The sequence below is a fragment of the Pristis pectinata genome, chromosome 4, assembly GCF_009764475.1.
Source record: "Pristis pectinata isolate sPriPec2 chromosome 4, sPriPec2.1.pri, whole genome shotgun sequence".
In the NCBI taxonomy this organism is placed as follows: Eukaryota; Metazoa; Chordata; class Chondrichthyes; order Rhinopristiformes; family Pristidae; genus Pristis; species Pristis pectinata.
This window is the reverse complement of record NC_067408.1, coordinates 117,082,945-117,204,840: the sequence shown is the minus strand read 5'-3', so window position 1 is coordinate 117,204,840 and position 121,896 is coordinate 117,082,945. Positions and strand designations below refer to the sequence as shown.

Below are 121,896 nucleotides of genomic sequence, written 5' to 3'. Positions count from 1 at the left end.
GACAGCACAGAAGACAACAAAAGTTGTGCTGTATGTGCGTGTACTATGTAATTGCAGATGCTGTGGGGGATGCAACACAGTGTAAATTTAAATTGCTATCTCCACTCTTTTTCCAGTCCTGAAGAAGGGTCTCAACTCAAAATGTTGACTGTCCATTTCCTTCCATAGATGCTGCCTGATCTGCTGAGTTCCTCCAGCATTTTGTGTGTCGCTGAAAATTTAAATTGAACAAGTTAGGTTATACCACAAGGAGGACCCAACAAAGAGTTCTGTGCAAGCATGTCATTTTTAATGTTGTGGCTCAGAATGGCCTCTTGTACAATTAAAGGGACACAGTGTATGATTACCAAGAGTTGTACCAGATCTCTGGCCACTCTGAAATGTGATGTTTGTATCAGCCTGGGGTTGTACTTCACCTGATGCAAAGACCAGACAGTGTGAGATTACTCGTCAGGGGCGTCCAGCCCAACACAGCACGGCCACACCCTGTTCCACACCACTGGTTCCTCCTCCAAGCCACTGGGGTTTGGAGACTGAGGGGCAAATGTTGTCTTTGTAGGCTGGGATTGTATAGCCCAACTCCTCTCTTTGGGCAGTCCCTGAGGATTGAGGGTGACTTGTTTCCGCTGTGGTTCTGTGGGTTCTGAGGTGGTTGATGAGGCCAATATCGGAACTGCAGGGTCTTCCCCAGACGGGACAGGTGGGCGAGAGTTTGTGAGGTGGTGTGATCCTTGATGATTCCCGGAATGAAAGGGCTGATATACGATGAGCGATTGTCGGCTTTTGGACTGTACTCATTGGAGTGCAGAAGAATGAGAGGGGACCTCATAGAAACATTTCGAATGTTGAAAAGACTGAACAGAGTAGATGTGGCTAAGTTGTTTCCCTTGGTGGGTGAATCCAGGACAAGAGGACACAAGTCTTAGAATTAGAGGGTACCCATTTAGAACAGAAATGGGGAGAAATTTCTTTAGCCAGAGGGTCATGGATTTATGGTCGTGGAATTCGTTGCCACATACAGCTGTAGAGGCCTGATCATGGGGGGTGTTTAAGGAGGAGATTGATAGGTATCTAATTAGTCAAGGTATGGGGAAAAGGCTGGGAGTTGGGGCTAGATGGGAGAATAGTTTAGCTTATGGTGAGGTAGCAGAGCAGACCCGATGGGCCGAATGGCCTACTTCTGCTCCTTTGTCTTGTGATCTTGTGCTGTTTACACCTGGCTTCTATGTGCTCCCATTGCATGGCTTCAAGATCCTCAGTGACATCTGCTTTGAGCAGTGATGAGCCAGAGATTCCCAGCAGTCAGTGGGGATGTTGCACCTCTTCAAGGACCTTTGAGCACTTGTCTGCCTCTCGTCTGGCTGGAGCTCTTCCCATGACAGACTTTGGACTGGTCTGATTTGGGAGTCTGGTGTTGGACATGTGCACAACGTATTCCACCCACTGTCACTGACAGACAAACAAACAGGGTCTCAGGGTTGGAGATGCTGGCCTGGGAGAGGACACTGATGGCGGTTCCTTTTTCCTTCTAGTGCATTTGGAAGATTTTGCAGAGATATCATTGCCGGCCACACTATTTGCCTCACTTCTGACCACCCTAACCCAGATGCAAGGGAAGCTGTGTGTTTGCTACGCAGGTCTGTCCACAATCACCACTGGGGCAACGCACAAGGTGAGAAGTGGAAATCCTCTTCAAAGTGGGCATACCTTAAAGAGACCGCAGTGGAGTAGCAAGATGAGACCACAAAAGACCGCAAATGCTGGAATGATTCCACTGGACCACCACTGGACTATTTCCTCCTCCCCCAGCCCCAGTCCCACCACTTGCATCATACATTCACCCTGTGGTGTTCCTCCCGAAACCTCCTGTCTTTACCTCTCGTGGTCTTGGTGTAGCAGCAGCATAATCAAAGACCCCACCCACCCGGGACATTCTCTCTTCTCTCTTCTTCCATCGGGTAGAAGATACAGGAGCCTGAGGACACGTACAGCTTCTACCCCACTGTGATAAGACTATTGAAAGGTTCCCTTATACAATGAGATGGACTCTGACCTCACGATCTACCTTGTTGTGACCTTGCACCTTATTGCACTGCACTTTCTCTGTAGCAGTGACACTTTACTCTACTGTTATTGTTTTTACCTGGACTACATCAATGCACTCTGTACTAACTCAATGTAACTGCACTGTGTAATGAATTGACCTGTACGATCGGTATGCAAGACCTTCTTCACTGTACCTTGGTACAAGTGACAATAATAAACCAATACCAATATCAATACCCTTCTCCAAAAGTCACCGTTTTAACTAAGCTCTCATTCACCTCTCCTAAATGACTCCTCCCACCGTTTGTCTGTGTCCCTCCAGCCTTCTGTGAAACACTCTGAGACACTTGAAGTGAGCTGCAGCTGGCTGCTCGGAGGAGATGTGAAACCCAAGCTCCTCTGCTCTCTCAGGTGGGTACAGGTGAAGATAGAGTCTTAGAGGGGCAGGGGAGAGCTCCCAATCACCTGGAGCCAACATTAATCCATCACCAACGTTACTGAAACAAAGGATTATTTGGACATTAACTCATGCTGTTTGTGGGAGCTTGCTGTGTGCAAATTTACCACCACATTCCAAGAATGAGTGCTCTTCACAGAGCTCTTCATCGCCTGTTCGGTGCTTTGGTAAGTCTTGAAAGGGATGAAAAAGGAATCCTTTCTCTTCAGCGACTCCTGACGATCCCAGTGATCCTGTAACATCGTAAGTTTAAAGACATGTCCCTGCTTGGTGGCACCAAATATTCTGTACAATCACACCAGTGAGCAGTGCTCTGTTGCTTAATTCAGTTTCATTGAAAGCAGTGGTATGGAATTTTCGAGCACAGTAAACATAGTCAATAATGTTTAGTATGCATCGTGTGACTGGCCAGGAATATATTTGTCAATCAGCTGAATTCACAGTCTTTTTTTCAGTCCTATCTCTATGGTAACCCTGGTTGATATTTGACTGTCTATTGATCCTGTTTGAAGCTTGTTAGCAAAGGGACATTGCACTGTGAGTGGCTGAATGCTTTCTTACCAAGCCTCCTGATTGACTTCTCACCTGCCTTTTAATTTCACGTCGATCTAAGGGTGATGCTCCATTGGTTAACTCTGTTTCTGTGTGCCAAAGTTATCACATCAGGTAATTATTTCTACAGGGGGCTGATTGTGGTTTGCTTTATGGGCATTCGGCTTCGGACTAAACTAAAACTTGTTGCGTAGTAGGAGATTGAAAGTGGGCAGGAAAAGTCTGGTTTGGTCTCACGCCAGCTGGGTGGATAGGAACCTCCGAGCTGGGTTCCAGGCACCTAGTGCTGCACTGCTGAGGTCAGGGGTTCCATCCCCCGTCACAGAGCAGCTGCCTGCCCTCACCTTCAGTTGGATTCAGGAGTGCTGTGGCTACTCTGGGCCAGAGGTGGTGGAGGGTGAGCAGGAGATGGGAGTGGGAGGGGGAGAGAGAGAAAGAGACAGAGAGACAGACAGACAGACAGACAGACAGACAGAGACACACACACACACACACACACACAGAAAGAGAGAGAGAGAGAGTGGGGAGATTTACGGATGGTGGGGCTTTGTGCCAAGTGAGTCATGGAGAATGGGTTTCAGGGAGGGGATGGGGAAGAGAGAGAGAGAGAGAGAGAGAGAGAGAGGGGCATGAGGAAGAGAGCCTGGGAAGAGAAGGCGGAGGCGAGAAAGATTGGTTGAGATTCATAAATTCATAGAATTCATAGATTCACACAGCATGGAACCAGGCCCTTCGGCCTAACTCGTCCAAGCTTAACTGAGCTAGTTCCTATTGCCTGTGTTTGGCCCACATCCCTCTCAACCTTTTCTATCCATGTACCTGTCCAAATGTCTTTTAAACCTTGTAACTGTACCCACCTCTACCACTTCCTCTGGCAGCTTGTTCCACACCGCCCTCTATGTGAAAATGTTGCCCCTCATGTCTCATTTAAATCTTTCCCCTCTCACCTTAAACCCATGGCCTCTAGTTTTAGACTCACCCACTCTGGGACAAACACTGTGACCATTCACCTTATCTGTGCCCCTCATGGTTTTATAAACCTCTATCAGGTCACCCCTCAGCCTCCTTCACTCCAGGAAAAACAGTCCCAGCTCATCCGGTCTCTCCTTAGAGCTCAAGCCCTCCAGTCCTGGCAACATCCTTGAGATGCAGAAGGGTGAGAGAGATTTAGGGAGGCAGAGAGAGACAAGAGGTGTGGGAGGGGTAGAAGGGAGGGTGCAAGCAAAGGGGGAGATGGGAGGGTGAGAGATTTCAGCTAAAATCATCTAATGTCTGAGAAAGCAATGACGGGAGGGTGAGGGTGAGGAAGGGGAAATCTTAGAAGAGTGAAGGGCAGAGGGAGGCAGAATAATGTTGAAAGTAGGTAATGATTGTCGTATAATTTCTAGAAATCAGAACAGCCAATCGTTTGCATTTAATAAACACATTTGTGTGTTACGTGAGCGAACTTTAACTTGTGGAGGTATTTTGCACTGCTGCATCTTTGAACTGTCAATAGCACATGGAGACTGCAGAACAAAAGCATTGATGTTAACTGATTACAACACACTTTTGATATAATTTGTGGTATGTTTTACCATGCAGCCTTCAAACATTAAATCAGATCTTAACTGAAGGGCTAAGTCCAGCTTTGATATGAGTTAGAGTCCCTAGCCTACCTGGGCCACTGCTAGAGTCTCTGAAGGTGCTTACCTACTTCAGTAGAGTATCTTCCATTTCTTATCTTCAGTGAATTGGCCCAATTACTAACTCCTGATCCTAAACATTGACCACCTGCTTTTCTCCACGGATGCTGCCCGGCCTGCTGAGTTCCTCCAGCATCATCATGTTTTTCATCTAGATTCCAACTGTCCTTTGTTTCTCTACTAATCTGGAGTGTCCGGGGACTGTGGAGGGAATGGTCTTTTTGCGAGATTGCACAGCAAGGAGTGTTGTACTCTGGACGATGTCTTTGACCTTGTGTACTGTAGAACTGTGGAGCCTTGAACCAGTGAAGCCCCTCATCAGTGTGTCTTTTCAGACTTTGATGAACTTCTTGCCCAACAGATTTTCAGAGACTGATGGTCATAAACTTAAGAAGAAGTCAGAACAAGGATTAGCATTAAGACAGTCACAGGACAGCAAATTCTCGACGGCACCTTGAAGCAGGTGGGGAACATGCGGTCGTCAACCACTCATTTAAATTCCTACGCTAATCCCATTTTGTTTATTCTCCCCACATTCCCATCAACTCGCCCCAGTTGCTACTATTCACCCATACACCAGGGGCAATTTGCAGCGTCCAGTTAACCTATTGGACCTATATCTCCACAAATTAAAGTTCGCTCACGTAATGCACAAATGTTGTTATTAAATGCAAAGGACTGGCTGTTCTGATTTCCAGAAATTATACGACAATCATTACCTACTTTCAACATTATTCTGCCTCCCTCTGTCCCTCACTCTTCTAAGATTTCCCCTTCCTCACCCTGCCCCTCCCCTGTCATTGCTTTCTCAGACATTAGATGATTTTAGCTGAAATCTCTCACCCTCCCATCTCCCCCTTTGCTTGCACCCTCCCTTCTACCCCTCCCACACCTCTTCTCTCTCTCTGCCTCACTAAATCTCTCTCACCCTTCTGCATCTCAAGGATGTTGCCGGGACTGGAGGGCTTGAGTTATAAGGAGAGACCGGACGAGCTGGAACTGTTTTCCCTGGAGCGAAGGAGGCTGAGGGGTGACCTGATAGAGGTTTATAAAACCATGAGGGGCACAGATAAGGTGAATGGTCACGGTCTTTCTCCCAGAGTGGGGGACAATTGGAATGTGGGAGGAAACCGGAGCACCTGGGGGGGGGGGGGGAAACCCATGCGGTCACGGGGAGAACATGCAAACTCCACACAGATCGCCTCGAATATCATATTGAACCCGTGTCTCCGGTGCTGTGAGGCAGCAGTTTTACCAGCTGCAGCACCCCCGTCCACAAAACAAAATGTGGATCTTGTGGGGATTCCATAACACCTTATAAAAGCAGAAATAAGAGCCCAAAATGGTGCGTCCTTGTGCCAGGGTGAGAGATATTTCAAGTAGGCTTGTAGAGATTCATTGAGTCAGAGAGTGAAACAGAACAGAAACAGGCCCTTCGGCCCACCTTGTCCATACTGACCAAGATGCCTAGCTACGCTAATCCCATTTGCTTGCATTTAGCCCATATCCCTCTAACCCTTTCCTATCCATGTACGTCCGTGTCTTATAAACATTGTAATGTACCTACCTTTACCACCTCCTCTGGCAGCTCGTTCCATATACTCACCACCCTCTGTGTGAAGAAGTTGCCCCTCATGTCTCATTTAAATCTTTCCCCTCTCACATTAAACCCATGCCCTCTAGTTTTAGACTCCCCCACCCTGGGGAAAAGATAGTGACCATCCACCTTATCTGTGCCCCTCATGAATTTATAAGCCTCTGTATGGTCGCCCCTCAGCCTCCTTCGCTCCAGGGAAAACAGTCCCGGCCTATCCAGCCTCTCCTTATAACTCAAGCCCTCCAGTCCTGGTAATATTCCTGTGAATCTTTTCTGCGCCCTCTCCAGCTTAATCACATCCCTCCTGTAAGTGTGGCGACCAGAACGGCAGACAATATTCCGAGTGCGGCATAACAAATAACCACAGGCATTTGTACAACTGTAACATGGTGTCCTAACTCCCATACTCAGTGCTTAGGCTGATGAAGACAAGCAGGCCATACACCTTCTTCACCACTCTGTCTACCCGTGTCCCCAGTCGCAGGGAACGATGTACTTGTATCCCAAGGTCTCGCTGTTCAATGACGTTCCCCAGGGCCCTGCCATTCAATGTGTATGACCTGGCGTGGTTTAACTTTCCAAAATGCATCACTTTGCACTTGTCTGACTTAAATTCCATCTGCCACTCCCTTGCCCTCTTTTCCAGTTGATCTCGATCCTGCTGTAACCCTAGTATTGGTATTGGTTTATTATTGTCACTTGTGCCGAGGTGCAGTGAAGAACTTGTCTTGCATACCGATCGTACAGGTCAATTCATTACACAGTGCAGTTACATTGAGGTAGTACAGAGTGCATTGATGTAGTCCAGGTAAAAGCAGTAACAGTACAGAGTAAAGTGTCCTAGCTACAGAGAAAGTGCAGTGCAATAAGCTGCAACTTTCTTCATCATCCAGCACTCCACCAATTTTGGTGTCTTCTGAAAATTTACTAACTTTGCCACCTGCAATCTCATCCGGATCACAAATATATATGACAAGCAACAGACCTCAGACCTCCAACTTCTCCTCCTTTGTAATGGTGATATGCTCCAGCATATCACCGTTCCTTCCTCATGACCTCGCTAGCTTCCATGTCGTTCTCCTCAGTAAATACAGGAGTACGGTGGCCACAGATCTTGGGAAGTTCGGAGACTCTGTCCCAGTGTGCACCTGTTAATGGGGATTTGCATGTCAACCAGGGTCCAGTGAAGGACACAACCCTGGGACTGGTACTCCACCTCACAGCCCCTCAGGTAGGTTCCCTCACTTCCCTTCTCTCCACACCCATCACCACAGTACCAACCCCCTCTGCCCAATAAACCCCCTCTCCAGTCACCCCTTGATTACCCACTCTCAGCTCCCGATGGTTGACAACCTCATCCAACCTCCAATACAGCTCAGCAACCTTGACTTTGACAGATGCACCAATCCCCAGACCAAACCCTGGTTCTAGATTTCCCTCTTATTCTCATCTGTGAGCTTCACAATGGGGCAGAGTGCAAGGGAAGGGACTCCTGGATTCTTCTGTAAGAACTTGACCTTGCTATGCCGGGAATTGGGATTAATACATATTGGTGCCCACTCAAAGGGTCAGTATGGACATGGTGGGCCAAATAGCCTGTTTCCATGCTGTACACCTCTATGGCTCCATGACTGCCATCTCTTTCATCAGCATGGTCATACAGCATGGTGTTACATACCAGCAACGATAGAAACACAACGAGCCATGTTTAAATGTTAGAATCTATTTATTAATAACTACATGTAATTATAAGAGAATTAAAAACATTAGGTATCAAACATTGACCCCAAAATAAACCTGAAGTCTGTGTGTGTGTGTGTGTGTGTGTGTGTGTGTGTGTGTGTGTGTGTGTGTGTGTGTGTGTGTGTGTGTGTGGCAAGTTCCCAAATCCCAAGTCTAGGAACAGTTCTCAAAGTTCCGTTCAGCAAGTCATAAAGTAGAATGATGAGCAAAGGCTTCTGAAAACCACAGTAGAACGTAGAGAGAATGTAGCGAGAAGGAGTTTACGAATTCCACAAGTTCCACGATGGAACAATACGATGCCTCAACCACTGAAGATCTCCATTGCTTTGTTCTGAAGTATCTGCCACACCGAGGGCACTCGATATGTGGCCGCCCACAGATTATACCTGCTTTCCAGTACAGGTTAACGACAAAGTGGACTCCACAGATTGCTCCAAAAATCCATAGATGGATTGTATAGTGACCGTCACAGCTATTGTGCTTCACTCGTAGATACAGAGACTGGCAGTCAGTGTTACCAATTCTCTCTCTCCCTCCCCCTTCGTCTGTGCAATCACCAGCACTTCCAGTTATAGTCGTTTTTTTTTCACTCACAGTAGTCAGATAAAGCCACACACACTACCATTCAGGCATTTTAAAGGGACACTCATCAAGTAGCAACCTGGGCTCATAACAACAGAAGCAGGCCCTTCGGCCCAACTGGCCCATGTCGACCAAGGCACCAATCTAAGCTAGTCCATTTGCTTTTGTTTGGCCCATATCCTACTAAACCTTGCCTATCCATGTACCTGTCCGACTGTCTTTTAAATGTTGTTAATGTGCCTGCCTCAACCACTTCCTCTGGCAGCTCGTTCTGTATACGGACCACCTTCTGGGTGAAAAAGTTGCCCCTCGATTTTGTGTTAAAGCTCTCCCCTGTCATTCTAAATTTGTGCCCTCTAGTTCTTGATTTCCCAACCCTGGGAAAAAGTCATTCGGTCTCTCTTGGTCTCCGCTGTCGGTTCCGGTTATTTTCGAATCTGCAGGTTCTTTCAGGAATCCAAGAATGAGTTGGAAACAACTTGGTGCTTCACAAAGTTTTATTGGAAAAGTTTAAAACAAAGAAACAGTCACAGAGCACATGGCACTGGCTTTACTACTGGGAGATGAGCTGAGACAAAAGGAACTAAAATGAGCAAGAGGCAAGAGAACAAGAGAGAGATAGAGGCGAGAGGAGAACAAGATAAATAAGAGAGAGATTAACAAAAAAACGACACCTTTTATACCTGAGATAAGAGGTACTCCTTTGCAGACAATAGTCCAATCAGAAAACCTATTAGACACCTGTGGCAAAACCAACTAATGAGAAAACATGTATTCACCTGATGGACGAACCAATAAGCTAAGAGGCGGCCATTCCTTGTGCAACCACGAGGAGTATTAAACATTATACATGTTAAAAAACTACTTGAAACAGTCGAATCCAACACCACCCTACCACACACCCTCCCTTTGATCTCCCCATTCCTCCCCTTTCTCTTCAAAATATGCTTGATTTCTAACTTTCCTCAGTTCTGATGAAAGGTGATTGACCTGAAAGATTAGCTGTTTCTCTCTCAACAGATGCTGCCTGACCTGCTGAGTATTTCCAGCATTTTCTGCTTTTATTTCAGCTTGGTACATTTGTTTTATTTTTACTGTTATTTTGGGCTTACTTATGTTTCTTGCTCTGGCAATTGCAGCTCCTGCTCCAGAGATTGTGAACTGCTCTGTGTCACAGTAGTTCATTTCGAACATCTTCCACTGGCCTTGTCCGGTTTATCCATTACCAAACATAGCCACCTTACAGTGGGTGGCCCATGTCTCATCAAATAGTTACCCTTGCCCAAATCCAAAACCTTCATAGCCACTTTGTGTTAGCCACCATTATAAGACTATTGAACAGTTCCCTAGTACAATAAAATGGACTCTTGACCTCATAATCTACCTCGTTATGACCTTGCACTTTATTGTCTACCTGCTCTGCTCTTTCTCTGTAGCTGTTACACTTTATTCTGCATTCTGTTATTGTTTTACCTTGTACTACCTCGATGTACTGTGTAATGAATTGATCTGTACGAACGGTATGCAAGACAAGTTTTTCACTGTACCTCAGCACAAGTGACAATAATAAACCAATTCCAATTGTGTAGGCAGAAGGGATTAGTTTGGTTAGGCATTCGGTTTAATTAGTTTGGCACAATGTCGTGGGCTGTAGGGCCTGTTCCTGTGCTGTGATATTCCATGTTCTATGTTCTATGTTCTTTTACATGCAGTATTAGTTGCAAAAGGGTAATTGCTGCTTTAAAGTGTTACCTCTTTACGGAGTCAAAGGATCAACTGCTCTCTGAGTTTCAAGACACTGGTGCAGCTATTGGAATAAATAGCTGTAGTCGTTGGGAGCTCCTGAGATTTTGTGGGTTTGTTCAACACTTTACTCCACAGTCAAAACAGAAACCAGGTACCACTGACACCATTAATGTTTACAATTAATATTTACAGGAGCATTATCATAAGCCTTCAGGCCATCCAGATGCCATATCTCCAAATTGGTAAATTGGTTTATTATTGTCACATGTACTGAAGTACAGTGAAAAACTTGTCTTGCATTCCATTCATACAGAGCAATTTATTACACAGTGCATTGAGGTAGTACAAGGGAAAACAATAACAGAATGCAGAATAAAGTGATACAGTTACAGAGAAAGTGCAGTGAAGGCAGGCAATAAGGTGCAAGGTCATAACAAGGTAGACTGTGAGGTCAAGAGTCCATCTTATCATACTGTTCAATAGTCTTATAACAGGGGGATAGAAGCTGTCCTTAGATATTCTTCCAAATAGAGTGCTACAAGTAACTTTATCAGCATGCTGTCCTTTGAGGAATTATGTTTAACCAAAGTGAGTTCCGTTTACACAAGAGCGAGGTGATTCCAAATCTCAGCACCAATTAGATTTTTCCATAATGGGGACACCTGAAAATTTCGAATTTTGCTTACAGTCCCAAAGTCTAAATCATTAATTAAGTTATGAGGTACAGTGTGTCTTGGCACCATCCCTGTGGGACTTCACCTCTACTTGCTGCCACTCTAAATGTTTCCTTCTTGAGAAATCTTGACCTAACAATACTGCTCAGCTGGTAAATAGAGCATAGCATTGGTAGATGGAATGTAATTCTGACAAATGTAAGGTGATGTGTTTTGGGAGGACAAACACGGCTGGGGCATGCACCATGTATGGTAAGGCCCTGGGGAGTGTTGAGGAACAAAGGAACCTTGGTATACAAGTCCAAAGATCCTTGAAGGTAGCAGCACGATTAGATGGGGTGATGTAGAAGGCATATGGGATGCTGGCTTTCATTAGCTGGGGTGTAGAAATAAAGAACAGGGAGGTCTTGGTTACAACTTTATAAAAGCAACACACAAAAAGCTGGAGGAACTTAACCGGTCAGGCAGTAGTTACAGATGGGAATGGACGGTCAATGTTTCGGGTCGAGACCATTCATCCATTCAGATGAAGGGTCGTGATCAGAAATGTCGACTGTCCATTTGCCTCTGTAGATGCTGCTTAAACCCACTGAGTCCCTCCAGCAGATTGTGTGTTGCTCCAGATTCCAGTGTCTGCCGTCTCTCTTGTGTCTCCATACAACGTTATAAAACACAGGTGGAATATTGCATGCAGTCCTCATTGCCACACTGTAGGAAGGATGTGATTGCACTGGAGAGGGTGCAGAGGAGATTCACCAGGATGTTGCCTGGGATGGAATGTTTCAGTTATGAGGAAAAGCTATCTAGACTGGGTTTGTTTTACCTGGAGCAGAGGAGGCTGGGGGAACCTGATAGGGGTGTACAAAATTATATTTTGCAGAGGAGAGGAGTCTGTAACCAGAGGGTATAGGTTTAAGGTGAGGGGTAAGAGGTTTCAAGGGATCTGAGGAAGAATTTTTCACCCAGAGGATGGTTGGAATCTGGAACACTCTGGCTTGGCGGGTGGTGGAGGCAGAGACTCCCACAACTTCTAAGAAGCATCTGGATGAGCATTTGAATCACCAAAGCATTGTAGTCCAAGGATCAAGTGCTGGTAAGAGGGATTGGTAAAGATGAGTGCTTGAGGTCGGCATGGACATGATGGGCTGAAGGGCCTGTTTCCTGCTTTCTACTGCCTGCTTTCTGTTTAGAAGCCAGCCAGCCAACCAGTCGGGAGGTGTATGTGTTGATTATCGCAATGTACGTGCAACATGTCAAGGATTTCTGCTCCAAATGCTTTGGACATCAGAAGGGAAATGATGATGAGTGTGAAGTGTGAGCGAGGTGGTCTGGATGTACAATCAGTAAGGCAGCAGGAATGAACTGCAGAAGGCGCAAGCTGGCTGATCGTTCTCACCGCACATTCTTACTTCACTTTTATGTCCTCACTCACTTGTGCTTTCCATTTAGAAGCATCAGAATGCCATAATTTTACTAAACTTCCGATTACCGATACCATCATTGGGACGGACCTGGTGGTGAGACTACTCCTGTACACGGTCAGGAATTCAAAATGTGCCAGCTTGATCAATGCCACCCATATCAGCCCGCTCGACGTCAGGAAGAAGACGATCTTCTTTATCCATGGCTACCGGCCATTTGGGTCACCCCCAAACTGGTTGACGAAGGTGATAGAGACACTGTTGAGGGTGGATGACATAAACCTCATCATCGTTGACTGGAACAGGGGAGCAACAACTATCAATTATTCAGCCGCTGTCGCTAACACCAAGAGGGTTGCTGAAATTTTGAAACCTGTGATTAACTATATGCTAGTAAGGATTTTTGTTTCATTTCCTCTCTGCTCTGTTTCCCTTTGTCGTACTAGGAGAGGCTAGACAGTTTAGGTCCGTATTTCTTGAAGCTTAAAAAAATGAGGGGTGACCTTATACAAACATGAAAGATCCTCAGGGAGCTCGACAGTGTAGATGTTGAAATGTTTTCACTAGTGGGAGAGTCATGAATAAGGGAAACAGTTGTAGAATAAGGGGACGGTCATTTAAAACTGGTGTGTGCAGAAATGTCTTCTCTCAGAGGGCAGTGAACCTCTGGAATTCTCTGTCCCTCGAGGGTGCTGGAGGCTGGATCATTAGGTGTATTTAAGGTGGAGATGGATAATTATTTGAGAGGTTGAGGGTTATGGGGAAATGGCACAGAAGAGGAGTTGAGACCAGCCATGATCATATTGAATGAGGAGGCAGGCTTGAGAACCCTGGTGGCCTACTCCTGCTCCTATTTTCTTGCGTTCTTGTGTTAGATCAGCCTGGGTCATTGGGATGTTTGTATACATATTAGATTTCTCACGTTTCATCGCTATCATAAGGAGCAGGAGGTGAATCAGTCACTTACGCCTGCTCCTCCAATCAACATGACGACGATTAATCTCTTATCTCAGTGCCACTTTCCTGCAATACTCCCATCCCCTTTGGCTCCCACTTGTGTAAACACCTCCCATCTAACTTTCAAACTGAACATCAGAATTTTGGGGGTCCCATTTGGAAGCTAATACTTGCTGATGAAATCTGTGCACTGGATGGTTTTGTTCCTCAGTGTCAGAGCTGCAGGGTCCAGTTGCCAAACTGTTGAAGTAGAACCTTAACTTGTCTCCTCTCTTCTAATGGGTAGCTCGCATCTTCTGCCTCTAGGGTTCAGGTGCTTTACAAGAATTAATAATACAGAGGTATCAGTCTCAGCCAGCAATCCGCACAGAGGAGAGAAGAATTACCTAGTCTTTTTACCCTTGGGGCCAAGAAATAGGGTGTGGGAGCAAAGAGTGGCAATGGATGGGAGAATTAGAGGATGGAAAAGAGAGGGAAGGGTTGATGAGGAGGGGGGGTCAATGAGGAGGGGTGTTGTGATGGGGAGAGACGGGGCAGAAGCTGCTATCACTGCTTTGGTGAGAGAAATTGGGAGAAATTTAGGTTGAAGTGGATGCCTTAATTGAGAGGGAGTGTGAAGGAAGAGAGGCTCAATTAACTGGAAGTGTGTTAGGAATGTGGGAAAGAGAAGATAAGATATCTTTATTAGTCACATGTACATCTAAACACACAGTGAGATGCATCTTTTGCGCAGAGTGTTCTGGGGGCAGCCCACAGTGGGGGAAAGGGATGAGGTGCAAGATGAACTGGGACATGGAGTTGGAGCTCATTTCATGTCTTTGGGCTGTTGAGTTGTTTCAAGTGTGCTGTCTGGTTTCTTGAGCTACTTTCCAAGGGGTAGTGTTAAGTGAGAAATAAGTATTGACTCAGACACAAGAATAACCCCCTGCTTTCCTTCAAGTATCCCCATAATTTTTTTTGTTTTTTGTGGGGGTTTGGCACTTGGTGCTAATTAGTTTTGTAATACCTGGGGATTCATTTGGAGAGAAGTTTCTTGATACTTTTAGGGAAAAAGGAAATTTGATGTGCAGAATTTCACCTTCAAAATGTCTTACAGCCAATGATAAGAGATGAGATCTCTTTATTAGTCACACGTACATCGAAGCACACAGTGAAATGCATCTTTTGCGTAGTAGAGTGTTCTGAGGGCAGCCCACAAGTGTCGCCACGCTTCCGGCGCCAACAACTTCCTAACCCATACGTCTTTGGAATGTGGGAGGAAACCAGAGCACCCGGAGGAAACCCACGCAGACACGGGGAGAACGTACAAACTCCTCACAGACAGCAGCCGGAATTGAACCTTGGTCACTGGTGCTGTAATAGCGTTACACTAAGGACTACACTACCGTGCCTGTGTCATCAGTAGATTAGCATCAGGCCAGTTTCTCCACAGCAGGATCCAATCAAAAGGGATAATCGTCAGATCATTTGCTTCAGAGAGCATTGGTGGAGGAATACTGCTCAGGACAGGGATAACACTACTTCCTTCTTCAGATACCGAAGTCTTTCATGTGCACATTGAGAGAACAATTGTGGCCTCATTTGAAACTGTTGGAAATATGACAACCTTGACGATGCAGTGTTGAAGTTCATGTACTGGTGTTGGTTACCAAGTGTGATCACATCAAAGATATACACTAGATCACGAGTGAAACTCTCAAGTTAGAGAACAGCTTTATTTTAGTGCCATCGTTGGGACATTGGGCACCTTTCTGGCTCAGAGGCTTCCAAGAGACAGGAGCAGGATTATCCCAACAAATACCATGGGGTGGTGATTAGGGAGGAGTGCATTGTAGAAGAAGTCTTTTGACTGAAACATTAAACTGAGGTCCCATCTGCTCACAGGTGGATAGAGAAAAATTACGGGGATACTTGAAGGAAAGCAAGGGGTTATCCTTGTGTCTGAGTCAATACTTATTTCCCACTTCACTCAAGTAGATCATTGGATCACTTGCTGTGTGCAAATTGGCTGTTGCTTCTCCTGCATTACACATGGCCTGGATGTGAAAATCCTGTCATTGGAAGCAAAACACTTTTAAGGTCTTGCAAACGAGGCAATCTTTCCTTTTTCTCTGTTTTGTGATATTGGTTATTTGTTGTTCATCCTCAATTCTGTTTCTTCAGAGTAACGGAGGCTCCCTCAGATTGATTCATCTGATTGGTGTGAGTCTGGGTGCTCATATAGCCGGCTTCGTCGGAAGCAAGTTTGATGGAAAGATTGGATGGATAACTGGTGAGGAATATGAACTAATTTCTTGATGAAAATTCTGCATGTTCTGGATATTTAAAATAAAGACAATTGCTGGAAACACTCAGCAGGTCAGGCAGTATCTGTGGAGAGAGAAACAGGACAGTGAAATTTCATCAAAAGTTGGAAACTATAAAGGTCTAACAGGTTCTTAATAAATACAGGGGAAGAACGTCTCCTTCTTTACCTCCTCCTTTCCCATTCCAGTGATCCTAATCAATCAGTTACTTCCAATTTATTATAGTATTTATGTTGTCCACAACACAGTAGCATCTTCATTTTGGAGACTGGATGCAGATTGTGTGATTACTTTCCATTCGAGCCCTGTCACTTTAGGTCTCTGCTCACTCCCACCTCAACCGTTCCGTCCTCAATCTCATGGATTAAATTCCAAGGAAGCTCAATGTGACCTTGAGGAACAGCACCTCACCTCGAGAAGCAGTGTTGCTTGCTTTATAGGGGCACTTTACAACCTTCCAAAACCAAGGTTCTGCTCTGGCTCAGTGGACAATGCTTTGGCCTTTGGGTTAGAGGATTCCTTTCAGGTCCCATTCCAGAGGCTTCAGCACAAGAACCTGGACTAATGTTCCAACTCCACTCTGAGAGAGTGCTGCACTGTTGAAGGCACCAGCTTGTGGATGAGATACCTGCAGGCTGAAAAGCTATATCACAATCTGTATTTATTCTCCCCAATGAAGATGATACTGTGTGGTGGACAAAAAAATATACTATAATAAACTGAGGCCCTTTCTGTTGTAGAGTCATAGAGTCACAGAGTTGTACAGCATAGAAACAGGTCCTTCGACTGACCACATCCATGCTGACTGTTTTGCCCACCGACCCCATTTGCCCACATTAGGACAGTATCCTTCTGCACCTTGCCTATTTAAGTGTCTGTCTAAATGCCTCTTAAACAAAGTGATTGCACTCTGGCAGTGAGTTCCAGATATCAACCACTCTCTGTGTAAAAAACTTACCCCGCAGATCCCCTTTAAATCTCCTTCCTCTCATCTTAAACCTACCCCCTCTTGTTTTTGATACCCTTGCCGTGGGGAAAAAGGTTCTGACTCTCTCTCCTATCCATGTCTCCTGTAATTTTATATACCTCAACCCTCTGCTTCCTGCACTCCAGGGAAAACAGTCCCAGCCTGTCCAATCTCTCCCCATAACAACGTCCTCCAATCCAAGCAACACCCTGTGGAATCTCCTCTGCACTCTCTCCAGCGCAGCCACATCCTTCCTGTAGTGTGGTGGCCAGAACTGCACACAGTGCTCCAAGTGCAGCCTAACCAGTGTTTTATAAAATTGCAACATAACATACCAGGTCTTACATTTTATGCCCCATCTTATGAAAGTAAGCATGCCATACACCTTCTTCACCACCCTATCGACCTGTGTTGCCACTTTCACGGAACAATGGACTTGAACCCCAAGGTATGCAAGACAAGTTTTTCACTGCACCTCAATACAAGTGACGGTAATAAACCAATCCCAATTAAGATAAGATAAGATATCTTTATTAGTCACATGTACATCAAAACACACAGTGAAATGCGTCTTTTTGCGTAATGTTCTGGGGGCAGCCCGCAAGTGTAAATTCCAATTCCAATTCCAATTCCAATTCCAATTCCAATTCCAATTCCAATTCCAATACCAATACCTCCTATCACCAAGCCAATTGTGGATCCAGTTAGTCAGCTTGTCTTGCATCTCATTTGCCTTGACCTTCTGGTCCTGTTCTCTCAGGTAGATCTTACAGCACTGTGTTGAAGAGAAACAGGGAAGATTCTCCTGGTGTACTGCTGAGAAATTATCCCTCAACATCATGAACAAAATAGATTATCTGTCATTACCACATTGTTGTTTGTGGGAGCTTGCTGTGTACAATTGGCAGCTACATTTCTGGCATTATAGCAGTGATGGTACTTCATTGGTTAGGATGTCATTGAAGGCTTGGACTAGAAATGAAAGCCTTTTCACTGACTTCAACAATTTCGGATATTGACCCTGGATTCCCATTTAAGCCTCCTCAAGACTACCTCCTCCCTCTCACCTCTTCCCCTTTCATAAATAGGACTGCCTCCAATGACAGTATAACCTTATTTTAAATAAGGGGACAAAAACTGTGCACAGTACTCCAGCACCCTGTAAAATAGCTCAACACATCACGGAAACCAGCCTCCCCTCCATGGACTATGTCTACACTTTTCACTGCCTTGGTAAAGCAGCCAGCATAATCAGACTGCACCCACCCCAGACATTCTCCCTTCTCCCCCCTCCCATCAGGCAGAAGATACAAAAGCCTGAAAGCACCAGGCTCAAGGACAGCTTCTATCCCGCTGTTATAAGGCTATTGAATGGTCCTCTAGTACGATAAGATGGACTCTTGACTTTACAATCTACTTCGTTATGACCTTGCACCTTACTGTCTGCCTGCACTGCACTTTCTCTGCAACTGTAACACTTTATTCTGCATTCTGTTATTGTTTTCCCTTGTACTACTTCAATGCACTGTTGCAATAAAATGATCTGTATGGATGGCATGCAAACCAAAGTTTTTCACTGTACCTCAGTACATGTGACAATAATAAACAAATTTACCAATTTAGTTTACCAATTTAGTGGACGGATAATTGTTGGCTAGATCAACTCCTCTGCCCCTCAAAATGTTCCCATTACATCTGTTGGGAAGACAGATGAGTCCTTAGTTTAACGATTCATTTTGTCATCTCTGGCTATGCAGCCCTGCAACAGTACTGAACTGGAGTGTCAGCCTGGATTTTGTCCCTGTTTGAAGAGCAAGTCTTGAGGTGACAACACTGCAAACTGAGCTTTGGCAGAAAATTCTCCCTCTGCTTCCCCTCCCCACCTCCTTCCCGTTATTCCATGGTCCACTGTCCTCTCCGATCAGATTCCGTCTTCTTCAGCCCTTTGTCACTTCTGCTCATCGCCTGATATCATTCCCACTCTCCCTTCTCCCTCACCTGCCTATCACCACCCCCTCCGCCCCCTCATCTGGACCCACCTATCACCCACCAGCTCTTGCTCCCCCCCTCCCCCCACTGTTTATACCAGCTATCTCCCCTCTATTTTTCAGTCCTGATGAAGAGCCCAAAACATCAACCAAAGATTTCCCCCCACAGATTCTACCTGACCCGCTAAGTTCCTCCAGCATTTTATGTGTTGCTCCAGATCTCCAGCATCTCCAGTTCCTCTTGTGTCTCCCTTTGGCAGAAAATTTATGTTTCTCTGAGTTTTTCTTCCCCTAACAAAGAAGGACACCATTTGTAACAACAGTAATCCCTCCACATAACTGTTGTCACAGAAAGACAAACGATGTTATATATTCTATGGGTCTTTGATTATGTTGGCTGCTTTCCCGAGGCAATGGGAAGTGTAGACACAGTCAGTGGAGGGGACGCTGGTTTCCGTGATGGACTGGGCTGTGTCCACAACTCTCTGCAACTTCTTGCAGTCTTGGGCAGTGTATACCAAGCTGTGATGCACCTGGATAGGATGCTTTCTATGGTGCATGTATAAAAATTGACGAGGGTCACCGGGGACATGAAGAATTTCCTTAACCTTCTGCGGAAGTAGAGGCGCTGGTATGATAACACCTCTAGGGACAGGCATATTGCATCCACATGGATGTCAAAACCTCCACACTGGTGCCCAAGCACCCAGGTGACATTCTCTGATTGGCTCACACCGAAACCATGACCACTGAGGGTATCTCAATGCACTGTGTAATGAATTGATCTGTATGAACGGTATGCAAGACAAGTTTTTCAACGCACCTTGGCACATGTGACAATAACAAACCAATTTACCAATTGAAGGCTGTCAGGGCCAACTAAAGGAAGGAAAATGAAAGCTTTAAGTTCCACAGCCCCTGTTAAGTCATCCCAGTGTGCTTCAGCCAATGAGGTGTGGCCACCATTATCATGTGACAGGCAGCCCCTACAACCAGCAGGGTGGTTTTTGTAGCCAGCTTTGCAGTGTTGTTGGCTGAAGGGGGTGTGAATATTGTCCAGGAATTCTAGATATAAGACTGAAGGTGGAGGTAAAGGAAAGTGGAAAAGTCTCCTGAAGGACTCTGTTGCCGGATTTGTTTGCCAGCTTTGTCTTTCGTTGACAGGTCTGGATCCTGCCGGGCCCTTATTCACGGGGAAGGGAGTGAACGACAGGCTGGATCCCTCTGATGCGCAGCTGGTTGATGTCCTGCACACAGACATTGACGGTACTCCTGCTGACTCCACCGTCTGCACGCTGATATACAGGGGTTTATATAAAGATGGGAGGGGGCATTCTGACAATTATTTGGGGTCTTGACTTGGGGGGGTTTAGCCACACTGTGTTCCTGGTTTCAGGTTCATTTTTTTAATCAAACTCTCCCATTGAAATCCATCCCTCCAGTCTCGTAACCCTCTCCAAATAACACAGCCTTCCAGTAGAGTCATCGAGATGAACAGCACAGAAACAGGCCCTTCAGCCCATCGAGCCCGTGCCAACCATCAACCACCCATTTACACTAACACTATGATGCAGGGTTTCAGCCTGAAATGTCGACAATTCCTTTCCCCCCCACAGATGCTGCCCGACCCGCTGAGTTCCTCCAGCAGATTGTGCGCTGCTCCAGATTCCAGATTCTGCAGTCTCTGGTGTCCCCACTATACTAACCCCATTTGTTTTAATCCCTCTCACATCTCCCTCACTTACAAACTGGGAACAATTTACAGTGGCCAATTACCCCACAAACCTGCATGTCTTAGGGATGTGGGAGGAAGATATAGGTTTAAGGTGAGAGGGGGAAGGTTTAAGGGAGATATATGTGGCAAGATTTTTATTTACACAGAGAGTGGTGAGTGTCTGGAACACACTGCAAGGGGTGGTGGTGCAGGCAGATATGAGAGCCATGTTTAAGAAGCATTAGGAGAGGCCCATGACTGTGCAGGGAATGGGGGGATATAGATCATGTGCAGGCAGATGGGATTTGTTCAGAATCAGAATCAGGTTTATTATCACTGACTTATATGACGTGAAATTTGTTGTTTTGCGGCAGCAGTGCAGTGCAAAGATATAAATTGACTATAAATTACAAAAATAAATAAATAGTGAAAAAAAAGGAATATCGAGGCAGTGTTCATGGGTTCATGGATCGTTCAGAAATCTGATGGTGGAGGGGAAGCGGCTGTTTCTGAATCATTGGGCCTTCAGCCTCCTGTACCTCCTCCCTGATGGTAGAACGAGAAGAGGGCGTGTCCCGGGTGGTGAGGGTCCTCAGTGATGGATGCCGCCTTCTTGAGGCACCGACTCTTGAAGATGCCCTCGATGGTGGGGAGGGTTGTGCCCGTGATGGAGCCGGCTGAGTCTGCACCCCTCTGCAGCCTCTTGCAATCCTGTGCGTTTAAACTGGCATCATGCTTGGCACAGACATGATGGGCCGAAGGGCCTGTTCCTGTGCTGTTCTATGTTCACTCAGAGAAAACCCACGTGGTCACAGGAAGAATGTGCATACTTCCCCGCCCTCTCACTGAACTCCAATCTAGTCCCCATAATTTCCCCTCAAAATTCAACCCCTCCAGTATCCCCTCTCTCTCATTAAAATAGCTAAACCCTGGAACTCCCTCCCCAACAGCACCGTGGAGGCCCCTTCACCCGAAGGACTTCAGCAAGAAGATGGCTCACCCCAACTTCTCAAGGAGAAGTTCGGGATAGGCAATCAGTGCTGACCTTGCCAGTGTTAACCTGATCCTGGAGAAATAGCAGAACCCTGAATTCCGCAGTGAATACATTCTTCTGGGTCCTGCATTCTATATTATAAGTTTGTCTTGTTTCTGTGTTGATAGTAAATTGATTATAAAACGATATTTAAAACATATTTATACCTGCAGCTCTTGGCTATCGAGAATTTTTGGGGCACATAGATTATTACGCTAACGGAGGCACCGACCAGCCAGGCTGCCCTGCGACCATACTGAGCGGTCTGTATTGGCTCCAGCTTCATTCTTGTCGTTGCCTATTCCTTTGAACGTTTTATTGATAGTTCGTCACTCCTCGTGAAGGGTCACCCTGTTCCCTGACCTGTGCAAAACTGACCGGGGCTTCACACCTTCCTGCCTGCAGTCTCCTGTAGGGAAACATTGTGCCACTGGCGGTTCCCAGAGACTTCCTCGCCTGCTCTCAGTGGAAATGGGAAGTGAGAATGGAGAATGGAGGGGCTGCTATGGAAATATTCATTAGCCTTCATTAGTCAGGGTGTTGAGTTCAAGAGCCGCGAGGTGATGTTGAGGCTCTAGAACCCTGGTTAGACCACACTTGGAGTATTGTGTTCAGTTCTGGTCGCCTCATTATAGGAAAGATGTGGAAGCTTTAGAGAGGGTGCAGAGGAGATTTACCAGGATGCTGCCTGGTTTAGAGAGTATGGATTATGAGGTTGAGTGAGCTCGGGCTTTTCTCTTTGGAGAGAAGGAAGATGAGAGGTGAATTGATAGAGGTGTACAAGATGATAAGAGGCATAGATCAAGTGGACAGTCAGAGACTTTTTCCCAGGGAGATGATGGCTAACACGAGGGTGATTGGAGGAATGTATAAGGGGGATGTCAGGGGTACGTTTTTTTACACAGAAAGTGGTGGGTGCGTGGAACACACTGCTGGCAGAGGCTGTGGGGGCAGATACATTAGGTACATTTAAGAAACCCTTAGATAGACACATGAATGACAGAAAAATAGGGGGCTACGTGGGAGGGAAGGGTTAGGTGGATATTAGAACAGGATAAAATGTCAGTATAACATTGTGGGCCGAAGGGCCTGTACTGTTCTGTAGTGTTCTATGTTCTATGTTCTAACATTCATAGGCCGTGAGAGGTCCAGGAGAAAGATAGGGAACATTTGTTCTCACAACTGCAAAAACATTGTGCAACGTGAATTGGGTTATCCCAGAGTAGAGCAAATTTTCATGATTTCTTGGTGTCCCTATGTGGAGTCATGGATTAATACAGCACAGAAACAGGCCCTTCGGCCCAAATGGTCCATGCCGACAAAAATGCCCATCTAAGCTATTCCCATTTGCCCACATATCCCTCTCAACCTTTCCTATCCGTGTACCTGACCAACCGTCTTTTACATGTTGTTATTGTACCTGCCTCTACAACTTTCTCTGGCAGCTCGTTCCATGTACCCACCACCCTCTGTGTGAAGAAGTTGTCCTTCAGGCCCCTTTTAAGTCTTTCCCCTCTCACCCTAAATCTATGCCCCCTAGTTTTGGACTCCCCTACCCTGGAAAAAAGACTGTGCACATTCACCGTGTCTACGTCCCTCATGATTTTATACACCTCTATAAGATCACACCTCAGCCCTCTACAAGGAATAAAGACCCAGCCTGCCCGACCTCTCCCTATAACTCAGGCCCTCAAGTCCTGGCAACATCCTCGGAAATCTGCTCTGCGCTCTTTCCAGTTTGATGACTGAACACAATATTCCAGGTGCGACCTCACCAACATCTTGTACAACTGCACCATAACCTCCTATACTTGATGCCCTGACTGACGAAGGCCATCTGATGAAGAACATCTGTCCTAACATCTGTCAGGAAGTTGCTCTGCTCATTATTCACCAGGAGTTTCATTCTCCCTTGGACTTTACCCCAGTGATGCCAACAATGGTGCAAGATGGAGAACTCACCTAGAGCGTGATCTCCAATCAAATGGTCTGAAAACCATCAGTTCTTGTTTTCTCAGTGAACAGCAGGTTTTACTAACCCTTCCTCCCTGGAACTATTGAAAGGGCTGGCAGTCAAACTGCAATCTTTGTCCTCGTATCTTCTGTGGACTCCTACAGCCTGAACTACCGGCTCCCATGTGCGGCTGCTGGTCAGGGTCACTCTCAGCTTCCCAGCCTCAGGGCTATTCCTGGCCTCTGCTGCTGATCTCTGCCCCACCGGCTCACTGTTGTGATAGGGAGCTCACCCAGACTCCAACTCAGGGGGAACACCCTTCATGTACTTCTCTCTCAGCCAGCAGGGGTGGGCAGAGAAGGCACGGGCACTTACTTGCATTGCCGTTTTCCCCAGACTGTGGGCATTTAGAGACTGCCCCTCATGTCCTTGAGTAGAGTTCTCTGGTAACCTCCTGCCAAGAAATCTTGGCTGTAGCTGTGGAGGGTCATAGAGTCATACAGCACAGAAACGGGCCCTTCAGCCCAACACGTCCATGTCGACTGTGTTGCCCAGCGAGCTAGTCCCATCTGCCCACGTTTGGCCCATAGCCCTCTAAACCTCTCCCATCCATGGACTTATCTTGATGGCTCTTAAAAGTTGCTAATGTGCCTTCCTCAACCACTATCTCTGGCAGCTCATTCCAAATACGCACCACCCTTTGAAGAATCTGCCCCGATGTCCATTTTAAATCTCTTGCCTTTGATCTTAAACCTCTGCCCTCTTGTTTTTAGCAGCCCCTTCCTGGGGAAAAAGACTACGTGCCTTCACCCTCTCTGTGTCCCTCATGATCTTATATCCCTCTATCAGGTCACCCCTCAATCCCCTACATTCCAGGAAATAAAGTCCTTGTCTACACAACCTCTCCTTGTAATTCAGGCCCCCAAGTCCGGGCAACATCCTGTTAAATCTTTTCTGCACTCTTTCTAGTTTAATAACATCTTTCCTATAACAGGGCGACCAAAACTGTACACACTACTCCAAGTTAAGTGGGTCTGCAGACATTTCTTCATTAGCCTATCCAATTCCTCCTAAGCCCCTGGGAACACTCTCCCACCCCCTCCCATTTATTAACTAGCAACTCTCCTCAGTAGCTGGAAGAGTGTTTTACATAGAGTGGTATGTCCTTTAAGAGGAGGTTGCAAAGATTACTCCTTCTGTGCTATGTGGTGACATTTGCAGGCAGTTTCAACACACCAGTAGGTGACACTGTCGTGAGACCAGCGACATCAGTTTCAGCACCAGGGTTACACAGGGAAGGCTGACAACCCTGTTCTGTGAATCTCACTGTTCAAGCTCTTGCTCTTAGTGTGACTTTCATAAACAGTGTTTGTGTCAATGTTGTTTCATGCCAATACAAAAGGTGGTGTGAAGCAAGTTCTAGCTCAGGCTCTGTTATCTTAACAGAGGACACTTTCTGTTATCACAGTAATATTATTAGCCTTGACCATGTAGGTAGCTCCATAGCCTTGGAGTCGGAAGGGGTCTAAACTACAAGTCCGAGGACTGTGTGTACAGTCTGGGCTGACACATCCAGTGAGGGAAGACTGCACATTCAGCTGTGGATTAAAGGTCTTATGCTGAAGTAAGATTTAGTATTAGATTTCTCTCTACCACTCCATCAAGTAATAACTTCTCATTCTCAACGCATGCTGGGTTTTTAAATCTCCCATATATTGAGGGTCTAGTCCTTCGCACAAACCAGCCTCCCCTCCATTAACTCCATCTACATTTCCCGCTGCCTCGGGAGAGCAGCCGACATAATCGAGGACCCCTCCCACCCCGGGCATTCTATCTTCTCCCCCCTTCCTTCAGGGAGAAGATACAAAGGCCTGAAAGCACGTACCACCAGGCTCAAGGACAGCTTCTATACCACTGTTATAAGACTATTGAACTGTTCCCTAGTACAATAAGATGGACTCTTAACCTCACAATCTACCTCATTGTAACCTCGCACCTTATTGTCTGCCTGCACTGCACTTTCTCTGTGACTGTAACGCTTTATTCTGCATTCTGTTTTCCTTTTGTACAACTTCACTGCACTGATGTACGGAATGATGTGTCTGGATGGCACGCCAACAAAAGCTTTTCACTGGATCTCGGTACACGTGACAATAATAAACCAATTACCGAGTCCTGTTTTACGCACCTCATGGAATCCTTATCTGGGTTGTCATTGGTTGGCAAGCCACTTGAACTCACCTAGCATCTGCCTACTAACCAACCCCTACCTGGAGTGTGTCCCTGGATGTGTTTCCATGGCGACACCGGCTCCCAGTTGATGGGAGAAGTTCAGCACATTGCAGCGTCTTTTGTAAGTGGCACATCCTGTGCCCACAACTGTCTGCCTGTTGGTTGAACCATGTTCCTAAGTTTACCAGCTGTCAAAGCGAGTCGTAGTTGGTTTATCATGGTCACATGTACCGAGATACAGTGAAAAGCTTTTTTTGTATGTCGTCCAGGCAGTTCATTCCAAACATTACAGTAGTACAAGAACGGAAAAAAACCAGAACGCAGAATATAGTGCTACAGCCACAGAGAAAGTGCAGTGCAGGCAGACAACAAGGTGCAAGGGCCACAATGAGGCAGATTGAGAGATAAAGATCTTTAGCATATGAGATATCCGTTCAAGAGTCTGACGCAGCAGGATGGAAGCTCTCCTCGAGCCCGGCGGCACGCACTCCCAAGCATGACATTCACAATTCACAATTCGGTCTGTGGTCAGGGACAAGAGGGTGTGACTGCGAGTGAGGCAGGTAGGGGGATCCAAGAGGCGGTGCCGGAGGAGCCTCAGCCGTCAAGCTTGTCCAACAGGTCTGAGATTCTTGCTCCCTGTGCGGATGAGCGTGGGGGCTGTAGGAAGGATGGACAACTGAACTATGGCACCGTGGTTCAGGGAACCATTCAAGGGGGGGGGGGGGGGGGAGGGGGAGAGAAATGTAGTTGCAGTTGGGAATAGTATAGTCAGGAGAATAGACTCTCTGTCGCTAGGATTGAGAGACCTGAAGTCTGCGATGCCTGCCTGGTGCCTGGGTTTGGGACACCTCATCTGACCTGCAGAAGAATTTGGAATGGGAGGGGAAGGATCCAGTTGGCATGGTCCATGTGGGCAGAACAAGGAAAGAGGTTCTGCTGAGGGAATTTGAGCAGCCAGGGACTAAATTATAAAGCAGAACTAAAAAGGTAATAATCTCTGGATAAGATCAGAGAGTTAAATGCGGAGCTCAAAGATTGGTGTGGGAGAAGTGGGTTTGAATTCGTGGGACATTGGCACCAGTATTGGGGAAGGGGGGAGCTTTTCCGATGGGACAAGCTCCACCTGAACCACGCTGGGACCAGGGTCCTGGCGAATTGCATAACTAGACTGTAGACAGGGCTTTAGAGTAAATAGTAGGGGGTGGGTTCAACAGATTGGAAAAGTATGGATAAAGTAAAAGGGAAGGAGAGTGCAGGAGAGGTTACTGAAGTCTCCAGAATAAAGAATAAGACAGGAAGTTTAGAAAGGGATAAGAATTTAGCTTCAGGCAACATGGAGGCAGATTTGAGAAGAAGGCTGGTGAATACTGGACTGAAGGTGTTATATCTGAATGCACGCAGTGTACGAAATTAGGTAGATGAGCTTATAGTGCTGTTAGAAATTGGCAGGTCTGACGTTGTGGGCATCACAGAGTCGTGGTTGAAAGAAGATCACAGCTGGGAGCTAAATATCCAAGGATACACATCCTATCGAAAAGACAGGCAGGTAGGCAGGGGGTGGGGGGTGGCTCTGTTAGTAAAAAATGAAATCAAATCCTTAACAAGTGACATAGGATCAGAAGATGCAGAATCCTTGTGGGTAGAGTTAAGAAACTGCAAGGGTAAAAAGACCCTGATGGGAGTTATATACAGGCCTCCGAATAGTAGCCAGGATGTGGGGTACAAATTACAACAGGAGACAGAAAAGGCGTGTAAAAAGGGCAATGTTACGGTGGTCATGGGGATTTCAATATTCAGGTAGATTGGGAAAATCAGGTTGGTACTGGATCCCAGGAGAAGGAATTTGTAGAATACCTATGAGATGCTCTTAGAGAAGCCTGTGGTCGAGCCCTAGGGAAAAGAATTCTGGATTTGGTGTTGTGCAGTGAACCAGATTTGATTAGGGAGCTTAAGGTAAAGGAACCGTTAGCAGGCAGTGCTCATAATATGATAGAATTCACCCTGCAGTTTGAGAGGGAGAAGCTAAAATCAGATTATCAGTATCACAGTTGAGCATGAGAGGGGAGCTGGCCAAAGCTGACTGGAAGGGAACCCTAGCAGGGATGACGGTAGAACAGCAATGGCAGGAGTTTCTGGGAGTAATTCAGAAGACACAGGATCAGTTCATCCCAAAGAAGAAGAAGCATTCTAAAGGGAGGATGAGGCAACCGTGGCTGACAAGGGAAGTCAAAGACAGCATCAAAGCAAAAGAGAGGGCATACAATATTGCAAAAACTAGTGGAGGATTGGGAAACTTTTAAAAACCAACAGAGGACAACTTAAAAAGCAATAAGGGGAGAAAAGATGAAGCTAGCCAATAATATAAAAGAGGATAGCAACATTTTTTTCAGATATATAAAGAGTAAAAGAAAGGCAAGAGTGGACATCGGACCACTGGAAAATGTCGCTGGAGAGGTAGTAATGGGGAACAAAGAAATGTCAAACAAACTGAATAAGTATGTTGCGCCAGTCTTCACTGTGGAAGACACCAGCAACATGCCAGAAATTCAAGAGTGAAGTGTAGTCGCTAAAGGCAGAAGTGAGTGTAGTCGCTATTACTAAGGAGCAGGTGCTTGGGAGCTGAAAGGTCTGAAGGTGGATAAGTCACCTGGACCGATGGACCACACCCCAGGATCCTGAAAGAGGTAGCTGAAGAGATTGTGGAGGCATTAGTAGTGATCTTTCAAGAATCACTAGATTCAGGAATGGTTCCAGAGGACTGGAAAATTGCAAATGTCACTCCACTCTTTAAGAAGCGAGAGAGGCAAAAGACAGGGAATTATCGGCCAGTTAGCCTGACTTCAGTGGTTGGTAAGATGTTAGAGTCCATTATTAAGGATGAGGTTTCGGGGTACTTGGAAGCTCATGATAAAATAGGCCGAAGTCAGCATGGTTTCCTGAGGGGAGATCTTGCCTGACAAATCTGCTGGAATTCTTTGAGGAAGTAACAGGCAGGATAGACAAAGGAGAGTCTGTGGATGTTGTTTACTTGGTTTTCAGAAGGCCTTTGACAAGGTGCCGTACATGAGGCTGCTAAACAAGATAGGAGCCCATGGCATTACAGCAAAGGTACCAGCGTGTATAGAAGATTGGCTGACTGGCAGAAGGCAAAGAGTGGGAATAAAAGGGGTAAGTGAGGTGAGGTAGCGCTCTTAATTAAGAATGAGATCAGGGTGATAGTGAGAGACGATATAAGATCTAAGGAGCAGAATGTTGAATCCATCTGGGTAGAGATTAGGAATAGTAAAGGGGAAAAAAACACTGGTGGGAGTTGTCTATAGGTTACCGAATAATAACATTACAGTGGCACAGGCAATAAACCAAGACATATTTGATTCATGTAAGAATAGAACAACAGTTATCATGGGGATTTTAACTTCCACATAGATTGGGCGAATCAATTGGTCGAGGCAGTTTTGAGGAGGACTCCATCGATACATCTGTGATATCTTCCTTGAACAGCAATGTTAGTGAACTACAAGGGAAAATGCTATCTTAGATCTGGTCCTGTGCAATGAGAACAGGTAAAATTAATGACCTTGTAGTTAGGGATCCTCTTGGAAAGAGTGATCACAGTATGGTTGAATTTCTCATACAAATGGAGGGTGCAATGGTTCGATCTAAAAACAGTGTATTATGCCTAAACATGGGAGACTGCAATAGGATGAGGGAGGAGTTGGCTAGCGTGGACTGGGAACACAGACTGTATGGTGGGACAGTTGAGGAACAGTGGAAGACTTTCAAAGTGATTTTTCACGGTGCTCAACAAAAGTATATTCCAGTTAAAAGCAAGGACAGGAAGGGTGGGGAGAGCCAGCCTCGGATAACTAAGGAAATAAAAGAAGGCATCAAGCTAAAAGCCCGTGCATACAATGTCACCAAGAGTAGTGGGAAACTAGAAGATTGGGAAAACTTTAAAAAGCGACAAGGAACCACTAAGCAAGCAACAAGGAAAGGGAAGATAGATTATGAAAGTAAACTAGCACAAAATACTAAAACAGATAGTGGAAAATTTTATAATTATGTAAAGCGGAAAAGGGTGACTTAAGTGAATGTAGGTCCCTTGGAAGATGAGAAGGGGGAATTAGTATTGGGTAATGTGGAAATAGCTGAAGCCTTGAACGACTATTTTGTGTCGGTCTTCACAGTGGAGGACACGTCTAACATGCCAAAGAGAGATGTTATGGATGCGATGGGAGTTGAGGACTTCGATACAATCGCTGTCACTGAAGAGGTAGTGATGAGCAAACTAGTGGGCCTAAATGTAGACAAGTCCCTTGGTCCTGATCGGATGCATCCCAGGGTACTAAAAGAAATGATGGAAGTTTGAGTGGAGGCGTTTGTGATAATTTATCAAAATTCTCTGGACTCTGGGCAGGTCCCGGCAGAGTGGAAGACAGTGAATGTCCTGCCACTGTTTAAAAAAGGATGTAGACAAAAGGCAGGTAACTATAGGCCCGTTAACTTAACGTCTGTAGTTGGGAAAATGTTTGAAGCTGTCATTAAGGAAGAAATAGCGAGACATCTGGATAGGAGTGGTTCCGTCAGGCAGACACAACATGGATTCAGGAAGGGCAGGTCCTGTTTGACAAACTTACTGGAGTTCTTTGGGGATATAATGAGCGCAGTGGATAGAGGGGAACAGGTGGATGTTGTATACTTGGATTTCCAGAAGGCGTTCAATAAAATGCCGCATAAAAGATTTATCTATAAGATAAGGATGCATGGAGTTGGGGGTAACGTATTAGCATGGATCGAGGATTGGTTAACCAATAGAAGGCAGAGATTTGGGATAAATGGGTGTTTCCCCTGGCTGGCAATCAGTGGTGAGCGGGGTGCCGCAGGGGTCGGTGCTGGGCCCACAACTGTTCACGATGTACATTAACGATTTGGAAGAGGGGACCGAGTGTAGCGTAACTAAGTTTGCTGATGACACTAAATTGAGTGGAAAAGCAAATTGTGCTGAGGATGCGGAGAGTCCGCAGAGAGATATAGATAGGTTAAGTGAGTGGGCAAGGGTCTGGCAGATGGAGTATAATGTTGGTAAATGTGAGTCATCCACTTTGGAAGTAAAAATAGAAGATCAGATTATTATTTAAATGGTGAAAGATTGCAGAGCTATTGTGCAGAGGGACTCGGGAATTGCAAAAGGTTGGTTTGCAGGTGCAACAGGTTATCAAGAAGGCAAATGAATGTTGGCCTTCATTGCTGGAGGGATTGAATTTAAGAGCAGGGAGGTCATGCTGCAACGGTGCAGGGTACTGGTGAGGCTGCACCTGGAGTACTGCGTGCAGTTCTGGTCTCCTTGCTTGAGGAAAGATATACTGGCTTTGGAGGTGGTGCAGAGGAGGTTCTCCAGCTTGATTCCGAGAGATGAGGGAGTTAGCCTATGAGGAGAGATTGAGTCACCTGGGACTATACTCACTGGAATTCAGAAGAATGAGAAGGGATCTTATAGAAACATATAAAATTATGAAAGGGATAGATAAGATAGAGGCAGGAAGGTTGTTTCCACTGGTGGGTGAGACTAGAACTAGGGGACATGGCCTCAATGTTCAGCGGAGTAGATTTAGGACAGAGAGAAGGAGAAACTGCTCCCAGAGAGTAGTGAATCTGTGGAATTCTCTGCCCAGGGAAGCAGTAGAGGCTACCTCATTAAATATATTTAAGACACAGTTAGATAGATTTTTGCACAGTAGGGGAATTAAGGGTTATGGGGAAAAGGCAGGCAGGTGGATCTGAGTCCACGGCCGGATCAGCCATGATCTTATTGAATGGCAGAGCAGGCTCGATGGGCCAGATGGCCGACTCCTAGTCCTATTTCTTATGTTTTTAAATCCTCCTACCTCTGCATTCTTATGTAAAATGGAGATGAAAACTGTGTCCATCTCTGTTGTTGAGTCAGGTATGGCGTAACTGCTTTGCTTTTTGTGTACTTGGCTTTCCTTAACTCTTGCAGGAAAGAAGTATATGGTGTGTGACCATCAGAGGTCGGTCTATCTATATATAAACTCCATGACCTCGCCTTGCAACATCACCATATATCCTTGTGAGTCGTACGCAGAATTCCTGGATGCCCAGTGCACACAGTATGACAGCACCTATCCGATATTCGGTAAGGAGTACCTTTCCAGAGGCTCTTGCTAGTTACCTCCTCTTCACATCTGATCACACTGATTCCTTTTGAGGGATGAATTTACTGAAACAACTGAACTATCTCTCTCTGTCTCCCTCTCTCCTCTCTCTCTCTCTCTTCTCCCTCTCCTCCTCCTCTACCTCTCCTTGCCTCCCTCTCCTTCCTCTCCCTTCCCTCTCTCCTTCTCCCTCTCTCCTTCTCTATATCCCCTCTTCTCCCTCCATCCCCTCCTCCCACACCCCATCTCTTGCTCTCCTTCTTCCTCTCTCCATTTCTCCCTCTCCATCTCCCCCTCCCTTCCCCTTCACTGGTGCAGTGACTGCACCTTCCTTGAGCGTTCATTAGTTTATGATGTCGGGGTCAAGGACAGTTTGATGCAGTGCAACTCTTTGGTCAGATATACTCACATGGCAGCGTAAGTGGGCTGCTCGGGAGATCTGACCTGTATCGTGGCTTCTGGTGACTGTAATACCATAGCCCCTGTTATTCAGCAGTGACTCACTAATCCTCACCGTTAACTTGTCTGCTTTGGACTGCAGGCTATCACCTCGACAAGTGGAAAACCAGCAGCAGTGTCATGAAGTTTCCAAATAAAGTGTTCTTTCAAACCTCCCCTCAAGAACCTTTCTGTAGTAAGTAGATATTTGTAATACCACCAACCACTTAGTCCCCATGACCCACCTCTCCATCCACACCAGCTCTTCCCCTTGTTCAACCCTAAAACCCACCGCCTGCCTAAAACCCTCAACACAAATGCCACCTCCTCATCCTTCACCCTCAGCGACCCACCTCCCTCATTCCCAGTGTAATGAGGAGACCAGACCCATATTTAACCATGTCCCTTGTGTTTGTGTTGTGCAGTGTACTATTACCTTTTGGACATCATCCCTTGGAACAAAAATGCTCGAAAAGGCTACATTACGATTGGACTAGAAGGAGAAAATGGAATTGTGGTCAAATCAAAAGACAATCAGTGAGTACGCAAAGCTTCAGGTTCGGTAGTGTAGCGGTTAGCGTAAAGCTATTACAGCGCCAGTGACCCGGGTTTAATTCCCACTGCCGTCTGTAGGGAGTTTGTACATTCTCCTTGTGTCTGCGTGGGTTTTCCTCCGGGTGCTCTGGTTTCCTCCCACATTCCAAAGAGGTACGGGTTAGGAAGTTGTGGGCATGCTATTTTGGCGCTGGAAGCATGGCGACACTTGCGGGCTGCCCCCAGAACACCCTACACAAAAGATGTATTTCACTGTGTGTTTCGATGTACATGTGACTAATAAAGATATCTTCTCTTAACCAACGGGCCAACCATTTCCCACAGACGACTTCTTGGGCTGACTACGTCCGTGCCAGGGTTTTGGTTTCACATGATTTCCTTCCGGGTTTGTTTTCCTCCACACCCTTCTATTCACCAGGCTCAGGGCAGCTTCTATCCCATTGTTATAAGACCATTGAACAGTTCCTTAGTACGATAAGATGGACTCTTGACCTCACAATCTACCTCGTCTTGCACCTTATTCTCTGCCTGCACTGCACTTTCTCTGTAACCGTAACACTTTACTCTGCATTCTGTTATTGTTTTCCCTTGTGCTATCTCACTGCACTGATGTGATGAAATCATCTGTATGGATGGCATGCAAAACAAAGTTTTTCACTGTACCATCGGCAAATGTGACAATAATAAACCAATTTACTAACTTATTCCTTTTGATTTTCATAGCATTTATGGAATGTGAAAATTACATAAACTGGAAATCTGAAATAAAAACAGAAAATACTTGAAATACCTGGCATAGTCAGTCAAGGATCTGCAGAGAAAGAAGCAGTGTCAGATGTTTTGGGTCAATTATCTGTAATCAAAGGATTAAGACAAAACCCTGACTAGTCTGTAACTGTTTCATTATCCATTTTGATTTGGTTGTAGTTTAGACAGATCATTCCTGGCAATAATCAAAAAAGATCTGATTTTGTCAAAACTAAAAAACTACCTCGACTGAATGAAAAATAAGCTCCAAAACAATTCAAGAGCCCTCCTTTTGTTTATGGTCCCAGTTTTGATCTCCCACTAGAAGCAGAAAGATCTCCACATCTCTGCCAGTGAACTCCGACTCATTGTGTTACGGATCCATACAGGCTAACCCCCTCAGTCTCTCTCTGCTGGAGAAGACAGGGCCAGCCGTCTCCGCTTCCCTGGGTTACCACTACAGCCAGTCTTCCTCCTCTGGCACAATCTGCCATCTGCAACTTCTGTGGGTCATTGTACTAGATGCCTGAGAGAAGGAGACTCACAGACTTAACATAAAGTCATTGAGATATATACCATGGAAACAGGCCCTTCAGCCCAACACATCTATCCGAGCTAGCCCTGTTTGTCCGTGCTTAATCTGTAATCCTCTAAACCTTTGCTATCCATGCACCTGCCCCAATGTCTTCTAAATGTCATAATTGTACCTGCCTCTACCACTTCCTCTGACAGCTCGTTCCATATCCCCACCACCCTCCGTGTGGAAAACTTTTTCCTAGGGTCCCTTTCAAATCTTTCTTCTCTTCTCTAGTTTTAGACTCCCCAACCCTGGGGAAAGGACTGTGACCATCCCCCTTATCTATGCCCCGCATGGTGTTATAAAACCTCTATCAGGTCACCCTCAGCCTCCTTCGCTCCAGGGAAAACAATCCCAGCCTGTCCAGTCTCTCCTTATAACTCAAGCCCCCAGTTGTGATAACATCCTCATGAATCGTTCTGCACCCTCTCCAGCCTTTATATGCCATAGAACATAGAACATAGAACACTACAGCACAGTTCAGGCCCTTCGGCCCACAATGTTGTGCCGACATTTTATCCTGATCTAAGATCTATCTAACCCTTCCCTCTCACATAGCCCCCTATTTTTTTTATCATTCATGTGTTCATCTAAGAGTCTCTTAAATGTCCCTAATGTATCTGCCCCCACAACCTCTGCCGGCAGTGCGTTCCACGAACCCACCACTCTCTGTGTAAAAAACTTACCTCTGACATCCCCCTTATATCTTCCTCCAATCACCTTAAAATTATGCCCACTTGTGTTAGCCATTGTGGCACTAGGAAAAAGTCTCTGACCGTCCACTCGATCTAGTGCCTCTTATCATCTTGTACACCTCTATCAATTCACCTCTCATCTTCCTTCTCTCCAAAGAGAAAAAGCCCTAGGTTGCTCAACTTGGACTAAAAACCTGGCTTGGTCCGAAACTGGTGTCTTTTGAACTTACTTTAGTTCCAATAAAAAGGGTACAACAGCAATCTCTACCCTGATGATTCCTTGCACTCTAAAAACAACAGCTTGATGTTGAAACACCAAGGTCAGCTCCCTGTGTTTTAAAAGCTTCCCCCAGTTCTGGAGGAAAACTCCCTGACCTGACACGTTGACCGTTTTCTCTTTGCACAAATGCTGCTTGACTGGCTGAGTTCTTCCAGCATTGTTTCTGTTTAATGCTTTCGATTTAAAAGCATTCCCATCCAAAGTCAAGGTCAAAGTCCAGTCAAAGTCAAGTTTATTGGCATATGCAATATGCAATTGTACATGTGTGCACAGGTGTAAACGAAAAACTTACTTGCAGCAGCATCACAGGCACAGAGCGTCAGATAAGCAGCATTCACAAGAAAAACATAAATTAAACATAAATTATACACAATTTTTACAAGAATGAACACAATTAGAACCAAAAGAAAAACAAAGTCCATTGTAGTGCAAAGTGGTCATAGTGTTGCTCTACTGAGGTAGTGATGGGGGTTATATTTGTTGGTTCCAAGAACCGAATGGTTGAAGGGAAGTAGCTGTTCCTGAACCTGGTGGTGTGGGACTTCAGGCTTCTGTACCTCCTGCCCGATGGGAGTTGTGAGAAGATGGCATGGCCCGGATGGTGGGATCTTTGATGATGGATGTTGCCTTCTTGAGGCAGCGCCTCCTGCAGATACTACTGATGGTGAGGAGGGATGTACCCGTGATGTATTGGGCTGAGTCCACTACTCTCTGCAGCTTCTACGTTCCTGCACATTTGAATTGGCCGTACCAAGACCATGATGCGCCAGTCAGGATACCTTTCAACAGTACATCTGTAGAAGTTTGTTATAGTGTTAAATCAACTGATGATCTTGGGGTTTCATTCTGAAATGTGGCAAAGCTCTGATTTCTGTTTTGGTTTTACAGTTCTGCAAAAACCTTTGAACGGTTTAAGGAGGTTACTCTCCTCGTGAGTGTTGACAGAGACCTGGAGGATATCACTAGCATTTCGCTCAAGTATAGCTCAGCCATTGTGGTGGAAGCACAAACTGACGCTGGAATCCTCCGTCTGAGGCTGAGGTCGCTGAGCTATCCCGACAGGTCAGGCGCAGCGATTCTCCTGAGCTTGGGGGTGGGGGGTGGGGGGGTGGAATCTGGGACAGGCAGTTCGAGAGGGCCAGAGACCAAGAAGGAGGCAGAGAGGGAAAGACCAAAAGGAGAAAGAGAGAGCAAAGGGTTGAGGTGGGGGGAAAGAGGGACAACGAGAAAGGGAGAGAAGTGAGAGGCAATGTCATAGGGTGAATGAACACAGTCTTTTCCCCAGGGAAAGGGAACCAAAATCTAGAGGGCATGGGTTTAAAGTGAGAGGGGAAAGATTTAATCGGAACCTGAGGGGCAACTCAATCAGCAAGGATTGGTGGAGTAAAGGATACAGCGGGATTAGATCAGTTGCAGATATGGGCGGGGGAAATGGCAGATGGAGTTTAATCCGGCCAAGTGTGTCAAGTCAAGTCGAGTTTATTGTCATCTGCATTAGTCCACGTGTGCACAGGTGCAATGAAAAACTTACCTGCAGCAGCATCACAGGCACAGAGCATCAGATAAGCAGCATTCACAAGAAAAACATAAATTAAACATAAATTGTACAAAATTTTTACAAGAAAGAACACAATTGGAACAAAATAAAAGTCCATCTTAGTGCAAAGTGATCAAAGTGGTCATAGTGCTGCTAAACTGCAGTGATTAGGGTTGTGTTGGTTGGTTGAAGAACCGAATGGTTGAAGGGAAGTCGCTGTTCCTGAACCTGGTGGTGTGGGACTTCAGGCTTCTGTACCTCCTGCCCGAGAAGATGGCAAGGCCCGGATGGTGAGGTGTTGCACTTTGAGAGATCAAATGTAAAGGGGCAGTACACAGTAAATGACAGGACCCTTAACAATGTTGATGTACAGAGGGATCTTGGGGTCCCAGTAAGTGACAGAACAGCTTGATAGGGTGGTAAAGAGAGAGTATGACATGCTTGCCTTTATTAGTTGAGGCACTGAGTTCAAGAGTCAGGAAGTTATGTTGCAGCTTTATAAAACTTTGGTTAGGCCGCATCTGGAGTATTGCATTCAGTTCTGGTTGCCCCATTATAGGAAGGGTGTGGAGGCTTTGGAGAGGGTGCAGGGGTTCACAAGGATGCTGCTTGGAGTAGAGGGCATGTACTATAAAGAGAAGTTGTTGGACAAACTTGGGTTGTTTTCTCTGGAGTGACAGAGTCTGAAGGGAGATCTGACAAGGTTATGAGGGGCATAGATAGAGTAGACAGCCAGTATCTTTTCCCCAGGGTTGAAATTTCTAATACTAAAGGGATTGCATTTAAGGTGAGAGGGGTAAGTTGAAAAGAGATGTGCAGGGCAAGTTTTTTACACAGACAGTGGTGGGTGCCTGGAATGTGCTGCCAGGGGTGGAGTTGGAGGCAGATACGATAGAGGTGTTTAAGAGTCTCTTAGATAGGCACATGGATGTGCAGAGAATGGAGGGATATGGACGTCGTGTAGGCAGAAGGGATTAGTTTAGTCTGGCGTTTAATTACTAGTTTAACTGGTTTGGCATTTTGAGACCATTTAATTGGTATCACAGCATTTTGTATCGCGCGGTTTAACCTGTAGAGCTGTGATAGAGTCACAGAGTTATACAGCACAGAAACAGGCCCTTTGACCCATCTCATCCATGCTGACCCTTTTACCCATCTACACCAATCCCACTTGCACGCACTAGCTCCATATCCTTGCCTGCACATGTCTATCTAAATGTCCCTTTAACGTTGGGAGTGAACCTGACTCCACCACCTCCTCTGGCAGCGAGGTCCAGATATCAACCACTCTGTGTGTAAAAAAAAAACCTACCCCTCAGATCCCCTTCAAACCTCCTTCCTCTCACCTTAAACCTCTGCCCTCTTGTTTTTGATACCCCAACCGTGGGAAAATGTTTCTGATAATCTACCCCATCTGTGCATCTTATACACCTCTCTCAGGTCACCCCTCAGCCTCCTTCACTCCAGGGAAAACAGTCCCAGCCTGTCCAGCCTCTCCCCATAACTAAACTCCTCCAATCCAGGCAACACCCTGGTGAATCTCCTCTGCACTCTCTCCAGTGCAGCCACATCCTTCCTGTAGTGTGGTGACCGGAACTGCACACAGTGCTCCAAGTGTGGTGTAACCAGTGTTTAGTAACGTTGTAACACGGAGTGATCATGGAGTGGATTCGCAGGGAGGCCCCTGTATATGTGCAGAGTCCTGCAGGAGCACCTAGTTAATGGTCAATGTCACACTGGCAACCCGTTAATTCACATCTTGCTGCCAGTCCTTTGCAAGCTCTGCCCCCTGCTTGATAAATGAAGGTCATTGTTGCACCCTGACATATCAACCTTGTTGGTAAGCATGGGAATGTCCGTGATGATGTGATCTGTTGTGTGGCTGAGGCTGGGCAAACATCGGCTCTGCTGTAGGGAGCCACCCACAGCTAGTTTCCCAATGGGCAGCAACACACAAAGCTCTGGAGGAACTCAGCGGATCAGGCAGCTTCTGTGGAGGGAAATGGACAGTCGATGTTTTGGGTTGACACCCTTCCTCTGTACATGGTCTTTTTCCCAGGATGGGGTAGTCTAAGAGGGCATAGGTTTAGGGTGAGAGGGGAAAGATCTAAAAGGGACCTGAGGGGCAAATCTTTCACACAGAGGGTGGTGGGTGTGTGGAACAAGCTGCCAGAGGAAGTGGTTGAGGCAGGTACAATAACAACGTTTAAGAGACAGTTGGACGGGTACAGGATTAGGAAAGGTTTAGAGGGATGTGGACCAAATGCAGGTAAACGGGACTAGCTCAGGTCGGGACCATGGTCAGCATGGACAAATTGGGCCGAATGGCCTGTTTCTGTGCTGGAAAAACTAAAACAAAAATTCAAAAGCATCCAAATAAAGTGTTTGCTCTCCCAGCTTCTTTTGTTCTCAGGCCTCACCTGTGCAGGTACGACGTGGCTCTCGAGAGGGACGAGGAGGTGAAGTTCCAGCCTTTCGAATGTCAGGTGCAGGAGACATAGGGAGCAAATCCCTCCCCACTGCTCTGGTGCCAGAAGTATACTTGATGCATAAAACTTGTAATTTTACAAAACTGGACGTTGCGTAGTCTTCATTCACAGTATCCAGCACATCCCTGCATTTGCTTGCAATATGTACATCTTGTCAACATGGCTTCAGTGTTTCCTCCTCCAACAATGCACCAGTGGAGCCCAGACCCTCAGTGCCCAGTGGCAGAAAGACCCCAGACTGTGGACCTTCCCCACAGAGCCTTTGCATTGGCTGCACCGAGCTTCAGTGCGTCCCTCAGCACGCACTCCTGCACCCTGGAATGTGCCAGTCAACAGCATTCCCTTATGGACAAGAGAAACAAGGACTGCAGATGCTGGAATCTAGACAAAAAACACGATGATGCTGGAGGAACTCAGCAGGCCAGGCAGCATCCGTGGAGAAAAGCAGGCAGTCAATGTTTCGGGTCAGGACCCTTCTTCAGGATCACCAGGTTTTCTCCACAGACGCTGCCTGGCCTGCTGAGTTCCTCCCGCATCATCGTGTTTTTCCCTCATGGACATCTCCTCACACTGGAAGACCAAGTTTTAGACAGATCAAGGTTTGTTCTTCACCAGGTTGATGATCTCTCAGCAGCAGTCGATGTTTGTTTTAGAGTGTGTCCCTGGGAGCAGCCCGCAGATCACAGAGTCCTGTGTTGTGTAGCTGCTCAGGACAAACCTTGACAAGGACCACTGCGTTCCTTTCTAGACCTCCTTGGCAAACACACGGTTCACAAGGAGGTAGACAACTGTATCCTCTACCTGCAGCCACTTCGAGGGCAACATGTAGTGAGGCAGAGACACTGGCTGTGCCAGGAGGTCTCACCACCAACCAGGTGAAGTCTTGGTCTGTGTTCCAGAGTTCTGGTGATGAGGTATTCTGCCAAGTGTCTTTTACAGTCTGCTTAGCAAACCATCCTACACAATGCACCACGTCCTTCTCCCACAGGGATCCAGGACATCCCATACCAAGCACAACCTGATGGACTTATGGTCAAAGTTGTGTCAACTTTTCTACGAAGGACAGGTCATGCAGTGATGAATGCAACATTTCACGGTGACAAGGCCGGGCTCGTTCTTCACAACGCTGGGGTCAGGTAGAAGCTCAGCATTGGGTGACACTTGGTGTTTGTGTACCAGGTTCTACACACAGCTCGACGCAGCCACACACAGAGGTGGCCGTCATGTGGGCTACATTGGATACACTTCCCCCTCTTTCTCTGGAGACATGTACATCACATGCTGGAGGATGTGATCCATTCCGGATCGCCAGATGAAGCGGAAGATGGCTCGGGTGAGTGCTGTGGTGGTGGAGAGGGTACGGGCCACACCGGCACCACGTACAGCAACGCCGAGGGCACCTCACACCTGGTGACCATGTTCCTTCCCGCCGTACAGAGGGAGCGCCGCTCCCACATTCCCAACTCCTGCTTCACTTTGGCTTTCAACTCCATCCAATTCTTCCCGGCTCCTCCAATCCAGATTCCCAGCACCTTTGCAGAGACATCTCTTCACCGCTTCCTCGAGGACAGTTAGAGCTGGACCATGAATGATGGCTTTGCCAGTGAGCACTAGATCCTTATAATGAACAAAACAAATGGAGATCAAGGTCCTGTGATGTAAGTTGGACCGTTTGTGTCCTTTGAGGGAGGAATGGGTTGGAGTTTGGTGGGGAACAGGGGTAGGAGGAAGCTGATGGGATACAATCAGTAAAGCTCAGGAGAGCACTCTCAGGTTGGAATGGTTCATGTCCGGGAAACCTCAGCAGGTAATCCCAGTGCCAATTCAAAGGGAGCCCTGTACCACCAGAGGTGCTTCCTTCTGGAGGTCACTCTCGGCTGATCTGTACATGAACACCTCCCTCTGTTCCTTGACCATAATATCATTACCCAAGACAATTACACCAGGCCCAGCTCAGTGTCTCATCCTGCGGACATTACCTCTCACAGTGACAGGCTCCCTTTGTGCTGGGGCTAGTATTATCTGCTCAAGGTGATGTACAGAGGGAACTTGGGGTCCAAGTCCATAGCTCCCTAAAAGTGGCCACACAAGTAGATGGGGTGGTAAAGAAGGCATATGGCATGCTTGCCTTCACTCGGTTGGGGCATTGCGTATAAGAGTCAAGAAGTCATGTTGCAGCAGTCTCAAACTTTGGTAGGGCCACATTTGGAGTATTGTGTGCAGTTCTGGTCGCCCTATTACAGGAAGGGTGTGGAGGCTTTGGAGAGGGTGCAGAAGAGATTTATAGAACATACATACAGTAGAATATAGAACAGTATAGCACAATACAGGCCCTTCGGCCCACAATGTTGTGCCGACCTTTAAACCTCACCTAAGACTATCTAACCCCTTCCTCCCACATATAACCCTATTTTAAATTCCTCCATATGCTTATCTAGCAATCTCTTGAATTTGACCAATGTACCTGCCTCCACCACCGCCCCAGGTAGCGCATTCCACGCCCCAACCACTCTCTGGGTAAAAAATCTTCCTCTGATATCTCCCTTGAACTTCTCACCCCTTACTTTAAAGCCATGCCCTCTTGTATTGAGCATCGGTGCCCTGGGAAAGAGGCGCTGGCTGTCCACTCTATCTATTCCTCTTAATATTTTGTATACCTCTATCATGTCTCCACTCTCCAAAGAGTAAAGCCCTAGCTCCCTTAGTCTCTCCTCATAATGCATACTCTCTAAACCAGGCAGCATCCTGGTAAATCTCCTCTGCGCCCTTTCCAGCACTTCCACATCCTTCCTATAATGAGGCGACCGGAACTGGACACAGTACTCCAAGTGTGGTCCAACCAGAGTTTTATAGAGCTGTATCATTACCTCGCGGCTCTTAAACTCGATCCCACAACTTATGAAAGCTAACACCCCATAAGCTTTCTTAACTACCCTATCCACCCGTGAGGCAACTTTCAGGGATCTGGGGATATGGATCCCCAGATCCCTCTGCTCCTCCAAACCAGGATGTTGCCTGGATTAGAGGGTATGAGCTATAAGGAATGGTTGGACAAACCTGGGTAGTTTTCTCTGGAGTAGTGGAGGATGAGAGGAGACCTGATAAATAGGTTAGATGGTCAGAATCTTTTTCCCAGGGTAGAAATGTCAAATACTAGAGGGCGTGCATGTAAGGTGAGAAGTGGGAACGTTTAAAGAAGATGGGCAGGTTTTTTTACACATGGAGTGGTGGGTTCCTGGAATGGGCTTTGGTGGTGGAGGCAGATATGATATAGGCTGTTAGACACATAAATATTCATGGAATGGAGGGATATGGATGCAGGCAGAAGGGAATTAGTTTAATTTGGCATCGTGTTCAGCACAGACATTGTGGGCTGAAGGGCCTGTTCCTGTGCTGTACTGTTCTGTGTTCTGTGTTCTGTGTTCCAGGGTAGGACTTGAACCGTTCTGAGCCAGGAACTAGAGTGCTCCCCCTCAGGATTTACTGACGTTTTCCCACGGATACGATCAGAAGCCAATGGTCTTCCAGGACTGCAGTCACTCTCAGTAAGATCACTGGGTGCAGGCACCCAACACCCACAGTCCTTGATCTGTCCAACCGTTCTGCACCCATGGGTGCTCCCTCCTCCCCTGCGATTTTCACTCTCACTTCTTCACCACCTTGCATTCCATCCCAGTCTTACCACCACCCCTCACACATAGAACATAGAACATAGAACATAGAACAATTACAGCACAATTCAGGCCCTTCGGCCCACAAAGCTGTGCTGAACATGTCCCTACCCTAGAAATTACTAGGCTTACCCATAGCCCTCTATTTTACTCAGCTCCATGTACCTATCTAACAGTCTCTTGAAAGACCCTATCGTATCCGCCTCCACCACCGTTGCCGGCAGCCCATTCCACACACTCGCCACTCTCTGAGTTAAAAACTTACCCCTGACATCTCCTCTGTACCTACTCCCCAGCACCTTAAACCTGTGTCCTCTTGTGGCCATCAGTTCAGCCCTGGGGAAAAGCCTCTGACTATCTACCCGATCAATACCTCTCATCATCTTATACACCTCTATCAGGTCCCCCCTCATCCTCCCTCGCTCCAAGCAGAAAAGGCCAAGTTCCCTCAATCTGCTTTCATAAGGCATGCTCCACCTTCCAGGCAGCATCCTTGTAAATCTCCTCTGCACCCTCTCTATGGCTTCCACATCCTTCCTGTAGTGAGGTGACCAGAACTGAGCACAGTACTCCAAGTGGGGTCTGACCAGGGATCTATATAGCTGCAATATTCCTGAAGGTTCCAGTACGTAGCCTTTAGTCACCCTGCTCCTTCACTTCCACCATCAGTAGCCTGAAACGTCCGTCTCCAAAAGTGTCATGGCCAATCAGGACAGAAGGAGGAATACGGTTACCTTATTGGATGATTCTTGACTGTCAATTAAACAGCCTTCTGCCACCTGCCTATAATATTTTTTGTGCTTAAAAACAAAGTGCTGGAGGAACTCAGCGGGTCAGGCAGCAACTGTGGAGGGAAATGGACAGTCAATGTTTTGGGTCGAGACCCTTCATCTGGACTTGAGCGATAGAGGGGAGATAGCCGGTATACAGAGGTGGGGGGAAGGGGTGGAGCAAGAGCTGGCAGGTGATGGGTGGATCTAGGTGAGGGGGTTCATAGGCAGATGGAGGAGGGGAGAGTGGGTATGGCGATAGAGTCTGGGAGGTGATGGGTGGAGGTGACAAAGGGCTGAAGATGGTTTAATCTGATAGGTGGAGCATGGAACCAAATAAGGGAGGTGGGGAGGGCAGATGGGAACAGTGGGGGGAGGGGACCCAGTGGGAGGGGCGTGTAGGTGGTGGGCAAATGGAGGGGGCAGAGGATGGGGAAGAAACAGGGCGAGGGGAGCTGGGGTGGGTGCAGGAGGGACTGGGTGGATCAGGAGGAGAGAGAAAAGGGACAGAGGGGAAGCAGGTTACCTGAGAACGGAAAGCAGTCCCTTGTGTCCCTGTAATATTTTTACAAATGATTGACAGGAGTGTTCCAAGGCAACGATAAAATAGCCGCTCACACAGTTGTGATCAGTCTCCGGAGTTTGGTTCAGAGCAGTCTCTCGGGGATGAGGCTTTAATTCCCCACCTCCAATGCTCCCAATACTCTCTTGGGTTAAATCGAAGAGCACCGTGAGAAAACACAGGGCAGTTCGAAAAGTCCTAGAGACATACAGCACGGAAACAGGCCCTTCGGTCCAACACGTCCATGCTGACCAAGATGCCCATCAAAGCTGGTACCATTTACTTGCATTTGGCCCAAACCTTTCCCATCCATGCACCTGTCCTAATGTCTTTTAAGATATTAAGATATTTATTTATTAGTCACATGTACATCGAAACACACAGTGAAATATGTCTTTTTGCGTGGCTAAGAATGTTCTGGGGGCAGCCCACAAGTGTCGCCACGCTTCTGGCGCCAACACAGCATGCCCACAGCTCCTAACCTGTACGTCTTTGGAATTTGGGAGGAAACCGGAGCACCCGGAGGAAACCCACGCAGACACGGGGAGAATGTACAAACTCCTTACAGACAGCAGCCGGAACTGAACCCGGGTCGCTGGTGCTGTAATAGCATTACGCTAACCGCTGTGCTTGTACCCACCTCTACCACTACCTCTGACAGCTCGTTCCATAAATCTACTGCCCTCTCAGTGAAAAACTTGCCTCTCAGATCCCCTTTAAATCTTTCCCCTCTCACCTTAAACCTGTGCCCTCTGGTGCTAGACTCCCCTACCTGGGGAAAAGACTGTTATCATCCACCTTTATCTACATCCCTCATGAATTTATAAACCTCAATGAGGTCATTTCTCAGCCTCCTTCGCTCCAGGGAAAACAGTCCCAGCCTGTCCAGCCTCTCCTTGTAACTCAAGCCCTTCAGTCCCAGCAACATCCTGGTGAACCTTTCCTGCCCCCTCTCCAGCTTAATCACGTCCCGTCACCGTGGAGAGAAAGTTGTTGCTGCAAAATATGTTGCCGCATGGGGGCAGTGTCAGCTCACAATAATTACAAAGTTCCTGCTGTGAAGGGCTCCGGTGTAAGTGATAGCACAGTCTTGAACTTTTTAAAGTGTTTTCACATTCTCAGGATGTCCCACAGCGGGCACAGGCAATGGGACATGTTTGTTGTTGCCATTGTTGCAATGCAGAGGACACTGTAGCCCACGAGCTCCCACAAACATCTTTGGGATAATTGTGACTTTGGTGAAGTTTTTTCTGGGGCAGGAATATGGAATGTCCACCTGAGAGGGAAGTTGGGACTGCGGGTGTGTGTGTGAGTGAATGTGTGTGTGAGAGTGTGTGTGTATGAGAGTGTGTGTCTGAGTGTGTGAGAGAGTGTGTGTGTGTGAGAGAGTGTCTGTACGTGCGCGTGTGCTGCGTTACCTCCATCTCCCAGTCCGTGCCATTTCTCTCTCCGAGTCCCACCAGACCCTCAGCTCTCACTGTCCTCTGCTCTGCGATTTATTTCCCTTCCTGTTGTCCCCAACCTCCTTGACCTCACGGGCAACCACAAATCAGCTTAGTGCTCACTGCAGACTTTTAATATTTACTTGCACAGGGACCTATGAAAAGTTTACTGCTGTCAAGGTCGGGGTTGCTTAATCAATTTGGTGTTTCAAGGTCACACCGGTTCCTGCAGCAGGGTAGAACATTACTTCAACCCTTCTGCTGGTTCATCAACATGCATTTGTGACAATGGGCAAAATGTCCCAAGCTGCTTCACAGAGGTGCAATGGAGAGAATACTGGCCACTGAGCCACACGAGGAGATGTTAGTCATAGCACGGAAACAGGCCCTTCGGCCCACTGAGTCCGTGCTGACTATCAAACACCCACTTACACCAATCCTACACCAATCCCATTTCATTCTCCCCACATTCCCTTCAACTCCTCACAAATTCTACTCCTTACCTACACACCAGGGATAACTTACAGCAGCCAATTAACTGACCAACCTGCAGGTCCTTGGGATGTGGGGGGAAACCGGAGCACCCGGAGGAATCCCACATGGAAGAACGTGCAAATTCCGCACAGACATCTTCTGAGGTCGGGATTGAACCTGGGTCACTGGAGTTGTGTGGCAGCAGCTCCACCAGCTGCCCCGGAGCTTGGATGAAGGGGAAACTTCTAAGGTGCACCTTAAAGGAGGTAAGAGAGACAGAGAGGTGGAGAGGCTCGGTGAGGGAACTCCAGAGTTCAGAACAGCTGACCTCATCAGGAAGTTGGGCTCTGATACATTCCGGCGATAGTCCCGGTGTTTCAGAGCTTGCCGTGCCCTTGGCCAAGCTATCCCAGGACAGCTACAACCCTGGCATCTACCCGACAATGTGGAAAATTGTCCAGATGTGTCCTGTCCACAGGAAGCAGGACAAATCCAACCCGGCCAGTTACTGCCCCATTAGCCCCCTCTCGATCATCAGGAAAGGATAATCGGCAGCACTAACAAGCGGCATCTGCCTAGCGACAACCTGCTCAGGAAGCTCAGTTTGAGTTCCCCCAGAGTCACTCATCTCCTGACCTCATTGCAGCCTTGGCCCACGCATGGACAAAAGGAGCTGAACTCCAGAGGTGAAGTGAGAGTAACTGCCCCTGACATCAAGGCAGCATTTGATCGAGGATGGCTAAAGTGGAGTTGATGGGAATCAGGGGAAAACCCTCCACTGGTTGGAGTCATAGCCAGCACAGAGGAAGATGGTTGTGTGGTTTTGCAAGTCAACCATCTCGGCCACAGGACATCTCTTCAGGAGTTCCTCAGGGCACTGTCCTCGGCCCAACCATCTTTCGCTGCTTCATCAATGACCTTCCTTCAATCGTAAGGTCAGAAGTAGTGATGTTCGCTGATGATTGCGCGATGTTCAGCACCGTTCACAACTCCTGAGATAATGAAGCAGTCCGCATCCCAGCGCAGCAACACCTGGACAACATCTGATGGGTGACAGGTGACATTCATGCCACGCAAGTGCCGGGCAATGACAACATCCAACAAAGGACAATCCAGCCATCACCACCTGACATTCAATTGGTATTGGGATTGGTTTATTGTTGTCGCTTGTACCGAGGTACAGCAAAAACTTGTCTTGCATACCAATCGTACAGATCAATTCATTACACAGTGCATTGAGGTAGTACAAGGTAAAACAATAACAGAATGCAGAATGAAGTGTCACAGCTACAGGGAAGTGCAGTGCAGGCAGACAATAAGGTGCAAGGTTAAACAAGGTAGATCGTGAGGTCAAGAGTCCATCTCATCATATAAGGGAACCGTTCAATAGTCTTATCACTGTGGGATAGAAGCTGTGCTTGAGCCTGGTGGTACGTGCCCTCAGGCTCCTGTACCTTCTGCCTGATAGGAGAGGAGAGAACATAGAACATAGAACAGTACAGCACCGAACAGGCCCTTCGGCCCACAATGTTGTGCCGACACAGCTAATCCCTCCTACCTACAGAATGACCATATCCCTCCATTTTCCTCTCATTCATGTGCCCATCCAAGCCCCTCTTCAAAGCCCCCAGTGAGTTTGCTTCCACCACCCTATCAGGCAACATATTCCAGGCATCCACCATTCTCTGAGTAAAAAACGTCCCCCTCACATCTGTTCTGAACCTACTCCCCTCACCTTAAATGCATGTCCTCTGGTATTGGATCACTCAGTAATGCCCCTCATAATTTTATACACTTCCAATAGATCACCCCTCAGCCTCTGCCGCTCCAGAGAAAACAGCCCAAGTTTGTCCAGCCTCTCCTGATAGCACATGCCCTCTAAGGCAGCATCCTGGTAAACCTCCTCTACACCCTCTCTAAAGCCTCGACATCCTTCCTATTGTGAGGTGACCAGAATTGCATGCAATACTCTAAATGCGGCCTAACCAGAGCTTTATAGAGATGCATCGTAACTTCTTGACTCCTGTACTCAATACCTCGATTAATGAAAGCAAGCATTCCATAAGCCTTCTTAACCCCCCTGTCTACCTGTGTAGCCACTTTCAATGACCCATGGACTTGCACCCCAAGGTCTCTCTGCTCTTCAACACTGTTAAGGGTCTTGCCCTTAAGAGTGTACTGCCTCTTGACATTAGTCCTACCAAGGTGCAACCCGTCACATTTATCTGGGTTAAACTCCATCTGCCATTTCTCTGCCCACATCTGCAACTGATCTATATCACGCTGTATCTGTCGTCAGTCTTCTACACTATTCACAACTCCACCAGTCTTGGTATCGTCTGCAAAGTTACTAACCCACCCATCAACATACTCATCCAGGTCATTTATGTAGATCACAAACAGCAGAGGTCCCAGTACAGATCCCTGCGGAACACCACTACTCGCAAGCCTCCAGCCCGAATAAGTACCTTCAACCACCACCCTCTGTCTTCTGTGGGCAAGCCAGTTCTGGATCCACACAGCCAATTCTTGACTGACCCCACCCACCCCAACTTTCTTGATTAACTGATGATTTTGGACTTTGTCAAATGCCTTACTGAAGTCCATTTAGATGACACCTACAGCTCTACCTTCAGCAATCTCTCTCATCACCTTGTCAAAAAACTCAACCAGGTTAGTAAGACACGACTTGCCCCACACAAAGTCCATGCTGGCTTTCCCTAATCAAGTCATTGGATTCCAGATGTTTGTATATCCAATCTCTAAGAATTTTCTCCAGCAATTTCCCTACAACTGACGTGAGACTCACCGGTCTATAGTTCCCCGGATTTTCCCTTGGAACAACATCAGCCACTCGCCAGTCCTCCGGGACCTCACCTGTGGTCAAAGAGGACACAAAGATACTCACTCAGTTCCAAATTCTGCGTCCTGCATGTCCCTTTCCTGGGTAAATACTGAAGAGAAATACTCATTCAGAACCTCACCCACATCCTCTGCATCCAAACATAGATTCCCTTCTTTATCCTTGTGGTCCTACCCTCTCCCTCGTTATCCTCTTATTACTTACGTAGGTATTGGTATTGGTATTGGTTTATTATTGTCACATATACCGAGGTACAGTGAAAAACTTGTCTTGCATACTGATCGTACAGGTCAATTCATTACACAGTGCAGTTACATTGAGTTAATACAGAGTGCATTGAGGTAGTACAGGTAAAAACAATAACAGAGTACAGAGTAAAGTGTCACAGCTACAGGGAAGTGCATTGCAGGTAGACAATAAGGTGCAAGGTCGTAACAAGGTAGATTGTGAGGTCAAGAGTCCATCTCATCGTATAAGGGAACCATTCAGTAGTCTTAACACAGTGGGATAGAAGCTGTCCTTGAGCCTGGTGGTATGTGCCTGATGGGAGAGGAGGGAAGAGAGAATGACCCAGGTGGATGGGGTCTTTGATTATGCTGGCTGCTTCACCAAGGCAGCAAGAGGTATAGACAGATTCGAAGGAAAGGAGGCTGGTTTCCGTGATGTGCTGGGCTGTGTCCACAACTCTTTGCAGTTTCTTGCGGTCCTGGGCAGAGCAGTTGCCATACTAAGCCATGATGCATCTGGACAGGATGCTTTCAATGGTGCATCGATAAAAGTTGGTGAGTGTCAAAGGGGACATGCCAAATTTCTTTAGCCTCTTTTGGTATAGCCAAATTTCTTTATGTATAGAATTCCTTTGGATTTCCCTTAATCCTACTTGCTAAGGACTTTACATGGCCCCTCCTGGCTTTCCTAATTCCTTTCTTGAGTTCATTTCTAGCTTCTTTATGGTCCTCACTTGCTCTGTCTGATCCTAACTTCCGAAGCTCTATATACTTGTCCTTTTTCTTTTTGACTAAGTTCATCACTTCTCTGGACATCCAAGGTTCCTTTATTTTGTCATTCATATCCTTCCTTCTAATCGGGACAGACCTATCCTGTACCCTGTGTATTTGATCCTTAAACACTTCCCACATGTTTGACGTGGACTTGCCAGCAAAAAGGCGTTCCCAGTTTACTCCACCTAGTTCCTGCCTTATGCCTTCATAATTAGCCCTGCTCCAATTTAAAACCCTCCTGCTAGCCCCATACCTGTTCTTATCTCTAGCTGTCCTGAAAGTTAATGAGCTGTGGTCACTGTTCCCTGATTGCTCACCCACTGACAGGTGAGTCACCTGGCCAGGCTCATTACCCAACACCAGGTCCAGAATAGCCTCTCCCCTTGTTGGACTGTCAACATATTGATTTAGGAACCCCTCCTGGATACATCTAACAAATTCTGCCCCGTCTAACCCCTTGCACTAAAAAGGTCCCAATTTGTATCAGGGAAGTTGAAGTCTCCCATGACCACAACCCTGTAGTTTTTACACACTTCCCTAATCTGTTTGCATATCCATTCCTCAATGTCTCGATGGCTATTGGGAGGTTTATAGTACACCCCCAAGATAGTGATTGCACCCTTCCTTTTCATGAGTTCTACCCATATATAGCCTGTGTCCGAGCCCTGCAGAATGTCTCCCCGGAGTGCAGCTGGTATATTATCTCTAATTAGTATTGTCACTCCTCCCCCTCTCTTACCCCCCTCTCTATTCTTCCTAAAACTTCGAAACCCTGGTACATCAATCACCCATTCCTGTCCCTCCCTCAACCAAGTCTCTGTAATGGCCACAACATCATAGTTCCATGTACTGATCCGTGCTCTAAGTTCATCACTCTTGCCCATCATACTCCAAGCATTATAGTACAAACACTTCAAACCATTTATCCCATCACATCTGTTATTAGGAATCTACAGGATGCACTGCAGCAACTCACCAAGACTCCTCCGTCAGCACCTTCCAAACCCACCATCTCTACCGGCGGTAAGGACAAGGGCAGCAAAAGCACGAGGAACACCACCCCCTGGGAGTTGCCCTCCAAGCCCCACACCGTCCTGACTTGGAAATATATCGCCGTTCCTTCACCGTCGCTGGGCCAAAGTCCTGGAACTCCCTCCTGAACAGCACTGTGGGTACACCCACACCTCAGGGACTGCAGCGGTTCAGAAAGGCAGCTCACCACCACCTTCTCAGGAACAACTAGTGACGGGCAGTTAAATGCTGGCTCAGCCTGTGAATCCCATGTCTCTCGAATGAATAAAAAGAAAAAAAGTCTGTAACCTTCTCTGCCTTGGCAATTCAGTGCATGGATAAATACTTCTTAAACGTTGTGAGAGTCTCTTTCTCCACCACCTCCTCAGGCAGTGCATTCCAGGTTGCAACCACCCTGTGGATGAAAAAATTCTTTCTCAGATCCCCTCTAAACATTTTCATCCTCGCCTTCAATCTCCGCCACCTGGTCTTCGATGCCTCTGTCAAGAGGAAACGTTTGCACCGTTGCTTGAAACTAACTCCAGTAAGTTGTCCAGCACCGGTTGACCTAACTGGTCTGTTTGTTGCTTTGTCCCTTTCTAAACAACAACTTACAATGAGGACTGAAGATTTAAAGGAGAGTGTGATAGAAGCCTCGTGGTGCAGGGTGGATATGGAACAGGGTGTTATGAGCCAAATGAAGAAGAGGATTTCAGGAACTAAAGATGAATCCACGATCTGCATGGAGGAAAACCACAGGCATTAAATAACAGAGTTTTAAAGAATATTTTGTAATTTGCTTTTTGATTATTAATTACACAGTGAACATGGAAATGAGCGAAGAAACGTCCAGTTAGGTAATGGAAGGTCGGTTTGCTTTCTGATTGGTGTGGAGCAGGCCCCAATGGGGATGGATGTGCCTGACAGCCAATGGTGAACCTGTTGAGGTGGGACACATGGTCATGTGATGAAACCCGGATGAATTTGACTTTCAGAGTTGTCAGCCCCAGTGCAATGCAGGAGACAGCAGGTTATAATGGGTGCAACAGAAGGGGGCCTTGTAATGAGGTGAGTCATTTGTTTTCACGCAGAGAGAGGTTGATATCTGGAACTCGCTGCCAGAGGAGGGGGTGGAGTCAGATACAGTCACTCTGTTTAAGAGGCATTTAGACAGTCACTTAAGTAGGCAAGGTGTAGAAGGATATGGTGCTAATGTGGGCCAACGGGATTAGGCAAAAAGGTCAGCATGGATGTGTTGGGCCGAAGGACCTGTTTCTGTGCTGTACAACTCTGTAACTCTACATACAAAGGAACGATGGTACTTAAGTGAACAGCATTCTCTTTGAAGGTTGTAATATCTGTGCTTTCATCCACATGGCAAAGGAGAGAGCCTGTCGTCTCTGTCAGAACTGGGAGGGAGTGAAAACAGAGAAGGTGGGGGAAGGATGAGTAGAGCAGAGAATATCTATGATGGGGTGAGACCAAATGAGTTATTGGCGGTAGTTGCCAGCACATTAAGCTTCTTTGTGCAATGTGTCATTAGTGCTGAGGTGGGTCAAACCACAGGGACAGAATAAGACCGTATCTGTGGAGAGATAAGATAAGATATCTTTATAAGTCCCATGTACATCGAAGCACACAGTAAAATGCATCTTTTTTTGCGTAGAGTGTTCTGGGGGCAGCCTGCAAGTGTCGCCACGCTTCCGGCGCCAACATAGCATGCCCACAACTTCCTAACCCATACGTCTTTGGAATGTGGGAGGAAACCGGAGCACCCGGAGGAAACCCACGCAGACACGGGGAGAACGTACAAACTCCTTACAGACAGTGGCCAGAATTGAACCCGGGTCGCTGGTGCAGTAATAGTGTTACACTAACCGCTACACTACCGTGCCTGCATTAGTGCTTCACCTGAGTGTTTCAAGCATTTTCTGCTTTTATTTTAGTAGAAATTTAGGATCTCTTCCAAACAAAAAACTGTTGATTGCTCCAGCTCAATCAGAATCTGAATCAGGTTTATTATCACTGACTTAAATGTTGTGAAATGTGTTGTTTTGTGGCAGCAGTACAGTGCAAGACATAAAATTACTATAAATTACAAAATTAGATAAATAGTGCAAAAAAAAAGGAATAATGAGGTAGTGTTCATGGGTTCATGGACCATTCAGAAATCTGATGGCGGAGGGGAAGAAGCTGTTCCTAAATCGCTGAGTGTGGGTCTTCAGGCTCCTGTACCTCCTCCCCGATGGTAGTAACGAGAAGAGGGCATGTCCCGGGTGGTGAGGGTCCTTAATGATGGATGCCACCTTCTTGAGGCACCACCTCTTGAGGATGTCCTCGATAGTGGGGAGGGTTGTGCCCATGATGGAGCCAGCTGAGTCTACATCCCTCCGCAGCCTCTTGTGAACCTGTGCATTGGAGCCTCCATACCAGGCGGTGATACAACCAGTCAGAATGCTCTCCACCGTACATCTATCGAAATTTGCAAGAGTCTTTGGTGACGTACCAAATATCCTCAAACTCCTAATGAAGTAGAGCTGCTGGCATGCCTTCTTCGTGATTGCATCAATGTGTTGGGCCAGGATCGATCCTCCGAAATGTTGACACCCAGGAACTTGAAGCTGCTCACGGTCACTCTCTGGAATAGCACGCTAATACGCAACAACCAAGTTCATGTGGTTAAACATGGACAAAGACTTGGGACCCCCGCCACTTGTACAGGATAGGTCAGCAGTCCAGGGAGTGGGAAGAACCAGTTCCACTTTGTTGGACATGACAGGTCTCTTTTTCATTCGGTTCTATTTGGAGTTGGCTTTTAACTGCTGTTAACATTGTTTTCATTTTATTGAGAGCTTAGTACATCTTAGAAAAAAATAAAGATGGTTGAGTGAGAGTAAAAGGCTGTAATTTAATGAGAAGGTTCAGATCACATCCATAAACCATTCCAGTTCAGCTCTTGTGGTCTGTGATGTCAGCCAACCTTCCCTGATTGAATTACAGAGTATTACTGAGGACCACACAATCCATAACTCTATATATATCTGTTCAAAGGCAATGATCTCACAGTAACTGCACCCTCTCAATCCACAAAACTGGCAGAAGCCACAAAGCTCAGGCTCTGTAGTCACTTCCCTGCAAACGCAAATTAATGTTCAGGGACAGAGAGAAACTCTTTGTGTCCAATAAATCAACAATTAATAAAAATCCTCAAAGGTTTATCTGATCCAAGTCTATCTAGTTACCTCTGGAACAGTGTCTTCTCTTAAATGTTACCTGGGAACAAGGGTTCAGCTTTGGCACGTACAGTGCCTCATTAACCCTCCTCTGACCAGAGTGAAGGTCAAGCACGAATCAGAGTCAGAATCAGATTTATTATCACTGACTTAGATGAAGTGTAATTTGTTGTTTTGCGGCAGCAGTACAGTGCGAAGACATAAACATTACTATGAATTACAAAAATAGATAAATAATCTGAATAGAAAAGAATAATGAGGTAGTGTTCATGGGTTCATGGGCCGTTCAGAAATCTGATGGCGGAGGGGAAGAAGCTGTTCCTGAATCATTGGGTGTGGGTCTTCAGGCTCCTGTACCTCCTCCTCGATGGTAGTAACGAGAAGAGGGCATGTCCCGGATGGTAAGGATCCTTAGTGATGGATGCCGCCTTCTTGAGGCACCGCCTCTTGAAGATGTCCTCGATGGTGGGGAGGGTTGTGCCTGTGATGGAGCTGGCTGAGTCTACACCCTCTGCAGCCTCTTGCAATCCTGCGCATTGGAGCCTCCATACCAGGCAGTGATACAACCAGTCAGAATGCTCTCCACCGTATATCTATAGAAATTTGTAAGAATCTGTGGTGATGTACCAAATCTCCTCAAACTCCTAACGAAGTAGAGCCACTGGCATGCCTTCTTCGTGATTGCATCAATGTGTTGGCCCCAGGATAGATCCTCTGAGATATTGACATCCAAGAACTTCTCTGATCTTGGCCTTAGCTCAGTGGATCAGGCATCGTTGTGAGCATCCTGAACTCCAGGACCACCATCTCCAGGAAGACTTGCCTAATCCCTGCCCCTAACTCTCAGTTCTCCAAATTCTCACACTTGCCTTTCTCAATGTGGGCCTGCTTGCCTCCAAGTTCTCGCTTACTTAACTCTGGTGCTTACCGTGATCCTGAACACTCTCTGACCTCCCAACTCCCTACTGCCTTCAAGGCACAGGTCAGGAGTGGGACTTGGCTGCAGCTCCAACACTCAGGAAGCTCAGCACCATCTGGGACAAATCAGCCTGCTTCGACTCGATGCGGGCTGCTCTCTGCAGATCCACTCATTACTTCGATGAAAATTGGTCTACCCTTTTAAATCTAAACTCCGTGCCTCTACCTGCACTGCACTTTCTCTGTAACTGTAACACTTTATTCTGCATTCTGTTATTGTTTTCCCTTGTACTACCTCAATGCACCGACGTGATGAAATGATCTGTATGAACGGTATGCAAGACAAATTTTTTCACTGTACCTCAGTACAAGTGACAATAATAAACCAATTTACTGTCGTAACTGACTGCAGTGTGTACTATTTAACTGTACAATCAATGTTCACCAACTACAAAATGCACTGCAGATTATTGCCTGTCCTGGTCCAACCACATAGACGCCACGGCCAAGAAAGCTCACCAGCGCCTCTACTTCCTCAGGAGGCTAAAGAAATTTGACATGTCCCCATTGACCCTCACTAATTTTTATCGATGCACCGTAGAAAGCATCCTATCTGGATGCATCACGGCTTGGTACGGCAACTGCTCTGCCCAGGACCGCAAGAAACTGCGGAGAGTTGTGGACACAGCTCAGCACATCATGGAACCCAGCCTCCCCTACATGGACTCAGTCTACACTTCCCACTGTCTCGGTAAAGCAGCCAACATAATCAAAGACCCCACCCACCCCGGTTATTCCCTCTTCCCTCCCCTCCCATCAGGCAGAAGATACAAAAGCCTGAGGGCACGTACCACCAGGCTCAAGGACAGCTTCTATCCCACTGTTATAAGACTATTAAATGATTCCCTAGTACAATAAGATGGACTCTTGACCTCACAATCTACCTCATTATGGCCTTGCACCTTACTGTCTGCCTGCACTGCACTTTCTCTGTAACTGTGACACTTTATTCTGCATTCTGTTATTGATTTCCCCTGTACTACCTCAATGCACTGTGTAATGAATTGATCTGTATGAACGGTATGCAAGACAATAATAAAACAATTCTATTTCCAGGTTACTCCCACAGCACCTCCCAAGCCGGTGACCATTGTCACAGGGCAGCAGCCACGTGAGAACCGACAAGTTCCCTCCACGTCACACACTATTCTGACTTGCAAATTCAATGTCACTGGGTCTAAGAGTCATAGATCAATACAGCACGGATACAGGCCCTTCGGCCCAACCAGTCCATGCTGACCATGGTGCTCACCAGGCCGGCCCCAATTTCCTGCGTTCGGCCCATATCCCTCCAAGCCCTGCCCCTCCATGTACCTATCCAAGTGCTTCTTAAATGATACTGTTGTACCTGCCTCACCCACTTCCTCTGGCAGCTCGTTCCATATACTCACTACCCTCAGTGTGAAAACCTTGCCCCTCTTAAATCTTTCATCTCTCACCCTAAACCTATGTCCCCCAGTTTTGGACTGCCCCACCCTGGGGAAAAGACCACTACCATCCACCTGATCTACGCCCCTCATGATTTTATAAAACTCTGTAAGATCACCCCTCATTTTCCTACTCTCTGAGGAATAAAGACCCAGCCTGGCCAACCTCTTCTGATAACTCAGGCCCTCTGGTCCTGGCAACATCCTCGTAAATCCTTTCTGCGCTCTTTCCAGTTTAACCATGTCTTTCCTATAACAGGGCGACCAAAACTGTACACAGTACTCCAAATGCGGCCTCACCAACGACTTACACAACTGCAACATAATGTCCCAATCCTATACTCAGTGCCCTGACTGATGAAGGCCAGCGTGCTAAACACCTTTTTCACCACCCTGCCTACCTGTGACGCTGCTTTCAATGAAATCCTGGAACTCCCTCCACAACAGCAGTTTGGGAGTCCCTTCACCAGAAGGGCAGCAGCAATTCAAGGAGACAGCTCACCACCTTTTCAAGGACAATTAGGAATGGGCAATAAATACCTTACGACAGACACACATGTGTTCTGTGGATGAAAGGAAAGGTGACCTTATTGAAATGCACAAAGTTCTTAGTGGTCTCGACAGAGTAGATACAGGGAGGATATTTTCCCGGTTGAGCAGTTTAGAACTAAGGTCACAGAATCAGAACCAGGGAATTGGAATATTATTGTCACTTGTACCAAGGTACAGTGAAAAACTCATCTTGCATACGGTTCACACAGATCAATTCATTACACAGTGCATTGAGGTAGTACAGGGGAAAGTAATACCAGAATGCAGAATAAAGTGTTACAGTTACAGAGAAAGTGCAGTGCAGGCAGAGAATAAAGTGAAAGGTCATAACGAGGTAGATTGTGAGGTCAAGAGTCCATCTTATCGTACTAGGGGACCGTTCAATAGTCTTATAACAGAAGTTGTCCTTGAGCCTGGTGGTACGTGCTTTCAGGCCTTTGCATCTTCTGCCCGATGGGAGAGGGGAGAAGAGAGAATGTCTGGGGTGGGTGAGGTCTTTGATTACGTTGGGTGCTTTACCGAGGCAGTGAGAAGTGTAGACAGAGCCACTGAGCACAGAAACAGGCCCTTCATCCCATCTAGTCCATGCTGACCTGATCTTCTACCTAGTCCCATCTACCTGCACCCGGAGCATATCCCTCCAAACCCCTCAGATCCATGTACCTATCCAAACTTCTCTTGTGGAGGGGAGGCTGGTTTCCGTGATGCGCTGGGCTGTGTCCACAACTCTCTGCAGTTTCTTGAGGTTATGGGCAGAGCTGTTGCCGTACCAAGACGGGATGCATCCGGAGAGGATGCTTTCAGCGGTGCATCGATAAAAGTCAGTGAATGTCAAAGGGGACATTCCGAATCATTTCCGACTGAAATGAGGAGAAGGCAGTGCATCTTTGAAATTCTCGACCCTGGAGCGCTGTGGAGGCTCGTTAAATGACAGAGCAGGCTGGAGGGGCCGAATGGTCTTCTCCTACAGAGTCAAATGTCTGCTCTTCCACCCCCCCCCCGACCCCATCTTCCTCCCTCCATTATTGGTGATCTACTTATCCCTGCCCCTCCATCCCAACGTCAGCTCACTCCCATTCCCACACACCCTCCTTTAGCTGGGTCACCCCTCCCTCTCGACAAGCACTCCTGAAGATCCCACTCTTCGCTCCCACCCACTCTCCAGCTTCCTCTTTCTCTTCCAATGCTCATTTCTGATCCATCACCCATGAAGAAGGCGCACCCGTGCACTACGTTCTGAGAAGCTTAAGGAGATCTGGCATGTCAACAAATACTCTAATGTCTACAGATGCACTGTAGAAAGTATCCTGACTCTTTACATCACGGCCTGGTATGGCAGTTCCAATGCACAGGAATGCTAGAGGCTGCAGAGAGCAGTGGATGCAGCCCGGTCCATCACGGGCACAGCCCTCCCCACCATTGACAGCATCTACAGGAGGCGTTGCCTCAAGAAGGCACCATCTATCATCAAGGATCCCCACCATCCGGCTCATGCCATCTTCTCGCAGCTACCATCAGGCAGGAGGTACAGAAGCCTGAAGTCCCACACCACCAGGTTCAGGAACAGCTACTTCATCAGGTTCTTGAATTGACCTGCACAACCCTAACCCTACCTCAGCAACGGGACACCACAGACCACCTCTGGCACTGCCGTGGACTTGTCTCCGATTGTGGGTTTTTTTGCACGAAGATCTTGTTTTGCACACTTTATTTTCCTTCACTGTCTGGTATAATTTCTGTGTAATTTACGTTCTGTGCGTTGTCTGTACCTACGTGCCTGGGTTGATGCTGCAAGCAAGTTTTTCATTGGACCTGTTGCTCACCATACTTGTGCACATGACAATAAACTCGACTTGACTTACGAGCACTCAACCAAACAATCATAGCGGAGACACCGGAGACTGCAGATGCTGGAATCTGGAGCAACACACAATCTGCTGGAGGAACTCAGCAGGTCGAGCAGCGTCTGTGGGGGGAAAGGAATTGTCGATGTTTTGGGATTATGAAGCTTCAGAGCCAAATTAAGCTAATGGCATTATTTTTCTCTTTTTTGTGGTTGTCTTTAACCTTCTGCTATTCATTGCTTAAACTATTAATTTAAATTTCAGACCAGTTTTTAGAACTCCAGTATCTCCATCTTTGTAGAACCGACTTTATCCACCAGGTGGCGTATAGCACCTACCTGACTGTTGTAGTACCCCACAGCAGTCACTTGGTGGGGCTGTGCAGTCAACTTCCTGTTCTACTCAATGACCTGAAGACCCAATGACCTGAAGACCCAATGACCGTTGGCTGTAAGTCTGTTGAGTGTGAAGTTCTTTATTATCCATGAAAAGTATTTCAAAAGAACTTAGAGGTTTTGAGTATAGGAGTGAAGGTGTCTAACTGCAACTGTATCGGGAGTTGGTGAGTATTGTGTAAAGTTTTGGTCTGCTTATCCAAAAAAGGATGTATTTAGCATGGAGGGAGTGCTACATACATTCGCCAGACTGGTTCTGGGGATAGTGGGTTGCCATAGAATCGATTAGACTGGGCCTTATTCTCTAGAATTTAGAAAAATGTGAAAAATTGGTAAATTGGTTTATTATTGTCACATGTACCGAGGTACAGTGAAAAACTTGTCTTGCATACCGATCGTACAGGTCAATTCATTACAACAGTGCTTTGAGGTTGTACAAGGTAAACCAATAACAGAATGCAGAATAAAGTGTCACAGTTACAGAGAAAGTGCAGTGCAGGCAGAATGGTGCACGGCCGTGACGAGGTAGATTGTGAGGTCAAGAGTCCATCTTATTGTACTAGGGAACCATTCAATGGTCTTATAACAGTGGGATAGAAGCTGTCCTTGAGCCTGGTGGTACGTGCTTTCAGGCTTTTGTATCTTCTGCTCAATGGGAGAGGGGAGAAGAGAGAAGGTCCGGGGTGGGTGGGGTCTTTGGTTGAGGCGGGGATAATAACAACCTTTAAACAACATTTGGATAGGTACATGGAAAGGAAAGGTTTGGAGGGATATGGGCCAAACTTGGGACTAGCACCATGATTGGCGTGGATGTTGGGTTGAGAGGCCTGTTTCCATGCTGTGTTACTTTGTGACCTGGTGATGCAGTCAGTGTGACCAGGACGTTACAGTGAGATCACTGGACTGGGATACGGCAGTCTTTTTCATTTAGTCCTTGATTAAAGAAGGACTTGCTTTGCTATAGCACCTTTCCCATCCCTTTCAGTATATGCCAAAGCCAGTTAAAGCCAATGAGATACTTTAGAAGTTGGAAAGGCCGGCAATAATTTGTGCACAGCAAGCTCCCAGAAACAGCATTGTGAAGTGACCAGGCCAACTGACTGAGATGTTGGCACTGGTCCAAAGAGAATCCCCCGGCTCTGGGTGAGATCCAGTGCAGGTTAAACGACTTAAATTGTCACCTTAACTCAAAAGTTGGTCTTAAGCGTTCATCCTCACAGAGGATCCTTGTGCCCGGGAGATTTCTGTCCAGTCACATGCACCCCTCCCCGTCATGTTTGGACAATGACAGTACCTTCCTTGCTTGACCAAGATTGTCCAGGTTCTGGCAGCTTCTCCCATGTGGCTATTCCGAACATGGGAGCTCAAATACGACATGCCCTTGGCTGTTCGATGATGGGACACACTTTCCTCAGAGGTCCCTCTGTGGTACCCAGAGGTCCTGAGGGAACTGAAAACAAAAATAACCTGGTCCTTTTGTACAACCTGCAAATACTCATCGTTGAATGTCTCATCAGCCTCCTGTGAAGGCCAGAGATTGGGTGTCTCCCTCAACACACCTCAAAGGACACTTTGCACAATTCGGTTTCAGAATCTGGGTGACACTTGCATTTATTGCCCATCCCTGAGAAGGTCATGGTGAGCAGCCTTCTTGAACCGCTGCAGTCCTTCTGGTGAAGGTGCTCCCTCAGTGCTGTCAGAGAGGGAGTTCTGGGATTTAGACCCAGCGATGGTGATCTATGTCCAAGTCAGGCTGGGGTGGGACTCGGAAGTGATTTTAACGGTGTGGCTCTTGTTGCAGCCAAGGTAAGACTTACAAAATAACTTAATTTATGTTGTGCCTTCAGCACAGAAAACTTCTCAAAGTTTCTAAAGTATAGTAATTGTTTCCTTTAAAAGATTCTTGTGGTTTGTCAGCCTGGTGTACAATAAACAGAAAATGGTGAAAATACTCACCAGGTCAGTCAGCATCTGTGAAGTCGCAATCAGAAAAGAAACACATTTGAGATGTAGTGGTTTTGAAGCAGGCGCAGAGGCAGGAAGTTGGAGGGTGGGTAGAAATTGACAAAAAGAATAATGGAAGATGTTGAAAGAAGTGCGAGTGAGACGGGTAAAGAATGAAAGGTTTGTTGTGGAGAAGATGTCAATGGGAACAGCAGAAACATTATTAGAAATTGCCGAACTCATTGTTGAATCTGGAGGGCTGTGATGTACCCAGTCGGAAGATGTGATGCTCTTTACTTTGGAACAGTGTAGAAAGCCAAGGACAGAGATGGAGATGGAGAACTGAGGTGATGAGCATCTGGAAACCTCTGGCTACGTTTGAGGACTGCGGAGGTGTTCCATGATGTGATCATCCGATCGACGTATCATCTCCCCATTCCAATGAGAGATGTGTCCTGAGCACTGAACATCAGACTGTAAATATTGGTATTGGTTTATTATTGTCACATGTACCAGGATACAGTGAAAAGCTTTTGCTTGCGTGCCATCCAGACAGATCATTCCGTACATTAGAACATTGAGGTAGTAAAAAGGAAAACAGAATGCAGAACATTGTGTTACAGTTACAGAGAAAGTGCAGTGCAGGGGCCACAATGAAGTAGATTGGGAGATCAAGAGGTCATCTTTTTAGCGTATGAGAGGTCTGTTCAAGAGTTTGATAACAGTGGGATAGAAGCTGTCCTTGAGCCTGGTGGTACATTCTTCCAGGCTTTTGTACCTTCTGCCGGATGGGAGGGGGGAGAAGAGAGAATGTCCGGGGTGGGTGGGGGCTGCTTTCCTGTGGCTCGGGGAAGAATAGAAAGAAATGATGTGATTGGTCTGCCCATCACTGCCATTGATTCACTGATATGAATGGACACAGGCCAAGATAGTCCTGCAGCCAAAACTCACTGCAATTATACATGGTGCATTAGCACAATTCCAGTAAAAGTCCAACCATTCCACCCCCTCCACCGCCCCCCCCCCCCACCCCCTGTGACATCTGTCAAGAAACCTTCACTTGAACATCTCCTGGAAACTAGAATCCGAGTCACACAGCACGGAAACGGCCTTCGGCCCAACTGGTCCGTGCTGGCCAAGATGCCTATCTAAGCTGGTCACATTCAGCCCACATCCCTCTAAACCTTTCCCATCCATGGACCTGTCCAAATATCTTTTAAATGTTGTTAATGTACCTGCCTCACCCACTTCCTCTGGCAGCTCATTACACATACATACCACCCTCTGTGTGGAAAAAGTTGCCCCTCAGGTTCCTATTAAATCTCTCCCCTCTCACCTTAAACCTATGCCCTCTAGTTCTTGATTCCCCAACCCTGGGAAAAAGACTGTTTGCATTCACCCTATCTGTGCCCTTCATAATTTTATACACCTCTATATGATCACCCCTCATTCTCTTATGTTCCAATGAAAAAAGTCTCAACCTCTCTCCATAACTCAGTCCCTTGAGTCCCGGCAATATTCTTGTAAATGTCCTCTGCACTCTTTCCAACTTAATGGCATCTTTCCTAGAGCAGGATGACCAAAACTGAACACAATATTCCAAATGGAGCCTCACCCACATCTCGTACAACTGCAACATAACATCCCAACTTCTACAGTCATTGCCCTGACTGATGAAGGCCAGTGTGCCAGAAGCCACTTTCGCCACCCTGTCTACCTGTGGCACCACTTTCGGTAAATTGGGGCGGCGATTTTTGTGGTGGTGGAGAGAGGTCAGCTCTCTTGCGATAGGTGTCAATCAGTGACACCTGAGCCAGAGGCATGAGTACCAATACCTCAGTGCAGTGCTGAAGAAGCGCTACGCACCGGGCAATTTGCCCTGTGGATAAACACTAATCACTGCTCATTTTCCCCCGTAGAGAGATGTGAAGGCCCCGTGTATTATTCTGAAGACTGGGGCAGTTATTCCTGATGTCCTGGGACAATCCCTGAATAAGCAATGAGTTGGATGGCACTGATCTGAGTGGCTAATTAACCTACCGGCCTGCATATTTCTGGGATGTTGGAGGAAACCAGAGCTCCTGAGGGAATCTCGCACTGTAACAGGGAGAACACGCAGCGTTCACACATACAGCACCGGAGGTCAGGATTGGGGCTCACTGGCAGCTGGGCCACGAGCAGTGGAAAGTTATTGGCCCTTCCAACGCCAGCCTTGGTCAAAGTCCTTTCACTGTGTCCAAACTTCTCCGATAATTGGACGGATTTGGGAACAGCGCCAGCGATCGGGGTTCAATTCCTGCTGCTGTCTGTCAGGAGTTTGTATGTTCTCCCGTGACTGCGTGGGTTTCATAGAACATAGAACACCACAGCACACTATAGGCCCTTCGGCCCACAATGTTGTGCCGACATTTTATCCTGCTCTAAGATCTATCTAACCCTTCCCTCCCACATAGCCCCCTGTTTTTCCTCCTAGTTTTCCTCTGGGTGTTCCAGTTTTCTCCCACGTTCCAAAGATGTGCGGGTTAGTAGGTTAATGTGGGTGTAATTGGGCGGCGTTGGGCTGGAAGGGCCTGTGACTGTGCTGTATAAATAAAGTTTAAAAAATAAAGTTTTAAAGTCAAAAATTTATTCAAAAACACATGAAAACACTAAGTAATTTAAAGTATAAATCTTCATTAAAATAAATGATATGCCTAACCTTACTTTTTAATGAAGGTTGGTGACCCTGCTCAACAAGATGGAGCATTTAATGTTTCTGGGCCTTTACTCAATGGGTTCAGAAGGATGAGGGGGGAATCTCATTTAAACTTACCGGATACTGAAAGGCCTGGATAGTGTGGACGTGGAGAGGATGTTTCCAGCATTGGGAGAGTCTAGGATCCGAGGGCACAGCCTCAGAATAAAGGGATGTCCCTTTAGAACTGAGATGAGGAGGAATTTCTTCAGCCAGAGGGAGATAAATCTGTGGAATTCGTTGCAACAGAGGGCTGTGGAGGACAAGTCACTGGGTGTATCTAAGGCAGAGATCGATGGGTTCTTGATTGGTAAGGGGGTTAAGGGTTATGGGGAAAAGGCGGGAGAATGGGGTTAAAAAAATCAGCCATGATTGAATGGCACAACTCGATGGGCTGAACAGCCTCATTCTGCTCCTATATCTGTTGGTCTTGTAGGACTGGATGAGAAGCGCTGTGAAAGCTGTCAGACACAGAGAACACCTGGCCCCTCATTTTGGAATGTACTTGGACTGACTGATGAAGCCAGCGCAGAGGAAGAGGCCACAAATGGGCTCGCCAATGGCACGTTCTGGACTGTGAATAAAAAGCAAACAGATGATCTGCCCTGGGTGCATAGAACATAGAACAGTACAGCACAGGAATAGGACCTTCGGCCCACGTTGCTGTGCTGAACTAGTTAAACTAATGACACTTAACTAATCTAATCCCTTCTGCCTGCACATGGCCCATATCCCTCCATTCTCTGCATATCCATGAGCCTATCTAAGAGCCTTTTAAATGCCTCTATTGTATCTGCCTCCACCACCACCCCTGGCAGCACATTCCAGGCACCCACCACTCTCTGTGTAATAAAAAAACTTGCCCCACTCATCTGCTTTGAATTTTCCCCCCTCACCTTAAATCCCTGCCCTCTGGTATTAGACATTTTGACCCTGGGAGGAAGATAACGACTGGCTAAGCTGTCTCTGCCTCTCATAATGTTATAAACAACTATCAGGACTCCCCTCAGCCTCCAATGCTCCAGGGTGCACTTCCTGCATTGTTGCAGAAGGCAGCTGTAAAGGGGATTTACGGCACTACGGAAATGCAGGTCACTTCAACAGGGAAAGGCTGATGGGGCCTTGGTTTAACATCGAATCTGAAGTTAATTAACCTTGTTCCCTTGATGCAGCAGCCCCCCTCGGCAAGAGGGAGAACCCAGCTTTCACCCTGGTTAGCTTGCCAGGGGTGGAACTGCCGGATGAAGAACTGGGTTGAGATTCATTCACAGGTCCCTTCAGATGTTCCCACCTCGACCTGTGCCCTGCGCAGGGACACAACACTACAGGCAGGCTGCTGGGGCCACCCAGGGTGATGGCAAGGTGTGAGGGGATTGAACAGGAAGGCAAGACTAACAGTTACATTGGCTGTATTTAGACGTGTTAATGCGATCAGACTCATTCAGTTAAATTAAGACACAAGAGGCCTATGCAAATGTGTTTTCTAATTTCCCTTCTTCCTGGGAACATTGCTAAAACTGAAGGCAGCTATACTTCTCCAGAGGTGTTTGCGCACTCCAGCGGCTGGTAGTCAGGGAGGAGGAGGAACCTTTTCTATACTAATTGATGAGGTTTCAATTGATCTCAGAGCCTGGCAAAGGACCTGCCAGGACTTTGGGGTGAGGGTTGTGAGAGTTTCAGTCCTGTGGAGGGCAAGGACAGAACCACACCCTTGTCCTCCATCCACACGTCCATTACAGCAGGCCTTATGGACGATAGGTATCTGCTGTTGACAGTAGTGGCTCCAACCTCTGAGATAGAAGGTTGTGGGTTCAAAACCCATCCCAGAGAATTGAGGACAAAACCAGGGCTTGTCCCTCTGGAGTGTCAGAGATGCCAACATTGGGATGACCCTTGGAATCTGGTTTCCTCCCACATTCCTAAAACGTATGGGTTAGGAAGTTGTGGGCATACTATGTTGGCGCCAGAAGTGTGGCAACGCTTGCGGGCTGCCCCCAGAACACTCCACGCAAAAGATATATTTCACTGTGTGTTTCAATGTACGTATGACTAATGAAGAAATCTTAGTCTGCTTGTTTAGGTGATTGTAACAGATCTCACTGTTTTATCCTCGTATGATAAGATGGACTCTTGACCTCACAATCTACCTCGTTATAGCCTTGCACCTTATTGTCTGCCTGCACTGCACTTTCTCTGTAACTGTAACACTTTATTCTGCATTCTGTTATTGTTTTCCCTCGTACTACCTCAATGCACTGTGTAATGAATTGATCTGTATGGACTGTATGCAAGATAAGTTTTTCACTGTACCTCAGTACAGGTGACAATAATAAATCAATTCCAATTCTATCTCCAGGCAGAGGAAGGGAGATTTCCCCGGTGACCTGGGTCGATGTTCATATTTCAATCAGCATCACTGACGTACAGTAGGTCATCTAACCATTATTATGTTGCAGTTTGTGGGAACTTGCTGTGCAGAAATTAGCTGCTACAGCACCAACAGTCCAAAAAGCACTTCTTGGCTGTCAGTGGGAGGTTTTAGTAACCTCAGCGCCGATTTGTATTTCAACCCATTTACTTTTAGTGAGGGTGATGAAACAAAGGCTGTGCTCATCCTTATCGAAAGAGGAGTAGCTGCTAGATCTGCTACCTCACAGCTCCAGAGACCCCTGTTCAGTCCTGACCCCCTCCATGGAACAACCTGCCAGAAGAAGTGGCTGAGGCAGGGTCTTCGACTGAGGCAGGTACAATAACAACATTTAAAAGATACTTGGCCAGGTCCATGGATAGGAAAGGTTTGGAGGGATATGGGCCAACTGTAGGCAAATGGGACTGGCTTAGATGAGAATCTTGGTCAGCATGGACTAGTTGGGCCGAAGGGCCTTTTTCTGCGCTGTATGACTCTGCGACTCCGGTGCTTTCTGTGTGGAGTGTACATGTTCTCCCTGTGACCGTGTGGGTTTCCCCGGGTGCTCCGGTTTCCTCGGTTGGTTAATTGGCTGCTGTAAATTGCCCCTAGTGTGTGGGTCAGGGGTAGAATCTGGGGGGAGTTGATGGGAGTGTGGAGAGAATAAAATGGGATTAGTGTGAATGAGTTGGCATGGTTTTAGCAAGTCTGTTCCCGTTCTGTATGGCTCTCTGACTCAATTCTTGGAGCAGGGCTTGAACCTTTTGCCTTGAAGCTCAGAGACAAGAGCATTGCCCGCTGAGCTCATGGACAAACAGCTGAGCTTGGTCACCACTCTCCGAGAGAAGGGGACTGCTTACTGGGGAAAGAAAGGTAATGCATGAAAAGGTGACAACCTCCAGAGATAGATAGAGAGTCACATGTACATCGAAGCACACAGTGAAATGCATCTTTTGTGCAGAGTGTTCTGGAGGGCAGCCCGCAAGTGTCGCCACGCTTCCGGCGCCAACATAGCACGCCCACAACTTCCTAACCTGTACGTCTTTGGAATGTTAGAGGAAACCGGAGCACCCGGAGGAAACCCACGCAGACCTGGGGAGAACGTACAAACTCCTTACAGACAGCGGCCAGAATTGAACACGGGTCACTGGCGCTGTAAAGCGTTATGCTAACCGCTACACTACCGTGCCTGCCCAGTCCAAAGCCTGGACTGTGGTCCTGGAGACCAAAGAAGATTGAAAGGTTATTTAATAGATTTTAAAATTCTGAAGGGTTTTGATGAGTTTTTGAATGCAGAAGTGTTTCCAGTGGTTGGTCAGGAACCGGCTTTAAATCTTTGCAATGGAGCAGAGGTGAAGAGAGTGGCTTTGTGTGCGCTGTGATCTGGTTCACATTGTTTGTGTGAGTGGTGGAAGAGGGTGTATCCAGAGCTTTCAAAAGGCAATTGGATGAACACTTGTGGACTTCCAGGGGAAGAGCACGGACGTGGACCTTTCAGGCATCTGGGACACTAGCACAGGATGATGTGCTGAATGGCCTCCTCCTGGGCTGTATGATTCTGTGGAACACTGACCCACTTCCAAATCTGTGGCCGGCCACAGCGGCTTCCCTTACTGCAGATAAGGGAGACCGCAGATGCTGGGATCTGAAGCAGGAAACAAACTGCTGGAGGAACTCAACGGGTCAGGCAGCATCTGTTTTGGGCTGAGGACCTACTGCAGAACTTGACCCGAATTGTCAACCATCCCCTTTCCTCCACAGATGCTGACTGACCTTCTGTCCCTCCAGCAGCTTGGTTTTGGCTTCTTTTACTGTCCAGAGACCGAGCCCAGGCTTTGTCCATTCTGCTCACTTCACCCATTGCCCACTGCTCGCTGACCCACACTGCTTCCTGATTAAAAAACAGCTGGAGGGAGTCATTCTCATCCTTTTCATATCCCTCCATGGCCTCATCTATCCAGGTACAGTGAAAAACTTTGTTTTGCATGGCATCCATACAGATCATTTCATTACATCAGTGCATTGAGGTGGTACAAGGGAAAGTAGTAATAGAATGCAGAATAAAGTGTTACAGTTACAGAGAGAGTGCAGTGCAGGCAGACAATAAGGTGCAAGGCTTATAGGAAGGATGTGGAAGCTTTAGAGAGGGTGCAGAGGAGATTTGCCAGGATGCTGCCTGGATTGGAGAGCATGTCTTATGAGGATAGGTTGAGTGAGCTCGGGCTTTTCTCTTTGGAGAGAAGGAGGATGAGAGGTGACTTGATAGAGGTGCACAAGATGATAAGAGACATAGATCGAGTGGACAATGAGAGACTTTTTCCCAGGGTGAAAATGGCTCACACAAGGGGGCATAATTTTAAGGTGATTGGAGGAAGATACAAGGGGGATGACAGGGGTAAGTTTTTTTACACAGAGAGTGGTGGTGCGTGGAACGCACTGCCGGCAGAGGTTGTGGGGCAGACACATTAGGGACATTCAAGAGACTCTTAGATAGCCACATGAATGACAGAGAAATGGAGGGCTATGTAGGATGGAAGGGTTAGATAGATATTAGAGCAGGATAAAATATCAGCACAACATTGTGGGCCAAAGGGCCTGTACTGAGCTATAATGTTCTATGTTCTTTAAGGCCACAATGAGGTAGATTGTGAGGTCAAGAGTCCATCTTATCATACTAGAAGACTGTTCAATAGTCTTGTAACAGCGGGACAGAAGCTGTCATTGATCCTGGTGGTATGTGCTTTCAGGCTTTTGTGTCTTCTGCCCGGTGGGAGGGGGGAGATGATAAAATGCACAGGGAGTGTGGGGTCTTTGACTATGTTGGCTGCTTTATTGAGGCAGCGAGAAGTGTAGACAGCATCCACGGAGGGGAGGCTGGTTTCTGTGATGTGATGGACTGTGTCCACAACTCTCCGCAGATTGTTGCGGTCTCAGGCAGAGCAGTTGCCGTACCAAGCCGTGATGCATCCGGATAGGATGCTTTCTGTGGTGCATCAATAAAAATTGTTGAAGATCAAAGGGGACTTACCAAATTTCTTTAGCCTCCTGAGGAAGTAGAGGCGCTGGTGAGCTTTCTTGTCCGTGGCCTCGATGTGGCTGGACCTGGACAGGCTATTGGTGATGTTCGCTTCCAGGAACTTGAAGCTCTCAACCCTCTTGACCTCAGCATCATTGAACATGTGACAATATCAAACCAATTCCAATTCCTCTCTGTGACCTCCTCCAGCCCAACCTCCCTCCAAGGTAACCTGAGATCCTCTGATTCCAGCCTCTTGAACATTTCTGACTTCAGTCGCTCCACTATTGTCGGCGGTGCTCTCAGCTGCCTGAGCTCTAGGATTCCCTCCCTCAACTTCTCCGTCTCCCTCTCCTCCTCTCATACACCCCACTCCTATGATCCCCCCCTCATTCCCACCTGTATTAATATCTCTTTCTACGGCGTGGCATCAGCGTTGGTTTGGAAGTCATCCTGGGAAGCCCGTTGGGAAATTTTGCTACAGTAAAGACAATCTATAAATACAAATGTTATTGTCATTAGGGATCTTATGTTTTAAAAAGGAGGCAAAGTATTATTTACCATCTGGGGAAAAGTGCACAATCATCCAAATCTCCTGCAATATACTTTCACTTTTATCACTTTTAAATCGAGACAGATTGGATTTAATTTCCTCAGTTCAGTGGCACATCATTTTTCACCGGGGAGCTTAGACTCTTAATATGAAATAATGTGTGCCTTAAAAGTGAATCTGTTGGTGTCGTCTGTGCTGGTGATTTGCAGGAGGCAGAATTTTCTATTCTCTCATGGAGACTGGTGCAGAGCAAGGCTGGAAGCAACAGTAGAAATGAGCCTGGACTTTACGAAGGTTTACCAATGACCACCTGCATCGCCAGTGTTTCTGAGGGAAGGCTTTTATTCTGAAGAGTGCCTGAAGGCAAGTCTTATTCTATGTATTGGATTACAAGGAATGCAAGACCTGTGGGCAGTCTCCATTATTTTCAGTTATCTCCCTCTGTCCCTCTCCCTCTCTCTGTCTCTCAGCCTGAGTGAAAGGACATTTAACTTGTCCAGCTGGCCTGGAGTTCTGCGGGCAGCTGTGGAGAAGCGGGAACAGGCAGGATAGAGAGTCCACTCCTCCTGCCAAGGATTGCCGATAGCCCATCCTTTCCCTCCTCTCAATTCAAAACATTAACAGCATAAGGCAGCGTCTGTAACAAGCAAGCACAAGGTAAGTTAGAATACAATCAGCAGTAATATGCAATCTATAAACATTCATTGAATAGCAAAGAACTTCGTTCCGTATGCACCATGCATTTTAAGTGTTGAAATGGCTGATGATCTTGTTGTTTGGATTTGATTTCTAGTCTGGTGGGATTCATTAAATTAGAAATCAAAGATCAAAAAGAAACTGCAGATGTCGGAAATCTAAAATAAGAATAAGGAATGTAGGAGATGCTCAAGAGGTCCAGGTAGCAGGTGAGGAGAGAGGAATAGAGTAGAAGCCAAGTTGTGTTTAGTATGGAGTATACATTACAGCTGGAGGCCATTTGTTCAATGCTGATAGTTCTGCTCCTCAGGATTAATCCTTATCATTGGGGAGAGTATAGGATAGAAAGCAAGAATTCTTATTCTAAAGGTGTCAGCTGAGCAACAGAAAGCCAAGATTTGTAAACATCGGAAGTGTTTTGAGAGTAGATTTTGGGAGTTACTGCAGGAATGCACAATTTCTGTCTCTGATCTACTCAGTGGTGTTGGAAATCTCCCCTTTCGTCGTCTTCCGGGTGTCCAAGAGGTGGCAGGGTCAGTCGCTGGTCTGGGCAGATGTCGGTCGTTCACTGACGTCTCTGGGTCAGGGTCAAAGGGGGGAACCAGAATTCCTGCTTCCAGCCGCTGATTGGCGTGCAGATTTTTCCTCGGTTGCATGCGGTTTTATTGCAACTGCACGTCGCACGCTGCTTCCTACGTTGGATCCTCCTGAAGCCAATGAAAGTGAAGTTCAGAGGAGAGGAAGGTGATGTTCAGCCACTGCCACAGGTGGGGCTTGGTGCAGGTGACTGAGGGTGAATTTCCACCGCTCTGTCGAGTTGAAGTGGGATGTCCTCCCAGTTGACTGTCCCAAACCACAGAGAGGTCAGTGGAGTAGAGGGTGAATTGGCTCCCTCATGGAGATGGTGTGGGAAGCGAGTGGGTGCTCCCCAGTCTGGGCTGGGCATGCACAGGGTTAAAAAGATGAGTGTTTTCAAGCCCTTTGTGAATCAGCATTGCAGTGTGGCATTTAGAACTGAACAGCTTTGCAGAGCATCTGATCCTGTTCTCACTCAGCAGATTTCCCGCACTCTCCCTCCCACTTCAAAGCACTTTTAGGCTATTTAGGCAGAGAACAATGATTTCTGGAAGTCTCTGATTAGGGGGAACAAGGAGTCTATCTTGCTACTGATCAATGTGGATTAACCTGTGGTGACCACTCGTAATTGAACTGATGTTGACCCAGGCTTGGGCAAGGTGAGTTCAGACAAGATTTTGGAACTTCTGATCATTAGTCGGTTATCCCATTACTGGAAAGCATAACCCTGTGGACGGGATCTCTGAGGTATATCAGACAAGGGCAGGAAATAAGTTAACCGGCTGGTGGGGAGTTGGCCTTTATCTTAAGAGAGCTGGCGGTAGAAAAGTATGGAGGTTATGCCACGACATCCAAAACTCTGGTTAAGTATCCCCATGTGCAGTTCTGTCCACCAAGCCCCAAGAACAACCAATGGCCTTTGAAGTGGAGCTACGTAGATTAAGGATGATAGCAAAACCAAATGGGTTAAATTAGGAGGAGGTGTTGCACAGAATAGAATCATAGAACAGTACAGGTCCTTCGGCCCACAATGTTGTGCCGACCTTTAAACCTCGCCTAAGACTATCTAACCCCTTCCTCCTACATATCCCTCTGTTTTAAATTCCTTCATATGCCTATCTAGTAATGTCTTGAATTTGACCAATGTACCTGCCTCCACCACCGCCCCAAGCAGTGAGTTCCATGCCCCAACCACTCTCTGGGTAAAAAAACCTTCCTCTGATATCTCCCTTGAACTTCCCACCCATTACTTTAAAGCCATGCCCTCTTGTATTGAGCATTGGTGCCCTGGGAGAGAGGTGCTGGCTGTCCAATCTATCTATTCCTCTTAATATTTTGTACACCACTGTCATGTCTCCTCTCATCCTCCTCCTCTCCAAAGAGTAAAGCCCGAGCTCCCTTAGTCTCTCCTCATAATGTCTTTAAACCAGGTAGCATCCTGGTAAATCTCCTCTGCGCCCTTTCCAACACTTCCACATCCTTCCTGTAATGAGGCGACCAGAACTGGACACAGTACTCCAAGTGTGGTCTAACCAGAGTTTTGTAGAGCTGCATCATTACCTTGCGGCTCTTAAACTCAATCCCACAATTTATGAAAGCGAACATCCCATAAGCTTTCTTAACTACCCTATACACCTGTGAGGCAACTTTCAGGAATCAGTGGATATGGACCCTTAGATCCCTCTGCTCCTCCACACTACCCAGAATCCTGCCATTAACTTTGTACTCCGCCTTGGAGTTTGTCCTTCCAAAGTGTAGCACCTTACACTTCTCCGGATTGACCTCCATCTGCCACTTCTCAGCCCAGCTCTGCATTCTGTCAATGTCCCTCTGCAATCTTTGACAGTCCTCCAATCTGAATGCACTCCCTCCACCACAACCCTCTGCTTTCTACAGGCAAGCCAATTCTGAATCCACACGGCCAAGCTTCCCTGGATCCCATGCCCTCTGACCTTCTGAAGGCTTGTATTCACTAAGATATGGGAGTTATGGAGGGATTTGGTTGATTAACAGGGTAGATGAGGAAAATCATACAGTTGCACAGCACAGAAACAGGCCCTTTGGCCCAACTTGTCCATGCTGACCTTTTTGCCTATCTATACTAATCCCATTTGCCCGCATTAGGACCACATCCTCCTACGCTTTGCTTATTTAAGTGTCTGTTTAAATGTCTCTTAACCGAAATGACTGTATCTGATTCCACTATCTCTTCTGACAGTGAGTTCCAGATATCAGCTATTCTCTTTGGGGCTTCATAAGGCATTGGTCAAATCGGATTTGGAATGCCGTGAGCAATTTTGGGCCCTGTATCTAAGGAAAGATGTGCTGGCCCTGGGGAGGATGTTCACAGGAATGATCCCTGGAATGAAAGGGTTAACATATCAGGAGCGTTTGATGTCTCTGGGCCTGTACTCGATGGGGGGATCTCACTGAAACCTACCGGATACTGAAAGGCCTGGATAGAGTGGACGTAGAGAGGATGTTTCCAGTAGCGGGAGAGTCTAGGATCCGAGGGCACAGCCTCAGAATAAAGGGACGTCCCTTTAGAACTGAGATGAGGAGGAATTCCTTCAGCCAGAGGGCGGTGAATCTGTGGAATTCATTGCCACAGATGGCTGTGGAGGACAAGTCATTGGGCATATTTAAGGCAGAGCTTGGTGGGCTCCTGACTGGTAAGGGGGTTAAGGGGAGAAGGCAGGAGAATGGGGTTGGAAAAATCAGCCATGATTGAATAGTGGAGCAGACTCGATGGGCCAAATGGCCTAATTCTGCTCCTATATCTTATGGTCTTATGTTCCCTCTCTGTAAAAAAAAACTTGCCCCTCAGATCCCCTCTAAAACTCATCCCTCTCACCTTAAACCTACGCCCTCTTGTTTTAGACACCCCTACCCTGGGAAAAAGATTCCAACTGTCTACCCTATCTCTGCCTCTCATATTTTTATGAACCTCTATGAGGTCAGCCCTCAGCCTCCTTCTCTCCAGGGAAAACAGTTCCAGCCCATCCAGTCTCTCCCCATAACTAAATCCTCCAATCCAGGCAACACTCTGTGGAATCTCCTCTGCACTCTCTCCAGTGCAATTATGTTTTATGCGGATGGGGGAAGTGGTTCCAGACTAAGGCAGGAATAGGATTAAAACAGGAGTGATGGTGGGAACTACTATGCACTGGAAGTCGGCAGCTCTCCCTGGCCCACACCCTCCCCCCTCCACCACCCCCCCCCCCCCCCCAACGTGGTCTTTTACAAGGGAAAGGGTATTCAGGGTGTGGGGTAATGTGATTGGGCTCCTCCTGCCCTGCATTGAGAGTTGTGGACAGCAGTACACTCAGCAGTGATGCCTCCCAATGGTTGAATTGCCCATTGTTCTGCTTTGGACAGCAATGCTGCTGCAGTGTCGGAGGTTGTGTGCTTCTAACGAGATGTTGAAAGTGAGCAGGATTGTCTGAAGTCTGAAATAGAATCAGAAAATGTTAAAATACTCGATGTACCACCCCGATGTACTGATGTGACAAAATGATCTGTATGGATGACATGCAAATCAAACTTTTTCACTGTACCTCTGTACATGTGACAATAATAAACCAATTTACCAAATACTCTCTCAAAAAGCTGGAGGAACTCAACGGGTCAGGCAGCATCTATGGAGGGAAATAAACAGCCGACGCTTCGGGTCGAGACCCTTCATCAGGACGGTGTGTGTGTTAGCAGATACTCACCGGATCAGGCAGCCTCTGGGGAGAGGCAAGCAGAGTCAACGGCTTGGGTTGGTTGAAGGTGATAGGGTTGTGTTAGTTATTGAACAGTCACACAGTGGGGTCAGACACTGATGTGAGAAACAGGATTCGATATGTGACCACCTCGCCAGTTGTTGGCTGAGAACTGTTGGACGGTTGTAAAAATCCAGTGGGTCCACTGAATGCCTGAGGGAAGGAATCTGTCATCTTCATCCTGCCTGGCCTCATCGCCTACACTGCCTTGATGACTGTTTCAAAGGATCCCAGAGCACAGAAGGAGGCCATTCAGCCCATCTTGCCTTTTGGCTATTTGAAAGAGCTCCCCAGTAGATCCGCTCACCTGCTCCTTCCCCCAGAGACCTGGGCAGTTTCTGCCCCCCCTCCCCCCCCCCCCCCCCCCCCCCCCGTTTCTCTATCAGAGTTGGACAGCCCAAGGACATCTGCTCCTGTCTGCCCCCCTCAGGTGAGTCTCTGCATTGTCCCCACAGTCCCTGTTGGGGACTCCACCCATGGGTCCTGGGCTGCAAACAGTGACACAGTTAAGGAGCTGATCATTTAACACTGAGGGGTGTAGAAATCTCTCCTCGGAGGACGGTGAATCTCTGGAATTCCCTGCCCCCGAGGAGGTGGTGGAGGCCGGATCATTAGATATATTTAAGGTGGGGATAAATGTTCGAAAGATTGGGGAATTGAGGGTTCTGGGGAACTGGCAGGAAAGAGGAGTTGAGGCCAACATGGATATCATATTAAATGGTGGAGCAGGCTTACGGGGCCGAGTGGCCTCCTCCTGCTCCTGTTTCCCTGTGATAATAACCGGATAATGTGCTGCTTTTAGTGATATTGACAGCGGTAAATATTGGCTCGACAAAATAATTCTTATGCCATCGTGTCCCATCTGGAAGCACCATTCAGGAGAGGAGCTTGGGTTATGTCCTTGAGTTTCTAGGTGGAGAGTTGAGCCCATAACTGTCACAGTGAAGAGAGTTCTCCTACTGAGTCACAGTTAAGGTGAATGATGATAGTTTGGGAGATGATGTGCTCCTTTCACTGCTTGCTCAGTGTTAGGCCAAGGTTCTCAATGCTATCCCAAATGGTTCTTCTCTTCATTGTGTGGTACTGATCCATGAGTTCACAAATGTCAGTGGAAGTGCTACACGTTTTCAATGAAGCTTTGAGAGCATCCTCGAACCTTTTGCTCTGTCCACCTGGTAAGCTCTGGCTGTGATGGAGCCGGGAATAGACGTCTACTTTGGGTGTCTGGAGTCAGGCATGTGAACAACAGGGCCAGCCCAGTGTGGTTGACCCAGTGTAATTATGTTGGGGATGTTGGCCTGGCAGAGGACGCTGATGTTAGTTTGCTTATCCTGTCAGTAGATGTGGAGGATTTTGCAGAGACACTGTTGGTGATATCTCTCCAGTGCTCCAGTGATCACCTCTGTCTGCTAGACCTTGAACTTTGTGCGGGTTTGAGGTCTTGATTTTCAAACACTTTTCACCTGAAATGGCCACAGGGTGTGCTGGTGCATCCAAGGCAATGGTGGATGCCTTTGCTGAGACCCACTTCTGAGATATGGGAGGTGGTCCATGTTGTCCAGGATCGGTACAGGGAATGGTGTTGTAGAGTAGGGACAGGTTGGTGGACATCCTTTGTTTTGCAAACATTAGGTCTAACCTTGTTCTCTCTCGTCCTTCGTGCATAATGCAGAGTCGTGGAGAAATGCAGCACGAAAACAGGCCCTTCAGCCCACCGAGTCCCTGCTGTTCATCAACCACTCATTTACATCAATCCTACACGAATCCCATTTTATTCTCCTCACATTCTCATCAACTACCCCAGATCCTACCACTCGCCTCACACCAGGAGCAATTTACAGCGGCCAATTAACCTCTCAACCTGCAAGTCTTTGGGATGCAGGAGGAAACCGGAGCACCTGGGGGAAACTTGCGTGCTCATGTAGAGAACCTGCAAACTCCACCCAGAAGTCAGGATTGATCCTGAGCCTCAGTTGCTGTGAGGTGGTGCCTGCCCCCTAACTATGGTTTGGAACTGGGCCTCTGAACATCCATCCTACACAAACATCATCTACATTCCGTCGTTTGGTGACTGAGGATGGGGTGACCTGACCTCTGAAGCAGAGTGGAGGTAGCCTGACCATTTTGCCATTAGTTCTGTAAATTAGCTCCATGCTCGAGGGAAGCTGATTGGAGACAATGAAGTAGTCTTCTTTTCATGCTCCTTTACTGAGATTGGGTCTTTGGTTGGTTAGTTTCATGGATTGCATGCCAACGTAATGCAGACTTAAGATGGAGTGAATTTCTGCAGGCAACTGAATTTGTCGTACAGTTGTGGACCATGGAAAAAGGTATGTTAGTCCGTATACACTGATCCCACACTCTCCCTACATTCCCATTGCTACCCCAGATTCTACCCCTCATCCACACACTAGGGGCAGTTCACAACAGCCAGTTAACCTACCAACTGGTTTCTCTACTTTTCATCCTAAGGTGTTCATGAGAACAGTGTGTGTGCGTGCGCGCGCGCGTGTCCTTGTGTGCGTGTGCGTGCACATGTGCGTGTCCTTGTGTGTGTGCGTGCATGCACATGTGCATGTGTGCATGCGTGTGTGTCCTGTGTGTGTGTCCACCTGTGTGTGTCCTTGTGTGTGTGCATACACCATGTGACTAGCAATGTTGAGGAGGGATGGCAGAAGCCCAGCGTCACAACAAAGAGCAATGGACAAGGGAGAGATTCACAGATATTCTCCACAGATGTGTCAGCAGGTCCCCTGAAATTCTAATCCCACCTTCCCAGCAGGCTGTTTCCATGGGCAGAGTAACTACCAGGCAGTGGTATAACTCAGGACATCAGCTGCTAATCCAGCACTCCCTCACAAGCCTTGAAAGGAGGTCCAAAGGTTCCACGGTGAAGCCGATGATTCAGAGACATTTTAAAGTCACCAGCCTTAACCCCATCCTTTATCATCCCATCTGCTCTGAGGATCTTCCTGGGATATTAGGGGGAATCCACTGGAGTAGGAGTGGAATGTTTATTCCCTCTCAGCTATCCGCCGATCTGTGACCTAACTTTCCATTTCTCTCATTCTTGGTCTCAACTTGTAAAGCAACCATGAACATGGCTTTGATTGTCGGTTACAGGCGGGAGTTCTACACTGGCACCAACTCTGCATGCAGAAGTGTTTCCTGACATTAACTTTTCCGACCAACAAACAAGCTGCTGGAGGAACTCAGCAGGTCGAGTAGCATCTGTGTGTGTGGGGGGGGGGGGGGGGGGGGGGGAGGGAGAAGGAATCCTTTGCAGTGGGGGATGTTCCCAGTCAGGCTGGGCATATCCTCCACTCCCTGAGGGATGGAAAGGAAAGAATCAAATAAGCTGAGCCCACATCACATGTGGACAACTAATGCAGACCAAGAAATCAAGTTACCCAAAGTTGTAGAATTCAATATTGAGTCCAGAAGGCTGCAAAATGCCCAGATGGAAGATGAGATGCTGTTCCTCAAGCTTGTAAATTGGTTTATTATTGTCACTTGTACTGAGGTACAGTGAAAAAACTTGTCTTGCATACCATTCATACAGATCAATTCATTACACAGTGCATTGAGGTGATACAGGGAAAAGCAATAACAGAATGCAGAATAAAGTGTTACAGTTACAGAGAAAGTGCATTACAGGTAGACAATAAGGTGCAAGGCCATAACGAGGTAGATTGTGAGTTCAAGAGTCCATCTTATTGTACTAAGGAACCGTTCAATAGTCTTATAACAGCGGGATAGAAGCTGTCCTTGAGCCTGATGCTACATGCTTTCAGGCTTTTGTATCTTCTGCCTGATGGGAGGGGGGGGTGGAGAAGAGAGAATGGGCTGGGGTCTTTGATTATGCTGGCTGCTTTACCGAGGCAGCGAGAAGTGTAAACAGAGTCCGTAGAGGGGAGGCTGGTTTCCGTGATGTGCTGAGCTGTGTCCACAACCCTCTGCAGTTTCTTGTGGTCCCGGGCAGAGCAGTTGCCGTACCAAGCCGTGATGCATCGATAAAAACTGGCGAGGATCGACAGGGACAAATTTTTTAGCCTCCTGGGGAAGTGGAGGAGCTGGTGAGCTTTCTTGGCTGTGGCGTCTACATGGTTGGACCAGGACAGGCCGATGGTGCTTATGTTTGTGTTGGGCCTCATTGTGACAGTGCAGGAGGTCACAGACCAACAGTCAGAGTAGGAGTGGGATAGAGAATTAAGGTGGCAGGCAACGGGAGGCTCAGTGTCGCTCTGGTGGACTCTAGGGGCTCCACAGATTAATCACCAAGTCTGGATTTGGGTTTCTCCAGTGTAGAGGAGGCCACACTGTGAACACCGAATGCAGTGCAGTCGACTGGAAGAAGTGCAAGTGAATCACTGCTTCACCTGGACAGACTGTTTGGATCCCTGGATGGTGGAAGGAAAGAGGGGAAAGGAACGGTGTTACATTGCCTACAGTCGCGTGGAAAAGTGCCGTAGGTAAAGGGATGGTTGTGGGAATGGAAGAGTGGAGCAGGGAGTCACGAAGGGAACGGTCCCTGCGAAATGCTGAAAGGGGAGGAGAGGGGAAGATGTCATGATCAAAAGGGAGGTATGAGGAGATGTTTGATGTCTGGCCTTCGCGAGATAGGGATCAGCTTTGCCAGATCACAACAGCAACATCCTTGTCAATGGGTGGGTGCTGATGATATTGGAGTTGGTTCTTAGTGAATGGACTTGTCTCTCGCTCTCTCACGTTCCGGCTTCTGCCCTCTTCCTTTCCAGTCCTGATGAAGGGTCTCGGCCCGAAACGTCGACTGTTTATTTCCCTCCACGGATGCTGCCTGACCTGCTGATTTCCTCCAGCACTTTTTGTGCATTGCTTCAGATTCCAGCATCTGCAGAATTTCTTGTCTCACACTCTCTACCTCTTTCTTTGTGTGTCTCTCTCTCACTCTCTGCCTCTCTCTGCCCACCCTCCCTTCCCCTCATTTTTATCAAGGTTCTCCAACCTGAAACATTAACTCTGTTTCTCTCTCCGCAGACGCTGCTTGACCTGCTGAGTGGTACCAGCATTTTCTAGTTTTGTTTCAGATTTCCAGCATCTGCAGTTTTCTATTTTTCTCCCTCTCCCTCCGCCGCCCTCTGTCAGCATTGGTGAAGCTTGTACCCCTTCGACACAGTCTAGACTGATGGCTAACATTCCTTCAAGTGGGACGGGGGCTGAGTATTGCTGGTTCCCAACAAGCTGCAGATTCTTTGTTCAAAGTCAGCCCACATCTTCAGGGAGGCGAGGATAAAAAATTTAGGGAAAATGAAAGGCCAGGCCTGTTTTTTTTTCAAATGCCTTGTATATTATTTATTAGGATTGAAGTAATCCATGTGTGCGGGGCAGAGGGCTGGATGGGTAAGTGTGTGTCTCTCGTGCCCATTATAATGTATCACCTTTCAGGGTAACCTTGTTTACTGGGACTCTGAAAGATGAATGGCTAATTGGGTGAGTCACTTGAATTGATTTTGTTGGTATGGTTCTCTCTCTCTCTCCTCTGTGTGTGTGTCCACTTATTCATTTACCATCACTAATGGTCTGTGCTTCTGAGCAATAGCACTTACTGAACTAAGGATCAACAAATAGCAATTATTTACCCAAAAAAAAGGGCTGAGATGCTGTTGCATTTATTGCTGAGTCAGTAGCAGAAGTCCTTAATATCTCAGGAGCTGTGCTGTGTATTATGTTAAGGATATAATAGAGAGATGTTATTGGTTGTGAGTTCATTAAGCAACCGCTCCATTTTAAATTCACAAATACCTCCTTTCCTGCTCTACCTCGAGGTCTCTCCATTCCCCAAATGTGGCCCTCCTTAAATGTTCCAGCAATGGTGTCATGCATTGAGATTCTAGAATTCCCTGCCCAAACCTCCCCACCTCTCTGCAACCCTGTCCCCCTTGAGATGCTCCTTAAACTGTCTGCGATAGAACAGTTCTTCAAAGTTCTTCTGAAGTGTTAACTCTGTTTCTCTTCCCACAGATGCTGCCTGACCTGCTGAGAGTTTCCAGCATTTCCTGTTTTTATTTCAGATTTCCAGCATCTGCAGTTTTTTTATTATTCAGCCTGAATATCTCCCTCCATGTCTCAGCGTCACTGTTTGTTTGATAATGCAACTGTGAAGCCCCAGGACAAGTAGCACAGCTAGTAACACCACTCACAGCTCCGGTGACCCAGGTTCGATCCTGACCTTGGGCACTGCCTGTGTGGAGTTTGCACGTTCTCCCTGTGAGTTTCCCCTGGGTGCTCCGGTTTCCTCCCACATCCCAAAGACGTGCGGGTCGGTGGGATAATTGGCTGCTGTAAATTACCCTTATCATTGCTCTATCAAAATAGAGCAACAAACAATCTGCTGGAGGAACTCAGCATCTGTGGGAGGAAAGGAATTGTCGACATTTTGGGTGAAAACCCTGCATCAGGGCATTCTGTCTCCAGAATAAAAAATAGCATTAGTGTAAATGTGTCATTGAAAACTTGATGGGCCGAAGGGCCTGTTTCTGTGTCGTGTGACTCTATGACATTACATTTAAAGAACAAAAACAGTAGTATTCGACTTTTAACTATCTTCTCCATCCAGGGGTAATAGAAACACATAAATTCTGGCATTGCCAGTGACATCCACATCCCATGAACAAATAAATTAATTTAAATGAAAGTTGTTGTAATCTAATTTTGATGAAATGTTGGACTCAGATCATCTAAATGTGAGGTTTGAGCACTTTGAGAGTAACCAAGCTACCATAATTGACCCATTATAAAGGAAGTATAGCAAGTTATTTGGAAAATCATAATGTAAACCCAGCAGATTCAATGTGGTTTAATGAAAGGAAAATAATGTTTCAGGATCAGATTTATTATCACTAACTTATGTGGCGTGAAATTTGTTGTTTTGTGGCAGCAGTACAGTGCAAAGACATAAAATTACTGTAAATTTCAAAAATAAATAAATAGTGCAAACAAAAATGAATAACGAGGTAGTGTTCATGGACCATTCAGAAATCTGATGGCAGAGGGGAACAAGCTGTTCCTGAATCGCTGAGTGTGGGTCTTTAGCTCCTGTACCACCTCCCCGATGGTAGTAATGAGAAGAGGATGTGTCCCGGGTGGTGAGAGTCCTTAGTGATGGATGCCAACAATTCCTTTCCCCCCCACAGATGCTGCTCGACCTGCTGAGTTCCTCCAGCAGTGTGTTTTTTCCTTGTTTTCACCCTGACCATGTGTCACAAGGAATCGAGCTAATTCTGGACTACAAACTTCATTGAGAACTAATTTATCTTTATGACTTGTTTCTCAGATTCTACTGACAGTGAAGTTTAGAGTTGATGTAGAATTGTAGATTCATGGCACAGGGAGTTGACATTCAGCCCATCGTGACCATGCCAGCCCAACATGGTCAATGCCACCACCAGGACAGACAGGGTGGATGCAGATACTCATCTTGCATCGTGATCAGCCTCTGCTTGGGGGGGGGGGGGAGAGGGGGAGCGAGTGATTGTGCCCCTGTAGGGTAAGGAGTGGGCAAGGTCAAGTCAGGTCGTTTATTGTCATATGCACAAGTATAATGAAAAACTACCTTACAGCAGCATCACAGGCACGGGGGTACAGACAACACACAATTATACATAAATCGTGCGCAGTTCTGATCGCCCCCTTACAGGAAGGATGTGGAGGCTTTGGAAAGGGTACAGAGCGGTGTACCAGGACGCTGCCTGGATGAGAGGGTCTGAGCTATAAGGAGGCTGGACAAAATAAGGGGGGAAAACACAAGATGCTGGAGGAACTCAGCAGGTCAGGCAGCATCTATGGAGTCAGAAGGTGAATCATTCCCATCCTCATCTGCCTATTGACCCCCCCCTCCCCCCCCAACTGCCAGCTCTTGCTCTACCCCTTCCCTCCTCCTTTTTACACTGGCTATCTCATCTTTTCTTTTCAGTCCAGATGAAGGGTCTCGACCTGAAACCTTGACTGTCCATTTCCCTCTGCAGATGCTGCCTGACCTGCTGAGTTCCTCCAGCATCTTGTGTGTTGCTCCCTTATTTTGTAGCTATTGTTCTGTTGTTGTGACTCTCCCATGAGTGGAAAGGTCTTAATGTCTACCATGTCAAATTTTCTTGGGTTCTTATGTGTTTGAATGAGGTTGCCTCTCATTCTTCCACATTCCAACAGTTATATACCCAACCTGCATTTGGCCCATATCCCTCTAAACCTTTCCTATCCATGTACCTGTCCAGATGTCTTTTAAATGCTGTTATTGTACCTGCCTCAACCACTTTCTCTGGCAGCTTGTTCCATACACACAGCACCCTCTGCGTAAAGAAGTTGCCCCTCAGGACCCTTTTAAATCTTTCCCCTCTCACCTTTAATCTATGCCCTTTAGTTTTTGATCCCCTTTCCCTGGGGAAAAGATTGTGTGCATTCACCCTAAGCCTAACCCCAACCCCCTACCTCTTCTCTTTCCCTGTTCTCACTGAATCTCTCACTCTTCTGCACCTCAAGGATGTTGGTAGTACTGGAGGGCTTGAGTTATAAGGAGAGTCTGGATAGGTTGGGGCAACACACAAAAAGCTGGAGGAACTCAGCAGGTCAAGCAACATCTGGGGACAGCTGACGTTTTCAGGTCAAGACCCTTCATCAGGACTAGAAAGAAAGAGGGGAGACAGAGCTGGTATAAAAAGGTGGGGGGAAGGGGTGGAGCAAGAGCTGGCAGGTGATAGGTGGGTCCAGGTGAGGGGGTGATAGGCAGGTAAGGAGGGGGAGAGTGGGAATGATGTAAGAAGTTGGGAGGTGATAGGTGGAATGACAAAAGGGCTGAAGAAGATGGAATCTGATAGGAGGGGACAGTGGACCATGGAATAAAGGGAAGGAGGTGGGGAGGGGAACCAGAGGGAGGAGTGTGTGGGTGATGGGCATATTGAGAGTTGTGGGGGAAGGAAAGAGAAGGAGTGATGGGGTCAGTGGGGTAAGGGGGGAGAAAAGGGACAGAGGGGAGTGGTTACCGGAAGTTAGAGAAATCGATGTTGATGCCGTCAGGTTGGAGATGACAAGGTGGAACATGAGGTGCTGCTCCTCTAATCTGTGTCTAGCCTCAACCTGGCAACAGAGGAGGCCGTGGACAGATATGTCTGTGTGGGAACGGGAAGTGGAATTAAAATTGCTGGCCACCGGGAGATCCCAGCTGGTACGGTGGACAGAGTGAAGGTGCTTGAGTTTTTCCTGACTGTTTTCTCTGGAGTGAAGGAGGCTGAGGGGTGACCTGATAGAGGTTTATAAAATCACGAGGGGCACAGATAGGGTGAATGGTCCAGAGTCGGGGAGTCTAAAACTAGAGGGCATGGGTTTAAGGTGAGAGGGGAAAGATTTAAAATGGACCTGAGGGGCAACTTTTCCACACAGGGTGGTGGGTATGGAGAACGACCTGGAATCTAATCAAGTGGCTCAGAGTGTTCCCATGTGCAATAATGGGTAATCAATGTAACCCAGCGATCCGGGTTCAATTCCGGCCGCTGTCTGTAAAGAGTTTGTACGTTCTCCCAGTATCTGCGTGGGTTTCCTCCGGGTGCTCCGGTTTCCTCCCACATTCCAAATACGTACGGGTTAGGAAGTTGTGGGCATGCTATGTTGGCGCTGGAAGCGTGGTGACACTTGGCTGCGCCCAGAACATTCTGCGCAAAAAGATGCATTTCACTGTGTGTTTCGATGTACATGTGACTAATAAAGATATCTTATCATCTCCACTTTAAACTTAAAGTTTTTCGGTTTCTCTGTTTGCTCCTGCAGTTGCTGGGGACGATGATGAGCCAGAGGTGGTTGAGAGGATTGGCTCTCAGAGTGCTGGGCGCCTTGCTGGTTATTTGGTGGCAACCGGCCACAGCTCAGGGACAAGGTAAGGAAGAGGCTTTCCTGTTCTGTGCATTCTCCAGCTGCTGTTGATCGCTGGTGTGTTGGCTATTGCTTCTGGTTCTAGGTTGTGTGGTATAGTGTGGACAGCAGAGTGGTTTGTGCTGTTGACGTCTTCACAGTTGGATTGTTTGAGAGAGAAATGGCCGCTGCTTACAGCAGGGTCTTTGAACGTCAAACCTTTACTATTGTGAAGTCTCCATAGTTACGTTAATTGAAATGGCTATCTGTGTTTCTGATGGGAGGCAAGGAAGTGTGTCTGCATTGTGTCCCACATTCTGGAATGCCCTCTGTGATCTGTCAAACAGTTGCAAGAATTGTACCAACATCAACAACAAATCCACTTTGGGATCAGACTTACTTGGAACCTCTCCGAATCCTCCCAGCAGAGCTCTCTACCAGCCACGTGCTTGACTCGGGGACATAACGAATCATTATTTTGTAAAACCAGCAAATGAGCTGCTTTAAAAGTGAGAGATATTTGTGAACTGCTTCTCAAGGTGTTCAGGAGAGTTGGACAAAAATAATGGATCGGTCGTAAATTACAGGCTGGAACCTGACGGAGGAATTTGGGAGATTTAGACACGGAATAATGGGTACTTGTGAATTATTTACAACTTATGATGTAGTCAACAGGTTTGGACACTGACATTGCATCATAGTGAAATCTGGGAGTGTAGCCATTTGTAGATGGATTGTTTTCCACTTGTGTTTGCCTTGCTCCATTGCTGAAGCTCTCCCCACACTCTTGCACTCTCCCTCCTGGAGAGAGAAAAGTCTTGCTCAATTTAGGGGCAATTTACCACCTCTGCTCCCGACGGGATGAACGATTCTCTCTATATCCAACCTTGCTCTGTCTCCAGCCTCTTGGCTCCACCAGCAATATGTAAGAACATCACAATAGAAGCAGGCGGTGGTTATGTGACCCCTCGTGCCTGCTTTGCCATTCAATAAGGACGTGGCTGGCTGACCTTTTACCTCAGCACCATTTCCCTGCACTGACCCCATTTGCCTTGATTCCTGTAACATCTAAAAATCTATTATGACTGTGACCCCTTGGTCTTGACACCCCATCCAGGGGAACATCAACACCGTATCTACCCTGGGAAGCCACGTAGGAACTTTGTGCATTTCAATGAGATTACTGCTCACTCTTCTAAACTCAAAACTGCAGGCATAGTCTGCTTAATCTCCCCTCATACAATAAAGCTGCCATCCTGGGAATCAATACAAGACCTCTATATCCCTAGGCCTCGTTGAATTCCCTTGCTCAGCTCGGTGTCCTTCTACCTCTTAACACTTCAGGTAGTTGTCTAAACTTTAGGTCCCATCCTTCAATTAGTGCCTTGTTGGCTTCAAGTCCCATATACTTCCCAGAATAATTTATGGCCATTAAAGACTTCACAGTCGTATTGCTGATAGCAATTCTTGTTTGCTACCTGAGGAAATTGGGTTGAAGATCTCGTTCCACTAACACCTCTTGAGAGAATTTTGTGTGTGAAATTTTATCTTGTGCTTGTATCCATTTTCTCTTCAATGTGCATGTCTGTCTTGTTGCCATTAATAGCTTTGAGCCTTAACATATCGGAGACTGTGAAATGGAATTTAGCTTTAATTCTTTAGGGTCTTTTGTTATTTGCGTGTCTTGGAAAAGCAGTGGGGAAGAAGTGTTGAATTGAATAATTGAACTCGTGCTAGTTCATGAGAAAGGATTAAATTACTTCCTATTGCAGCCCTTGAGCTCTGAGACCTGGGGATAGAAACTGGACTGAAATTGGAGCTAATGAATAAACTGTAAATGAACAAATTAGTCAGAGCTGGGTCTGAGGGCACACACTGAAACCTGGGCCAGCTGTTTACCTCTAGTAAACTAGCTGGCTGTGTTAAACTGTGAAATAAACAGTCACCATCACGCGTTGATATTCATTCTGTCTGGGAACAGGTAATGGGTCTGTTGTCAGTCTGGGAATGGGATGTGGACCTATGTGCTGGCTGAGAGCAGAACGCAAGGATCTGAGACTATTGTCTCCACCTGGAAACAGGACCAAGGTCTATACTTGTGTTTGGAAGCAGGTTAGAAGCTCATACTCAGTCTGGGTGCAAGGCACAAGCCGACATCCATTCTGGGCCCAGAGCATCAATCTGCCAGCAGAACTGGCCCTACAGTTGACGTTCTAGCCCCAGCCATGTGACCTGTGAAGCCAGGGCAAGCCAGATCTGGAGGAATCCATGGAGGGGTTAAGGACTGGCCCTTTGTCAAACCTTGCATTGCTCTTATCTCTGAGTGTTGTTTTGCAGTTTTATTTTTCTGGATCTTGTGGGTGTGAAGGTTTGGAGAGGTTCCTAGTGTGGTTAGCTCATTAAGTCCTCTATCTGTGGATCTTTTAAGCATATTGAGAACATGGGAATAAACAGCGACCAAGTTTGTTTACTGGGCTAAATCCAAACACCGGGAGCTGCCGATGTGGTGGATTGGAAATTCAGAATGTCCAAATGTGAACCAGAAGAACATAGCAATGGGTTCAAGGTTGGACATTGATGGGAGAGGTCATGAACTCAAGGATTCAAATGAATGGCTCAGCTAACTCATGAGCTGAGCTCAGGAGATGACATGGTTTACTCCGCCCTGGCTCAGAATCTTATTTCGGGTGAGAAGGAAGCCAAACAAGTGGGATTAAAAGAACAACAGGAAATGGTAGAAATTCAGAGCAAGTTGTTAGCATCTGGACAGAAGCAGAATTGGCCACTTCAGGGGATTCACCTTCAGCAGCTGGTGGGAGGGATTTGGGATCATGTGCCTGCCCCTGCTTTTTGTGAGAACAATTTGGGATTCATCCCAACTGAACACATCTGCAGTGCAGGGATCTGAGGGGGAGGCACTTCTTCAGACAAAATGTGGTGGGGAAGGGGTTCTCGAACGTGGTGCCTGAAAGGGTGATGGAGGCAGAAGCCCTCCCCACATGGAAACAATACCTGGATGAGCCCTTGAAGTGCCGTGACCTGCAGGGCTACAGAGTGGGAGCTGCGGACAGGTATTTTGCCGTGGGTTTTGGCAGGGGGTAGCGGCCTAGGAACCTGCTCCAACCTCTAAAGCAGAGACTTGAACCTGAATGTTTGACTCAGTCGAGAATACCATTCGCTATATCTCAGTTGAAAATTGGATCACAAATATCGTCTGTCCTAAGCACCTAATATCCACTGTCTCTCCATATCACTCAACTTGTCCTCCTTGGTGGGAGAGGTCACGGGTTTGGGAAGTGCTATTGGAGTAGCCTGGGTGAGAAACTGCAGTGCATTTTGTAGGTAGTACACCCTGCGGCAACTGCTCGTCAGTGGTGGAGGGAGTGAATATTTCGGGTGGTCGATTGGAGAGCTGCTCTGTCCTGGATGGTGTTGAACTTCTTGAGATTTGTTGGTGCTTCAGTCATCCAGGCAGGTGGAAATTATTCCATTGTGCTCCTGAGTTGTGCCTTGTAGATGGTGGAGAGGCCTTGGGGTGTCAGGAGGTGAGCCACTCACTGCTGGATACCCAGCCTCTAACCTGCTCTTGTAGCCACATTATTTAAGGGGAGGTTGGATAAGCATAAAGGGAGAGGAAATAGAGATCAGGCTGATGGATTTGGATGGGAGGAGGCTTGGATGGAGCATAACTAAAGATACACTGTTGAAGCTTTATAAGGTATTGGTCAGACTGCAGTTAGAGTATTGTGAGCAATTTTGGGTCCCGTATCTAAGGAAAGATGTATTGGCCCTGGAGAGGGTCTAGAGGAGGTTCACAAGAAGGCTTAATGTATGAGGAGCATTTGATGGCTCTGGGCCTGTACACGATGGAGTTCATAAGAATAAAGAGGGATCTCATTGAAACCTATCAGATACTGAAAGGCCTGGATAGAGTGGATGTGGAGAGGATGTTTCCACTAGCAGGAGAGTCTAAGATCCGAGGGCACAGCCTCAGAATAAAGGGACGTCCCTTTAAAACTGAGATGAGGAGGAATTTCTTCAGCCAGAGGATGGTGAATCTGTGGAATTCGTTGCCACAGAGAGCTGTGGAGGCCAAGTCATTGGGTGTATTTAAGGCAGAGATTGGTGGGTTCTTGATTGGTCAGGGGGTTAAAGATTACAGGGAGAAGGCAGGAGAATGGGGTTGAGAACAAATCAGCCATGATTGAATTGCGGAGCAGACTCGATGGGCCGAATGGCCTAATTCTGCTCCTATATCTTATGGTCTTATGGTTTAAATGCTGGCAGGGAGTGGTTGGGCCTGTTTCTGTGATGTGTATTTAAGAGAGCTCACATAATATAGTTCCCAGGAATCGAAGATTAATCCCTCTAGCACTCCCGGGAAGCAAATCCCGGGAAGAAAAAAAATTAAAAATATGCTTTTCATTTTGCATGATGATTTGTTGGCAAGGGGCAAAACAAGGTGTTAAACTCACAGTTTAAGAATTAACAAATTGGATCTGATCCAATTGGCCTTGCCCACAGGTCTGGTCAAGCCCTGTGACCAGTGGCAGGAGTATTGACATGGGGCAGTTGTAGGTTGGAAGTTAAGTGATAAAACCTCCAGTCATGTAGGTAGAGCTGGCAGCTAAAGTGGAGTTACCACTGCAACCACTGAAAGTCACAACGGTAGAGCCACTGCCTCACAGCTCCAGTGACTCGGGTTCGATCCTGACTTCCGGTGCTCTATGTGTGGAGCCTGCACGTTCTCCCTGTGACCCTGTGGGTTTTCCCTGGGTGCTCCGCTTTCCTCCCACATCCCAAAGACGTCCGGGTTCTTAGGGTAATTGTTAATATAAATTGTCCTTTGTCACCGAAACGCAGACTGATACAGCATGGAAACAGGCCCTTCGGCCCAGCCAGTCCAGGTCTACTCCCAGAAACATCGCCACGAATCTCTTCTGCATCCTTTTCAGCTTAGTGGCATCCTTCCTATGGCTGGGCGACCAGAACTGCACACAGTACTCCAAGTGTGGTCTTACCAACGACTTGTACCTCTGTAACATGACGTCCCGACTCTTGTGTAGGTGGATGTTGGTGAATCAAGAAGGAGTTGAGGAGAATGTGAGGGAGAATAGGTTACAGGGAGATAAAGGGAGTGGGTCAGATGGGATTGCACTCACAGCCAGCGTGGGCTTGATTGGCTGAATCTGTGGGGGAAGGAATTGTCGACGTTTCGGGTCAAAACCCTGCATGAGGACTGACTCCAAGAGAGAAAACGTTAGGCTGGGAGGCAGAGAAACTGCGGGAGGGCACTGGGTGGAACAAAGGGAAGGAAAGGGTGAAATAATGTGACATTTATTGAGCTCCTTTGTCTGTGTAATGAGTTGCTAATGTTGTAAAGTATTGTATATTGTGGTCCACTGGGAACTTCCCTCTGCTCCTCCCCATTACTCCCCCCACCTACTCTTCTACCTGGACCTGCTTATTTCTCTCCTTGGAGAGACCAGAGACTGCAGATGCTGGGGTCTGGAGCAACACACAGAGGAGCCGGAGGATGTCAGCGGGTCAGGCAGCATCGGTGGAGGGAAATGGACAGTTGACGTTTTGGGTCGAGACCCTTCATCTGGACTGAAATATAGAGGGTAGATAGCCGGTATAAGGGGGGGGGGGGGAGAGGGGTGGAGCAAGGGCTGGCAGGTGATGGGTGGATCCAGGTGAGGAGGGGTGAGAGGCAGATGGAGGATGGGAGAGTGGGAATAGCACCAGAGGTGAGAGATGGACTCGTACAGGATGGAAACAGGCCCTTTGGCCCAACTGGTCCACGCCGGCCAAGATGCCCCAGAGGGGACAAAGGGCTGAAGATGATGGAATCTGATAGGGGAGGAAGGTGGATTGTGGAATAAAGGGAAGGAGGTGGGGAGGGCAGATGGGAGTACTGGGGAGAGGAATCAGTGGGAGCTGTGCGTGACTGATGGGCAGGTGGAGACACCGTAAGATAAAGGAGCATAATTAGGCCATTCGGCCCATTGAGTCTGCTCTGCCATTCAATCATGGCTGATTTTTTTTTCAAACCCATTCTCCTGCCTTAACACTGAACCCCCTTACCAATCAAGAACCCATCAATCTCTGCCTTAAATACACCCGATAGCTTGGCCTCCACAGCCCTCCATGGCAACGAATTCCACAGATTCACCACCCTCTGGCTGAAGAAATTCTTCCTCATCTCAGCTCTAAAGGGACATCCTTTTAGTCTGAGGCTGTGCCCTCAGATCCTAGACTCTCCCACTGATGGAAACATCTTCACCACGTCCACTCTATCCAGGCCTTTCAGTATTCAGTAGGTTTCAATGAGATCACCCCACTCATCCTTCTGAACTCCATCGAGTACAGACCCAGAAGCATCAAACACTCCTCATTATGTTAATCGGTTCATGTTCACGGTGCTACTGAAGGACTGTCGCACTGTCGGAGAAGGCATCTTTCAGACCCCTTTGCCCTCTCAGGTGAATGTAAAAGACCCCACCGCCACTACTCCCCAGTCTCATGACCAACCTTGCTTCTTCTGCATCAAGCTAACTCCTTAATCTGTGTTTCCCTGCAAGATGAAAGAAATAACGTTAGCAGCCCGTGCATTTAAGATGAACAGATATTTTAAATTCAGTGATTGGTGCTGTCTTGAATTTTAAGTACCTCTCAGCTTATTGAATGACTGTACCTTGAGTAATGGTCTAGTCAGATCTGGGCTTCTGTTTTGAAAAATTGCACGATTTTAAAAGTAGCTTTAATTTCAAGGTCAAGGATTCTTTCTCCGCTAGGCTCTTTGCAAGTTTAATTTGTTAAATTCCCAAAACAACAAGGAGCTTTGAGTAATTGTGTGGAAGGGGCAGAGGAACCAGAAAACATCACTGGTTTCAAAGGAACAACTGATAGGATTCACTGCACAAGGTAATTCCATGGGTAGGTGGACTGGCTGGATTTGTGGGAATAGAGACTGGAATACTAGGAGGTTTGACTGGCTGGGATCAAGGTGGTAATGACCAAAGCTGACATTCACCTGTTGATTAGAAATAGAGATGTGCTGAATTGTGCTTTAGTTTAACCTCTCCCATGAACATCATTGCCTCAGACATAGGCACATTTAGTGATGCTTGGTATATAATGCACAGCAGTGTTAAATGATGCTTGCCCTGAAGTCTCTTGTTTGGTTCATGCTGACATCACCCATCACCCCGTTATACAGCATGTAAACAGGCCCTTTGGCCCAACCCGTCCATGCCGACCAAGATTTGTCTAAGCAAGTCCCATTTGGCCCATATCCCTCTAAACCTTGAGCAACAAACAATCTGCTGGAGGACCTCAGCGGATCGAGTAGCATCTGTGGGAGGAAAGGAGTTGTCGACATTTCGGGTTGAATCCCTGCATCTTGACCCGCTGAGTTCCTCCAGCGCATTGTTTGTTGCTCCAGATTCCAGCATCTGCAGTCTCTTGTATCCCCCTCTAAACCTTTCCTATCCATGTACCTGTTCAAATGTCCTTTAAACATTGTAATTGTACCCGCCTGTACCACTTTGACGGCTCGTTCCATGTACCCACCACTGTCTGTATGGGAAAAAGTTGCCCCTCAGGTCCCTTTGTAATCTTTCCCCTCTCACCTTAAACCTGTGCCCTGTAGTTCTGGACTCCCCTACCCTGGGGAAAAGGTTGTACAGCTGGAGGATATTGAGATAGGGAGGGAGTGAGACCATGGAAACATCTGAACATAATGGTTTGAGAATTTTAAAATAAACCTGTTCAGAGGACTGGTGGAATGGAAGAGGATCTGATCAGAATTTGAATTGGAGGATGAGCATGTTACAGATGTTGTCCCGGATGCTGGCAAGTGTGGCTGTTGGTTATTACAGGACCCTGTGTGTGGTTGGAGGCAGTTACAGAGCACCAGATGTAGTAAGGGTTATGTATAAGATATCTTTTTATTAGTCATGTGTACATCAAAACACACAGTGAAATACATCTTTTTGCGTCGAGTGTTCTGGGGGCGGCCTGCAAGTGTCGCCACGCTTCTGGTGCCAACATAGCATGCCCACAACTTCCTAACCCTTTTGGAATGTGGGAGGAAACCGGAGCGCCCGGAGGAAACCCACGCAGACACGGGGAGAACGTACAAACTCCTTACAGGCGGCGGCCGGAATTGAATCCGGTTCGCTGGCGCTGTAATAGCGTTACACTAACCGCTACATGGTAATAAAGAGGCAAAGGGCTGAAGAAGAAGGAATCTGATAGGGGAGGACAGTGGACAATGGATTAAAGAGAAGGAGGTGGGGAACCAGAGGGAGGGGTGGGCAGGTCGTGAGGGCGGGGGGGGGGGGAGGGGAACGAAGGGATAATAGAGCTGGAGAGTTGGCGAAGCATGTGGGGGAAAAAAAATTGGAAGGCTCAAAGATTTCCAACATCAAGACTTTTGTACAATGAAATTTTATTTAAAAAGTTGCAAATGCTGGAAATCTGAAATAAAAACATAAAATGTTAGAACACAACAGGTCAGGCAGCATCTGTGGAGAAAGAAGCACATGTGGAGAAGGGTCTGAGACCCTTTATCTGAACCTTTGAATGATCCCAACCAAGTAGAAAATATTCTTTCTGTTTTAGACAAATGAACGTGGGTCAGTCCTGATGAAGGGTCTCGACCCGAAACGTTGACTGTTTATTTCCCTCCACAGATGCTGCCTGACCTGCTGAGTTCCTCCAGCACTTTTTGTGTGTCTTGCTCCAGATTTCCAGCATCTGCAGAGTCTCTTGCGTCTCAGGTATGAGGCACGTGTGGGTTGAGACAGGGAAAACAGTGTCAGGCTGAGAATACGCAGGCTGGTTGAACTTTTACACAGAGTGCGTGGATTGCAAAGCTAAATAAAGTTGAGGAGTGGAGGGGCGGGGAGTTTGGGGAGGCTGTTTCAGAAGTGAAGATGAAGCAACGAGGTGGGATTTGTGGAGCCACTTTTCACAGAATTCTGGACACTTCAACAGTACTGCGAGAAACGGGCCATTTGGCCCATCTGCTTAGTTCTCACGGTCACTGTCCTCTCAAAACCACGGCACCCTCCTGACCCACAGGATTTCCAAAGGCCCCAGGCACAGTGGGGGCAGAGATAGAGGTGGGTGAGTTCACGAAGGGTTTGAAGATGAGCATTTCAAATCCAATGTTCGATCAGAGAATTAGAAGGAGATATTTAACCCCTGACAGGAGTTGTGGAACCTGTTTGGATGCAACGTATGATCATGGAATCATAGAATTATACAGCACAGAAATGAGGCCCTTCAGCCCACTGAGTCTGTGCTGACCATCAAACTCCCATTTACACCAATCCTACACGAATCCCAATGATGCTGGAGGAACTCAGCAGGCCAGGCAGCATCCGTGGAGAGTCCTGACCCAAAACGTTGACCGCCTGCTTTTCTCCACGGATGCTGCCTGGATTGCTGAGTTCCTCCAGCATCATCATGTTTTTCATCTAGATTCCAGCATCTGCAGTCCTTTGTTTCTCTACATTAATCCCATTTTATTCTCCCCACATTCCCATCAACTGCCCCCAGATTCTACCCCTCACCAATACACGAGGAGCAGTTTACTGCACCAATTACCCTACGGCTCACATGTCTTTGAGATGTGGGAGGAAATTGGAGCACTCTTGTTAACGATAAAATATTTTTTGCTTTCTTCAAAATAATGATTACTAATTTGTGAAGCATATCCTAACAAAACAGTTTTTCCTTGAGGAATGGGAGGTATTCAAGTAACACACAGCCATCTGTCCTTCTGTCTACGGTCTGTCTTTCTGCGCTCTCAGTTGAGGTCTGATAGCCGACCATGTAAGACTTCCCAGGGCAATGGATGTGGGAGTATTTCACTGGAGATGCGCATATGATTAATGAAGTACGATATTCATCAGGGCTGCTTGCCAAAGTGGTACAGCGAGTAAGTTTAAGGCTGATTTCAGATAAGTGTTGGGCGTGCACCCTGGGACGTTCTGGGGGCAGTGCAGAGTTCATGGGTTTTTCAATCTTTAATTGGAACAGGGAACCACTTATTAGATCAGACAGATCTGGGCGACTCATTGGTGTCTGTCAGATCGGGAGACTCTAAAATTGGACCAAGAATTGGCAAGGATTGTTAATTGGACTAACTAGGTACAAGTTGTTAATTGGATAGGGAAGTGGGGAGTCCACGGAAGAGGTAGGATTGAAGTGGATGGGCTGGGGTGGAAAGGGGAGTCTAATTGCTGTCAGTGGACTGGTGTCTCTAATTGATGAAGCTCGGGTGCCTGTATTGAATCGGTGGGCTGCGGATTCTAATTACAGTGGGCCGTGGCTCTTTAATTGCTCTGAGTGCTTCGGAGGTCTGTAATTGGGATTGATAAACTGGGGGGGAGGGGGGGTCATTAATTGGAGCAGGAGCTAATTGTAGATGGTGGGCTAAGGTTGCTATGCAACAGTTTCTCCTGAACTCCACTGCCCTAGATAGGGACATTGGGGCCAAGTGGATTAGTTTACTGGGAAGGTTAACATACTTGGCCGTCTTCCTTTGTCAGCCTGCTAACTGTGTACAGTTGGTCTCACATACACGTGAGCACACGCCTGCATGTACTTACTGACTGACTCACTCTCACACATAACCTCCCATGTACACAAAGACACACATCGAGAGATGATTTTGTCAGGAATTATTGTAATTGGCTTATTATTGTCACATGCACTGAGATACAGTGAAAAGCTTTTGTTTGCGTGCTGTCCAGAGAGATCATCCCATACATAAGTGCATCAAAGTAGTACAAAAGGAAAACAGAATGCAGAATATAGTGTCGCAGTTACAGACAAAGTGGAGTGCAGGCAGACAAGTAAAGTGCAAGGGCCACGACAAGGTGGACTGGGAGATCAAGAGTTCATTTTTTTAAGTGTACGAGAGGTCCATTCAAGAGTCTGATAACAGCGGGATAGAAGCTGTCCTTGAGCCTGGTGGTACGTGTTCTCAAACTTATGCATCTTCTGCCTGATGGGAGGGGGGAGAAGAGAGAATGATCTGGGTGAGAGGAGTCCTTGATTATGTTGGCTGCTTTCCCGAAGCAGTGGGAAGTGTAGTCGAAGTCACTGGAGGGGAGGTTGGTTTGCGTGATCGACTGGGCTGTGTTCACAACTCTCCGCAGTTTCTTGCGGTCTCGGGCAGAGCAGTTGCTGTACCAAGCTGTGATGCATCCGGATAGGAATTAGTGCAGAGATCCAACAGATTATTAATGATGGACTCTGGAACTCAATGAATCAAAACAGAATGATGCTGCTGTGAATATTCCATTGAAATGTGCTTCAATAATTGGATATTTGGGCTACCAACTTGCACTATTATTCCCCCTGTGTTGTTTTAGCTCAGGTGCCTGTCAACCAGAAAGCATTTGGTGTCAGAGGTCAGAAACTCCCAGTGCTCCAGTCAGATGGTTGTTGGGTTCAAGCCCCCAGAGGTATAGTCCAGGCTGACTGTTCAATGCATTGCAGCAATCTTGGAGATTGTACCCTGAAGATACCCTGAGGCTCCGACTGCCCTCCTGAGCATAGCCAAAAAGATCTCATCAATTATGACCACTACGTTTATATAAATGCCTTTAATACAGGAAAGTGTCCGGACACATCCCAGGAGTGTTATGAAACAGAATTTGACACTCAACCAGGTAAGGAGATCTGGTGGGTCAATGAGATGACTGAAGGGATAGTTTAAACACAGATGGTGTAGGGAAGGAGTTCCAGAGCTGGGCCCTATGAGCTGAAGCTGAGTGCACGGCGCCAGAGCGATTCCAGTCGGGGATGAACAAGATGCCAGAATTGGAGGGGCATCGAGATCTGGGGTGAAGGGGTGCAAAGCTGATGGAGATTCAAGAGGGCAGGGCAAGATGGTGGAGTGAGCTAGAGTAAGGACAGAAGTTTAGGTCAGCAAACCCGGGGGCAGTGGGTGAACAGGATGCTGGGGTGTGGGCAGCAAGGGGTAGGATGATCAGATGTGGGTGAGGGGAGAGCGGGGGGCAAGTCATGACTGAACTGCAGTGGCTGAGTGCGTGGATGACGGTTCAAGCAGTGGGAGAGAAAAGGAAGGGATGGGTGGGTGATACTGCTCAGGTGTAACTGGTAATGATGTAACTAAATGAACCAAAGCTCATTTGGAGCTTTAACACACCCCCTCCCACAGTGTGACCCTCCCTCGGTACTACCCCTCCCACAGTGTGACCCTCCCTCAGTATTGTCCCTCCCACACTGTGACCCTCCCTCAGTACCGCCCCTCCCACAGTGAGACCCTCCCTCAGTACCGTCCCTCCCACACTGTGACCCTCCCTTAGTACCGCCCCTCCCACAGTTGACACTCCCTCAGTACCGCCCCTCCCAGTGTGACCCTCAGTATCACCCCTCCCACAGTGTGACCCTCCCTCAGTACCAACGCTCCCACAACGGTGCACTCCCTCGGTACTGCCCCTCCCCTCAACTGCCTATCACTCCCCTCACCTAGATCCACCTATCACCCGCCAGCTCTTGCTCCACTCACTCCCTCCATCTCTTTATTCTGGCCACCTCCTCTCGATCTTTCAGTCCAGGTGAAAGGTCTCGACCTGAAGCGTCAGCTGTCCATTTCCCCCCAGAGATGCTGCCTGACCCGCTGAGTTCCCCCAGCACTTTGTGTGTTGTTCACGGACCAGTTGTCACCCATGCCAACTTGTCTATTTTGGACAACGCAGGTAGGCATTAACATTGGGCATTTGCTGATAACATTTAGTGTCTGAACTACGTTACTGAGGTTGCTGCTCATTATCAGTGGCTTCACACAAAACAGGTACGGGTAATTACTAACCTAGACTTTGTTAACTATAGAATTGACTATTTCATGGAAAGAAGAATTAATTTGAAGCTAAAATGCAGCAATTAGCAACAGCAGTGTGTGAACTACAGAGAACCACGTTTACACCAGACAGGAATACTGAGCACTCTATTTGGTCCTGTTTAAAAGGGGGATCTTGAGGTGGTGGACAAGGTACAGGAGCGATTCATGAGGATGATACCAGAACAAGGTGGTTATAACCCAAGGAAAGACTTAAGACAAGTCAGAAAGCAGCAGGACCTGATTGAGGTCATTAAGATCTAGAGTTGATTCTCAAAGTCAAAGTCGAGTTTATTGTCACATGCACAAGTACATGTATGTACGGGTGCAATGGAAAAGCTTACAGCAGCATCACAGGCACATAGCATTAGAGGCACAACATTCACAAGAAAAACATAAATTAAACAGAAGTATATAAGAAAGAACACAATTAGAACAAAAAAAAAGTCCATTGCATTGCAAAGTGGTCAAAGTGGTCACAGTGTTGCTATACTGAGGTAGTGATTAGGGTTGTGCCGGTTGGTTCAAGAACTGAATGGTTGAAGGGAAGTCGCTGTTCCTGAACCTGGTGGTGTGGGACTTCAGGCTTCTGTATTTCCTGCCCGATGGGAGCTGCGAGAAGATGGCATGGCCCAGATGGTGGGGATCTTTGGTGGATGTTGCCTTCTTGAAGATTTTCTTTTGTGAAGTCCAGATGCAAAAAGCTGGAGTCAGAAAGAATGATTGTGAAATACAAACAGAAAATCTGGAAATACACGGCAGGTCAGGCAGCATCTGTGGAGTGAGAAACAGAGTTAATGTTTCAAGTCGATAACCTTTTGGCAGAACTGGGAAGTTGAGTAAACAATTGTGTTTGAAGATGCTGAGAGGGGGAGAGCTGGAGAGAATGAAGGAAGTCTGTGATAGGGTGGAGACACAGGTCCTGAGGCAAGGTCTTGACCTGAAACGTCGACAGTTCCTTACCCCCCACGGATGCTGCTCGAACCACCGAGTTCCTCCAGCAGATTGTGTGTTGCTCTAGATTCCAGCATCTGCAGTCTCTTGTGTCTTCTGGAGTAAAAGGTGTTTGGGAGACACACAGTTCTTTTGGTGGCATGTAGTTAATCACAGTCAACCACAGTCCAGCCCTCTACCTCGATGATGGGCTCTGAATCACCCTTACCCTGTTCTGTGCTCGTGGTGTTCATGCCCCTTACAGAGAACAGCTATGAATGGGCAATAAACACCAGCACCTCCCACAGCCAGAGAGTAAATAACAAGGTGAAAGTTTATCACACTGCACGGGGCTAGGGTGCTTTGAGGATTTCCTCGTTAAGCAAGGGCTTGGATTTCATGCTCCAACTTTAATGCATTTCCGCAGACCTCGGGAGTTCCGTTACTTGGGGGAAAATGTTTTGGTTGCTCATTAAGCCTGAACCAAGCTCTTATTCAATCATCCAAGATGATGGATCATGTGTGACAAACTTTATTTTTAACTTGATTTATACAGCACGGTAACAGGTCCTTCCGGCCCAACGAGCCTGCGCCGCCCAATTACACCCATGTTAACCTGCTAATCCGCACGATTTTGGAATGCAGGACAAGCTTCTGAAATGTCTGTGGCGGTCAAATCTGAATAGTAGTGGGGGATTCTATGCAGAATTCGGAACGAGCAGTCGAAGAGACTCCACGGGGTAGTTGCAGTGGTTGGTTCTGAGCCCAGCAGAACTTGTTCTGAATCAGCATCACCAGCTGCTGGGAAGCTTTTAATTAAGGGAGCTGGGAATACGTTAGATGAAAAAATTTGGTTTAATGAAGAGCTGGCTCGGGGTCAGTGGGTCAAATGGCCACCTTCTGTGCTGTAAGAGTTTGTCAGTTTCTTTCCCCCACTGCATCTACCACAGGGAGCAATGCAGAGGGTCCCACTGTGATGCCTCAAACAAGGAGAAACCTGGCACGTACATTTTGATTCAAAGTAAAGCCTTCATCAGAAGCTCCCAGGGTAAGTACAGCAGGGTTATATACAGCATAAAGTTCCCTCTACACTGTCCTATCAAATCCTCCCAGGACAGACAAAAATAGTGGGTTTGAATGGACTGAAGGTCCATCTGCACTGGGGATGCCCAAATTATGGCTCCTGGCTCACATTTAATTTAAGGCAATCCTTAGTTTAGAAACACTGTCCCATCACACACTCCCAGGGCAGGGACAGTGTTGGGTTAAGTTCAATACACTCAGTTCCCTCTGCAGTGTTCCATCAATGTCCACTCATCACTGTATCATGGACACTCTTGAGGGACACAAATGCCCGTGAAACACTGCTGTAGAAAAGGGGATTGTTTTATTCAGTTGCTGGTGGTTCTCATCCCAATGTGGGAAGGAGACCCACCACCCACCACACTGACTTGGACTGTAGCGGGAGGTCTCAACGTCTGACACACACGCCTGAAATTCATGGAAATTCATAAGTTACACAGCATGGATACAGGCCCTTTGGCCCAACGTCCATGCCAACCAAGTTGCCTATCTAAGATAATCCCATTTGCCCATGTTTGGCCCATACCCCTCTCAACCTTTCCTATCCATGTACCTGTCCAACACACAAAAATTGTTGGAGGAACAGAGCAGGTCAGGCAGCATCTATGGAGGGAAATGAACAGTTGACGATTCAGGCGGAGACCTTCCATCAGAACACATATTTTGTGTGCTCCAGATTTCCAGCATCTGCAATCTCTCTTGTGTCTCCATGTACCTGTCCAAGTGTTTTCAAACATCACCGTTGTACCCGCCTCTATCACTTCATCTGACAGCTCATTTCATATACCCACCACCCTGAGTGTGAAAAATTATATACCCACCACCCTGAGTGTGAAAAATTTGCCCCTCAGGCCACCTTTAAATCTTTCCCCTCTCACCTTAAACCTATGCCCTCTAGTTTTAGACTTCTTCACCTGGGGAAACACTGCGACCATCCACTTTATCTATTCCCCTCAATTTTATGAACCTCTACAAGGTCACCCCTCAACCTCCTTCATTCCAGGGAAAACAGTCCCGGCCCATCCAGTCTCTCCTTGTAACTCAAACCCTCTGGTCCTGGTAAGATCCTTGGGAATCTTTTCCTCACTCACTGTGGTTTAATCACATCCTTCCCAATGATGTGGTGACCAGAACTGGAGATGCTAGTTCTCTACCACTGGAATGTTAACATAGGAAATAGGAGCAGGAGTCGGCCATCTGGCCCGTCGAGCCTGCTCCGCCATTCAATAAGATTATGGCTGATCTGGCCGTGGACTCAGATCCACCTGCCTGCCTTTTCCTCATAACCCTTAATTCCCCTACTGTGCAAAAATCTAACGGTGTCTTAAATATATTTAATGAGGTAGCCTCTACTGCGTCCCTGGGCAGAGAATTCCACAGATTCACTGCTCTCTGGGAAAAGCAGTTCCTCCTCATCTTCATCCTGAATCTACTCCCTCGAATTTTGAGGCTATGTCCCCTAGTTCTAGTCTCACCTACCAGTGGAAACAACCTTCCTGCCTCTGACTTATCTACCCCTTTCATAGTTTTATATGTTTCCATAAGATCCCCTCTCATTCTTCTGAATTCCAGCGAGTCTAGTCCCAGGCGACTCAGTCTCTCCTCTTGGACAGTAACAATTAACAGGGACAGTAACTAGGCTTTATTTTGACAACTTCAGGAGAATCCAAACACGGTCAAAGTGCTTTCTCTTTAATTTTCTTCTCCTCTGCATTGTTTGATTTTTTTTTTGAGTTCAAAGACTCGTTAACCTGAGGCCATTGACTCCAGTTTCAATCTATTAGAACCTCCGGCGCCGTCTGTGGTCCCTCAGTTCCATGTTGCCCTTGCTTATTGATCCTGTGTGAACCGATCGATTGGCAGTGACTGCTGGGGTCACCTGCACAGAGGGGGAAGGAATCGGGTTGTGTGCACATCTGTTTGCTTTCCGACAACGGATAATCTTCAGGTGTGAATCGTCTGGGTCTTAAACCCGGGGGCTTGTGGTGGGAACAGAGCTGGACAATCACACTGAAGGATCTTGACCAGCCTGTTACACAGAAATTACAGCTTGCCCATCCAGTGTAAGCTGGTGCTTGGGGGCCACACTCAGCTTCCTCCTGGCACATTGGGACTACACAATTTCAGCAAAGTGTAAATTTACAGTAGTATTGCATGAAAACAGACCCTTTGGTCCTTTAAGTCTGTGTGGACGATTAATCATCCATCTCAAGTCGAGTTTATTGTCAAAGGCATAAGAACATAAGAAATAGGAGGAGGCCATCTGGCCCGTTGAGCCTACTCCGCCATTCAATAAACTTAATTTTATGTTTTTATAAGATACCTTCTTATTCTTTTGAATTCCAGCGAGTATAGTCCCAGGCGACTCAATCTCACAAGTCCTTTTTATTGATGTACCATGGAAAGCGTCCTATCCGGATGCATCACAGCTTGGTATGGCAACTGCTCTGCCCGAGATCGCAAGAAGCTGCAGAGAGTTGTGGACACAGCTCAGCACATCACAGAAACCAGTCTCCCCTCCGTGGACTCTGTCTACACTTCTCGCTGCCTTGGTAAAACAGTCAGCATTATCAAAGACGCCACCCATCCGCGACATTCTCCCTTCTTCCCCCCTTCCATCGGGCAGAAGATACAAAAGTCTGAAAGCATGTATCACCAGGCTCAAGGACCGCTTCTATCCTGCTGTTATAAGACTATTGAATGGACCTCTTATATGATAAGATGGACTTTTGAACTGACAACTTACCTCGTTATGGCCTTGCACCTTATTGTCTGCCTGCACTGCACTTTCTCTGTAACTGTAACACTTTATTCTGCATTCTGTTATTGCTTGTACTACCTCAATGCACTGATGTGATGAAATGATCTGTATGGATGACATGCAAAACAAAGTTTTTCAATGTACCTCAGTACACGTGACAATAATAAACCAATTTGCATAGCATTAGTGACACAATATTCACAAGAAAAACAAATTAAATATAAATTATATAAAATTATACAAAAAAACTGAATTAGAACAATAAAAAAGTCGTTTGGAGTGCAAAGTGGTCATAGTTTAACTATACTGAGGTAGTGATTAAGGATGTACAGGTTGGTTCAAGAACCGAATGGTCGAAGGGAAGTAGCTGTTCCTGAACCTGGTGGTGTGGGACTTCAGGCTTCTGTACCTCCTGCCTGATGGTATCAGCGAGAAGAGGGCATAGTCCGGATGGTGGGCATCCTTGATGGTGGATGCCGCCTTCTTGAGGTAACACCTCCTGGAGATTCTTCGATGGTGGGGAGGGCTGAGCCCATGATGGACCGGGCTGTGTCCTCAACTCTCTGCCGCCTCTTGCTTTCCTGTGCGTTGGAATTGCCATACTAGATTGTGATGCAACCCGTCAGGATACTTTCATCAGTGCATCTGTAGGTGTTTGTTAGAGTATTTGGTGACCTGCCAAACCTCCTTAAGCTATGAAGAAAGTAGAGGTTCTGGGTCACCTTCCTTGTGATTGCATCAACGTGGATGGCCCAGGACAGGTCATCCAAGATGTTAATGCCGGGAATTTGAAGCTGCTGACTCTCTCCACCTCTGACCCACCAGTGAGAAGTGGCATGTTGTCTCCCGTCTTCTCTCTGTATTTATGTGGGGATGGCATGCAGCATCCAGGAAACAAAGCATGGTACACTCAGACATTGAAGTACTTCACAACCAATGAAAGTGAATACCACTGTAATGTTGGAGAAATGCGGATCAATTGTGCTCAGTAAGCTCCCATGCAGCAAAGATGAACTGTTCAGATAATGCCTTTATCACAAAATGGACCTGGTTGCTTGGCAGGACAGTGTACCATTGATTTGAAGAACAGTTCTCCAGGAAACAAAAGCAACGGAGAGGATATTGTGGTATTACGTTTCCCAATAAGCCCAAGACCAAATGGGCTCCCAAGCGAGCCAGCTGCCTCCCACACTGGGGAATTGTGGGTTGTCGTTTGTCACCTGGAGGCATTTCAATTGATTCTCCTGAGATCTTGGGTTCCCTGATTCAAAGTTTCACTTCAACACGTCATCCGAGACCAACGGTGAGGTCAAAACAGCCGGGAATTCAGAGATTTGCTAAATGTCAGCACAGTTTGTGCATCCTTTCTATTGAACGGGGAAATACAAGGGGTGGGGCTTTATCCAGGGGACTAGCACACGGGGAAGTAGAGCTGTACCACAGTGAGTGTCCTACAGCCCGGAATCAGGCCCTTCAGCCCAACTCATCCGTGTCGACCAAGATGCCTACCTACTCTAATCCCATTTGACCACGTTTGGCCCACATCCCTCTGAACCTTTAGTATCCATGTCCCTGTCCAAATGTCTTTTAAAATTGTACCTGCTTCTACCACATAGTTTGAAAGATGGTACCACTTACAGCGAGGCACTCCTTCAATACTGCGCTGTTCCTGCACAGAGCGCATTGAAATGATCCCACAGCTTTCTGACTCCAAACCAAGAGTGTGCTCACTCACTCTACCTCCACCAAGGGTGGTTATAAATTCAGCTGGGGTAAAACCAGCTGCAGATAACTTTAAAAAGTGAGATTTAAAATTTAACAGTTGTATCTTCCTTGCCAAAGGTGGTTTGTCAGACTTGGAGATGGAGGCAGTTCATCATATCCCAGAATGGTACACAGGAAGGGTCTCGGCCCGAAACATCGACTGTCCAGTTCCCTCCATAGATGCTGCCTGACTTACTGAGTTCCTCTAGCGTTTTGTGTGTGGCGCTAGAATAGTGCTGCTCGGGAGGTGGCCATTCCGTCCATCAAGCTTGTGCTGACACTGAAAGAAGGATCCAATTAGTCCACTGCCCACTTCTTCCCCAAGAACCGTAACTGGTTCCTTCTTGAGTGTCGTTTTATCTCAATCCGTTTTGGAAGATCCTGTTGAATAGGCATTCACTGACCTTTCAGGCTGTGTGTTCCAGATCACAACATTTAAAGCAATAACTCCTCATATATTCCATACAATTGCTTTTGCTAAAAGGTAAATGGGGACGGACGAGTGGGTGGTGATGGTGAGGGTCTTGGGGGCGAGCCGAGAAGGATCATCCACTGGCACTTCTGGGTGAACATGGTAAATGCTGTAGCCTTACCTCCAGCAGACACACACTGGGTTCTGCCATCGTTAGGATGGGAATGTTCTTCCTCATTCCATTAGCTGTTTAATTGTCCATCACCATTCATGATGAGATATTCTTCCAGCTGACTGGTCGTAGGATTGGCGTATGGAACGCTTGCCATCACTGGTCAGGGCATTCAGTATAAGAGTAAAGAAGTCACGTTGCAGCTGTATAAAACTGTGATGAGGCTGCGCTTGGATCATTGTGTACAATTCTGGTTGACCCATTGCAGGAAGGATGAGGAGGTTTTGGAGAGGATGCAGAGAGGTTCACTAGGATGTTGCCTGGTTTTAGAGAGTATGAGCTGTAAGAAGAGGCTGGACAAACTTGGGTTGATTTCTCTGGTGTCACAGGCTGAGAGAAGACCTGATAGAAGGTTATAAAATTATAGGAGGCGTAGATTGGATAGACAGTCAGAATCTTTTTCCCAGGGTAGAAATGTCAAATACTAGAGGACATACATTTAAGGTGAGAGGGGGGAAGTTTAAAGGAGATGTGTGGGGCAAGTTTTTTTACACGGAGAGTGGTGGGTGTCTGGAGTGGGCTACTGGGGGAGGTGGTGGAAGCAGATATGACAGTGGTGTTCAAGAGGTTTTTAGACACATGGCTATGCAGGGAATGGAGGGGGCTGGATCATGTGCAGGCAGAAGAGATTTGGCATAGTGCTTGGCACAGACATTGTGGGCTGAATGGCCTGTTCCTGTGCTGTACTGTTCTATGTTCTAACTGTTTATAGTCTATAACAATGACTTATGTGAAGGGGCTAATTGTGTTGTCACCAAATTTGCTGAGAATAGGATGGGTGGGGAAGGGTCCTGAGAGGTGGACAGAAAGACTCTGCAAAGACTGGTTAAGCATATGGATCAAAACTTGGCAGGTGGAAATGTGAAGATGAGTACGAAGATTAGGAAAGTTGGCACACTGATACAGAGGGTGATCTGGGTGTTCTTGTACACAGCTCTATCACCTGCGGGTAGAGAAAGTGAGGGCCTGTTCTATGTTCTATGCTGAGCTCTGTCAGTTACATGCTGTGTCTTGCTGCTTTTCAGCAGGCAGTGGATTAGTCCCTTGTTGCAGCTTCACCATTCTGGTACCTCTGCATGTTTAGATGTGCCTGATGCTGCTCTGAGCATGTCCTTCTGCACCCCTCATTCTTCGGGCTTGGTGATAAGGATAGACAGAGATTCAATTGCTCCACTAATGTGCATGCATACACATTGAAAGCACGTACCCCCAAGATCAAGGACAGCTTCTACCCCGCTGTTATAAGACTATTGAACGGTTCCCTAATGCGATAAAACAGACCCTTGACCTCACAATCTACCTCGTTACGACCTTGCACCTAATTGTCTACCTGCATTGCACTTTCTCTGTAACTGGAACACTTTATTCTGCATTCTGTTATTGTCTTAACTTGTACTACTTCAATGCACTGATGTAATGAAATGATCTGTATGAATGGTGTGCAAGATAAGTTTTTCACTGTACCTCAGTACATGTGACAATAATAAACCAATTCCAATTCCAATGAAAGCACCACTTTGGTCAAACCTTTGCCCTGTATCTTTGATTGTCACTCCCGTGAAGAATGGAGCAATGATTTGCTTCATGTACATGGAGTATTGTGTGCAGTTCTGGTCGTCCCATTATAGGAAGACTGTGGAGAGGGTGTAGAAGAAGTTCACCAGGATGCTGCCTGGATTAGAGGGTATGAGCTACAAGGAGAGGTTGGACACCTTGGGTTGTTCTCCCGAGAATGTCAGAGGCTGAGGGGAGACCTGATAGAAGTTTTTCATAATCTTATGAGAGGCATAGATAGGGTAGACAGTCAGAATCTTTTCCCCAGGGTAGAAATGTCAAACACTAGAGGACATGCTTTTGAGGGGGGCGATGTTTCAAGGTGACATGAGGGGCAAGTTTTTTACGCAGAGAGTGGTAGATGAGTTACCTGGGGTAGTAGTGGAAGCAGGCAGTTTGGTGGAGTTTAAGAGGCTTTTAGATAGACACCTGAATATGAAGGGAATGGAGGGATGTGGATGATACACAGGAAGAGGACACTTAGTATAAACTAGCATCAAGATTGGCACAACATCGTGGGCCAAATGGCCTGTCCAGTGCTGTACTGTTCTATGTTCTATGTTCTTGCTTAAAGGCATAACACTGTGGCGATGTTGTTTGCTAAAGTAACACACAGTTTCCTGACGTCTGAACGTTGTAGTTGGAACTTGGATATTGCCCACGGCCGATATTGTAACATCTTTAGCAGAAATTTAATTACAATCTCCCCCCAGCCAACCCAACTCCTCAATCCAAGGGCCAACATCTGTTCAGTTAATTAGAATGAATGTTTATCTAAATTAGCTTTTAATCAGTTAGAATGCTTGCCTTTGTGGTTTAAACATCTGGAGCTATCCTGTCAGAATATCCAAAGGGGATTTCATCATTAAACTCTTTTTGTTCCCAGGAAAACAACTTCTTCTTTGTGCTTGTGGTAATCTTGTGCTAGTCAAGGTGAAAGCTTCCCCTGTACAGAACAGAAACCGTGTCTGCTTCAGGTTTATGTGAGCAGTCCTTTCATTGGATACAGTATGGACTGGACTTGATTGGAAAGTGTCTCCTGTTGTTTGTGTTCGTCATTGTGGGGATACTGCCAATTACTAGTACCATTTTAAATATTCCTTCCATGACTAGTCCTTCGATTGTTGATGTCCAGGAAATGAAATGGAAAATTAACCTCTGTTAGAACATTGGTGGGGGTGGGGGGGGGCGAAGTTGTGACGCAGGGTAGAGCTGGTTGGAAGGGCAGGGACAAAAGAGAGGAAGTAGGAGGAATAGAACATAAAACATAGAACAGTACAGCACGGGCACAGGCCTTTCGGCCCACCATGTCAGTGCCGACCACGATGCCAGAGTAAACTAATCCCATCTGCCTGCACATGATCTGTATCCTTCCATTCCCTGCGTATTCATGTGTCTACCTAACAGCCTCTTAAATGCCTTTATACTATCTGCCTCCATCACCACCCCAGGCACCCACCGCTCTGTGTAAAAAAAAACTTGCCCAGTACATCTCCTTTGAACTTTCCCCCATCTCACCTTAAATGCATGCCCTCTAGTATTAGACGTTTCAACCCTGGAATGATTGTTCCAGGGTTGTGACCGGCTGTCTATTCTGCCTATGCCTCTCAAAAAACTTCTATCAGGTCTCCCTTCAGCCTCTGGCGCTTCAGAGAAAACAACCCAAGTTTGTCCAACCTCTCCTCTTCGTGGATGGAACCGGGAGGAGGAGGGAGACAAAGATGGGGGGCTGGAGGGTGTGTGTGTGGGAAAGGGGACAAAACTGGGAGGACTGGAGGAGGATTGGAAGGAAGAGTGGGGCAGGGGAAGGAGGGGGAATAGCAGGGAAAAACCCACTGGAGGGGCGGGTTACCTAAAATTTGGAAACTCATTGTTCATGCCATTGGGTTGTAGATAAGATATCTTCATTAGTCACATGTACATCGAAACACACAGTGAAATGCATCTTTTTGCGTGGAGTGTTCTGGGGGCAGCCCGCAAGTGTCGCCACACTTCCGGTGCCAACGCAGCATGCCCACAACTTCCTAACCCGTACGTCTTTGGAATGTGGGAGGAAACCGGAGCACCCGGAGGAAACCCACGCAGACGCGGGGAGAACGTACAAACTCCTTACAGACAGTGGCCGGAATTGCACCTGGATCACTGGCGCTGTAATAGTGTTACGCTAACTACTACACTAATGTGCTAGACTACTCAGAAGGTGGAGATCTTGTACTCATCGATGTCTCACTCAGATGGGATGATGAGTCTGAGGGTTGGGGCTGTCACGACATCAAGATCCCATTACCCAATTACTTCCTGTGATGGCCAAGGGCACAGAATAGACTGTGGCACCCACAGTGAACTCCCTCAGTGAGGGTGTCACACTCCTTTTCTATTATAGGAATAAGATGAGTGGGAACCGTGTTGGAGAGACAGAAACAAGGGACAATTAATTCTGGGCAGTCCAAACAAAGACAGGACCTTCTCTTGTAGCTTCACAGGAGCCAGCGATCTCTGCCTCTGCAGCTCTGGCAGAGATGACAATGATCAAGATAACACAGCAGGAGGTCCTCGGAGAGGCGACTGTGCTCTCAGCAGAAACCTGACCCATACAGAACAGTTGATCACAGCTCTTGCAGGTGCTCATTACTCGGTCTTCTTGCCCAGCACATTGCCTTGTCAGGTGGAGACGATGGAGCTGCTGTATCTCAATAAGACATAGAACATAGAACAGTACAGCACTGGACAGGCCATTCGGCCCACGATGTTGTGCCGATCTTGATGTCAGTTTATACAAAGTGTCCTCCTCCTGTGTACCATCCACATTCCTCCATTCCCTTCATATTCATGTGTCCATCTAAAAGCCTCTTAAACTCCTCTAAACTGTCTGCTTCCACTGCTACCCCTGGTAACCCACTCCAGATATCTACCACTCACTGCGTAAAAAACTTGCCCCTCACATCGCCTTCAAACTTACCCCCCCCAACCTTAAAAGCACGTCCCCTGGCGCTTGACATTTCTACTCTGTGGAAAAGGTTCTGTCTACCCTGTATGTGCCTCTGATAATTTTAAAAACCTCTATCAGGTCTCCTCTCAACCTCCGACGCTCTGGGGAGAACAACCCTTTAATCCAGGCAACATCCTGGTAAACCTCTTCTGCACCCTCTCCACAGCCTCCACATCCTTCCTGTAATGGGGCGACCAGAACTGCACACAATACTCCAAGTGCAGTCTGACTAAAGTTCTATACAGCTACAGCATGACTTCCTTACTCTTACACTCAACACCCCTACAATGAAGGCAAGCGTGCCTTACGCCTTCTTTACCACGTATCCACTTGCGTAGCCACTTTCAGTGAACTATGGACCTGGACCCCAAGATCCCTCTGTACCTCAGTGCTATTAAGAGGCCCATCATTAACTTGACTTGTGAGGGAACAGAAGCTACACTGGTGGATGTGAAATGCACGGTGACACACTGATGCAGTTATACACTTTATTTTTGAAATACTGTTTGTGAAACACAGTAGACTAATCTATTTGTACTCCCACCGCAGGAGTGACAGGTTCAAAGTCAGCAGCAGGTACCTGGCTGATTTCCTGTTCTTTTCCCTTGACCAGATGTGCGCATGCAGGTGTGTGTGTTTACACATCTGTGCATGTGTGTGTAATTGGTGTATTATTGTCACATGTACCGAGATCCAGTGAAAAGCTTTTGCCTGCGTGCCACCCAGACAGATCATTCCGTACATAAGTACATCGAGGTAGTACAAAAGGAAAAAAATAGAATGCGGAATATCGTGTTACAGTTACGGAGGAAGTGCAGTGCAGGCAGACAAATAATGTTCAAGGGCCACGACGAGGTAGATTGAGAGATCATTTTTATTGCACAAGAGGTCCGTTCAAGAGAGGATAGAAGTTGTCCTTGTGCCTGGTGGTACGTGTTTTCAATGTGTATGCATACATGTTCCTGCGTGCATTCATGCACATGCATATATGTTTGTCTTATTATGCTGTATGTTTGTCTATCTAAAGTAATGCATATTTTTGCAATGTAAGAAAATGTGTAACTTTAAACGTGTGTTCTGCACAGAAGCATCAGTGGGTATTGTCCATGTGCACATGCCTTGTTTATGGTATTTTGACATAAGATGCAGTGTGCAGGTGTCATCCCCACCCATCAGTAAGTTAGATGTGAGAGTGGAATGTCATATATCCAAGTTCACTGTCAGTACAAAGTTTGTGAGGAAATGATCTGTGAGGAAGTTGCAAAGGGATGTGGGTTGGTTAAAAAATTGGGAAAGTAGGTGGCAGGAACTGCTTAGTATGGGAAGCATGATATTTTGCTGGAAAGGATGTAGATGTTGTCCATATGGGACTTGAGAAAGGGATTTGACAAGGTCCCACATGGTAGGCTGGTCCAGAAGGTTAAGACAATGGGATTTAAGGCAAGCTGGCTAATTGCATCCAAACTTGGCTTAGTGATAGGAGTCAGACGGTAGTGGTGGAAGGATGTTTTTCCTATTGGAAGCCTGTGACCAGTGGTGTACCGCTGGGATTGGTGTTTGTGCTGTGTATTAAATACTTGGATATGAACGTAGGAGGTGTGATTAGTAGGTTTGTGGATGACACAAAAGTTGGTGGTGTTGTTGGTAGTGACGAAAGTTGTCAGAGGCTACAGCAGGATGTAGATCAAATGGAAAGTTGGGCAGAGCATTGGCAGATGGAATTTAATCCTGACAAGTGCAAGGTGATGCATTTTAGGAGGTCAAATACAATAAATGGTAAGCTGCGAAGGAATGTTGATGAATAGCGGGAGCTTGGAATTCAAGTTCATTATTCCCTAAAAGTGGCAATACAGGTGAATAGTTTGGTGAAGGAGGCGTATGGTATGCTTGCCTTCATGCTTGCCTTGGGACATAGAATACAAGAGTTGGGACATTATATTGCAACTTCACAAAACACTGGTTAGGCCGCACTTGGAGTATCGTGTACAGTTCTGGTCACCACACTACAGGAAGGATGTGGCTGTACTGGAGAGAATGCAGAGGAGATTCACCTGGATGTTGCCTGGCCTAGAAGATTTTAGTTCTATGGAGAGACTGGACAGGCTGGGTTTGTTTTCCCTGGAGCGAAGGAGGCTGAGGGATGACGTGACAGAGGTACATAAAATTATTAGAGGCATAGATAGGGTAACTAGTCCGATTATTTTCCCCCTGGTAGTTATCGAAAACAAGACACCATAGGTTTAAGCTGAGAGGGAGAAGTTTTAAAGGGGATCTGAGGGAAAGTTTTTTACACAGAGAGGGGTTGATTTTTGGAACTCACTGCCAGAGGAGTTGGTGGAATCACTATATTTAAGAGGCCTTTAGACAGACATTTAACTAGGCAGGGCATAGAAGGATTTGGTCTTAATGCGGGCAAATGGGATTTATGTTGATGGGCTAAAAGATTGGCATGGACGTGGTGGGCCGAAGGGCCTGTTTCTGTGCTGTACAACTGTGTGACCATAATGGAAAGGTGGGATTTAGTTTGTATTTACAGGTGGAATCTATAAGTCAGAAGTTAAAACGCCCATTAGCTTTTGTCACAAGAGGCTTAGACTGGAGTGAGGCCGTCACTGTGATCACACAGGGCTTTCGTCAGTGCAAATAATCTTCATGCAATTTAAAATATTTGCCCTTGTGTCCAATGCCCTTCAAAACACAGACACAGGCCATTCAGCCCAACTGTTCAGTGCTGGTATTTAATTCTGCATGAGCCAACTCGCACTCTACCCACGCCGTCTCCTGTTCCTCTTTTCCCTCCCACACATCCACCCATCCATCAGTCTGTCTGTCCATCTGTCCGTCCATTTGTCCATCCACCTATCTGTCCATCTGTCTGTCCATCTGTCCATCCACCCATCCGTCCATCTGTCCGCCCGTCCATCCACCCATCTGTCCGTCCACCTATCTGTCCATCTGTCAGCCTGTCTGCCAGTCTGTCCATCCATCCACCCATCTGTCAGTCCGTCCGCCTATCTGTCCATCCACCTATCTGTCCATCTGTCGGCCTGTCCGCTGGTCTGTCCGTCCATCCACCCATCCGTCCATCTCTCCATCCGTCCATCTGTTCATCCGTCCATCCATCCATCTCTCCATCCGTCCATCTCTCCATCCGTCCATCCACCCATCCACCCATCTGTCCATCCACCTATCTGTCCATCCGTTGGCCTGTCTGCCAGTCCGTCCATCCATCCACCCATCTGTCCATCTCTCCATCCATCCATCCACCCATCCGTCTATCCGTCCATCAACTCATCTGTCCATCCACCTATCTGTCCATCTGTTGGCCTGTCTGCCGGTCCGTCCGTCCATCTGTCCATCCATCCATCTGTCCATCCATCCATCTGTCCATCTGTCCATCCGTCCATCTGTCCATCTCTCCATCCATCCATCTCTCCACCTGTCCATCTGTCCATCTGTCCATCCGCCCATCTGTCCAGGCAAACGGTCCGAAGCAGAAGTTACAATGTTTTCACACCGGTTCTGGGACCAGCAGTCCTCGATTTTAAAATTCTCATCCTTGCTTTGAAATCACTCTGTGCCACAGCCCTCACCATCTCTGGGATCTCTACCCCGCACACTCACTGTTTTCCTGAGCTCTCTGAACTCTTTCCGTCCTGCCAATTTCAGTTCCTCCACCACTGGCAGCCGTGCTCTCAGCTCCTGAGACCAGAGACTCAGGAATTCCCTCTTCAAGGACAGCTTCTATCCCACTGTTGCCAGACTCTTGAATGGACCTCTCATACGCGAGAAGATGAACTTTTGATCTTCCAATCTATCTCGTCGTGGCCCTTGCACTTTATTTGTCTGCCTGCACCTCACTTTCTCTGTAACTGTAACACTTTATTCTGCATTGTTTTCTTTTCAGTACCTTGATGTACTTATGTATGGAATGATCTGTCTGGATGGCAAGCAAACGAAAGCTTTGCACTGCGTTTCAGTGCAGGTGACAATAACAAACCGATACTCTCAAATACCTTCTCTGTATTCCTACCTCAGTATCCTGCTTCAGGATGCATCGTAATGCTTTACACTTTGACCAGCCTTTGAGTTCCTTGACCTGTTGTCCATTTACGTGGCTTAGTATCAAACCATTGCTGCTGTGAAATACCTTGGCGGAATTGATGTTGAGATGAGACAAAAGAGACAGCAGATGCCAGAGTCTGGAGCAACAGCCAATCTGCTGGAGGAACTCAGTGGGTCGAGCAGCATCTGTGGGGGAAAGGAATTGTTGAAGTTTCAGGTTGAAACCCTGCATCGTAGATGTTGAGATGTTTTCACTAGTGGGAGAGCCTCGACTGAGGGGATATGGTTTCAAGGTAAGGGAAATAAACCGTGGAACGTAGGGAGGTGAACCTCTGGAATTCTCTTCCCCAGAGGGTTGTGGAGGCTGGATCTCTGGGGGGTATTTAAAGCAGAGGTGGATATGTTTTTGAAAGATTGGGGAACTCAGGGTGATGGGGATCTGACAGAGAGAAGGAGTTGAGTCCTGGAGTAGATGTGACATTGAGTGGCCAGCTCCTGCTCCTATCTTCTTGTGTTCTTGCTACGTTATACTCTACTAAGGAGAGGTTGTTGTTGCACACCTAACTCCAGAGTGCACTGCGATCAATAAACTTATATATTCCAGTACCAAATGAGTGTGCATCTACCCACTGACCCTTTGTGGGAGGGGTACCACTGCTCATTGTTAATCAAATTTTGTGCGCGACCTCTTGTTGGATGAGTTTTAAGTATATGCATCGGGTGTTATTTTGATGGGATGTACAAGGCTTTAATCTGCTGATCTTGCAGCAGTACTTAAATATCAGGAAGAAGATGAATGTAACTTGGGTCCCACTGCCACAGGCTGATGTTTTCAAGGCTGCTGCTTTGACAGCTGAGTTGCTGATTAATTGTTACCATCTGCCTAAGAGATTGTACCTCTCCAGTTAAATCATCCCAGGCTTCTGCTGAATGTTCAGGAGGTAAGTGGTTGCTGTACGAAGTCAGTGTGAAATTACTCCACGTTGCCTCGGAGCAGGTGGGCCTGATTTCTCGTCCTTGGGGCTTGGCAGGTTCAGGGCTGGTCTGATTGAAATGTTTATAATTGGAGGATACATAGAGTTGTACAGCATGGATACAGGCCCTTTGGCCCAACGGGTCCATGCCAACCATTTGCCCACATTAGGACCATATCCTTCTATAACTTGCCTAGTCAAAGTGTTTGTCTAAATACCTCTTAAACATTGTGAGTGTACCTGATTCCACCACTTCGTCTGGCAGCAAGATCCAGATATCAAACACTCTCCCAGTTACAACAAAACTTGTCTCTCAGATCCCCTTTAAAACTCCCTCCTCTCACCTTAAACCTCTGCCCTCTTGCCTTTGATACCCTTACCGTGAGAATAAAGATTCTGACAACCTACCCTGTCTGTGGCTCTTATAACTTTATACATCTCTATCTGGTCCCCCCTCAACCTCCTTCGCTCCAGGGAACACAAGCACAGCCTAACCAATCTCTCCCTATAATTAAAGTCCTCCAATCCAGGCAGGCACCGTCCTGGTGAAGCTCCCCTGCACTTTCTCCAGTGCAACCACACATACCTTAGAGTGCACATATCTCATATTGCGAGAGAAAGGTAGAGAGAAAGTTTCCTCTGATTTGTCCTGCTGTTTGTCCAATGTTCAGGAGTGGTTGAGCAGGAATTCTGTCCATGAGTTACGGATGAGACTGAAGCCACTGTCTTCAGTCCGTGCCACAGATTCTGCCCTCCAGACTCAACTCCGCCTGGTCCATTCACAACTTGGGACTGAAGCCGAGTCTTTTCAACCCTGACCGCTCTCATGATCCTCAGCTAGGGTCTGAGCCCATGTCCCATGAGTTCAGCTCTGCCACCTCTGTAACGTGAACCTACTGGGGTCATGGAACATAGAACAGCACAGCACAGCACAGGAACCACCATGTCTGTGCTGACCAGACGTGCCTGCACATGGTCCATATCCCTCCACTCCCTGCCCGTTCATGTGTCTGTCTGAATGCCTCTTAAACAGCACTATCGAATATACTTCCACCACCTCCCCTGGCAGCCTATTCCAGGCACCCACCACTCTCTGTGTGTAAAAAAAAAGCTTGCCTTGTAAATCTCCTTTAAACTTTCTCCCTCTCACTTTGAAGTATTCCCTCCAGTCTGTGACATTTCCATTCTGCGAGTCCTCTCCCATGACTTTCTGACTTCCAGACGCGATGATTCCAGTGTTCTCCTGGCTGATCTTCCTTCCTGTACCTGTTGAAAAGAAGTCCATGCAATTCCCTGCTCCACATCCCAACTTACACTGAATCCCAATTACTGATCAGCCCACACTGCCCCTATTGGTATTGGTTTATTATTGTCACTTATATTGAGGTACAGTGAAAAACTTGTCTACTGAATACATCTACTGAAAACCTCTCATCCCTGTTTCCAAACTGTCAGACCCTCCCACTCTCGGCCTCTGCAGACTCCTTGAAGAGCTCTGCACTTTCCACTTCTGGCCTCGTCTGACCTACGTATTCTCATCAGCTGTTTCTCCAGTCATGTCAAGACCTAGAGTAGCCTGGAGACACAAGAGATGACAGATGCTGGGATCTGGACCTGGAGGAATTCAGCAGGTTGCACAGCATCTGTGGAGGGAAATGGACAGGGAAGCTTCTTTGAAGACAAAACTTCATCCAGGTGAAGTGTCTTGACCCAATGCTGGGCATACCTGAGGTTCTCAAAATGTAGGAAGTAGAGCTGTCAATTTGTGGTCGGCAAACTCCCACAAGCAGTTTGATAATAGGCTAATCTGCCTTGTCTATTTCCCTCCACAGATGCTGCCTGACCTGCTGGGTTCATAGAAACATAGAAACATAGAAAACCTACAGCACAATTCAGGCCCTTCGGCCCACAAAGCTGTGCCGAACATGTCCCTACCTTAGAAATTACAAGGCTTACCCATAGCCCTCTATTTTTCTCAGCTCCATGTACCTATCCAAAAGTCTCTTAAAAGACCCTATCGTATCTGCCTCCACCACTGTTGCCAGCAGCCCATTCCATACGCTCACCACTCTCTGAGTAAAAAAAACTTACCCCTAACATCTCCTCTATACCTACTCCCCCCAGGTTCCTCCAGTACTTTTTGTTTATCCCTCTAGAGTAGCCTCCCTGAACCCCAATGTCTCTCTGGTGTGGAAGGAGGCTTTGGTTAAATGGACAGAACACAACTGTGCCACTTTGGGCTTGGGTTGGGGGAGGGATGTGCCGTGACTTGTGGGGTACCCCGGGATCAGTGCTGGGGCCCTGAAGCAATGACTTGGAAAAGGAGATTGTGCGATTATCTAAGTCTGTTGATGATTCAAAGCTTGGAGGATGTATGGGTTGAGGAAGAAGGAGATGGACTTCAGAGGGATAGGTGGACAGACTAAGAGAAAGTGTGAGGACATGGCTGTTGGAATATAATGCAGAAAAACGTGGGGTAGAAAAATAGAGAAGGAGGTGTTTTCTAAATGGTGAGAAATTTGAAGTTGGTGTTCAGATGGAGCTGATTGTCCTTGGACACAGTCACTAGAAGTTAACCTTCAGGTACAACAAGCATTCAGGGTGGTAAGTGGTATGTTTTCTTGTATTGCAAGAGGATTTGCGTACAGGAATAAACACATCTTACCTGAAGTTTTGTGTACAGGTCTGATATCTCACCGTAAGGAAGGATATACTTGTAACGGGTGTAAAGAAGGCTGTTCACCCTGAGATGGGGGAGATGGTCATACAAGGTGAGGTTAAGCAGTCTGAACCTATACTCTTTAGAATCTAGCGGATCTATAAACTTCTTCTGGGGCCTGGTGGGGTAAATGCAGGTGTAATGCTTCCCCTGGTTGGAGTGTCTAGCACTGTGGGGAGGTGGGGACTTGGAGGGTGGGGGTGGTAGGGGAGACAACAGTCTCAAATAAACAGTCGGCCATCGAGATGGGAAGAAATCTCTGTATCCAGGGAGTGGTGAATCTTTGGAATTCTCTTTCTAAGGGCTCTGGATACTCAGTCACTGAGTAAATTTGTTGATGGAGATTAAAAACAAGAGAGAGGGTAGAAGCACTCAAGGACAAAGGAGGGAGTTTATGCCTGGAATCAGAGGAAGTGGGGGAGGTACTAATTGAGTACTTTGCCTCGGTATTCACCAAGGAGAAGGACGTGGGAAATCCGGGAGGACTATGTGATATTCTAGGGCACGTTGATGTTAAGGAGGTGTTGGGTCTTGTGAAACACATTAAGGCAGATAACCAGAGTGATCACAGGGAGAACGTGCAAACTCCACACTGACAGCACCGGAGGTCAGGATCGAACCTGGGTTGCTAGAGCAGTGAGGCAGTGGCTCTACCTGTTGCTTCCCCTTGTATTTCTTGCTTCTACTTTAGTGGCTATCTTATATTTGTGGTTCTTCCATGTGCATTCACCAGCCCGAAGTGTGACATGCACCAGCTGTGTGGGACGGATTCCAAGTATTGATCGCCACATGTTGGCCTTTGGTGATCATGGGCCTAAGGTCCTGGGAACTATCGATCAATAGCTCAAGTACCTTGTTATTTTAACTTAAGAGTGATATAACCTCTTGACGTCCACCTGCAAAGAACACAAAGGAATTGATTCAGGAACTGAAATTTTAAACCATGTGTTTTCAGGCAGGGCCTTGCAGTGTACACACGCACTGACACACACACACACACACACACTGACACTCACACAGACAGTCACACAGGCTCACACTGACACACACACTCTCCCACACATATTCTCACACACACACTCTCTCACAAACACAGACACACACTCCCCTACACACACGCTCTCCCACACACATTCTCCTACACACACACAGACACACATGCACTCTCCCACACACACACTCCCACACACACACACACACACTCTCTCCCACACATGCACACATACACAGATTCTCCCACATTCACACACTCACACACACACACACACACACACACACACACACACACACACACACACACACACACACACACACAGAAGGTTTTGCTGAGGTCAAAGAAAGCCTTGGGTAGAGGTTAATTCTCTTACCTTTCTGATGAACTTGCAGCACAGTGAGGAAGATGTCCGCATTCCTCAACAATGCCTTCAGGGTACACCTGAAGGGTACACCTGAAGGCATTGTGAATGGGTAGACATGAACCGGAAGGAAAGACCAAGACCAGACACCATGGTACTGAGAGAGTGAAGGGGAAATCCAGTTGGGAATTCAGGAGAAATGTCTTTACCCAGCAAGGGATGAGAATGTGGAACTCACTCCCACCGGGAATGAAGCAGGGAAGCAGTGTAGGAAACAGTGAAACACTGAGCTGGATAGATGGGTAAGGTGATGTTGATTGAGTTGGACAAAGATGTGGATGAGGTCGCTTTGGAGGACATACAGCAGGATGGACCTGTTCTCTCACTTCTCCAGATCTGAGTGACCTGAAACACTGGGAAATGCCATCCTGTTGTGAAGTATTGCCACAGGAAGGATGCCATTAAGTTGGAAAAAGTGCAGAGGAGATTTACGAGGATATTGCCGGGACTCGCATTATGGAGAGATGTTGAGCAGGTTGGGACTTTATTCATTGGAGTGTAGGACAATGAGGGGTGACCTTATGGAGGGGCATAGTATGGGTGAATGCACGCAGTCGTTTTCCCAGGATTTGGGAATCAAGAACTAGAGGGCACAAGTTTAAGGTGAGAGGGGAGAGATTTAAGAGGAGCAACTTTTTCACCCTGAGAGTGGTCAGTATATGGAATGAGCTGCCAGAGGAAATAGTTGAGGCAGGTACATTGTGGCACAGTAACGCTATTACAGCACCAGCAACCCAGGTTCAATTCTGGCCACTGCCTGTAAGGAGCTTGTATGTTCTCCCCGTGACTGCGTGGGTTTCCTCTAGGTGCTCTGGTTTCCTCCCACATTCCAAAGATGTACGGGTTAGGAAGTTGTGGGCATGCTATGTTGACGCCGGAAGTGTGGCGACACTTGTGGGCTGACCCCCAGAACACTCTACGCAAAAGGTGCGTTTCACTCTGTGTTTCGATGTACATGTAACTAATAAAGAAATCTTATCTACGACAGGAACATGGATAGGGAAGGTTCAGAAGGATGTGGGCCGAACACAGGCAAATGGGTTGGAGATCTTGGTCAGCATGGGCCAGTTGGGCTGAGGGGCCTGCTTCCATGCTGTGTGACTCTCTGATGATAATTTCAACATCAAGGTGTTGGTGAAGGCAAGGACTATGCAGGTCAGTGATGGGTGAATAGGACTGTGCATGAGTTTGAACAGGGGCAGTGAAGGAAGCGGTAGTCCTGCTGACTACTGCGGTCTTCTCCCTCCCTGTACCAGGCTTGTGCACACGGAACTGCTGGTGAATGTGTGTCTAATGGAATGTTAGTGATTCATTGATTCATTCCTCCTTCTTATTTTAATTAGAACCAGCGTGCATTAATGCTTCAAGGTAGGAGTAGGTCTGACATGAATAAAAAGCTAATGTCCCCGAGCTTAAAAAGAATTATAAAGCTTTTTTCTCTCTGCGTCAGACTCTGAAACCCAGTTTGTTTTAAATGTATTTAATATCCCTGACTTGCTTGCATCGGCCTTTAATTCAGTTAGGGCTCATGTACTGGAATGAAATGGAATTGAATTAAGTATTCACTTTCTTATTTTTCTCTTATTCTGCACCAAAAACAAAACATTTTGAAGGTAAAAATGCATCAGGGATTTATGGATCTGATGGTGACCACAGTGCCTTGGACACTTGGTGATTGAGTAAGATTGTCACTCGAGATCAGATTAAGGGATTAATCCATTAACTGCACTCCTATTATGCACAGTGTTTGCCAATTGTAATTGGATTTAAGGCTGTATCTGAAGCACTGTTAATCAGCCTCTTGTTCCTGGCATGTACTTTGTCCTAATTAAACCATGATCGAATTGATCTGCGGATGAATTCAAGTTTAATTGTCAACTTTCTAATTAAGTGTCCTTTTAATTTTCGGTCTGCGAAGTCTTGGTGATGATTTGGTTCTCTCCGGTTTGAGGGCTGGCTAGTTGGTTGCTGTGTTCCAGGAGATTTTGTTGTGTGACCTCCAACACCTCTACTGCCATGATACAAAGGATTAGAGGGTTAAATTATGAGAACAGGTTCCCTTGGCTTATGGTTTAATGATTGTGCAAGCAGCGATCTGATCAAGATACTTAAAATATCAAAAGAACTTGATTGGATAAGTAGTGTGAAATTATTTCCTCTGTTTGGAGAGAGGTGTAACGTTAAAATTAATGCAAGTCTGTTCAGGAAGGATGTCAAGTGGGTGCTGAAGAGATAAGGACAGAAAAATAAGAATATAAGAATCAGGAGCAAGCTCTTCAAACCATCGTCTGCTCTGCTATTTATCAAGGTCATGGCTGATCTACCTCGGTTCCATTTTCATAGAACACAGAACAGTACAGCATAGGAACGGGCCTTTCGGCCCCCAATGTCTGTGCTAACCATGATGCCAATCCAGATTTATCCCATCTGCCTGCACGTGGTCTGTATCCCTCCATTCCCTGCTTGTTTATGTGTCTAAATGCCTCTTAAATGTCACTATAGCATCTGCTTCCAACACCTCCCCTGGCAGCAAGTTCCAGGCACCCACCACTCTCTTTGTTAAAAAAAATCCCTTGTAAAGCTGCTCTAAACTTTCCCCCTTTCACCTTAAAGCTATGCCCTCTAGTATTTGACATTTCCACCCTAGGAAAAAGACTCTGACCATCTACCCTATCCATCCCTCTCATAATTTTTATTAACTTCTGTCAGGTCGCCCCTCAGCCTCTGACACTCAAGTGAAAACAATCCAGCTTTGTCCAGCCTCTCCTTTGGGCTAATGCTCTCCATTCCAGGCAGCGTCCTGGTGAACCTATTCTCCACCCTCTCCAAAGCCTCCACATCCTTCCTATAGTGTGGTGACCACAACAGCACACAATACCCCAAATGTGGCCTAACCAAAGTTTTATACAAATGTTTTATGCAACATTTATACTCAGTGCCCCAAATGATGAAGGCATGAGTGCCATACGCCTTCCTGATCACCCCATCTACCTGCTGTCACTTTCAGGGAGCTATGGACTTGCGCCACAAGATCCCTCTGTACATCAATTCTCCTAAGGTTCCTGCCATTTACTACGTACTGTCCTCTTGCATTTGACCTCCCACCTGTGCAACATTTCACACTTATCCGGATTAAACTCCATCTGTCATTTCTGTGCCCAGATTTGCA

The 121,896-nt window shown here is 47.0% G+C and overlaps 1 protein-coding gene across 1 annotated transcript; it reads left to right on the top strand.

Annotated features, from left to right (window-relative positions):
- The first annotated feature begins 3,020 nt into the window (after positions 1-3,020).
- On the top strand, positions 3,021-39,218 carry LOC127570039 (lipase member H-like). The gene is made up of 10 exons (XM_052015260.1): positions 3,021-3,169; positions 12,532-12,896; positions 15,624-15,732; positions 19,886-19,987; positions 21,642-21,731; positions 31,656-31,811; positions 32,372-32,464; positions 32,694-32,805; positions 36,011-36,184; positions 39,073-39,218. The coding sequence occupies exons 1-10, from the start codon at positions 3,121-3,123 to the stop codon at positions 39,158-39,160; spliced, it is 1,338 nt and encodes a 445-aa protein (XP_051871220.1). The 5' UTR covers positions 3,021-3,120; the 3' UTR covers positions 39,161-39,218.
- The last annotated feature ends 82,678 nt before the right edge of the window (positions 39,219-121,896 follow it).

Coding starts and splice junctions, on each gene's coding strand:
- LOC127570039 (XM_052015260.1), top strand. CDS start 3,121: ATGCTCCATTGGTTAACTCTGTTTCTGTGTGCCAAAGTTATCACATCA. Junction 19,988..21,641: donor CCTGCACACAGACATTGACG/GTACTCCTGCTG, acceptor TTATACCTGCAG/CTCTTGGCTATCGAGAATTT. Junction 32,806..36,010: donor GTCAAATCAAAAGACAATCA/GTGAGTACGCAA, acceptor TTGGTTTTACAG/TTCTGCAAAAACCTTTGAAC.